Source organism: Atractosteus spatula, chromosome 1 (genome assembly GCF_055471065.1).
Source record: "Atractosteus spatula isolate fAtrSpa1 chromosome 1, fAtrSpa1.hap1, whole genome shotgun sequence".
In the NCBI taxonomy this organism is placed as follows: domain Eukaryota; kingdom Metazoa; phylum Chordata; class Actinopteri; order Semionotiformes; family Lepisosteidae; genus Atractosteus; species Atractosteus spatula.
The window spans coordinates 2,901,338-3,037,683 of record NC_142706.1 but is presented as its reverse complement, the minus strand read 5'-3'; the positions used below and the strand labels follow the sequence as shown (position 1 = coordinate 3,037,683).

The 136,346-nt window shown below is 40.2% G+C and overlaps 2 protein-coding genes across 3 annotated transcripts; both read right to left on the bottom strand.

Annotated features, from left to right (window-relative positions):
• Window positions 1–20,161: 20,161 nt before the first annotated feature.
• Window positions 20,162–49,527, bottom strand: LOC148840401 (melatonin receptor type 1A-A). Its single transcript, XM_088923024.1, has 2 exons — window positions 49,344–49,527; window positions 20,162–26,504 (listed from the first exon to the last, which is right to left on the bottom strand). The coding sequence occupies exons 1-2, from the start codon at window positions 49,525–49,527 to the stop codon at window positions 25,642–25,644; spliced, it is 1,047 nt and encodes a 348-aa protein (XP_088779150.1). The 3' UTR covers window positions 20,162–25,641.
• An 11,354-nt stretch (window positions 49,528–60,881) lies between these two features.
• On the bottom strand, window positions 60,882–134,934 carry fat1a (FAT atypical cadherin 1a). Of its 2 annotated transcripts, XM_088915854.1 has the most exons (28): window positions 134,728–134,934; window positions 126,437–129,731; window positions 108,891–109,205; window positions 98,100–98,161; window positions 90,385–90,714; window positions 89,921–90,131; window positions 88,816–88,955; window positions 86,496–86,771; window positions 85,934–86,144; window positions 81,065–85,135; window positions 80,250–80,446; window positions 79,682–79,835; window positions 77,043–77,276; window positions 73,015–73,404; window positions 72,637–72,851; window positions 72,085–72,222; window positions 71,772–71,915; window positions 71,398–71,595; window positions 68,976–69,777; window positions 68,751–68,882; window positions 68,155–68,312; window positions 67,486–67,948; window positions 67,233–67,386; window positions 66,829–66,939; window positions 66,089–66,723; window positions 65,196–65,333; window positions 63,077–63,112; window positions 60,882–62,409 (listed from the first exon to the last, which is right to left on the bottom strand). In XM_088915854.1, exons 2-28 carry the CDS (start codon window positions 129,699–129,701, stop codon window positions 61,787–61,789), a joined length of 13,803 nt encoding a protein of 4,600 aa, XP_088771980.1. In that variant the 5' UTR covers window positions 129,702–129,731; window positions 134,728–134,934; the 3' UTR covers window positions 60,882–61,786. The 2 variants fall into 2 exon arrangements, with proteins under 2 accessions (XP_088771980.1, XP_088771989.1); XM_088915863.1 differs by lacking the exon at window positions 63,077–63,112.
• Window positions 134,935–136,346: the final 1,412 nt, after the last annotated feature.

Genomic DNA, 136,346 nt, shown 5'->3' with positions numbered 1-136,346 from the left:
CGCCCCACGTGGGCGCTGCAGTATGTTCAGATTTTTGCCAGTAATTAAGACAAACATTAAAAACAGGTTAATTATTGTTCTTATCAGAGAGCATGACTCATTCTTCAACTTGTCCATACTTCTGATTTTAGACAAACGAAATGTGAACATTCCTCATGAAGAAAACTTCCAACAGGACACAAATTTAGGTCTCATACATAAAACGGCTTTGATGATTTGCTCTCATAGATGGTCCCTTGGGAAAAATACCTTCTGATGCAGCTGAAACTATCCATCATTCTTTGATGTATTTTTAATTTCTAGCCCAGATCCAAACATTTCTCTACATGGTTATGAGCGAAACAGGCTTTCTTAATGTAGCTCTGTACATTTCACGTGGCTTGTGAAGTCCTTCCCAGAAACGATGATGTACAGTACATGATGGAGCCAGTTGCGTTTTCACAAGACATGGTCGAATTGGACAAACGGCTTACTGGGTATGATGATACGGAAAACTGCAGAGCCTCAGGTCATTTGCTCTTTATCTGTTATCTGGAATAATTCTACCAGATGTAGAAAGTTTCTGGGTGAATGGTAAAGCATGTTGAGCTCTGCTTATGGGCACTCTGTCATGTTGGACACTGATGGTCGTTGGTAAAAAGGAGTGCGTGTCTGAGCACCTCCCCCAGCCTGGCGTTTAAATGCAGATGACATACATTCCCTCCTCCTGTCACGCCTCCTTCTACAGTCTTTGACAGAAAGAGCAAAAAATGAGGAGAAAACTAAAACATCCGCCTTCTTTCCCATCTTAGCTGCAGACATAATTAACTTCTCTTTGGAAGTAACCAGCTGATCTCAGTGTGTTTGGCATGTTTTTCTTTGAAACCAGCAATTTCCTAATCATTGAGCTTCTCCTGACTGCTCCCTTAACCATTTGTCACTGGTGAACTAAACCTGCATGTTCATTCAGTATGCCTGTATTTATTGAATAATGCTTTAAACCCTTCGCAAATAAACCTTTTGCACATTTTAAGTGTAATCTATTTAAATGATTTCCTACTTTAATATGACATGTAGATACTTATAAGCTTATCAGTGCCTGTGCGAGGTTTGTAAAACTACCTGCTTTTTGTCATATTTGACATATGAATGTCTCTTACTCGTTTTATAAACGACTATACTTTCTCCCTGGTTTATAATATTCTTTCTTTGAACTTCTTTGTGCTTTCTTCCCGTCTCCAGCGTTCTCATGTTTCGCACCGTATTCCTATCACACATTTATAGATACTACCTGGTTTTAGTATGTCCTGAATCAGTGATCTTCAGTGCCAGACCCAGAGGGCTGGTGCGTTTATGGGTTTTCAGTCAAGCTGAGCTCTTTACAGCCTGATTCAGCCGGCTTAATTGGACCAGTTTTACAGCATCTCCCAGCTCTGCAGGTGCTGCTGCTTTGAAGAGAACTGCAAAACCTGCTGACATGCAGGCTCTCTAGGACCCAAACTGAGGACCCCTGTTCTACATTTTCCACACACCAAAAGTTGGCAACATTTCACCAACATCTTTAGCATATTAAACACCATGGTGGAAGATATCTGGTGATGTACTTTGCATGAATTAGAGGTTTTGACTGATGCATTACAAGTCAAAGATTCAGACAGGCTGTCATGGGGACAATTTTCATGATTAGTGCTTTGTGTGCTGTGTTGCGTGCTGCCAACAGTAGTGCTATCAGCAAAGAAGGTCCATGCATAAAACACGTAGTAATGATGCTAATGGGGGCATTAGCATCATTCCTGCACGTAACTGCATGTATTTGCTGCTGGGAGTGTTTAAAAATAAAGATTTTCGTCTCCATCCAGCAGCAATATTGTATCGCAAATCGAAAATGGAGGAAGTGTTACTTTTGATTTGAGTATCGCTTCGCTCCCGAAAGACGTGCTTATGCCTATCTTACTGCTTATCTCTGTGAATTTATGTCCGATAAACTCTGTGAACACTATCAACTTGTCGGGACAAAATGAATGTCCGAGATCTAAAGTGGTAAAACATAGGACATAGGAAAAGCTCTGCTGTTTTGTGAAAAGTGTACTGTACTTAAATCTTCCTTTGAAAACATACATAAGCATCTTAGCCTGATTGAGCGCTGAGTCAATAACCTTTTGAGGAGCACTGAGCAAATATCCTTTCGAGCTACAGCATGTAAACCACAAATGACCATGGCTTTGTGAATGTTTTCTTCACAATTGTCATGTAAATGGGACTTTTCAGTCATATATACAGTAAGGAGATGAATTGCCAGTTAGGAAAGTTTTAAAAGAGGTTTAAATATGGATCATTATTTTAACAACTTGTATTTCTATGTCTATATATAACATCAGCCCCAAGAAATGACCAATTCAGTTATTTCACCTTATACTGTACTGATGGTACAGTGTGCTAAAAATAACCACCTCACGTGCAGCTTAGACGGGCAACTAAAAATAGATGTTTGTTCTGCATGGCATGGCATTTGGAGCAAGGAGTGAGCGCATTTAAATATCCTTTATTAAATATTTATGTTTAAATGTTTTCAGTTCACCGGTACTCAAGTTAAAATGCTGCTTTCCAATTTATGAGTAGCCAAAAAAATCTTAGAAGTTACAATGAAGATTTGATATGCCTGGGTTAACCATACATATTGTTTCTCATTTCAGTGAGGACACTTGAGAAGTATAGTTAACAGGAACCTCTATCACCCTGATTTTTTTTCCCCCCCATAAAACTGCAGGTATGACAATGAATATAGCTGATTTAGAATAAAAGTAATTCTAATGACTTCTGTGGCTCTTTGCCACAAACCAAAGATTAATACTTGAGTTAAAGTGTCAAAAGTGTTCCAATTTTAATGTTTCAGATTACATCTGGACACTCAAACATAACACACAGAAGAGCTATTTAACATCTGCTATGGATGGTCACATCTCATTTTGAATACAGACTTAGGCAGCCGATGTAGCCCAAACACAGAGGCTGCTTATGGGTTTAACTCGAACACTGACCCTAACACCTTCTATGACCTTTCCTGTGACAAGTGTTATATAGTCTTAACAATATTTCTGAACCTGTCATGTCTTTCGGAACAAGACGCATACATACAAATATAACTCTTGTTATGAAGGTGTTTTTTTTGTGGCTATGAAAGGTCACACTCAATTAAATCACGACCTTATAGATTATCAGTGCAGCAGTAAAAAGTTTCTTCTTTTCCACTTCAGAATGGTCACAGAAATATTACTGGAACCTGCTGCTTACAGTTACTTTGGAGTTTCTGAAGTCACAGCATCAACAGCTTGAAATTTGTAGTGTTGGGTTTGTGATTCTGCTTGTTGCATTGTAAGGACATTTCTTTGCCCAGGGCCCTGCTTATTAAAGTACTGTGAGGTTCAATGTGTGCATCACACCCCAGCATCACTGAGATCTGCAGTCTTGATCGTTCCTAGGGATGGCTTAAAATCAGGGGGAAACAAAGGTCTTCTATAATTGTTTCTTGCCTTGGGAACTTAGTTCTAAAATTCTCTGGGAATCCTGTCATAGATGAATCTTCTAAATCCATTTTTGAAATATGTTTGTTTATGCTGGCCTGTTTTAAGCTGGGCTGATGGACAGACTGTTCCTTGAGTTTTCTTTAATTAAAATACTGTGGGTTGCCTTCAAAGGCTGCCATCTACTACACTACAGAAAATTATGATTATCTTTTATACATTTTGCAGTATATATTTTTTTAAGTATTCTGTTGAAAAGAGGACATGGTATTTTAGTCTCTGCACAGCAGTCACCTTCTGATTGAGGTAAATAGCAGAATAAAAATGCATTATTTCAACAGAATTCAAAAACACCAGGGCTGATGTGCTGTGAGATTCAAGTATAAGGGAAGATGTAATGAACCAGTAATGAATGTGCAGTCACAAAAGGTCATAGCCGTCACATCACATACAGTGTTAGACTGGTGAAGATGCCAAAAGATGATTACTATTTGCTGGTAAGCTGAATCCCCACTGGGCTATTGAAACTGTCCAATGGCAAAGTAGTTACATCTGATCTTACTGTGGAAAAAGTCAGTAATGACTGTTAAACTCGGCAAAACGGACAACAGTAGCAGCCATTTTTAGCTATCTTAAGTGAAATCTGTTGCCCATGTGCTATAAATAGTATATATCCATTTTTGGGTACTGGTTAATAATTTATCTTCTATTTTACATTTCAATGCTACAGCTGCCCAACACATTACAAAGAGTAATGCATATTTTTTCACTGTATAACTTTTAAGGTTTTTTGATGGTATCGACTTACAAAAAAAGTTACAAAGTATATAGCAAAGCAAAAAGCGAATCTAATTTTAACCTTTAGAGCTGCTGTACCAAAAAGCTTTGCTTTGTGAGAGCTTCCTGTTTTTTCTAAAAAGGGTTTTGAACAAAAAAGGCTTTCAAGCAGAATTCCATGTAGTTCTGGAGGCTTCAGGTTGTGCTGAACTTCAAGTACCAATTTGCCCAAGGACCGTGCAGGCTGAGTGCATTCCATGAATTGTGCAATGGCACTTTTTCAAAACTCTTGTGCTTTCCAAAAACATTTTACACAACTCGATGAGCTAACAAGAAGCTTATCGTTTTGCGCAAAAATAAAAAAAAAAATTTGCAAATGCACACAACACTTAAGATTGTCTGAAGGTAAGCCTATATTCCATATCAATTTTTAGCACGCTTGTTATTCCTGGTTAGGTCTCAAAACCCTGAGTCTCTTGTGAAATACTACATCCACAAGTCGAAAACATGTGCAGTTTCGAATGTCTTTAAAAGGCGTTGTGTCCAACAAAGGAGACACGATCCGGGTGTGTATGAAAAAGGCATTACCTTCATTACGTATGCAGACGGGAGCCAAAGCCGATGAAGCACTTACTCAACTTATTGATACAAAAGGACGCTTTTTATACGAAATCACAAACAGAAAACCCACCCAGAACATTTCCAGTACAATTCCATGCCATATATGGTGTAAAGCCAAGGCCTGTTATGTGATAAACTGTAAGAATTGTAAGAATATTCTTGGGTTCCTTTTAATTATTGTTTAAGCAGACAGTATGTACCTCTAGATTTTGTTAATCATGGCTTAAGCAGATATCAGACACTCTCAGATCTGGTCAGGCTGCCCGGAGCTGACTCTGCCCTTCACGTTCCAGGTGCGGAGCCAGCTCACGCTTAAGTTGCAGTTAGTCATTTTCCATTATTCTAGCAGGATAGTTCGGAAATTATTTACACAGTAAAAGCAAATGAGTGAAATAAGAGAAATACGTGTTTGATCCTTCAAAGGTAAGAGGAAACAAAACCAGCATAACCAACATTAATACATGGAATTGAGGAAGACAAGAAGGGAACTTTCAGGAACGTTTCACCACATTTGAGAATGCTTGGAACATTTGGGAATACTAGTAACATTTTAGAACATAGTTACATGTTGGGGTCACGAGGAAAACTAGGGGACATTTGGTTACATTTGGGAAGATATGGTAATATTCAGGAATATTTGGGTGTGGTGGGAAAATTAGAAAACATTAAGGAACAGTTGTGAACACTGGGATCTTTTGGGGAAAACTAAACATTTTGCAGCCATTGAGATCAATAGGGAACGTTTAGGAACACTGGGAACCTTTTGGAACATTTGGATTAGGTCAAAATAAAAAATAGGATAGTCAACGTGTTAAAAATTGAATGTATCCTGTGTATGATATGTGTGATATACATCCTTAAGATGTCTATGTTCTCCTGAGGATTATGTTGCGATCAAGAAATGTTTGTTGGGAGACACTCTACATCGATCCCTAAAATGACGTACAAGCCACACCCACCTACACTATCTAGCTCTGGCCCTGTTAAAGTGCCTAAAAAGTACATTCCTCAACACTCCCAATTCTTTTGATGTGTGTGGTGTTTTATTGCTAGTACTTTAAGCATCAAGGTTTGAGTTTTTTGGGTTATTATTTTGCTGCTGGGGCATTAAGACCTGCTGATTTTGCATACACGTCTCAACGTCCAGCTAGCTGAGAACATGCAGTTTAAGCATCAACTGAAACAACAGACCCAGCACAAAGTTTTATTGTCAGTTGCTGACTCTGGTCTTTTCCCCTCTCAGGTTAACCACATGTGCCTGCTGCTTCACTGAACATACCAAAGGTGTATACGATCAAATCGGTACATTTAATAAGATTGCATAAGTTTTAGGCTATTTTGACTTGAGCACTTTAGCAATGATATGAATGAAATGTAGGCTATCAAAAATGTACACAAATATTTGTCCACAAAAATAATATACAAAAACATATTGAGCTGAACTCCAAGGCTTTTAATGTGTTGGGTAACTGCTTCTAGTTGAACACATTTGGTTTAATATGTATGTTGGACGTGTGGGAGGCAATCATTGTCAAAAATATACACTTTTCCCCACACTGTGGGGATTTCTGTTTGTGGGAAGCTGGATATAATTAGTTTTTGGGAAAATACCACATTAATTGAGGTCTGCTGTGACCTTCACCAGTACACAGCTTTAGAAGTTAGTGATTTTTTGGTTTTAATTTTTTGGTTATGTAAGATCTATTTGTCTGTCTGCCTTCCTTTCTGACTTGCTGGGCTACAGGAAGCAGAACTTGAGGATGCTCTTTAGTATGGGGTACCCGCACAGACCTGGACAGATACAGTCCAGTAGGTTTTAATCATCTCTTTAAATAAGTTGTTCATGAAGAGATGGGAATAGATGTTCTGTAACCTGCTCCAGTTAAGACAATAATTAGCATAACTGGGACATTATGAGCTAGGTTGGAGTGTTGACCTGCAGATACGTTGGGCCTTCAGGACTAAACAAGGCCATCTCTGTTTCAGATAATTCTGAAGATAATTAATCCTAATTATAGTTCATAGTAATGTAATGCGTGATGGATACATTTCTATGGAAAACTGAACTGTCTTATAGGCTCTCATTCCATCTTTGTGATCAACATTTTACAATTTCAGGTACACTTGAGTATACAAGAATGCATGCAATGAGAGAAGGGTTCTGTCTGTTCTGTATCGTTGTGATTTGTTGCATAACTAATTAATATCCATACCCATAATACGATATGCTCTTAACACACACTACAAGATGGAAGAGTGTTTCTTATGGTAGATCAATAACAGAATCTGATCTCAACTGCAAAGTTTATATCTAAAATAAAGGTCATTTGGAAATGGTATCAATTTCTTCAAGGCAAAGTTATGACAGTATATTTGCATAAGAGTTTATTACAGTGGGTACTCATCAATGTATAAGTCATGGGGTTTGGTTACCGTAAATTGCTCCAGTCCAACTGAATCATTGAATTCCTAATAAGGAGAGGTATTTGGAAGGAAAATTGTGTCTGACTGAGGATTAGTTTCAGCTATCACAACACAAGGAAAAGCTGTAGATAGAAACACCTTTTCTGTTTTTTTTTCCAAAAGGAATTTTGTAAGCTTAAAAAACAAAAAAGGGCAAAGAAACTGCTTAAACCAAAGATATAATAAAATATAAATTACCAGAAATGTGAATTTCAGTGCTCCAAAACAGCTGTATTACCTAATTTTGATATCTTTGAGAAATAAGCACATACAGAACAACACATGCTCTTTTATACATGCTTGGCTTTTGCACTTATGTTCCTCATCCACAGCCTTCTGTTTGACAAGCAAACTGGTGCTCCATCAGGCTGGTGTGGGTTCAGTCCTCATCTTGAGTGTCAGCAGTGCCTTGGACCTGTAGTAACTCAGGCGCCTCGGGTTTGAGCACTTTTCCGGACATGACCGGGATTCCCTTGATAGTGGCGCACGGTTGGTTCAGCACTGACGAGGGGAGGATGAGGCTGACAGGCGTTATCTTCTTGGCTTTCTGCAACACTGCCACCCCTATATCCTGCCAGGCCCCTGCAGGCTTGTGTTCCTGTTGGTGAGGAAGCCACTACTCCTCCAAAAGGGTCTGAACCTACAGTACGGGACTGTGCTGCCTGTGATGTGTGAAAAGTGGCTCAAAGGCTGCCGAGTCACGTTTATAGAAGATGCTAAAATAGCAATATTAGCAAACACTGTAAAAGCAGCGTGTGAAATTCAAAAGGCTTTTAGATAAGATTCAAGACTGGGCAAGCACCTGGCCTTCAAAGTAGATATGTGCTGAATAATATTGCATCTAAGCAGCAAGATCATAAACTATAAAAAACAAATCTGGGAAAACCTGAGCTTGTAGTGGCTAGTTATGAAAAGTGCAAATTTGAGATAAAGGGTAGTTGTTTTAAAATTGTATAATCTACTAGTAAGGTTTCATTTATTAATTTACTTGTTTAATTTTGTGTGCAATCAGCAACCACATGCATTCTAGGGCTCAAAGGAATGTCCTACACTGACAGGCTGAAGAAACTTAACCTTTAGTTAAGATTGAGAGGACTGGGAAAGATACCTGATACACGTATTCAGATTTCTCAGAGGCTTTTACAAAGTTAACATAGTGAACTTCTTCAGATTAAATGGTGAAGCATAAAAAAGAAGGCACAAGTGGAAACTAATAGGAACAGGAGGCACTTCTTTACCTAGAGGGTAGGGGGAGTCTGAAAAAAGCTATCGGGCAATTTATTGAAGCCAATACCCTGGCTTCTTTCAAGAAATAGCTAGATGAGATCCAATTAAGCGTAATGTACTGACAGTTCTTGAAACAAGAGTTCCTTGCCGGAAGGATTGTCTTGCTTTCTAGAATTTAGACGTGCACAAAGCCTTAATAAAATGCATGATTCTGAAGAGGTGTACTGATAAGCAAACCATTGTTATACAATTACATGTAATGCTAAAGTCTGCTGTTTGACAGCTGCATATATTTTATCTGCTGCAGTTCTAATTGTATGGATATATTTAAACCCACTGTAAAGCAGCTGCCTCTGGGTTTTATTTTATTACTGCTGATGTGACATGCATCCCCCTTATGAAAATGGAAATGTACAGTGGCCGACAGCAGGAAAACTATTCCTCCTCATTACATTATATACATACAAGATACAGGATATGCTGATGCACAAAAGTTAAGCAAAACATTTTAAACACAGACATCAAAGAATCTGAAAACGTGAACAAATCTTAGAAAGTTCGTTTCAGGTGTGACCTTGAGCTTTAACAGAATCCTGGCAGTGTTGACACAGAGTTCTGATCAGCCTCTGGACACACTGCTGTGTTCTGATGCTCGTCCCTGCAGCCAGCTGGCGAAGGTTGGCCAGCCCCGTTGTGCCCCTGTTGTAAAGTAGTGCTGTTGTTCTCCTGGCATTCTGTAATCTTGCATTGTCCTTCTGGAAAACGGTCACTTTCAGACTGGCTTGCGTGGAAGCAACAGAGATCTCAATGTGAAAGGGTGAAATCTGAGCAGCAAAGTTGCCCCCAGTCTCTGCAGCAAAGGTTTTTATGTGTTAGAGCTTCTCCCCCAGCGGCCTGAGAAACATAATAGTCAGCGAAACAGCCACTGTGTTCTTTCCACAGTTGTCTTTCAACAGCTCCAATGTACTTTAGTTTCATTTGATTTCTTTCCTTGTCTGCACATCCATAACCCTGGGCATGCTTTCTAAGACAAATTCCCCATAGTTGTTTGGAAACACTAGAGGGATCCGTATTTACTTTGTCCATATTTTATATGCCCCCTCTGCAAATAATATTTATACTACAACATCCCTGAGTGCCTTTAAGCAAAACACCAACCAATTCATGTTTTCTTTCAACTGCAGGGGATAACAGACTTTTTTGAAGAGGCTGTATCATATAAATAAGAAGACAGACTGATTTTACAGGAAAAAAAAAACTTGTAAAATAAAGATTTGAATCGCCCAAAAGGAAGGTAGATCACTTCTGGTCTGGTGGGCATACTTAACTGTGTTTCTACTCCTGGCAATAAAGAAATGATATTCATTAACAGGGGGATACTTCAGTCATTCTCAAATTTGAAACTCCAGACAAACTACAGTTAATCTAAGTTATACCCTGTCAACCCTGTACACAGCTCTGTACACAAGCATCTTTTCATTAAATGGCCAGATGCTAAACACAAACTAATTATTATGCTTTTATTAATTCCTAAAGTTCTGCATTTAATAAAGGAAACCTTTTAATAATTAATGACTGATACTCATGTTCAGCATATCATTAAACATTATCCTTGAAACCATTCTCTCTCCAGTGACATTATCCTTGAAATCGTAAAAAGAAGATAATCTTTCTAGTGTAAAAGCAACCGACGTGTTTCTTTTAGGGGTAAAAGAGCTTGAAGGGAGGGATGGTTTATGTAACAAGTTACAGTATGTGCATTGAAAGTTAAATTTCTAATACAGCTCAGTGAAGGGCTTATCAGCTTCAGCCCTGAAGGCTGCACTGTCCTCTGAATTTCACTCAGTGCAGCATTTTTGTGGGCAAGAGTCAAAGTGATTTTTTTCCTAATTTAACTAATGATTTTCTAATTGAACTAATATAACCCTGTAAAGAGAAAAATAAAACCTCTGTCTATAGCCTGGGTGTCAATGTTCAGAGCTTCCACAAATAAGCATCCAAAATCACAAATGGATCATAGAGTCACTGACAATTGACTACGATGGGGATCTGCTCAGCAAATCTCATACAGACATTCTCCAGGGCCTATACGTGAAATAATATTTATTTATTTAGAAATTGTATTTTAAAGAAACTGCAGATAGAAAGGATACAATCATGTGCTGAGCCAAAATAATGATAAGAAGATAAAGATATGAGCCATACTTCTAATGGATCAGACAGAATGGAGGAGTGATGTTATCAACTTTGAATGGTTTATAAAAAAATATATATATTTTGGCATTTATTACAACATAAAAGTAAAGGTTCTAGTCGGGAGCCGTCGGTTCATGAGGTATGAATGAACAAGGACAGATGAATGCATGCTACAAGTAGAAAACGCAACGTTTTGGTTCTAAAGTCTTTACAAGAACAAAATCTTAGTTCAGTACAGCATTGTGAAAGAAGGTGTTGAAAAGGGGGCGACATGCGGTGTTGCAGGTAGCAGTGGGGCTAGGGGTTCAGTTTCTGGGTTGCTATCGGCGTGGAGTTTTTACAGAAGCAGCCATTCAAAATGCACGGCACAACCCTGTACCACGCAAAAGTATCCACAGATCACCGCGTTGTACCGCGGTACGTGATTGGCTGGCCAAAATGACCAACAGGGACACTAGTGGTGCGTTGGTTGTTAGTGAATCAATTAAATCATTTAATCTCTTTACTGTGCATGTTTTAATCCGCTTAGTATTGAATATAAATCTGGAATTTTACAATTAAAGGGAAATTTTAGTTGCTCAGCATAAAAAGTAGAGGAGCATAACTCGTCTGAAGGTCATAATCGATATTAATTTAGGAACATAAACATATTATGTAAACTGTATATGGCTGGTATTGGTAGTTTAAAAAATACACGCCAGTAATTCCACTTTCTTCCTAAACATTTTAAGCATCAAAGTCTTTCATATGGTTACATACTGTGGTTATTTTGGAAATGTTTTTACGTGCTCCTTCTGGCTTATATGCTTCATGAAAAGTTATAATGTTTTAACATTTCCTATGAATATTTGCGCTCGTTATCGCAGTAAAAAACGCATACTTTTTAGAATTTGATTAATAGGGAATATAACATATGGAATCGCGTATCTAAAGAAATTCATGACAATATAATTATATTCATATAGCTCAAATTATCATGGTAGTACACTTTCTTTGTAAATGTCTGTATCAGTTTAACTCATTCACCCATGATTACGTGTGTGGTGTAGTGGCTTAGGCGTGTGCCTTGCATGCTGGAGGTCAGGGGGTTCGAACCCAGCTGTCACCATGAGATTTCTTTTAACAAAAACATTAATTTGAAAAACTAAAATAGCAAATATTATGGACACTATATTGACATTTTTTATATTTATAAATATCACAACATGTTCGAAGCTGTTTTAACCTTTCCTATGAATATTTGCGCTCATTATCGCAGTAAAAAAAAGCATACTTTTTAGAATTTAATTAATAGGGAATATAATATGGAATTGTGTATCCAAAGACATTAAAAATTATATTCATTTAAGGATCTAAATATATGTATTTATATAGCTGGTAGTATTACTGTAATCCACTTTCTTTGTAAACACGTTTTATTTTTAATTTGACTCATTAACGCATGATGAAGTATTGTGTACACTATATTAACATTTTTTTTATTTCATCTAAAATTATCAGTCTTTAAACAATACAGTATCCCTCTATCTGAAAATTAACCACTGCCCTTAGCTATGATTTAGAGGAATTTCAAAGAGAAAAAGCCTGACAATGGGAATACATGAAAATATTTAAACAGATTATTGTCCTGGTGTTCATTGTTCTGACTGTTGTGCCATCACTTCATTTACACCTATAATCACAATCTTCTGCATACTTTTACTATACTTATACATTGATATAATTTCATTAAAAAGACTGCAGAGTTTTATTAATTAAAACATAAACACGAGTGTGCTACATTGACTTTCTTACAATATAAATTTTTGAATATAGCACGATACAGTATTTGTGTCCTTATTTTAAGGATGTCAAAGTTCTCTCTGACATTAACCCTGGGGGCATAATGATTAAAACTTGCTAGCAACTCCCTGACTCCCCCCCTTGCCCTCTTAAAACCATTCCAAAAATAATAGAATCTACTTCTGACCTGCTCAATCATCCTGATGTTCTTTATCCCTTTAAGCTACATCTCACTCTGGAGAGTTATCTAGCTCTGCCAAAGTGACTGATCTGTATAAATGGATAAAAATATTTTATACGGATCAGTAGCCAAAGCTGACAACAAATACCCCTAACTAATCAGTCAGTTATCCCATTCTCAGTCCACTACGAAAACTAGCAATCAGCCCAAACGAATCCCACGAAAAACCCATCGCTTATCAATCTCTGTCCCCTTCGTCTGTCTAGTTTCTGTGGGAATATGAACCAGAGGGAATCTGAACAAACCTTTTATCGGTCAGACTTGTCCCAAGTCCATATTCCCTCACTCTTTCTAAAGCATTGAGGACCAGTTGACAGTAGTGAAAAATATTTTTTAAATAATTACAAATTGACAACGGTAAAGGAAGCTACCGTTGTCAGAACTTCTGACTCTTAACTTCTGATAAGTTCTTAACTTCTGATAAGAACTTCTAATTGTTCTTATATATATTTCGCCGCATGTTAATATGAAGTCATTTACTATCTTTTCGTACTGCAATACAAACTTTAAAACTTTAAAAGGATAGTTTTAAACAAGAAGAAGTTTGAAGGATTCATTTTTTTAAAGAAATAACTTCCATGCAATAAGTTTGAGTGTGTGCCTTCCTTTCCCTGTCATTCTTCCTTTAATCATATACAGTGTTTCTATATAAGACCATACAGTGTTTATTTTGGAATCTGTGTAAATCAAAATATACATTATAACTATGGTGTGTAAGTTTAATTTCATCCACAGTTTATTTTGGACCTGATGCAGTAGAACAGTTTAAATAAGTGAACTGTACTGAGCAGAGAAAAATACAGTATCCTGTAGATGGTTTGTGTTTTTTCCCTTCAAGTTACATTCCTAGTGAAAGCCCTCAGAGCTGCATGATTCTGTACATCCATCTATTTTCTAACCTCTTCTTCCAATTCAGCGTCGCGGAGGAGCTGGAGCCTACCCCAGCAAGCTACAGATGCAAAGCAGGATACACCCTGGACAGGAAGCCAGTCAATCACAGTAATCAACCTACCAGTATGTCTTTGTACTGTGGAGGGAAATCAGAGCACCTGAAGGAAATCCACGAAAACGGGGAGAACATGGAAAAGACAACCGAGGAATTGAACACGTACACAAACTCAGAAAGGAGCAAATTTTCCCTTGGGACCCAAAATCCAGCACTGAGTGACTCTACAAGTCTAAGACAAGCAAATTTATTAAAACAAGCTCTTGTAAATTAGTGGTCTTCAGTACAAAAGGTTCTCTTACAACTTTTCATCTGACTCTATTTTGGAGTTCCTGTGTGCTGCAATATGCAACAAAGGCAGCCAAAAGTCTCAGGAAAAAAAAAAAAACATCAAAAGGGAACCCTAACCCTACCTGGGGCTTTGACAGAGAAATCCTGCAATCTGTGTCTAACGCCCTCCAATCATCAGATTTTAAAATGTTTCTCAAACCAAAAGAAATGTATCTAAAGCAATCAATACCATTGAAACAAGTTCTTGGAAACTGATGGTCTTTAAAATAACAGGTTTTCTTACAACCTTTGTACATAATCCATTCTGGAATGCAATTCCTGAGTACTGCAATATACAACAAAGGTAGCCAAAAGTGTCTGAAAAAACATTTTCAAATAGGAGCAAAATATCACGTTCTAAACTTGCCTTGGGACCCAAAATCTAGCACTGAGTGTAAAATCTGTCTAAGTAGTATATGAATGCTAACCCTAACCCTGCCTGGGGGTTTGACAGAGAAATCCTGCAATCTGTGTCTAACGCCCTACAATCATCAGATTTGAAAATGTTTCTCAAACCAAAAGGAATGTGTCTAAAGCAATCAATACCATTGAAACAAGCTCTTGGAAACTGATGGTCTTCAAAAATACAGGTTTTCTTACAACTTTTGACCGAACTGCATTTTGGAATGCATTTCCTGAGTACTGCAATATACTGTACAACAAAGGCAGCCAAAAGTGTCTGAAAAAACATTTTCAAATAGGAGCAAAATATCACATGTTCTACACTTGCCTTGGGACCCAAAATCCAGCACTGAGCGTAAAAACTGTCTTTAGTAGCATGTGAATACTAAACCTAATCTTACCTGGAGCTTCAACAACAATCTATCTTTAAAGCCCCCTGTCATCAGATTTGAAAATATTCTTCAAACTATCAACTACGAGTCTAAAACACTCAATACCATTGAAACAAGCTCTTGGAAACTGATGATCTTCAGAATAACAGGTTTTCTTACAGCTTTCGAACTAACTCTGTTTTGGAATGCAATTCTTCAGTACTGCAATATGCAACAAAGGCGGACAAAAATTTCCGAAAAAAAATAAATCAGGAGCAAAATATCACTTGTTATGAAGTTTCCTTGGGACCCAAAACCCAGCACTGAGCATAAAAACTGTCTAAGTAGTATGTGAATGCTAACCCTAACCCTGCCTGGGGTTTTAACAGAGAAATCCTGCAATCTGTGTCTAACGCCCTCCAGTCGTCAGATTTGAAAATGTTTCTCATTCCAAAAGTAATGTGTTTAATGCAGTCATTACTGTTGAAACAAGCTCTTGGAAACTGACGGTCTTCAGTAGAACAGGTTTTTTTGGAATGCAATTCCTGAGTGCTGAGGGTTTATCGTTGATTCACTATGCCACTGTCATGAGAATCATATTTATTAAAAATAGGATTGTCAAAATAACTTTATGACAGATTGAATGTGCTTTGCCTTTCATGGAGAATTAAGTCTTGTTCTAGACAATATTTTATTGACATTTGATAGATGTGGTGACAAATGCTACTTCAAGTCTTTCAAAACTGTATTTTTTGTTTGAAAAACTGAGTGGAGACTGTGTCATCTCTGTAAAAATCTGGTCTGCATTTGTTTTATGTTGTTCACATTACTGTATGTACTTGCTTGAGAAAGCAAAGATACAACTCTTTAGATTACTTAAAAGATGGTACTTGAAGCAGCTCTCCTAGGATAAAAGGTACACTTTTTTAAAAATAGAGATGTACATTCCACATGGCAGTGGGGAAACATTTCTACATCTCCCCTGAGCTATTAAGACTTTGAAGTTCAGTTTCAATGCAGATAAGACCGTCAGTCATTTGACATGTATCTCCTTTTGTGCCTTTTTTAGATTGCTTACCTCCTTGAAAAGTTCTATATAAATGCTTTTAATTAAGGAAAATAAATTATAGAGTTAGATTATATACTGACTCCTTAAGTAATTTTACTGAATCATGCATTTTCATTATGATTATCCCTATAATATGTTATGCTATATTTCTATGCCTTGGAAATATACTTCTGCTGAATATATGCTTTTCCTTTGACATGAACTGATTTCCTTCTTGCACTCTTGACAGAATGCTTAATGCATGTCACGGCTAAGAGTGCATTTTTCAAATGATCCAAGACAACATTTTAAGATAGAAGATTTAATTGTAAAACATCATTCAATATAATTATCTTGAATGTATGCCTTTATTTCTCTGTCTTTCTTCCTTTCATCATATACAGTGTTTCTATAGAATGTTAAAGAGAAAAGTAGGTCTGATAAAAAGAACTATTTGGAATGTAAAATAAAATGTATTACACTTATATATTTTATATTTCATTTCATGTACTTTTAAAATGGACCTGCTGTTCAGAATAAAAAAAAACTCCTTCCTCATTGCGATTAATGTTTAGCCCCTTGTTATTTTTGTCTTTAGCTTAGCTGAGCATTTACATTTAACAGATTATGTGTGTTTTCTGTTTTTATTTGGTAAGGTTACAAATTTGCCTCATCTGGCCCATTTGGTAGTCAGTAGCTAATTGATACAAAGAACTAAGCCAGGATCCATATTATCCTGCAACTCAAAATTAGTAGCCCACTAAAGCTAAGCAGGTATGAGCCTGACCAGTACTTGGATGGGTAAAATTAAGATTGCTGCTGGAAGAGGTGTTAGTGGGGCCAGTAGAGGGTGCTCACCCTGCAGTCTGTGTGGGTCCTAACTCCCCAGTATAGTGATGGGGACACTATACTGTAAAAAGGTTCCATTTTTCAGATGAGACATAAAATGAGGTCCTGACTCTCTGTGGTTATTAAAAATCCCAGGGTGTTTCTCGAAAAGAGTAGGGGTGTTATCCTGGCATCCTGGCCAAATTTTAAATTGGTCTTTACCAATCCTGGCCTCCTAATAATCCCCCTCTATGAACTGGCTGCATTACTCTGTTCTCCTCCCTACTGAGAGCTGGTGTGTGGTGAGCGTATGGTGCATTATGGCTGCCGTTGCAACATCTAGGTGGGGCTGTACTGTGCATTGGTGGTGGTGGTGGAGGGGATCCCCATTACCTGTAAAGCACTTTGAGTGGAGTGTCCAGAAAAGCGCCATACATAAAGTGCAAAGAATTATTCTTATTCTCATGCAGTCATTTCGTAAAAGAAGCCAAGGGAATCAGATTCAACAATATACAGTAGCTAGGCACTTTGTTTCCTTCCCATAACCCTTGAGATAAACAGATGTCTTAAATGCAATAGGAATTTTAGCTTTTAACAACTCATGCTGCTGATTATCAGCTGATTATTACATCAAATGATGTGCATTATTGTCTGAAACATCATATCTAAGGATAACTGTGATTGTTTAAATATTTTTATTTGATCCACCTCACATTAAACTCTGACAGAGAATGGAAGCAAAACTTAACCTACAGTATACTGTACATAATCTTTGCTGTGATTTGGCACTTATGCAGAACTTATTATGCATAAGTTTTAAATAAAAATTTATTTTCCTTAATTAAAAGCATTTATATAGAACTTTTCAAGGAGGTAAGCAATCTAAAAAAGGCACAAAAGGAGATACATGTCAAATGACTGACGGTCTTATCTGCATTTGGCACTGCTTCTAAAGATAAAAACAGGACTCATGCTTTTACACAAAGGGTGTTTGGGATGTATAGAACAAGCTGCCCAGCCATGTTGTTGAAGCCAATGCCTTAGCTTCTTTCAATAAAACAGCTGGGTGAGTTCCTTAGCCAATACCAAACTAGACAGGCTGAATGGCCTTCTCTTATTTATAACCTTGTTGTTGTAGTTGCCTGAAATGACTGTTTCTCCAGGCATACTCTTTGTCCTGTGTTACATTACATACAGGACATAGTGTGTAAGAGAGATGGCAGGTAGACTTTGTAAGACACTTGAAGTTTTCGTTGTCTTTTCACTCAAAAGACAAAGTCACAGGAATAAGTCTAAACAAGTAATAATGAGGGATTTTTAATACAATTTTTAGATAAAGTAATGGTAAAATGCTTTTGACCTTTAATTCAGATTATTATTGACATTCATCTGTGGCCCTGTGGAACTTTACCTAATTGATTAAAACTGTTATCACCCTTTTGTGAAGCAATATTATTCCCTTGTTTTTTCCGTTAAATTCATCCTAGGGAATAAAATTAAGACTCTGGGAAAATTACCTGAGTTGACATAAGGTTTGCCAACATTCAAGTCTGCAGAAACAGTGCATGACCATAGACAGTGAGGAAAACAAAAAAAAAATCTGTAAAAGCATATGTGCTTATCCTTAGATATTCCTTAAATAGATTCAGTGGTTTGGCATTAATAAAAACACCTCCATGTCTCTAGTGCCCACCTGTAACACTCTCATCACCTGCTGTTGATGACTATGGAGCGCCAACATTTCACAGTAAATTCATGCCGAACTTGTTCAAATCATTTTCTGTGGACTGGAGGAAAATGGCAAGTCAATTTAAATGTCAGATAGCACTTGAGAAATCATAGACAATATAATTTCCATTCTTCTTCTTTCCACATTCTTTTTCTCAAACATTATTTGAAGATTCTAACAGAATCCGAAAATCCCTTGCTCAGACATACTGTATCGGAACACAGGTAGCTCAGAATTTGAAGATCAGAATTTAGAATTAATCTTCTTTCTGGGAAACATCTAAATCTTAATTAGCAAATGAAACAAAATCACAAAGCCAAACATAGTTGCACTTCGTTGGAAACTGCACTATCGGTGGAAAAGAGGATTCAGAAAAATATAAAGATGGAATTGTTATCAAGGGCACTGAGTCCCTGGATTCAATTCTGGGTGCGAGCTGCATGGAGTTTGTACAGTATGTTCCCTCACGCTTGCTTGGGCTTCCTCTCACAGTGCAAACACACTAGTAGGTGCATTCGCTTCTGGGAAAATTGGCCCTGGTTTGAGTGTGAGTCTGTGTGTGCCCTACAATTAACTGGCCTCCCATCAAGGGTTTATCAACTGTCCCACTTGTGCCAGTTGCTTGCTGGGATTGGCTCTGGCTCCCCCACATCCCTGTATTGGATGAGGGAGTTGGGAAATGGATGGATGGGATCGTTATAACCCTATGTGGTTCCACAAGCCAGTCTAGAGATTCATAACTTCAGCAAACCCTCTCATCCCAATAAGGCGCTTTTGCTGTTTGTTTGGTAGAGACACACATTGCTTTGCGTTCCAGTGATTTTTAGTCCAGCATGCTCTGAAACACAGACATTTCACTGAAGACAAGAAATGAGTGGAACAGATTTTGTACTGTGAAATCAATAAGACTTGTAAATGATTTGTAGATTGAGGAGTGTTGGATTAAGTGTTGGATTGCTTTTGGGATAATGTCCATTACTTTAGAACCCTGACCAAGCAGATATGCATCAGTTTGTTGCCACGTCTGGAAAAACGCATGCCACTTGTCGCATCTGATACAGCTGTACCTTCTGCTGTTACATAGATAAAATCAACACAGCCATCAGTGAAAATCTACTCAATGTTTTTGTCCATACATTACTAGTTTAGACAAGGGAGTAATCGTGGACAAAGCTGCTTTTGTTTGAAGATTTCTGTATTGCATTTGTTAGTGTGCTAGTTGGAGAAGCACTATTTCACACTCTGATTGGTGCAAATAGTACAAGTGTAACTGCACAAAGTCTCCCCTATTATCCTATCTTTTATCCATCTAATGAATTGCAATGCACTCATACGGTTATGACTTCTGTGTTGAAACCTTTGTTAATTGGAAGCCCCGTTTACAGCTCAAACCTCTCATTTTTCTCCTATACACCTCAGCATAACCCTATACTAGTGCCACAAAGTAAGATTCTTTGCAACGGCATTTTCACTTGCATTGTAAAACCGAGATGCAAAACATTTGTCAGACACACATGTTGTGTAATGTGTTGGGAGAACAGGAGCAGCACTAATAGAGTGTGGCACGCAAGTCTTTTTAAGACCTTGGCCATTAGGGTTGTGTGAGCACTAAAGAGCTCCTGCAGCAGCCTCACTGTGCCTGACTTCATGAGCATCTTGCAATGTACTGCATTTAACAAAGACGCGGTCATGCATGGTTAGTAGATAATTATTTATTTATTTTAAGAAAATTAAAAAAAACATGTATGAGGAATTATAAATAAAATAAAACTGGCTTATTTAAGAACACATTAAATAATTAAGTTGCATATTAAACTAAATGGATGTCATTACTTTGACATTAATTTGCCCAATTCACAGATCCAGAGAAAACATTCAAGAGAAGAAAAAACATTTGCTTCATCAGCAAAAAATACATCAAAGTATGAAATTACTCATCTCACCTCACACTTAATTCCTTTTCCAAGATATTTAATATAAATGGTGCGAAATCCAATATGATTTTAAGCATGCATTTAAGGAGAGGAATAATATTGAATTAGAAACTTATGACACTTAATTAGTAACAAGACGGTTTTGACAAGAATTTTGTAATAATTTTGACAATTTTAAGAAAAGGTATAATCTGGTGTTAAACAGAAACTTGCTTCTTGAGACTGGAATATTTTAAAAGATTCTGTTAGTACTAATGAGATCTCTTATTGAAATATGAAATTATTTCAGATTAAGATCTCCAAAACTAAACCCCCAGAGTCAGATACAATGGTAAGAAATGCCTCGAGAGGAGTGAGGACAATAGGCATGATATTAAAACTGAGCTAAGTGTGCAGTTACCAGACATTTGTGAACTTCACTGCAATAACATTGTGCACCATTTCACAATGTGTTGGAATTAAAACTTTTTGCATGTCTTTGCTGTTTAAGTTTTTGCTGTTAAGTACTTTGCCTTTAAAGTTTAATTTATCTTTCTGCATTTTGAAGTTGTAATGAGTACCTTAGGTGCTTATTACAAACATAACTTGTTGCTGAACCCAGCAGAACTGACTCAAAACTAAGAGCAGTGCCTAATGCAGAGTCTCTGTAGTTCATCAGTCAACTCCAGTGAATTTCTCTTGCAAAGCCAAATTAATCAGGGTCAATGGTCACTAGATGAAATTAACAAAATGGCATCTTTTCATCTGTAAACCTTACAGTGTGTTCTTACAATCAACTGAGCTACTGGCTATGATTTAGAAACAGTAAGTTCTGTTCTGTTCATTTTATGTCCTGCTCATTGGTTAAATTCCATTCCAGGAATCCCATGAACTACAAGCGAAACAAACAGGACAGTCAGGACTGTTGTCACCACTGTAGTTAAATTCTATATATACAAGAGATGAAGCAGCTCCTCTAAAACGGCAAATTACTAATTTAAATAAAACACTATCAGTGTGTCTGGCTTTCTTTACCTACAGTACACTGAAGACCTACACCATGTGTAACAATGTAGAGGAGATGAAAGGAAACTCAGTTTTTTAGGAAACCTTAAATGTTACATTTGTTTATGTTTCTGGTATCAGACCAGGGCTTATTTCAGTTGCACATATTGCATACAACTTACAGAAGTTTGAAAGAATGCACTGAAAAAAAGGTTTTCTGAGATATCACAGTTTTAGAAATCACTTTTGAAAATCAAAATGCTTTAAATGAAATACAGTGGATTTAAACATTTTGGTTTTACAGTTAGGTTTTTTTTCTTCAATAAATGCTTTATTTGGATATATTTCTTCAAAGTGTCCTGCAGGTGCTAACGTGGACAGAAATTGATTAAGAAGGGTGAATTTATCAGTTTTGTTGTACAGTTTATAGATACATGTAATACACAGATATGGAACCACTTAATTTGCAATTGTTTGACCCCACAGTCAATAACGCTGTTTTAATAATAGAAATATTAACTTTGCAATTTTTTTACTTGGTCTGTGACAACGATTGAATTTTGTATACCTGTATCTAGTCCCTGTGGAATTCTTCTTAGGATTTATTTAGAAATCCTGCAAGGCATTGATCAAGTCAACTCGGAGAACTGTCTCGAAATCAGTGGCGAAACTAATATGTGGGATACAACTAGAAATAAAGTTTAGGACAGAAAGCATTACATAGCTTTACGCAGGCTTTTCCTGTTGAAACTAAAAAAGGCTTTTTAAAAGTGCATTTCCAAGAAAAAAATACTTGTGAACAAAAAAAAGTGATCAACTCTCTTTTAAACCACTTTAAATTAGCATATCCCTAAGTAATCTATGAATAAAAATAATTGTAGTAACAAACATATTCTTTGTTCTACTATTGTTAAACCTTGTTGTCATCAAGATTTATTCTGATGAAAACGTAGTTCAGTGTATAATACAGTTTGAGAGACAAATACGAAAGTAGCATGCCTTTATTTTTTGTAGTATGGTATGGACAACCAATATTATTGTTAAAATATACACAAAAATTTACTTCTAAATCTTTGGTTCTATTGATATAAAGTTGCCTTGTTAAAAAAAGAAAATATATAATCCCATAATACTTTCTGATATTAATTTGAAATGCAATATTTTGAAAGTGTCAAAAAATAAAGAAGAATAAACACAAGACATGCACAGCAATATACTGCTTGTTAATTGTAAGGCAGTAAGAAATTATATCATACGTTTACTATATGCGTTATAAAACGTTCTAAGTATAAATATTTCAGTTATGTTCTTTAAATATGAAGGAATATTTTAAATATTACATGAAAATAAATTCGCATAAGTGTTCCTGTCCCTTATCTCCCCATTACTTGACAAATCATAATAACAGCGAATCACCAAAAGCAGACCCTGCACAGTGGAGATTTTATCCAGAATGAACATGGAAACTTTTGAAGGAGTTATCCCTGTTTGGCGCTGGGAACGGTATGCGCTGATGTGTCTGGCAGCAGAAAGAGAGGATGCACTCCTGCTACAGTATCTGGTGGATATTTATTTTCAGTCAGTCAGTTAAAAAAACGATTAGGAAAGTGACACAAGACCTTCATGCCTGGCTGCTGCTTGGGCAGTCAGCAAGTGCGGAAAATTGTCAGGGTGACTGGAAAAATCCCAGATCGAGGGGTACGCGAGGTTATTTGGAACTGGCCACAGTGTTCTCTCACCCCTCTTCCAGCAGCGACACCGGGGGGATTCCCTAGCTGAGCTCCATGACTGTTTACACCCCCCCCGCCTTCCTTCACACGCCAGCACACAGGGGTGGGGATCATATGGACTGGTGCATCGGTTGGCCCGGTGAGAAGTTGCGTCTTCTGGCCTGAACCAAGGAGGGAGGGGACGGAGAAGTCAGTGAACTGCAACGACGTGCTGATAGAAAGAGACCAACAGAGTGGATGTGTGAAGAGGAAGGGTCTCCTCTCTACAGAGTGCAGGGGCAAAGGCCTGCAGAGGACGATAATGGAGGGCCTGAACTGTTTCTGTTCCTGAACTGTATATGCCCATCGCAAGTACAGCAAACCAAAATGTAAACCATATACATGGATATAAAATGTAAAATGTATCCTTCCACTTTTGATATCAGATTACTGACATTATAAATTTAAAGATACTGAAGGTTTTCAAGAATGTTTAGAAATGTTATGGCAACACACTGTCAAAGCAATCATTAACTGTTCCATTGCAGTCTGCCTGTAAATAATAACAAACTGGATTTTATGTAATGCCTCACATGTTAGACAGCTATCTTTTCATTCCTCCCCTTAGCTTCCTGACGGTGCTATCCAGACAGTGCTCATCTGTGAGGCTGTTGGTTTTAATGTTGGTCTCACACACAACACAAGGGGGGCTCTGCTCAGGCCTCTTCCAGGCTTAAATAACTCAATAAGTTCTGATCATGTGAAAAGGGTCATTGAACTTTGTCTAAAATTCAAATAGTTATTGATATGAAACTGAAAGGCTCTTAAGTCCAGAATTTAATGTTTTGTCTTTCATTTTTTTCAAGGAATAATTACTATAATGTAGACATTAAATGCCACTAGATCACATAATTTTGTTTAACACAAATATGATCAGGCAATTGAAAAATCAAAAAAAAATTAGATTTTATTATAACCTAAATTTCTTCACTTGGCAGTGAAAAAATAAGTAAATTAATTATTTGCTCATTTGCATATGTATGGTTTGACAAGTTCTTTATTATTTCACAGGAACTAATTAAGGGTCAATTTGTATCAGAACCATCACACCTCAAGAGCTTTTAGAAAGGTTTTGTGCACAGTAATGTTTGAATTAACACTGGTTTGAGTTGAAGGTAGCAGATTTTTGGGAGTTAAGCTTTTTATAGATATTATTATAAATATGCCTTATACAGTATATCATTATGACACATTTATACAGGTATACTTCCTGCAGTGGAGAAAAAGATTGATCTGACACAAGGAAGCAAAGAAGTAAGGCATTTACATTCTGTGGAAGGATGCACAAAAGATAACACGCAGAGACATTCTACACCAGCTCTGCTTATTTTTGATCATTGAAAAATAGCAAGTATTTAAGACAATCTCTGGCAGGTTTAGAAGTAAGTGACAGTTTGAATTGTTACTGAGAGAGATTTATAGCTTATTGGGAAATAACGATGTACACCTTACATTTAATAAACAGCAGGCGTTCATGACAAAAAGCCAGCCTTGTTAAGGGTGTTGGAGTTTGCTACTGTATGTTCAGAAGCTGACACGTCTTCTCAAACCAGGTGAAAAAGTGTGGGCCAATTCTGAACACATGTAAAAATTAAGAAATGTTGCACAGTGCTTAAGTGTTGGTAATCAGCTTGCCTCCTTTCCTGATGTGAGATTTTGACATCAGCATTTATGGAATACAGACACACCTGTTGGTCCAGACTAACTTTCTGAAATACTGACAGGAGAGCCTGATCAATTAAACATCATATGTTGTTGCTGTTAAGCAGAACGTCTGGAGAAACTCATGGGGAAAAATAAAACATCAATGATCAGTGCCAACCTAGAACACAGCTGTTATATAATAACAGTTTTCTTAGCCAGTGAAGGAAATGTATTCTTCTCAGTTGCTACCAGCACTCAGTATTTCAGCTAGAGCTGCCACAGCAGGGATCTCATCTGTGACCTGGAAACAGCTTATATTCCAGAAGGTATCTGTTTGGCTGAGGGAGTGACACACTGTTCTGCAGTTGCATTGCTGAGTGAAGGATGTACAGTACTAAACGTGAGCCAGACGGTTTCTAATTTGTAACATGTATATTGGAATTATATTCTTTTTTCTCTTATATAATCCAATTATTTTTTTTCCAAAGCATATGGGGTCATTAGAGTACTTAAAGAAACCCCTGTGATGAGTAGTTTTTCTAACCTTACTTACTAGTCAGTCTTAGGGAGATAAGTGCACAAGTATAAATACCACATTCATAACCCTTAACCCTTTCTTATTAAATGTACTGAATTTAACTCCAAAAGCTCTTAAATGCAAACACCAAGGCATAGGAATTGCAAATTGCCTTCAAAATAATAATAATAACAATAATAGTGCTTTTGAGAAAAATACATAAATGCCTTTTCAACTGTCTGGATTCAAGAAATTATTTAAAATGGTTTACAGAAATTTCTCGAGCTCAAAGTTGTGCATTTTTGGTATTTTCTTCACAGTGATTTTTATAGTTAAACAGAATCCACTTTCACTTGGTTGTTGTTGGTAATTAAAGGGGATGGCTTGCTTTTAATTCTTTCAGCTGCGTCATTGGAGCTTTCGGGGAAGAAAATCCTTGCTGTGCAAACCGACACGATGATCCTTTTATACTCTCTTCTGAAGTTCTGGTTCAGCAGTCCATAAATGATGGCGTTAAGGCAGCTGTTGAAGTAGGCCATAAAATAACTGGATACAAAAAGCCACTCTGGAATGATGGGCACGACTGGGTTCACGGCCACTGCCAGGCCGATGAAATTCAGCGGAGCCCAGCACACAGCAAAGAGCACAAACACCACAAACATGGTGACAAAATTCCTAACGTCATGCGGAGTGAGTTTGGGCCGGAGGTCCGGTTTCACTCGTCTCCTGACTTGGATCACCAGAATCCATATCCTCAGATAGCAGTAGGTGACAATCATTATAGGGAGGATGAAGTGGAAGAAAACCACGGCGATGGTGTAGGCCGAGCTGACGGACTGCACAAAAGTGCAGGAGTAGACCCTCGGGTCGTATTGCAGCGACCCCACAAACAGGTTTGGCACGATAGCGACAACGGTGAGCACCCAGATGAGAACGACATAGCACAGGGAGTTTTTGTCGCTGTACAGCTTATCGTACTTGAGGCTGTGACAGATGTAACAGTAGCGATTGATAGCAATGCCCGTTATGTTAAATATCGATCCGATGACGCTGAGCCCCATGAGGAATCCGCTGATCTGGCAGTGCACGTACCCCAGGTTCCACCCATTGTGGAAGATGGACGTGAGAACCAGAGGATATGGGTATATTGCCACCACCAGGTCTGCGACTGCGAGGCTCACCACAAAAATGTTGCCTGCAAACGAAGAAAACAAAAGATTGGGTCAGCCATCAAGCAGCAGAAGCCGCCTTGCATTCGAGCCGTCTGTCTTGTACAGAGAGACCTTGCGTAAATGTTTCGGTTGTTCGTTCACGTGAGAAAGGCCATAGTTGAATGAACTGTATATTGTTAATTTATTTATATTTACAATAAATATAAATAATAAAGTTATTTAAATATACACGTTTTGTGATTCATAAATGATTTTTAAAAAATACAGAGAAATAAAGAGTTGATCATAAGAGTGGTCAGGCACGTCTTCTAAAATATGCCATGTTTGTCCGTCCTGTTTTTAGAATTGGAGTTCTATCATTCATGTTATTTTATTTTTTTATTTTTTTATTTACTTATTTTCAAAATAAGTATTATGGTAGTATTTTAAGTGGTTTCCTTAATATCAATTTTAACTAAACAAAAAGATTAAATAGGCATTAAAACATGCATTTTTGTCTTCTATGTACAAAAAAAAAACATTTACCCAATAATATTTTAAATTTTTTCTCATAAAGTTCACATGCACTACATCGCACGTATGTACACCATTCTTAAAAATGATATTACCGGCTTCAGAAAGTCCACAGTATTACACAGAATCTATTTTTAATCCTTAAAGTAATTTTCTTGTAATGCATATGTTGGGTAAATTACTAATAAAATATTGTATAAAGCTACATATATCAAACCTATGGGCATTTTTTCAACAGGTGATGCCTTTAATTTTTCTCACTTTCTCAGCAGCTTCATTATTATTGCCTAAAGCAGACATGGACTCTGAAGACAAGCTGAGTAAATGGAAGAAAGGCAGAGAAATATATATATACAGTAGGTCTCAATTGTGTTCACCTCAGGCGGGTTGAATCATATTAATTTTCTCTCTCAAAAAGTGCACTTCAGAGCTACTAGTATGGAGGTCTACTTAAGTATTACTTTTTAACTCTGTGGTTGGCATAATATTCTAAAAGATGACTCCACAACTGAGAAAAACAGCTCAGCCTCCTTCATTGAGATTTTTTAAAAACTAAATGATAAATCGTCTTGAGAATCGCAGAAACAAAATAAAAATGCAAATAGTTTTGCTTTCTAAATCACACTTCTTAAACTAAAAAATAATTTAAAATACTTCAAAGATGTGGAGATCAGTGAGTACTTTAAAGTGTTACGTGTACTTAATTTACAGTTGTATGAAAAAAATGCAAAACTACAAATTAAGTGTGTGCAATTCATTGGACGCCTGTCAAAGCAGATGGAATCATGGATTAGGATAAGCAGGATGGTATTCGAGCTCATTACGCCTGGGATAAAACTAACTGGGAAGAATTTAATGTTCCAGGAAGACAAACAACCCCAAGCAATTGTCCAAGAAATGTTCAACTGTTTTTAGTTTTAATTTGTGCCTTGTGAGCCAAGTTTCCAGAAATTAATTCCTGTAGCAAATGAACCTTTTTTCTTTTTTTGCACAAAGCTCAATAAAGGATACATCCAGATTTGTTCTAACACTGTACATTTTGCACACGACTATAGCTTGACAAGTACTGCACTGATAGTTTGTGACTTCCCCGTTTCCTCACCAAGCCTTGCACAGCTTAAATTGAACATTTTGTTCTGTCGTTAGCTGATTTTCTACACTCAAAGCTAATTAAGTTAATAAAACAATCTTTTAACGTGTAATCCACTTAAAATAAGTCATGCAGACTTATTTTTTCCATTTAATCTCCAAAGGAAAATTATTAATTAACAATAATTAAGATTGAATAATTAAGGTTTAGTTTAGCACAGCACAGCACAGCCTGCACCCCCGTACAGCAGAATACACTACAAAAACTCTTAACACTACATTAGATTTCATACGAGGCTCTCAGAAATAACCAAGCAGGGGTTAAATCAGATGCACTGGAAGAAAGTTTTCACCTGAAGCCTAACCCTACAGTGGATGAACTCCTCTCACAGAGTTAAGCTGAAAGATGATATAATATGAGCAGTTGTGCTGTTCGAGATGACCTTCCTTCTCTGAACTCCCCTGAGTGAGCCTTGGAGCCTTGGAGCGTTCATTGTTTGACGTAGATTTGTTTGAATTATTTTCTTACTAAGCATCCCAGCAGCGCAACACACTGATATTTGTTGAAACGACTAAGAGAAGATGTAAACCTATGAAATGAGAAAGGGAAACAACATTATTATAGGAGATATGGGACACACAAAAAAACATTGTGTGCATACAATCAATAAAAGCCTTTATTATATAAATTAATAAAACCTATTTCTGAAAGTCGTCATGTTATTACACCATTCGTACTAAAGCCCCTAACTTGTTTTTAGGAGACGGAGTATAATTATTTATTTTTCAAATTATAGCAGAAACGCAGTCTGTTACAGTACTGATGTTTATGTACAGTAGTGTTGCACTTATATTTCAGTCTGCATTTGAAACAGATTTGGAACAAAGTGTACTGTTATGGCAGTATGACTAGTTTTATTTCTAGATAGTAATATGAACAGAACAAGGAAATACTCGTGCATTGTGTTGACAAGTTGTAGAATCTGGCTGGATAGTGTTTGCAGGGTGTTATTTGAGAGAGAAATAAAAGGGGCTGCTCTACTTTTTCTCATCATTTCCGAGTCACGTCTTTATTCTTCTTTCATTCCACAGCAGCGCGGTCACTCACCTCGATGATTATGAATTGAACTTGAGCAGGGGTTTTGAAGCGATGCCTTTAGCAACATGAAGCATCTGTATGTGGGGCATTCTAATTTTCTTGTCAAAGATGCCACACAGAGTTTTGCAAAACAACCTTGACTGACTTTAATTAAGTAGCATTCCCTTAAATGTGTCATCTCATTGCCTTCCTAGAAGGATTACAGACACCTGTTGTTTTAAGTTCAGCTAAGAGCACTAAAGACTCAAACCAAATTAAAAGGGGGTCTTAAAGAGAGGATACTATTTCTTCATGTTTATTTTGCTTCTCACATATCAGCTGCTAATCTTTTACATCTTCCATTCATCCATCTGTTTTCTAACTACTTTATCCAATACAGGGTCACAGGGGAGCTGTGGCCCATCCTGGCAAGCAACGGGCACAAGGCCAAACTGAAACTGGATGGGATGCCATTCCATCGCAGGGCAGACAGACACACACAGACACACACAGACACACCAGAAAACAATTAACCTACCAGCATGTTTTTGAACCATTGAAGGAAATCAAAGCACCCGGACAAAGTCCTGGGAAGTGGGCCTGCTCATTGTTTCAGCGTTTTTTTGCTTATTCCAGTAATGCAGATTCCTTAAGAGGCTATATATACTCAAAATCTGAAGACAATGTGGATAATTGGTTAGCTTTATTTCGATCTTTGTTTTTGTCAGTTAAGAAGAACATCAGCAAACATTCCTGTTGGTTATAGTCAAAAAATAATTTGAATTGCAGACTAAATACTATAACTTCATGGATTCTACTTAATTTTATGGAATCAAGTAATTTGCATTGATAAATATCCCAATAACATTATTTTGTTCGCTTACTGGATGGTAAATCTCTTTTAAAAAAAGCAAATAGTAAATACTATAAGTTATAACGGTGCAGAGGTTTTATTCATTTTTGTAGAATTCTTCTCGGCAATAGACTACTTACTCACTTTGCCCTATTTGAAAGGCTAAAGTGCATTCAATGGCTGTCAGCAGACGAATTTCAGGGTACCAGTTAACAAATGAATATACTGTAACTCATTTGAGGTGTATAAACACAGTTCGTGTATGTGCATGCGACATTTGTATCCCCTTGTCCCTGCTGTCTTCCTGGGGGGGCTGGCGCATAAATAAACTTCATTCCCCACAACGGGAAAATTCAAAAACAGTTTTTATTTTCCGAGTCCAATAAAATCCAAACAATTCCTATACAAAAGGAAGTTCAGAGCAGCAGAAACAGCCAAAGCAAATATATAAGTTCACGGGTTTCTTTAATACTATCTAAAGTAATATTATTCTTTAGTAATATCTTCATTAAAAAGGAGAGATGCAAAGCCATCCCTAACCTAGGAAGCTGAAATGTATAACTTTAGTCAGACTCAGTCACATCCTGTCATTCAGCAAGTTTAAGCTTTTAAAAAGCTGAGATACAGATGAAAACAGAACATGTGGTGATCTACAGCAAGTTGTAGTTAATCAACATAGTACTTGCTTCCTAAATCCTGTAACATCTCTATGATTTAGAAACATTTAACTATGAATGTCTCCCTTTCATGCTGAACTGGGCTCCCCTTCTGGAGAGCATGAGGGTTTTGCAGTCTTATGGAGTGAATGAACATAGTCACAGACCCCAGTCTGCAGCAGCAGTGATGTCACAGACCCCAGTCTGCAGCAGTGATGTCACAGACTTATTCTCACCTGTCTGGATATACAATAAAACCCGTTCATCTCAAACAAATCATTGGAAAGCCTAGGTTTTTATTTGTGACAAAATTAAACTACAGTTTTCCTGAGCATTCAAGTGAATGACTGAGAATTTACATGACTAAGAATTTACATATGTAGCATCTGAAGTCTGCATTGGTTTTCCCATTTAAAGCATGGTAGATTCATAAAATATTTTCCTGCTCAAATTGTTGAGAATAAGAAACTAATAATCCTTAAAATCACAAATGGTAAAAGTATCACATTAAAAACACTGCTTCTCTTTGAAAAGTTATTAAAAATCATTAAACATTAAAAGTCATGTTAACTAGAGGAGAGACAGCTACTAGAATCTAATGCTGAAATCAAGCTCTGGCAAGCTCTTCAATGGAATATAATAAGAGCATACTCAAGCCAATTCTCCTCAACTTTATCACCATAGAAGCCTAATAACTGAAATATCAGTATCACAATGTTTTTAATTTTCGCTGCTGGGATTTCATAGCTCTTAAACAACTTTTCATATGCCGCAGCATTACTAAAAATCACTACTATGTATGTTAACAATGCAGTTTCTTTGCCACGCATGTACAAATTCTTTGATTTTCTTTCATGCTGAGCCCGAAACGACCTAATTGGATCATTCAGTTGCTTAATTAGGACTTGCTTTCTTAATCTCTGCAAACGATCATTTAAGTGTAAAAACAGCCAGACTGTGGTGAGATTGGACCATGGTTTCAGACCCGTGGGCATGTTTGTGTAAGAATAATGTTTTGTGGAGAGGTAATTCATTAGTGTTTCCAGCCTGCTGTTGAATATTTTTAAGCGTGGGATGTAGATCTTAAAGCTAGATGCACTGGCTATAGAGTTAACCGACTCTGACCTCTGTCAGCTAAGCAACTGACACCAATATTACCACACTCGCCAGCTGTATAATGTGCCAAACCAGTCCTTTACAACCTTCTGAAATTATTTGGTCTATGACGGAAGGGTTACAGGTGAGAAATCTTCCGTTTATAATATCTGCCATGAATGAAGTGAGCTGGTAACAAAACTTTGAGGCTCCTTTCTGTTTTATTGCTTTGTTCGCATTGTAATTAAGATCTGTGACAAATAAAAGTCTGGGAATTTTTAGGGGAAAATTGATTTTGTTTTCGAAAAGCTAAATGGATACAGAACACTGGTAAAGCAAACAACGTTGAAATAGATGCTTTCAATTAGCTCAGGGTTCTATGAATTTGTTACTGTACAGTATACAGGAAACTGATGCACTGCCAAAATGATTCTTAAATCAAAAAGTTTCTCTCGGACTTAAAGATAGGTGCCCCACAAATTATTGCAGAAATGACTATAATGACCCATAGGACATCGGCTACTGTTTCTACCAGCTTTTGATACAAGGAGAGTCCAGGGGAACCTGTGGTACCCAGTGTCTGTGCACATTCAATAAAAACTGTAACGGCTGCTGGAAACTACATTTTAGATGAAAGAAAATAACATTGATCCTAGGTTAAAGATCATATCAGACTCATTCTCTTATTCACACTGTGTTTTTGTGGGACGAATAATAATGACATTAAGATATTAAGACAATATCTTTGTCAGTCATGGTTTAAGATTCAGATTAACACACAGTATGTCAAGCGTGGTTATATTCATCCATCATTAGTAAGATTTATTTTAGACTTTGTCCTTAGATGCTGTATCAGTTTCTCCATCAGTCTTTAGATAAGACTTATTGATCCACAGCTTCACAACTGAAGGATCTGAAACAGCTTAAGGTTTCAGACTGGAATCAGCCCATTGTTCACAATCACCTGTGGGATGTGCAGGCCTGAATTATAGGATTTTTACGAGCAATCATAAGCGCTCAAACTAGAATATTCTCATGACTGGGAGTTCTTATCTGCATATCATCCTGACACAGCAAAGTTCTGTTTATTATTTGAATTATTATCAATAATTAAAAGACTCATATCATTTTGTGATCAGTACAGTCCAATAACATTTCTTGTTCAGCAACATTTAATGAACATTTAATGAACTCAGTTTACACGAACCTTTAGCTTCACAACAAAGATTTTAAGAGTTTAAGAGTTTAACTTGCAATGCCCTCAGTTCCCTGTCTGTGTGTTTTTGGGATATTCCATGTTAATCCACTTTTATGACATCCTAAAAAAGTAAGTTAAAAAAGCCACCTGCATATTTCTGCACGGATTTCAAAACCTGATGATGCAGCACCCAAACTCAAAATCTGTGAAACACTTTTGAAACGACTATACTGTATATTTCCATGGTTCACTTTTTCCCTACCATATGAAAATGTATAATCTTGTTAAAAAGCTCTTTTTCCTCTTCCCCTGAGAACCTTTGCACACAGCTTTTTCTGTTGTTCATGCTTCTTGTAACTAGCAGTGCCAGCAGTAAAACCGATACAGCAAAGAACTGTCAGGGAATCTCCAATTCCCAAGTAAACGTACTGTGCCCTGAAAGAAGCCGCCTTCTGAATCACATTTATTGCACATTAAGAACAAAACAATCCAGGGAAATTCCTCTTCCCATGACTTGTCGAAATCAGGAACGTTCCTGTTCCCACGACTTGATAAAATCTTTCATGTGTTATCATGGGCCAATGTGCAACCATACCTGCAGTGTCTGTCTTAGCTGGCTGACAGCATGTGTACTGTACATCAGGAACCCAGTTTCCAGGTCACTAGGCCCGTCAGGCTACCACCTGTTTCAGCAGGCTATACAGTATAATGGAAGGACAAATTACTTTCTCTTTAATTAGGTCTAGTTAAGCACAAGAGTTAAGGGGCAAGGCCTATGATCCTAGTTCAGGGTCTGAATGCAGTCCTGTATCTAGCCTGGACCCCACGATGAACGAATTCTACTGTATATACTATTTACAGTAAATCCTCGATATAAACAAGTTCTACACTCACAATTCAGCTTTTTCACGCAAAATGTTTTTGTGACCACTTTTTCCACACTCGTGGACCCAGTTCACTTTTTCACAGGCTGTTCATTGGGAGAGTTACTTCATTCAGTCTCCCTCGGTCTCTGTAGTAAAGGCACAGCTGGGTTCACAAAGAATTAACATGTACAGTATGTAAAAGTAAATCCTGGGACATGCTTTAGTTATTCGGCTGCCATCAGAAAAGTGTTCCACATGCATTTTGTGTAGACCTTTTATCAGAGCAATGCCTGTATGCGATTCAGTGTTATACCAGAAAATAAAATAAATATTAAATTGAGAACACCCTGTTGCCCCTGTGCCATGAGCCCTGCGACACTGGAACTCTGTGGCTAAAACCTTTGCCCAAGTTTATACAGTATATCACCTCAGTCGACACGCTCGGAGCCTTCACCTGTCCATTGTGAGGTTTTGCAGTGTGACATGCAGCACATGCAGCACAAATCAAACAACTGCACCAGCACACGAGGAAAGAGAGCAGCTGGCGTTTGCCATGCTTCTCGTGGAGTCTTTAAGGTATTTAGGATTGTGTGCCTTTCATTGAGGCTTAGACTGATCGCAAGACTAAGTTGGAAACAGTTAGTAGGCGTTGTCTCTTTCTGTTTGGTTTAAAATTTTTTATGACTGATTTTTGACTCTTGTCATCCTTCAGCATCTTTTTTGAATGAGTAATTGTTGGGTAAGGGGAGTTTCTCTTGACCTCTTTCAACGACTAAAGTATTTCCATTCTACATTTTTCTAGAAAGTTAAAAAGGCAATAGATGTGTGACTTTGGTTGCCTGAATTTCCCTTAACCATTTTCAATGGAGAAATCAATATTTTTCTGCTTCATAGAACAGAGCTGTTTCTTAGGAAACAATGTACCAATGAAAAGCAAAAAGCATAACATTTCCCTCGAGCCTTAATTTTGACAGTTCTCATGAGAAAGGTCATTTTCTTGGTTTGGAAACGAAGCGCTTCAAATTTTGTATAACCAAATATGCACTTGTTTCTAAAAGTACTTACACCAATATCCAGAGGGTTAGTTTTACAAAAGAGAAAGCAAACTTGCTCATGTTGCTTCAGAAGGTATTAAAAGATTAACAATGTTCAAGACATATTTGTTACAGATGAGCTATAGACAGATTACCACTGAGAAAAAACACATTAATTTTTCCTCCTGGCTAGGAAGGAATATTAATTAAAAACACGTCTTTACAATATCAGTTTAATAGTAAAAATACTACAACTTTTTCTAAGGAAAGTAAAATAGTATCAACAAAACAGACGATTGAAATGCATGTTAAAAAGGCAACTGTTGAGACTTAAACTCAAAGCATTTCCTATTCTACTTGGATCATGAAATGTACTGTAGAGTCAGGGAAACCTGAGGCAATACAATACACTGTTAAAGATGATTCACTTCCAGAAGGTTACAGAAGACCAAGGCAATACTCGTTTTGAAAAGATAGTGATCATCACTATTTCAAGAACCTTAACTGCTATCATTGTCTCAATTACTGTATGATTTCACCAGTGTCCCAGCCTTCTGTTGGATTTATAATTAGCAAATAAAAGGGAAAGAAGTCCTATAGCAACGCAACATGGAAATTGTTTTTTAACAGTTTGAGTCATTTGTAATTAACAGCTTCAAAGCCTGCCTCCAAACTGAACTGTCTAAACTGTTTGAAAATCCAACGTTTTTGTATGAAATGATGGCCCTACAAATTATTTGGACTAGAAAACAACTTTTCTATTCCTTAAAAGCTGATTGGATTATTTATTAGATTATTCTTTTAACGAAGAAGACCTGAAAGAGCACTAGTTCTCTGAATGAATCCCTTAACGTCATAGACAAGTGATCGTTATGGAGTTTAAAGGTATCAAACCTTTTTCATAAGCAGAAGGCCCTGAAGTCGTGCGCTGTTGCACACAACCTCGGGGCCTTCTGATTACGAAAGGATTTATGGGTTTAACGTTAAGTTAAATCCATAAGCATAAGTTAGAAATGTTCATTCATATACAAAAGTATAATGGTATACATTTTAAATGATAACTATTATTGAATTCATTTTATATTTCTGGGCATTTTTTTATTGCTCAAATGTATTATATCCAAAAGGACTAGTGGCAGAGATGAAGAAAATTAAGCAAATTCGAAAGCTATGTGAACAGTAAGAGACACCCAAACAGGGAAAATCAACAACAACAAAAAATCTTGTTGTGCACAATGATTAAGCTGGGCTGCCTTTCGAGTAGCTCCAACCCCATCAAAAGAAGTCAAGCTTCACAGGTCACTTTCCTATAGACTGCCGGAAATTAAAAAAAAACTGCACTGGGACAGTCGATGTGGAAAAATAATGGCTTTGTTGCCCCAATGATCACTGAGGATTAAAAGCAGAAATGTTTTACACAGATGTACAGAAAGGTCAATGGGGCTTTCTTCCAAAGCAAATGCATTTCTCCTTCATTATCATAGGCGTTTCTGGAAGTGTACAGTATGTATATACAGTACCAAGACAGGTTTACTGGATACTTTCTATCCTTATTACAATAACCTATAGATGACCCCTAGTTTTCATACTGTGCGTCTTCGTGGAGAGCATTTCTGTAGAAACCCTTGGGTTATTTTATAAGGGTAATCATGTTTTTAAGTAACTCGAAACAAAATCTCCATGCTGCAAGCAATTATTTTGTTTCATGCAAGCTTTCCTGCTCTATTGCCGCCTTAATTAATTTCAGTCTGTTCTGCTGCTAAATTGTGGATCACAGCCAACTGCTTGGTTTCACACTGGAGTGATTTCAACTAAAAACAGTCCACGTTTTTACATACTGTATATCCAGGTTTCACACAGAAGGGATAAACAGAAGTAATTACTATTTTTGAAAATAGTGGGCATACTTCCTTCAATTAAAATTCAGCATTATTTATAATTACTGTATGTGGTTCTCTAAACGCTCACTGGTAAAGCAATAAAACGTATCTAGCTTGCAGCCTGGTGTCAGCTTGATTTAAATTTTTTACAGCACATCTGTGCTGCCCGGCTTAGCTGAATTATCAACAGCTTTAAAGTGCATGACTCTATATTGGTTGCAACTAGGAATGCAAATCTTGCCGATTTGAAAGCATTTCTTTCCGGTTTAACAGATAGACAGTATTTACACAATTGTATCTGAAATGAATTTCAAGCTATGGATTCTATAACAAATCCAAATTAAACGATTCTTTTTAGTTGTTGTTGTTGTTTCGGTTGAGTAAAATACTTTTCCAGTATAACGCTGTTCTTTTACTTCTTTTATTTGGTTATTTTTCTCCTTTAAATTGAATCACCAGTTTTTTTTACCGATTCTCTCCTGAAGTTTCGGTTGTGTGTTTTTGTACGTCTGGGCTCGCAGCTATAAACCCTGCGACCGCACACGGGGGAGGAGGAGGAAATGTCCTCCAGCGCGTCCGCCTTCAAGCCGCTCGGTTTGTCACATGTCACAGGCCATTGGAGTTCAGTACCGACTGGAGAAGGGCCAGCCTCTTCACTGGCTGTACTGGGAGCCTCCAGGGGTCGCTGTGGCCCTGAGATCTGAGAGAGATCAGCTAGACTATTCCCAAGCTGCTCCTCGCATGCAGCATGGCCCGGGTTCGAACCCGAGATCACAGAGCTCTGGATATGGCACTGCAAGCTGACTCAGCTGAGCAGAATGACAAGGGCTCTCGTCCTCTTCTCACAGCAGGTCATTTTAATTACAAAATCAGTGTGTCGCTGTTATCACTGCAAATGCAGGAAAAGCATTAGGAGAAATTTCAGCAACAATATAATTTCATGATAACATGAATGGAATATCAAAAAAGGTATGTTTCCCTAAAATATTTTAGTCTTACAAGGGATTCTTCATATCACAAGTCTCTCACAGTGATGAGACTACAGACTTGCATACTAAATACAACGTTTTTTATAGGTACACTTGTTCTGTCAGATACATAAAAACAGTCCAGGCCAGAGATTATGAGTTATAGCATCCCAATTATCCCACCATCTTAATCTGTGCTGTTAGATTGTGAGATAGTTTCTCTTTTTCTTTTTAGGCTCAGGAAGAAAGGAAGAGATGACACATAAACCAATCATTACACTTCTTAATCGAGGCCCTTAAGTTCCATCTGGTGCATGGAAGACAGTTTTGAGTTTGACCCAATCCAAATACAGACAGCAACGCAAGCCACTATCACGACACTTGGGAGGTAACTGTGGGATTATCGTGTCGCATCTTAATAAGGTCGACCCCCCACCTCCAGCAAAAAGACCTGCAAATCAAACGCCAAGAAAGCCTCCTTTATGGAACAGGATGAGATCCGCCATCACCTTGAGCTGGAAACAGTTGTGCTTTACCCCCAAGCTACACAGCCTCCTGCACACGAAGACAAACCACTGCATAGCAAAGCCACACTTTCTCCCATTAATCTTTCTAAAGGAGAACTAAAAAAAAAAAAAAAAAAAAGTTCGACTCACAGGACTCGAAGCGCCAAACAACTCCTTTACCAGACTTGTGGTTAGAGTATGGGGATGTATTAATGGAACCCTTGCAGTTGAAACCCTTGATTTAATCATAAGATTAGCATCTCTTTCAAAGGAAAAAATACAAAGGTGGGTAGGACATGTTTTAGAGGTATTTCCTTGTCAGTAAGAACACTGAAGACTTCTTCCGAAGTTAACCGTTTCGAAAGGCACAAGGAAATTCAGGGAATGCCATCACATGATAAGGTTGTGGGTCTAAATCCTATCTATCTTGCAATAAGAAAATAAAATATGATGACAGTGCATCCACTTCTAAGAAGGGTTCAGGTTGCATAGCATGAAGTACAGATAACAATCGATAGAAAATAATAAGAAGTTTCACAAGCCAATGTGGGAAAAAAAAGGAAATAATTCATACAAAACGATTAAAAGAGGGATGGTTCCAAAGGACCAAACAGAAATCAGTTTCCTGCTGTTATGTTAATTCCATGTCACATCTCACCACACCAGTCCCCAGTCTATCATCAGTTTGACCTCCAGGTCAGACAAAGGCACAAGCTCCCTTTCTCCTTTCAGGCTTCATATAAACCCTAAGCAGAGGGTACCAGCTCGAGCACAGACGAGAATGTCGAACACAAAGACATTTGCTACAAAACTCCTATTGAATTTCCTTCGCAGAGTATAGATCACCCTTTGGAGGTCAGTTCCTAGCTTCCCGTGTATGCTCTGCCCTGGGGGCGCTTTGGGCAGATTTGTACACTGCGAGCGTCCCGAGGTGGTTATGCTCTAAACACAGGCGTCTTCTCGTCTGCCTGTCTTATTCTAATCTTATTTGCAATGGGGATATTCTCTTTTCTGGTTGGCTGGTCAGACTGCAGCCACAAAGCGGCTGGCAACTTTATTCACCTGCACCGGATACTAAACTATTAGTACACAGGTCAAGAAGGATTTGGGGGAAACGTTAGAGCCAAGTGAAACACTGTTAAAACTCGATAGGAGTCAGTGGGTGAGAAGAAAATACAATGAGACAAAAAGTCAGAGTGAGGTTTCTGCAGTAGATTATGGATTTTTGGAGTTATTTTATCATGTGAAATATGACATTAAATTCAATTCTTCCCTGTACATTGAGAAAAGCAATATGTTGGTTTTCAGCACAGCAAAGACCACAACACACAGCCTGGCTTAACCTAAATTGTTCAGATTTTATGGAAGAATTAGGCTGTAAATTGTCCTCCCAAGTTAATCGACCTTATCCATTTTATTTTAGCTTCACGGTAGAATGAATTAAAGAAAATATATCTTTTTGGACACCCTTATTAGTAGGGCAATCTCATTAATGCATCTGATTAAATCAATGTTAGGCACAACAGTAAAGGCCATGATGTTATACTGAGCAATGCTATCTCATTTATTGCCAGTGGAGCCTACGATGGATAGATGGGATAGACCTCTGGCACCTGCAAAAGGTTTCACAGTACGGTCAAAGTTTTCATCTCTATGCACGCCTGTGTGCCCACAGTTGACCCTGCTTTGTTCCCATCATGCACTGCAATACGCTAACCTGGCAAGCATTGCCCGACTCTTCTCCAGGTTTCCTCCATTTTGTCTCATAAGAGAAATGCCACTCGCCTGTGAAAAGAAGTGACCCTACTTGACATGTGGCCACATTTCAGCCTCTCCTGTATACAACACACAGCTCTTGTGACTGGCCTCCTTGACCTCTCTTCTACATCATTTCTCTTGCCATCTGTCTGGAGACACAGACACCTGTGGCGTTTCCGAGTTTATCAGCTGAGCAGCCATGAATGCCGAGGGAACGGCATTCAGCCAGCACCAGGCTCCATCGGTGACCTTGCATGACCTCTGCCACATTGGTTTGGCACAGCTGTCACCTCCAGGAAGCCAGGAAACTGCACCCCGACTCCAGCACACCAATGTCGCCGTTCATCGCTTCAGGCCCAGGATGTCATCAGAGTGATCGCATCGACGCATGTTTTAATTCCTACTGACAATCCACCTGCCTGATGATTTGCAGTGGGTTGAGGCAGTGACAAACATGGCAGAGAGGCATGGAATGCACATGTAAGCTGTATGCTCACAACACATACTCTGTAGATTCGCTGAGCATGTGGGAAGTCTGCTACATCAGTAAGAAATATACGCTATTGCATCAGTTTCTATTATCATTTGTAACATTTAGTTCTTTATACCCCTATGCTTTGAATCTCCCTTAAAATGCTGCTTGCTTAACTATATTCCAGAAACTCATAGATCTGTGTTTTGTCTGTAATCCGTCCGCTCAGAATTAAATAGAATATGTTTCTGAAACAGGCGGTACAGTGGCTAGCAATGCTACCTCTAGCTGGGTGTCACGGACGTCAGAAGGGACGAACCGTGGAGAGGCAGGAGAGCGGAAAAAGACCCTATGCGTAGCGGCGGAACAGGGGATTAGCCCGGGCTCAGCAGTTAAGGAGTCGTATAGAAACCTATGCCCTCAGGCAGTGGACGTGGGGCGACCTGGTACTAGGTGAGTCTCAGGACATCTGAACGTCAAAGCTGAGTGAGGAGCAGAGCAGAAGCAGGAAGTAAATAGGCTACACAACAAGACACACCGGAAAGACACGAATAATCACAGGGAACTAGGAACAGGAGAGAAGTAGAGCGCCCTCTAGGTGTACTGGGCGTGACACTGGGGTCCTGAGTTCTATTCCTGGGGTGCTGTCTGTGTGGAGTTTGTATGTTCTGAGTGTTTGCGTGGGGTTTTTCCTAGGTGCTCTCATTTCCTCCCACAGTGCAAAGACATACTGGGGGGTTAATTGACTCCTGGGAAAACTGGCCCTGGTGTGAATTTGACTGGTTGCGTGTTTGTCCAGAAATGGACTGGTGTCTTGTCCAGGATGTTTCCTGCTTTGCACCCGTTGCTTGCAAGGATAGGCTCTGGCTCTCCTGCTGGTTAAATCAGTTTAAAAAATGGATGGATGGATCTCTCTGCTCTAATACTTTGAATACTTTACTTTATTTCAGAAGTATTACATTTATTTACATTCAGCTACTAATCTGCATTAATAACTACAGATCTTCTAGAGCATAAGGAATTATCCTTTTTAATATCTTACTTCCCACTGGATAACCTCCAGTTGTTTTTGGAAAGACACCAAATATTTTCCCTCTTAGGTTGTTAAGATCATGCCAGACACAGTATTACCAGTGTGTATTTATTACTCATGGGTGTAACTTCTTATCCTATTAATGTCTGTCACACAAACCTTCCTTTCTAAACCTAGGAAATACTGATTTCAATAGGGCAGATTTTGCAACACTATTCTTGTTTCAGTAAACTGAAATCCTGCAAAAGACTGAAAGGTTTTAGCGAAGGCTAATTGAATATCAGCGAAGACATGACCAGAAAACTAAGACTGAGCACTGCTGTAATGCAGAGACAGGACAACAGGCAGTGTACAGTATATAAACTATTTTAATTGGCTAACATGAAACTTCAAAAGTCAAAGCCTGAATAGAGTTCAGGGGATACTAGTCTTTGTCTCTCCCATAACTGTTCTTATCAGGGCCACTAGAAACATAATGCACATCATGCATTTGGGCCTGGAGTAAGACTTTCTTTGACTAAAACACAATTTAGTTTCTTTCACTGTGACACCTACCTCCAGTGCATGTCAATATACCCAATGCTCTCTCATAAAAATATTAAGGTCCTTCATTGTAGCTAATAAGTCAATTAAAGAACAAATTGTCACTTACAGGAAACAATTTACTGCAGCAGGCAGAGCACCATACCATCTTCAGTAGTACAATAGGTAAATGTCGCCTGCCAACTACTGTCTATTCTTTTCAACCTGTGCAACCTATGATTAATACCATTCATATAAGGTAGGTTGATCAACCATTTTGCTTTTACCATATCTAGACTCTTCTCCCCTGCACAGAAAGGGGTGACCCACTAGAAAACTGCCGTGATCCCTGCTCCCACGTGCTCTCTGACTGCTTCAGTCCAGTGCCGTTTTCCTTGAAGGGAGCTGGCCTGATTGTCTGACTTCATGTCACATCAGGGAGACTGGAACTTCAGAGAGCCACAAGACCTACTGTACTCAACTGAGCGAATAAAAAACAGACACAAAGAGGCAGGGCTTACTGCCCAACTTTAAGAGCGCCTATGTTGGTGCGCTGAGGGTTACTGTATGTGGCAGGTCACTGGTTTGTACTTCTGGTGTGAAGCAAAAATTGGACTCACTTAATTTCTTGGCAAAATGTAAAGATTCTATATTCTAGCTAATGGGGGTTAGCCAGTTTGACCCCCTGTCTCTTAAACACAGCGCTGTTTGAGAAGCCTATAAAGCAGGACAGCTGGCCCACACCCAGCAGCTTCAATCCCAGGACGCGTCAGCAACCAGAACAGGGTTTCTGACCTGCCAACAACACCTGAATGCAGGAGGAGTTCACTTCGTCATCTTGCATCTGGGAACTAATACCTATGAACTCTATAAAAGGATACATCTGTGCTCCCTGTAGTACAGCAAATAAGATTTTGCTACTGCTGGGCTCAGTTACAAATTATGCTCCACACTAGATGTCTTCGCACAATTAATAAAGGCATTCAAGACTGTGGATTTGTCAGGGTCGTTATCACTGCTCTTCAAAGTATTTACTCCACTAATAACCGATAATATCCTGTTTGTCCTGCAAATTGTTTTTATCATGTTCTGTATGGGGGAAAACTGCTTTTCCAAATTTAGTTTTCTAAATACGCTCTTCATGTCTCTGCACAGTGAGTTGAGAAGACCCTTGAGGCAAAATAGATGCCGTTTGCATACAAAGGCTATTGTATAATACAGGGACCAGAGATTCAATTGCTTAGGAAACTGGCTAAACTTGAACTAAGCACTAAAAATGTCCTTTGGAAAGGCATTTCATTTTTGGTTGGTCAAAGGAAAATTTAGGTTAGATAAATTCCATTGTATTTATAGGGAATGTAACATTGTAATCTACTGTATATCTTCAAGTAGAAACCGATCAACCTCATTTAAGTTGATATTTGATGAGGCTGATTTTAGAGGAATATTACACATTTTAACACCGAGGAGACAAATCTAAAACTGCCAAAGAACTTAAGTTAGATATACATAGGGGAATGGTGTGTAAAGTGTATGACAGTGATATGTAACCTTGAGTGCCCTATATGTTTCTGGTTTTCATTCCATTTTGTACCTTAATTAGTTAATTGTACTAATTAAGTGGATAAGAAGACATATCAGATGTGGTTTCCAGGTCTTAATCAGGTACTGAGTGATAGGTGCCTCTAAACCCTACAGGAAAAGGACTATAATGATGTAAGTCTAGACGTCTATAGCATAGCTGTATGTTCCTTTTCTGACAGAGTGCTCCAGAAGGCCTTTGGGTTGGATTTTGATGATGTGAACAGGAAAATAAGTATTTGATGTGTGTCATTAAGGAAATAAGTTTGTTGAAATGTATTTCGCCCCTTGGTTGCTGCAAGTCACTTCATATTAAGGTATCCACTCAATAACTAATTAGAACAAACAGCTCAATATCTGAGTGATAATCTCAAGATCCACTCCAGATTTAGTTTTCTGGGGCTTAATCCTGTGTTGAATTCACTCCTATTTGCAATGAGTGAAGATATCACACAGACTGTTCTTGGTCAAACACAGCGTAAAGTCAGGCCAGCCCATTAAAGTCATGAAGAGATGTTTGATGTTGCTACATGACCTCATGCCATCATGTGCTCTTTCTCTCATTAGTCTCAGGGTAGCAAACCCAGAGTAGATCAGGATCAGTCTGCAGAGCTGTCTTTCTTTTTAACACCCTTGCCGTCTTGCAGTCCAGTCAAAGTGGTTATGCAATGTTCTTCCAAGCTAATTTTGCATGCGGTGAGCACATTCAAATTAATAACAAAATGGCTTCTATCCTTCTGGATATAAAACCCTTACATGACCCCAGAAAAAAAACAACTGCACAAGCTGGAAATAATTACTGATGTGAACAGTGCCTGTGCTTTCCACACACCTCAACTATCACTCCTTTTTTGACTAGTAGATTGTATTGCAAGAGCACTGATGTAGCTTTTGTCTGTTGTGTTCATAGAAATGGTTCACATGCAGAGTAATACATCTGTAAAAACTTATTTACCTATAGTATGTCTGAACTGATAATTGGCAGTACACAATTTGTGCAGCATGCAATCAGCGAAAATCCAGTAGAAATCAACCTTTTTACTTTTTGAAACTAATTTAACAGTTTGTTGAGTTTATGCAGTTTATGCAGAATCATTTTAGGATGAATTGCGAAGCTATTTTATCTTTTTTTCTCCACTAACATACTGGTATTCGACTTTGAAACAAGTCCATGCTTGAAAGGTCTGTTCTTCCCTTATTATTAATGCATTGGTGCACTAAACATGAGTTGGAAAATAGAAGCTGGTGCTATTGAAAGTGGTTTTACATGTTGTTGATCCTGAATATCAAAGTTTAAACTGCCAATAATTCCAGTTACTAGTAGAAATAAGTATGTATTTTCCTCCATTCAATTTTTCATTTTGTGGGCTACAGACTGTTGTTATGCCCCTAAATAAGAGGCCATCAGCAGACCTGGCTCATAGACAGGCAGACCACTTTGGAATTATTCTAATATAACAGCAGGAATGTTTAGACTGAGTTATTCACACAGACAGGAGGTCATGATGTTTGAAATCTAAAAACTGAATTTGTTTAACAGCTGCAATAATAAAAAAAATGGACTCAAAAAAACAAAGCCTTTTTTGTAATATCCATCTGCAACGTAAACATTGCATATGTCGGACTAACCTTATGCTGCATAAATCATTCTGCCCTGGACTAGTAAAAACTTAAATGGCTAAGAGAATTACCTATAGACTACTAACTAAATGCTATTGAGGGGAATTAAATTGATTGAATAATACTAATAAACTGAGAACATATTGCATATTTGCATGGTACCTAAATGTTTGTACTTATCCAGCAGAATTACCCTATTCTGTATCTTGCATGCAGTGGACACTGTCTTGAGTATTTATGCACCTGCCAATATCCTTTCCTCCCTCTCCGTGAGCAGTTCTAATTGTGTTGAATTCCAACATTGTTTCTGAAGCACGATCATCTTTCTTCTACCACTAAACCTGTCTGTTCCCAATTCACTTTTATAAGCTCTGCCTCATTCCTACACAGTCTGCTATGCAGAATTAAAGCACGCATCAAACATTATTATGTTATAGTTACAATTTCTCAGTGATCCTATCACATATAGGTTTTAGAACATGTAATTGCACATCAATTACAGGCTCACACGACACCTAATGATTTGTTTGAACCATTCTAGTCTGCTTTTCACTCTATTTATAGTACTAAGACTGCTCTTATCAGGGTTGTAAATGATCAACTTTTTACATCTGGCTTGGGAGCTGTAAGTATTCATATGCTTCTTGGTCTTAGTGCAGCTTTTGATACAGTAATTCATTCAGTGCTGCTCGATTGCTTGCAAACCTTCTTGTCCATTACCGTCTTTAACTGGTTCTTTCTTGTCTGACTGGCAGGCAGCATTTGTTTCCCTTTGTTCTCATAAATCCCCTATGGCCCCAGTCAATCACGGTGTTCCGCAGGGTTCAGTTTTGGGCCCATGGCTTTTTGTTATTTTCATGCTTCCTCTCGGCCAGATGAAATGCAGACAAGGTCTTCAGTCTCATCGTTATGCAGATGATACTCCGATTTATACTAAAACCTTTTCCCACTCTGATCTCCCACCTCCATCACTCATCTCTTGTCTCCGTGAGTTCAAGCTCTGGTTGACATCAAAATTCCCTGAAGCTAAATAGTGACAAAACAGAACGTTTACTGGTGGGCAGCAAATCTCAGCTGGATAAACTGGATAAAGGTTTCACAGTGATGGTGGATGACTTCCCCCATTCACACATCAGCTGTAGCCAGGAATCTGGGAGTCACAGTTGGTCCTCTCCTGCTTTTGGAGTGCCAAGTTAAAAATATGATTAAGATATCTTTATTTCACCCAAGAAATATTACCCGTATTAGGCAATTTCGATCAATGATCGACACTGAGTGTTTGATTCACACATTCATAACACCAAAGGCTTGATTTCAGCAACTCTTTTCTCTATGTGCTCCATAATACTCTTCTCAGGAAGCTGCAATACTGTATGTCCAAAGATCTGCAACTACTGTAGATTACGAACACACACCAGACACTGGCAGCACATCACTCCTACACTTAAGTCTCTACATTGATTGCTTATAAAGTCATGCATTCAATAATATAATGTTATTATTGACTTTTAAGACTCTAAACAATCTGTCCCCATTGTACATCTCTGAACTCCGCCATGTTTACATTGCCTCCTGTGAGCTCCGCTCAGCTGAGGCCAGTCCTCTGCTCACTGCGCCTGGGACTAAATCTCAGACTTTTGGTGACACAGTCTGCTTCTCCTGTTGCTGCTCCACTGTCATGTTACCTTTGATACCTTTCCAATCTCATTATTCAGTAAAATACTTGTGACCATAACTGTATTACTTGCTTTTTGGCATACACCTACAGTATTGTTAAACCCCTTAAAGTCTATTTTCCAGTTTTACCCAATGATAACATTTTACAGCAGCCATCAAAGTTTAAGCTTAAAATTGTTTCCCAGAAAACCAGAAAAGCAAGGAAACTAGAAAATCAGCAGTTAAATAAAATTATTTTTGCTTTTAACTGAAATTTTTAATAGCTCTTTGGGATTAGTACAGGCGTCAGGAACCATTGCCTCATTTAATGATATACAGATCCTCTGAAGTTTTCATTTGTGGACACAGCTGCTGGCTTGTAAATAGATTATGTAGAATATAAAACTGGCTCTTGTGCTACTGCTGAAGAAGATCTTTTAAGAACTTCAGAGAGAACACGGGAAATATTCTACTATATGTTGTCCAAAAAGTGAACACCCTAAATCCCGAGTTTTTTCATTGCTCACACAGTTTAATTAACCACAGATCTGTTGGAGTCCTTGACTGCTTTATTGCTGCTGCGCTGAGCGATGTCATAATTATCAAGTTCTAAATGTCAGATTGATATGGAGGTAACGGGACAGAGAGCTGACATCACATGACAGGACCCCCCACCGACACACAAACCGAGACAATTCAGATAGATCGTGTCCACAGCTCTGAACTTCTGAAAGAGAGAGCTCTGCATTTCATATTGATGGATAAAATCTATATCAGACCTCTCATAAATATCATTGCTGATTTCAGTAAAAGCCTCAGATGAAAGTAAATCCTGTCAAATTCCTTTTCCCTTCAGCTGACATTTCTAGACATACCGTACAGATAACTTCTCCACCAAATCAATAGAAACTACTGCGTGTACTAGCAGAATAACTACTGATAACAACAGCAGTAATAACGGTCACAATATTAAGGAAACGGGTAGCTATTAATTTATTAGTAGCACAAATGAATTATTTGCATTTTAAAATCAGTCTTTTACGGTTTTGCTTGCTCAACCAGTCCATCTTCTGTGTTTATTCATTTCGTCTCGTGTTACTTTTTGGGGGGGGGGGGAGTACTTTATCTGTTTAACGTTAATATAAGAAATTCCTCATAACAGGAGAAAAACCATATCATGATCCTGAACAGCACTATGTGCTTTAGCGCAGGTCTAAGGCAAAATGACATATTGTATTTCGGTTTCCAGCACACTCTGCTCGTCAGCAATGTCTCGCCGTTTCTCGACGTAAGCGAAGTGATGTTGTCGCATCTGGCCGCTGGGCTCTAGTTTGGGTTCAGCTACAGTACGACGTGCACAGAAAATGAGGTTTTGTATTATCAGGTCTCATTACAAGCGTAAGGGGAACATGCGCCCATCTTCGTCTTCACACTTTGCCCGGTAGGTTTACTGTGTTTCTGAGCAATATTCTGAGATTGAACCTGCGCTTTTCTAACGAAGACACCCATCTTGAAGCATTGCATCTTATCGCTCGCTGTCCACCGCATATTTGGCCATTAAATTAGCGAACCCCGACATGTTGCCCATTGCTTCGCTCACAGATGTGCCCCCTGCTCCCTCGCTGGAAATACGCGCCTATGACATTTACTGTACTCGCCGATCACCGCTAACCAAACCTGTCAGCATCCCGCTCCGCTACTTGAGAAAGCGCTTTTAGCAAAACAGAAAATCGGCGACAGCCTTAACTACCCTGAAACATGCTCGGCAAGCACCCTTGTTATCTGCACAGCCACATCGGGTTTGACACACCACGTCTTCCGACAACGGAGAGAATCTCAAGTATACGGAATGTACAGTACAGCGAAAGTGAATAATGCATTAAGAAAACTTTAATTTTACGCGTCAGAAATCTGGTACCCATTTGTTAGTTAGCTTTATGCTTGGTAAAACAAGCGTCTGATGTGTTTACTCGGCATGTTTATTCTTTTTCTGGAAAACAAAAAAAAGAGCTGCGGTTTCTTAATTCGTTTACTTTTTTTTTCATATCCGTCGTCATTAGTAGCAGTTCGCATAATTGAAATAAAACATCTAAATTATTAGCAAAAGGAAGAAAAAAAAACTTTACAAAATGCCAAGGGTCTTCCCCACAGGGATCTCCGGAAAACCCAGTAACCATCCAGGAGTAAAGTTAATAAATAACGATGTCGGGTACAGTTCATTCGCACAACATTTAATCACGAAATAACATCATACGAGATGACCATTACTTTTGAACTTGGATAGCCAGTAAATCGGAATGTCAAAGCCTTCAAACGAACTCAAATGAGCCTTCAAAATCGCATCATCATCATCATCATCATCATAATAATAATAAACAGTGCTTACAAAGTCACAATTAAACTGCAGTATCAACATTACAATTCAATGGCGAATTCAGGCCTGCCACATGAAGGTACACCTTGCTAAACGTGTTACCCCCTTACCTGCGTTCCTTAGTTTCTTGTTCCTGTACACGGAGAATATAACCAAAAGGTTTCCCAAAATATCAACCACGATTGTAAAGATCAGAAAGCTGCCCAAAGTCGTAGCGACCCAGGGGGGGCGATTCAAAGTTAGCTCCCGGGGGACCAGTGAAGTGGTGTTCAGATAGCTCCCATTTATTCTCATTTTACCTTGTCTACTTTACTTTCTCAATCAGCAAAAGAAATCATGTGTCCCGTGTGTCTTCTAAGATGTGAAATCAAAGCTGAGGCGTTGTTCTGCAATGACCTGTTCCTGTCGCCATGGTGTAACTTAAATCCTCGGCTTGCCAGCTAACTTTTTTTTTGGGGGGGTTCAAGTGCACATGTTGTCGGAGACTACACTGTTACAGCTTTGTGTCTGCCCATCACACTGTTGGTATGTGACATCCAGCGCTATCCTCTCGCCTTTCATCGATTTGTGATAGGAGTGGAGCTGCCTGGCACCGGGGAAGCGCTGCCCCCTTGTGGACAAAGTGGGCAGATGCCGGAGCGGAACCTTATTCGCGTCTATGAATTCCTCCAGCTAGTTCACTCCTCTCAAAGCCCAAACCACAGATCAGTAGTGATTCGGGTGCTCGTTCACAGTCGCGCATGCTTTATTCATTCGGGTACTGGTTAATTCATTCGTCTGTGGCAGGAGAAGAGGAAAGACGCGGAGTACATGGGGAAAAAAATACCAGCTGTAATCTACTGTATAAAGAAAAACAAATCGATTTCTTTTAGGCTATTGGAAAGCGAATAACTGAACAAAACGAACTGCAGACACCTCGTGTTTATTACTATTAGCAGTAACAATAAAGACAAAGAGATGTGTCAAAATTGCCCCGGGTTGTAAATCATAATTAAATAGCTATGCATTGAATTTAACATGTAAAAAAATGTGAAGCCTGAAGTGCACGATTTCCATGAAAGGTTTTTGGGAATTTTTAATTATTTCCAACGAGACATCATCTCAGCGTCACAGTCAGCGATTGCCACTAAGCACAATAATGAGGAAAAAGGTATATCTGCAGTAAACCTGAAAGACTTGTGCTACCTGGGCTGGTTCCGTGTGAAACACATCTGCCCCACAGTTCCTCTTCCAAACCTGAAACCCAACATTACAATACTGTACGGTACACGGACTGTACGACTGGCTTCCAGTAAAGAGCGAGTGTACAGGATGTCCGATTTCCAGATAGAGAGTGAAGGGAGGAGAAAACAGTTTACAAGACGACGTCGCGCTTCAGACGAGCTCCAGCAGGTCTCCCGAGTCCGAGTGTCCCTCCTGGGTGATGAGAGCCGAGCCGACTCTTTGAAGACTCGAGGACAATCGCAGCAGGCCAGTCTGATGGGCAACTAGAAACTAGAGGTACCGCAAAGGGCCGTCGGTATAAATAGCCTGCACGCAAACTAAATCGTGCCTCTTCTCTCAACGGAACTAGTAAAGGTTGATGCCACGCCGAAAAGACAAGCACGACGTTCCGGCTGTGGAGCCTTCTCCGCCTCCTTCTCTTTCCAGCGGGGAATAAACCTTTACTTGTTCCTTTGCAGCCTACACATGCAGCCGCAGCTCCCTGCAGGAAGCTCTCCTCTCAATGTTCACTAAGAGCAAGAGCTAAGCGTACCGAAAGGTTTGTTGGGTGTTTTACTCACAGCAAATGTGCCTTAACGCGCCTGGCAGAGGGCTGAGCTCCTGGCCCCCGGCCGAGGGGACCGAGACGCGGAGTCGAGGAGGAGCAGGGATCCAGGAGACAGGTGAAGGTGATAGCTGGATGACGTTTAGTAATTCATTTTTTTTAAAAGTGAAGAAATGACGTCAGGGGTGATTGCGAACGACTGACGGCTGGGTGTGATTGAACGTGGCCATTTTCTCCCCTCCCGAACTTTCCCTTATAAACTCCATTTTCGCGGTGGTGGGCATAAAATGTCACGACGAGCACAAAGGGCACAAGGTTAATCAGTTAGACAGTGAACTGGAAACCACATGGAGGTGAGGGAGTAAGTAATTTATCACGTATAGACGAAAACGTCAGCCTCTAACTAATTAACTTACGTTAACAGACAGGGAGGATCTCCAGTGCCCAGGCTTGTGCTTGGATACTGGCCCACTGCCTCGGCTCGTGGGAAGCGAGGACAGGCTGCCCCGGCCTCTCCTACTCACTGGGTCAGAGATTCTGTGTACTGCCTCTTCTCAGACTGGAGGAAGTGAGACCTCCGTTCTTAGTGGCTCAAGTGATAAATAGCAGGTCTTCCTCTTAACATCTCTTCCTCTTCCCTTGGCAGCCTGATGCCTCCAAACCATTCCTTATAGAGAGTGTCGCTGCACCTCTTCCTTGACAGATTCCAGGGATCCAAGAGCACTGCCATTCTTTTCCTGTCTCTTCTCTGTCCTCTCTGTGTTTCTGTGCCCTGTACAGACTTTCCAAAGCAAGTGTGAGGATGCAGGTGGGTGTCCACGAAGGACAGTGTATGTAGGCTCCTGAATGTCAGTTGTGTATTTGTTATTGTGTGAAAACAATAAAAGGTTGGAAAGAATCCGTGGGGTTAATCTATACATTTTATAGTGTAATTAACGTTTAACTGTGTTATGTTTTTTCAGCAAATAACATACGTTTGTAAAAACAGCTGCATCATTGTACCTTATGACACTTTTTTATTTTCCCTTTCAGACACCAAGGATAAGACAGCTAAAGAGACACTAATTGAGTAAAAACAACAGTAATAGAAACACTACTTCTTTCCCTGAGCAACTTGTCTTTAAATAAAACTTCTACACTCCTGCCTGCTTCTGGAGGCATTGCTGACTCATTTGGCAACAGTGTACAAATACGTTTATTGGCTTATGTTTGATGTTTTTATGACACACGCGATCTTCACCAGAGGAGGCAATACCGTTATTTTTAATCAATTGGGATTTTGGTTTCTCCTCGTCGGCAAGGGAGAGATTGTCCACATGAAGAATTTTAATAACAGCAGGTATTTCCTTCACGCGGTGTTCAGCACAGTCCCCTGGCATATAAACCATGAAGCAAACCCCATTTCCTTTTGGGAGAACAGCTGTATCGATAATGTTCTTTCCAGGCTTGTTTGAAGGATGGGATAGCTGTTCCATATACCTACCCTACAAGCCAAACGTACACTAAACCAGAGTTTCATTAACCCACAGGTTTCACCTTTTTATTCATGGTCTTTCTGCACGTTCTCTCTGGACAGCTCCTGCAATCACCAAGCTCTCTGATCCCGGTGTCCCCCTCTCCTCTGTGATCGTTACTGCATGCCTGGCTTCGATGTCCGGCTGCTGATTGGATAGTGGCTCTGCTTCACCTGCTCGACAGCCCACCTGGGGCACAGACTGTTATGTTATCAGGCTGACAGCGTAATGTCTTGGTTAGGCTATCATCTGATGGGAGATTTATGCTGTTAACATTACTCACATTAATATAAGATTTCAGCAGCCCCAAGAGTCAAATCCTATTACGTGTTTGTCAGAAAAAAACAACCCACAGTAATATAAACACTTCTTCTTTCCCTAGGCTACCGAGCTATTTTTCTTTAAATGAAGCTGCAACTCTCCTGCCTGCTTCTGGAGACGGGTACAAGTTAATAGGGCCACACTGAATATTCTTCACAGTATTGCTGCCTTCACAAAAATGAAGGAAAGATTAAAAAAACGTTAACCGTGTACTCTATTTGTTGCAATGCATTCATTTAAATGACCTAAAAGTGGAGAAAAACAGCAAAAATGTGCAAAGGAAGTACACAATTTCAGAACTCTGCAGTCAGGCTCAAGTATACTGATGTGAGAAACCAGACAAAAGTTCACAGAAGTACTGTACTGTATGTATCTCATATTACATTAACAAACATCTTACTTGGAACTTAAGAATTCTTTTAATGCGCTATAGCTGCAGCTTATGTAAGCATGTTCTGTGAAATGACACTTGGCACTTTTTCTTGTATAAAATCAAATTTTATTTTGTGCAATAAAATGTATCATGTTACGTAGTATTTATTGTGAGGTAACCAGGACAACAACAAAGCGAAAGTGACCACATTCACAAACCTCCATATCATCATTCTTAAAAAAGGTCAAACAGTTTGCCGTAGATCTTAATACTTAGTGGTGGAAATGTTTTACTTCTGAAAAATTTGAAGGTGTTTTCTGACTTATAAATATTTAAAGTATTTGGGGTAATTTCCAAAGCTATTGTGATTTGATTATAAGGAGACTTGAAAACAGTGCATTATCATGTCACGGACTTATTTCAAATCCGTACAGAAAGCTTATTTAAATTTTCAAAAAAAAATGATTTTGCGTTTAGTTATTTTGTAACCTTCTTTTTTATGCTATCATTTGGCTTATGATCTAAGTCATCTAGCAGAGCCCAGCAGGGAGATCCGACCTCAGTTAACAGGTTTTGAGTTCTGCTGGAAGTTCAGTGCTTAGCCTCTGAAAGTTCATGTCTCTGTAGGTTTCAAACATACAGTGGAGCTGTTCTCTCTTTGTTTCCTATTCAAGGGTCATTAAAAGCCATTTTACCACACAGTCTGATCTCGTCAAATCTCAGTAGCAAAGCAGAGCTGGGCCTGGTCAGTACTGGTATAGACAGGAGGCCTCCTTCATGTATCTTACTCTGTTCCACTTGCTTATACTCATAAGCTCTGTCTGCTCTTAAGGAACTGTGAGTCAAGGCCTGCTATATACTACTGTATGTGTCCAGGGTACCTCAGAGGTTACAGTATTGCGGCAACGTCTAAGCAGTTATGGTGCACTTAAAGATTTTATGCTCTAGGTCTACCATCTTTTTCTGTGCATTTCAGTTATTATTAGTGGTGTTCTATTCAGAAACGCAGGCTGCATGTTCCACATCATTCTAATGACATAACATTATAATAAAATTGCATTAAATTAGCTCTTCACTAATTGCCGTTGGTGATCAACGTACTGTACTTGTGTACTTGGGTCGTACCGTATCCAGCTTTTAATGAATTCACATGCATTATCAGAGGGAGATTCCGTGTCATGATCTTTAGGAGGATGCATCGTTGAGGTAAAAACTTACACCATCAGTTGAATTTCAAAATGTAAGGTTAATGTATAATAAGAAAGTCAAGCAGTGAGGTAATGGGATAATATGCTGTACAGTTAACAGGGATAAAGAAGAGAGAAGAAAGCAGCTGTTTAACTGCCGCAATGATAAACCAAGATACAGAGCTGTAGGCTTGACTTAACCAGTGAGACTACAACAGATGTTCAACTGCCAATATTTTTAGCAACACCTCAAAGAACGTAGTATCTGAAGTCACTTCATGATAGAACGAGACCTTATTTTCAGACCAGTTTCCTATCTCATTACATAAATTAGACAGGGCTTGAAAAATATCCACAATGGCAATTGTCCTCGATCCATTAAAAAAAAATAGGATAACTACGGCTCTTCAGCAGGAAACACTTAAGACGCAATTAAAATATTGCTTTCTTAATAGCTGACATTAGACACCAAGATCTTCACCCCAGTTCTCCTTGCAGCTGCTGTTTTAGTTTTACTAATTGCTTATTTTACTGTTATCTGGTCCAGCAAGTGTGAAGATTTGCTTTTTCGATTACTTTTTTTCCTCATCATGATCATTATCATTTCACCGGGTCTATCGCCATAACAACGATGACAGAACAATGCTCACGCAATTCCAAGCGACTGGCCTCCAGAAATGTACGAACCGCCAGTTTTTCACATCATACATCCATCCTTCTCCGCCAGCCTTGTCTTCCTACTTCTCTTCCTCACAAGCACACAAACAGCATAATGAATGTAAGCAAACATGTTGCAATCATATACAGTACGTTCAAATGTAAAAATGAGATATTCAGTCATGTCTCTCCATTTGTTTTGCAAGAAAACTCATTAAAAACAGGGACACTCAAATGCTGGTCAGGGCATCCGCTCAAAGTTCAAGTGCTTCCTGAAGTAAAAATGCATTTGCAGGTTTTCGAAGCATTTTTTTAAAAGCACCAGCACTTGGGTACTTGGCTTATCCTGATTAATGGCTGTCTTGTGTATGAAACTTTAAAACTTTGGCAAGACAACAGAAAAGGTTTTCGTAGTAGAGTGACTGTGCTTCAATAAAAGCTCATCTTATTCATTTTATTAATTAAGCCAATAAAGTGTTTGAGAGTCCAGTTAGACCGAAAACCCCCTAGACAGGTCCAGATCCCGACTGAGGCCTCTGATATGTGTATAAAGTGATAATTATAGCATAGATTTACATACATACAGTACCTTTACGTTAAACACGTGGAATGTAAAAAGAAATATTAATTTAATAAAGGTCTTGCACGCCTGTTAGTATTTGTTTTTTGACAAGCATATTTGAATTTCACCCTTCAAGTAACATTTTGTGCCTACACACAGTATAAAGTTCTAAATTTGATGTAAAAACATAAAAATCACGTCACTATGGCGACGTCGTTCTCGGCTGAAGGCGCTGAAAACAAACCGCCTCTGAGCCTTTTCTTCTTTACAGAAGAAGCAGCGCTCTAGAGAAATAACCACGCAATAAAACTGCGAAACCTGGCCTGCCACTGTTGGTTACAGCCAGAAACGTATTACATACCCTTAAGGGACTGTCAAAACATGTCAGAGAATTAAACTATTGTCAGCGTCTAACAAGAAACATTGTCAAACCTTGCTCAGAAGCAGTCCTCCTGCTCTCCAAACCAGCAAAAATCTGTTTCATGCCAAAGGTACAGCAGTGTTTTCTTTCATTTTTCCCCCTTCATGGTTATTAATATCACGGCATCCTAGGTGTATTTATAGGACAGGGATGTCGAAAAGATTTAACGTGATTGCTAGTTAACTTGAAGGAGTCTCTTCCTTATTAGTAGACACCCTTTTTTTATTTCTGGAAATAGTGTCGGTAAAGTCAGCATGACTAGATGCAAGGATCCAGTCTATAAATTTGTTGGAATCAGACACTCGCTCCCACCCACAGACGATTCAGAGCTTTTGTGTCTGAACAACGGGACCTAGGCAGAGCAACATCGACGGTTAAAGATTCACTGCTGTAGCCCTGACACATCAAAATAACAACAGCAACAGCAACAAGTTAATGAACACTAACCTGAGGTTAATTGATGTACTGTAGCTGGCACCGCGGAATGCAGTTTGTGCTGTATGTTGAGCGATTGTACATCTGACCTCAGTGCCACGGTTAAAATGCGTAATTTATTGACATGAGCACTGACGATAACCAAGCAGAATGCCCAAGTAAAAAAGATTAAATGTGTCATTTTGGGGAGGAGGTTGGGGGCGTCATGCTAGGACGATTTCTGGTTTATCGATGTTTAAGTCTAAAGCTGGACTGAAATATTTTTTAAGCATTCCAAAACAATTTTTCAATAATTTATATCATTCACTCGGGAACACCACAGTCGCTGCTGTTTCCCGTGCACGCTGCACAGACTGGTGAAATGCACCAGCTGTTGTACCTCCGAAGGGAATTACTGTACCTGTTCAAGTCAAACTTTATAACCCTCGTCTTGTCTTGATAAAATGCTCCACGGTGTTGCACCGTGTGCGTGAGAAATGTACTAGATGGGACTTTATTTGAAGCAGTATAAAACGTATACCCTTCACTTTGTCACGACAACATTTTTGGCAGCTTGTAAACTTGTAAATGTTAATGTAACAGAAACCCTCCTCTGTTTCCACATCCCTGAAGATTTAAAACACTTCTACCGCGAATCGCGAGTTTAGTGAGTCTAGGTCTGTTACGATGATACACTACCATCTTGTGGCGAACATTCAATACAGCAAGAGCTCATGATGCTTCTCACTGTGGAATATAGTGCTGTGCATGACAGTTATCTGCAGTATAAGAGAGGCAAGACATACCGTATAACTTTGAAAATAATGGGACCGTGCCTTGTTTTCATTTCGTGTTTTTGTAATGCTGAATTTTCTAGTGGAGAATGAAGACTTTCATATGCCTACCAATAAGGTGTACTTTCAAATTGTATTATCATCCAGTCAATTTTTATGCACTATTTGTTGTAAATGTTTTTTTTTCACTTTCCTAAACTGTATTACTATTGACAGTTTACAAAGCTTTTCACATACATTTAATTATTCTTTGAAGTTTATGTCGAGCTAAACCTTCAGTACCATCACTGTCTATAATTTTGATGTGGTGTTCTCTATGAAAAAAACAACTAGTAGTCTTACACACTACTGATAACCAATGCAATTGCTTCTATACTGTACGTCTCCAACCTTAATTCATTCTGAAACAAAAATCCCAAAGGAATCGTCTCCGTTTTCAGCTGTTGACCTTAGAGATTCTGATCATAATTAATTTGGAGGCCTAAGAGTTGTGCAAAGTATAATTAACACTTCAAACCACAAAATTAAGGGGACAGCTGAGGTATCAGACACAAGGCGGGAAGTCACATTATATACCTTATCAGATGCTACTGCAGAATGAGGAAAGAGCAGGGAAACCAGAGTTGGCTGATCAAATGAAAAGAGCGTGCTGCGAGGCTCGACCTTACATTCATGGCGTCATCTGCAGGGCTCTTACGTAAAGGACCTGTGTACATTTATCTACAAGCTCCAGGTGCTACTCAGGGGTTACCCTAGGGGGACACCCCTGGAACTTTGGCACCGACTCCCAGAAGGCTCCACTCCGGCCTCACAAGGACTAAACCAGTGAGCACTCATTCAGAGTGCACACTGACACTGAGCCCTGGTCTCCAGCCTGGGTCTCCAAGATGCATTCCAATGTTTGTATTGCCTGGGTTGTACTGGATTACCTGCAATGAGTCACTTCCTGGATGTGGAGCGCTTCAGGCTGTTTCTTTGGGGGAATAGACTTATACAAATGGAAAAGAATCATCATTGTTATTACTCTAATTATTCCATTCTGTGTCTTAGAACGTCTCTCTTTTGGACAATACAGTCCCTGATTCATACCAGAAACGGACACGAGAAATTTTGGATGAGTATTTCCAATAGGACGGAAACTTGTAGGAAGAAACACAAAGCTGCACACAAGAAAATGTATCTCACTATATAAGCTCTCACAACTTCAATTCGGAAGGTCAATGATAAATTGCCGAATGTACATTTGTCACATTTATAGCCTTTGTTTGCTATAAATGTTGCAGATCATTGCCATTTATTACACACTTGTGCTGTGTGGTAACTTTTTGGCTTTCAACAAAGGGATTTGAAGATCTTATACTTTTTTACTTGGGCAGACTGTGGCAACATGTTAAGTGTCTCTATGCAGGACAGAAGAATCTAATTAGTGCTTTAACTTCCACTTATCCATTATGAGTATGCTGAATGCTTTATAGTTTGAAACACACCTTACCTGGTTATCATCTAATAGAAAAGAGCATACTTCTTCACTGCATCTGTTTCAGAAGCTAAGAAAATAATTTAACTACCCCTCCACGTGGTCCTCAGTGTACTAAAACAAACCATCTGGGGAATCCCGATGTTTTCTAGACCGTCGTTACTTTTGACACTTTCTAAAAGTTTGCCAGCTTTGGGCTTTAAGCCAAACACAATTTAAGTTGGTCTTGGCATTCAGTCAAGAATTTTCATTAGCTGAAGTTAACCTTTTGAAGATAGGCAGAGTGGAGCAAGGGTTACACTTCAAAGGAAATCTTTCTGTTTACTGCAGTCGCCAGTGACTGCAATGTCGCCTGCAATGAAGGTCACCGTGACATTTCATCTCACAGGGTCCATGCTGTTCATGAAAAAAGAAAAACTCTCCCGTCACCTCGTCTGGAAATCTTCCTCCCGGTTCCCGTCCTCTTGGAAGTACCTCTTTGAAATTTCTCGTGGCTGGTTTTGGTATGAATCTAGTTTCGGTTTTCGAAAATCTAAAACAGTCTCTCTCAAAACACATTCATATTTTTTTTCTGGCACATTTCGAGACAGAATTAATTTTATAATGGCTTTGATAAATTGGCATTTTGCAAACAAGATATCAAAGAACAAATAACGTTCCTTTTCAAATTTCAGGCTTTGTTTCACAGGTTTTTTTATGCAATGAAAGAAAGCAGCCTTCTAAAAGTACTGCCCAACCTCCCTTTGGAAAAACGCTTATTACCTCTTTATAGCACGAGGCTTATTACCTCCCTGATTCACAAGAGAACGAGCAGACTAATACCAACAAGGCTGGGATATTTCCAACACTGCACCGCACAGGGGCAAATCATTCAGATCTATGACCCTGGAAACACGCGACTTAACACTTTAATAATGGGGGTGTCTGACTTCCCATACAGCATTATGCAACTAGGTTTCTATACCAGCTGTGTGCCACATAAAAAGATAACTCTAATAATACACTACTTTTACATTTTAAGATGTAAACAAATAATACATATTTTGACAAGTGGTTTAGTGAAAGATACTCTCAGCTCAGGATCATAGCTGGAACTCTGAGCTTTCCTCATGTCCCATGACAGACAGACAAATGAGTGCCTGAACAAGTGAAAGTGTCTTAGTTTTCACTGATATTAGTCATATCTGTCCACTGATCTGGCAGTTTTAAATAAAAAGGGAGAATTTTCATATAAATAGACCCACCACGTGGATTTTTAATAGCCAGTATCTGTTTGGACAAGGAATTTGGTACATCACATACAGCAGCTAGTATTTAAAAAATAATAATCACTAAGTACAAGTAGAAATGATGGCCAATAAGGATTTGAGCATTTGGATTATAGGGCCAGATCTGCTTATATTAATTATTGCTGTATGAGTTTTACATTTCATTATTTTTTAATTAATTTTGACCAAATTATTTTATTATGGTGAGCAGAGTTTACTTTTTACTTGTTTTTTGTTCCACCCCGTCAGTTAAAGTTTCTTAACACATCTGATCAAATCTCAAAACATGAGTTTCATTCAAGGTGCAGTTAGTTACCTATAAAAAAACGCAGAGTTTGGTGGAAAGTATTACACAGTTAATTAAATAATTAGACCAATCATGTTCATTATTATTGTGTAATTACGTAACGGAACAAAAACCAGAAGACAACGAGTCTTAGGAATTGGCTTAAAAGACTGATAATGGTACGATAATAGGTATCTTTCTAGAACTGAACGAATAAAGGTTTATTCCACACTGAAAAGGGAAAAAAAGAAAATGTTTCGGCTGTGGAGCCTTCTTCGGGTGTTTTCTTTCTTCTCTTTCCAGCCGGAATAAACTTTTACTTGTTCCTTTGTAGCCTACACATTCTGACGCAGCTCCCTACTTGAACTCTTTCTAGAACTCCTTCCTACCGACAACGAACTGAAACAACTTTTGAAGAACATTATTACATGACTGAACAGATGCATACCTGCTACTGATGGAAACAGGCACTGTGACCTCCTGAAACAGGAGATGTAAAATGTCAACGAAAAAAACATATCAATGATTTTATAGCTCCACGGGTAACAAGAACTTGTTTAAACACTTTAAGTCATACTGTGGTTTAAAAAGCATTAAAAACACACGTTTTTATTAATAATTTATTGCCAGTAGGAAAGAGTGAGCTAATGGCAGTACCTGATAAAAACCTTTACAAGACCATTCCATCTCTCACACATACAGACACTTTTAAAAACCTGTGCCAAGGATGAATTCTGCACTATAAATACATTGGGTCCCATGTTTGTTTGGAAAAAAAAGGTTTACAGCTGCAGTTTACAAAAAATATTAAAATAATACGGAATGAAAGAACAAATGCAGTCACTCATTTAAGACCCTCAATTATCAATGTTACACATACACAGACCGTATCTGACAAGCCGTTTTTATCGTACGCGTTTATGAAAATATTCAGTGATAATGTAAGGCTGATATAATGTCACACCACAAAACTGTTTTTTTGGGGAAAAAAAACATAAAATATCTACAAAACCTAGTAAAACTTGAAATCAAAACTGTACATTAAAATTTACATAAAACGAATGAGATTTGTTTTTTAAAAAAAATTAGTCTCTGCATTGTTATAACTATATAAATACAGATATCGCTTGATTTTCTCGTTCACAATTGTACGCCTGTTCAGAACTCCTTCAAACTTTGCACAGGATGACAAACACTAAGCCAATGGCACAGCCAGTGAAAAATCGTATCCGGTTTTCAGTTCCGTGGGAGATGCTGCAGGAGACGCAGGGACGTGCGGAGTGGGAGCTGCATGATCCGGTGCCACCACAGGCTTAGTGAGAACAGCTCGCAAGCAGTCTTTGCAAAAGAAGAGAAGCGCGGGATCGACTACTCTCGGCGTTATCGCGGGAATCGAGCTTGCGCGCGCACACGCGCTCACGTGGGTGCGGGCGTGTGCGGGCGCGCACGTGGTGTGCGAGCGTCGTTTTTTTCGCTCCCTCAACTCCAGGCACTTTCGTTTGGATACAGTGTCAGACCTCGGTGTGCTGCTGGGAGTCCAGCGGGGGAATGGTCACATCGTCGAAGTGGCCTTCATCCCCACTTTCGTAGTCGCTCATCATGACCTCGGACTCCTCGCAACACGCCGACATGTCGGAGCAGGAGGCTGTGGAGGTGTACAAAGACATCGACATGTTGTCCACGCTGGGCGCCTCGAAATCCCGGCCGTACCCCAGGGCGTACGCGGGGAACACCCCTCTGTAGCCGCTCGGCCCCACGGTGGCGCTCTGGGCGTCCGGCAGGTCCGCGGGGTAGTGGTGGCGCGGGAGGTACTGGCCGAGGCTGTAGTGCGGCGGCCTGCCCCGGGTGGACGAGCCGGGGCTGCCGGAGGGGGGCGTGTCCCCGGGGGGCTGTACTGTCTCGTACTGGTCGGCGTACTCGGGCAGGGGGGGCAGCTCGTCGCGAACGGGGAAGTCCTCCGGGGGCGGCGGGAAATCGCTCTCGATGTCGTAGCCCCCCGGGTAGTAGTCAGTGTCAATTACGTTGGGGTCACTATACAGGGGGGCCGGTGCTTCCACAACCTCGAACTGTGGGAACTCCTGGATCCCCGGAAGCTGGACACTTGGCATCCAATCTGAGGTGTCCCAGTGGTAACCTGCGCAATGCAAGACAGCCGTCAGAAACTCTTCTTTTTGATATCTGAAGCACATATTAAAAAATATATATGTATATATATATATCGGTACTCTGATGGGAGCCCTACTGTCAGCTGATCAGGTCACCCATATGAAGTACAACAACACAAATCTGTTTTTATTTCAAGATTCCCAAAATCATGCATCATCATTATCACACCAGTGTGTTAAGCTGCATTAGTTCAAGCTTGGGAACACAACTCCAGTGTACAAAGACATGTATTAGAAACTTAATCTGCAGACAGCTGATAAGAGGAGCAGTGAGCCCACCTATGCCTGGTTTTCGGTGCTGTTAGGAAAACTGCATTACAGGGTGTGTGTGATCTGGGTAACATTACAGATGCCATTAATGACAGCCTTGCACTGGTTCAACAGTCCACATCAAGATCTCTTTATCCTCTACCTTTTTTAATCAGAAGTGCTTATGTTAAATTTGACAGGCTGAGTGGAACAGTGGTTAAACAATGCTTAAAGCTGTATTTTGTTTTACTTGAAACCACAACACCTACTGCGGCCCCGTGTCTAATCAACGCTGTTTTATTCGCTACGGTAAGCACGTAAGCACATTACAGTGAAAGGTGAGTGAGATTAGCATCGAGCACACAAAGAAATTCATGCAAAAGTCACCTCTTGGGTTCTTGAGGTCATGAGCCGCGAAAGACTCTTTAGACGGCAGAGAAAGAGAAGAAGAAAACATTTCAGGTCCAGCATCAAGAGACAATCAGGAACAGGAGAGGAAAACACGAAGAGAAGAGGCCTTCAAACCTCTGTTTATCACACTCCCGAATGACTAAGAATGGGTTCTGCCATTTACTTAATCAGACACTTATACAGTCTGAACGTCAGCTGTATTGGGCTTCTCTCTTCATCAAGTGCTTTTGACACCAGAATGAAATATTTTTTGTATGTAGATTTTAGCTCTGATACACTGATTCGTGCTGTTATTCTAATACTGACTCCAGAGAGCCAATGAAAGCAGCAGAGTGAACCAACACATACAGTAATTGTTGATTTCTGAATAAGTAAAGGGCACGTTTGAAGCTTATTCTATATCACAAAACTAAAGACAGCACTACACACAGAAGACCACAGACAGCTATGTATGAGGTAAAAAGAATACCTTCTCTCTCCACCGAGTCAACAACAGAATTGACAAGGTGTATTACAGTCACTATGGAGGCTAGTAAAAAGGTAGGGAAGGAGCAAATAAGAAATCTACCATTAGTACATATTCTTCAGTAACAATGGAAATCTTACTTAGTTGGGATAAAAAAATTGAAATCAACTGAAATATGCAGTACCCATAAATTTTCCTTTGCTTCACTGGCAGTATTTCTTGATATAAATCTAAACTTTTCCAATTTTACATCAAATACTAAAGGGAATCTATACTACATGTCTGGGTTTTCACAGCTAATCACAACACAGACTTAAACATAAGATGAGGACTTGTTTTATACAAGGTAACATACACGTATACAGCACTGAGATGCTCACAATGGTATTTACAGTACTGAAGGAAGAAGCAGCGAAATTTTCCAGGATAAAAATGCCTTTCCTCAGGTTAGTATGTGTATATAGCTGAAGGTGATTTCTGGCAGACCACACAAACATTCCCAGTTTCACTCGTACATCTTTGACTCCTGGCTTAAACTCATGAGGCCTGGGCCACAGAGTACAATCTGTCCAGTGAGAGAGTACCTATTACTGGGAGCCCAGCGAACACTTCTTAAAGACCAAGGGTGATTTAATGTGAAAAACAATGAGTTGAGTTATAGGTTTTGTCATAACACCTGCACTCCAAAAATGTCTTTATATAACATGGTCTGTGGATTAAGGGGTCAATAGAAGTACACATGTACATGACCATATAACCACAACAGGGAGGGAATACAATTCCTGTGCAATGTGTGCAATACTTTCTAGCTGAAACGAAACATGACCTTTAATGTAACAATGATACAGCTGGTGCGGCAAAACCTTTTGTTTTCTTTTTTTTTGCTGTTCTCCAAACATCTGTTCACTGCTTTGATTAATTTCCAAAACGTCAGTTAAAATGATCATAGGACCTTTAAATTAGCTGCACGGCAAAGCTTTGCCAAGATCCTTTCTAATGGCAATGACAAAGCTGACTTCAGGATCAGATATTGAGAACATGTGCACTACGCATTGTTTCAAGAAAGGATGTGTGCTGTGGGACACAGACAGGAAAAGCTTTTTATCACTGGAGAATCTCAGAGCCTCTTAGGCAACTTCCTTCTTTACCGGTGTAAATCGGACTTACAAGCAGCCCCTAGTTAAACCCTGCTCTCGTTCTGTGGAGAGATTTGATCCATATGGGAGCTGAAGCCGCAGCAAAGGAAGAAAAAGGAACAAATGACCCATAGTCACCTTTTCATATGGAAACATGGTTTTGAGCGAAATGAGGGAAAAAGTTTCATGTAACAGGGATAAGCTTAAAGTGAACAGGATTCTTTTGGCAGCCAGAATTTCTTCTCAATTTAAGGTATTTGCTGACGATGTTAAAAGGATTTAACATGCTTAGAAATTTCTATTATTTCAGACAGCATAAGGGAGCGCATTTCCTTCAACACATTATTTTAAAGTTGAGTTACAAACTCTTCTACACCTTCCAGAGAATATCTTATGGATACTTTGCTACAGAATTAATATTTAATATTAATTTAATATTTGACCTAGAGGAAAAAAAAAACTTTCATCCGTTGGTAAATCTCTAAATACGTACCATTGTCATCACAAGACTCTGACTGAAAGGAACTGAGAGATTGGACTTCTGACATGCTTCCTCGCGTGTTGTATGGGTGACAAGCACTGTCCTCTGCTGGTTTCTTTGACAAGCAGGGATCCAGATCAACAACTTTAGCTGGAAAAGGGGATCATAAAAAATTAATGTTGGATGACAGCTTGCAGCAGAAGAGTTACATTTATTTATGACAATCATTTTTAAATGTTCCCCCTTTTATATTTCAACTGGCTTTCAAACTTAGCACTTTAGTCCTAAACTGATTCAGGTAGAGCCCAGGCAATGAACAGTTCTGTGACATGGAGGGACAGACAGACTGTTAAACAAAATTCAGGGTTCAAATGCACTACACATGTAATTCCTACAAATATTACAAAGTCAAAGTCGGACTTTGTTGTAGTTCTGCAGTACTAGAGAAATAGAAATAGGTACATTGCTTTCTTAAAAACTAAGTACAATGTCTTCTTTAATTTTTAACTGGAACCCAATAAAATAATCATACTATGACTTTTTTCAACAGTACTCTCACAAACATACTGTGACTTTCTTTCCGTACAACATACATTCCTAATCCTGAATCAGGTCTATTCAGCAGAAATATAAGGCAGCCCTCTGCAGAGCACATCACCAATCCATCTCGCTCAGCCTTAACATTTAAGGAGTAGTACTAAAGGAGGCGACATCAGTCACCAAGTAAATAATTAATAGGTTAAGACAGCAATTAGTTCAATCATAAGAAATGAGAGTGATTCAGGCATAAATCATTTATAATGGAAAACACATTCCTTCCTGACATCAATCGTCGGTTAATTAATAATGAAGACTTCATTAACAGTTTCCCCCTTTATGCATATAAAACTCGAAAACAAACGTACCGTCATAGTCGTAGTCCCAGCTAGGCTTCTGAATGGAATCGCTGTCGGACGGAGAGTTGGAGGGGGGGGGAGGAGGGAGATTGGGAGCCACACTGCAGACAGCCACTGTTTTCCTGTGCCCGTGCATGGAGTCGGGGTTGAAGGTGCTGAACTCCGGGTGCTCTGGGATGGCAGAGCCCTCAAAGGAATTCCTGTCCAGGTTGTTCCTGGAATCACTGGGTATGCTTGGGGTGTAGGAGATGGGGCGCACGGGAACTTGGGGAGGGACGTCCGAATACACGTTCTTGCTCAGCTTGGAATCGAAGTACGGTCGCTGCAAGAAGGAGCTGGTGACCCCAGCTTGCTTCTCCTCCTCCAGCTTGGGCTTCTGGGACCTGCACACCCGCTTGCGGAAGACGACGAAGAGCAGGACCAGGACGAAGATGCTCACCACAAAGACTATGATCCCTACGACCTCTTCCAAACCGATGTTCCACGAGGTGGAAACGAACTCGTTTTTGACCAGCACGGGGCTCTCGCAGAGCGCCCCGCCGTATCCCAGGCTGCAGTTACAGCGGTAGGAGCCGTAGGTGTTTTCGCAAAGGCCTCCGTTCGTGCAGGGGTTTTTGACACATTCGTCAATGTCATTGAGGCACCTGGCGAGAGAGAAGACGGTTTCCGCGTTCGGTTCGGTGAGTGGGGGGAGAAAACGATGCATTTAAACAGGCAGTATACGCACAAACTCTAAGACAGATACCTACCTGTCCCCATGAAAACCGGGCTCACACTCACAAACAGGACCATCCAGACTGTCGATACATTTGCCACTGTTTTGGCAGGGATTATCTTTACAGTAGGGGCCCAGCTGGCACCTACAGACACAGACAAACAGAGGACTCAGTCACGAACTCACCGCAAATCATTTTTGAGCTGGCACGCGGACCTGACCTATTCTTGGAGCTTAAAGCTTATTTATAGGTTTGCAATTCTTTTACAGGCTGTCGTGCCCAGTCTTCAGATGGTAGGCCCAAACAAGACAGAAAAACCCTGTAAAGTTGTTTTTCCTTTTTTCCCCACAATCCAATGACATCTCATTTATCCGAAATCATACTTGATGAAACAAAGCAAGAGCTGCAACATGGCTCAACAGACTGAAAGACAGTACCTCTGGCCGGAATATTGCCCCCTACACTGGCACACGAAGTCGTCGTGGACGGGGATACACGTTCCTCCATAGAGACACGGGTTGGAAGCACAAGCACTCACACCAATTTCACAGTGTGTCCCCATGAATAAGGCACTGCATTTACAGAAGTAACCTAAAGAAAAGAAACGCGTTAACATCTGGCAGGCAAACGCAGTTCTTTCGGTCCTACGCAAGGGGATATACAATCTACCGGTTTTTAAAACCGGCGTACCTCCATTCGGGAGTGAGGAGCAGATCCCGCCATTGGTACAAGGATTACTGGAACAGCCTTCTGCTGGGACCACGGTGCAGCCGGGCGCCACGTCCACCATCTCTTCCATCACCGCGTAGGGCCTGGGCTTGCTGCTCAGAGGAAGCTCTTGCCCGTTCAGGAAGATGGACTCCATGCAGCCCCTGAGCCCGCTGCTGACTGGGGCGCTCCTGCCGTGGCGTGAGCCCTGCTGGCGGGCGTGGCCCCCGAAGAAGACGAAGTTATCCAGGTTGAGGGTGCGCAGAGTGCCGGGCGCTGTTCCCGAGGCCGTGTGGACCCGGTCCAGGACCAGCTTCGCGTAGTTCCCGTCCACCTCCAAGGACACGGAGTGCCACTCGCCGTCGCTGACCTGGATGCTGTGCACTGAAACGATGCCTGGACCGCTGCCACAGTCGAACTTGTACTGCAGTCGACCATTGCTGATCTGAAATTAAAAACACAAGGAACTTGGTTCATTAGGACTTGCTGTGGGAAACTCTTGTGCTTCCCTGGGCTAAAAGGGGCTGTTAAAATAGTAGTATGATATCTGTCCACAACATCCATGTAAACACTTTCTACAGAGAGAACGTTAAAAGTTTCTATACTACATTATGATCGTTTGCAAAAAAAAAAGTTTGAGTCTTTATATACCTCCAGAATACTGTAGTCAGTTCCTTTTGCGTACATTACAGTTGCATGGGTCGAGTATGTTCTTAGCTTCAGGGAGAGTTTCATTTCCTCCTTGTTTTCACTCTCCGAGAGACGGTACTTGACATAGCTGTTCCCACTGAATGTCAGTGAAAGACCCCCTAAAACAGCAAGAGCAAAAGGTTAAAGAGGAAAGCTCATTTGAAACGTGCACATGTAATGTTACCTGGGGAAATTGCACCACCCAATGGAAAAACTAGAAAACACTGGATTAACACTTTACATTTAAGAGTCTATGATTTTCATGCCAAACATTTTTAAGTCATACCTAACTTCCTTTGAATGCATAACCAGTTAATTCACTAAATCACAATATATATTTATAGGCTTCTTATAGGATTTTTACCTATTCCTTGTTAATTAACCATGAACAGACACTACAAAACGTTGCCTAGTTTGCAAAGCAATGCCTGCACAAATCAGCCTTGAAATGTAAACGGCAAAGGCAATCTCTTTCACTTTCTAGGTTCTTTCTCAAGATCTGTGAAGCAGAGAAAGATTCTTGCTGCCTCGGAGCAAGAAACGGCAGGTGATCTTACCGGAACACTTTCCATGTTTACCGTCCATACACACGCAGCTGTGTTTTCCTTCCTTTGGATCAGCGACACACTCGGTACCTTCAGGGCAAGGAACGCCTTCACAGAGCTTGCTCAACACGGGGCATTTACCACCTGCAACGGTACAAAAATACATGTACAGTAAGGGAAGAAATCTTTAATTGTAATGTAAAGGTAGTTCACCTCCCTGGCGTGACACTAGCTCACCTTTACAGAGACACATCGCAGACCTCTGATGCCGTGGGGTGACGAAACTCAGCCTGGCAGTGCTGTAGGTTGACATGACATTCTTGTCCAGAGTAATTATTTCATCACAGAATCTCAGGGGACACTCCAGCCCAGAGCAAAGTTTCTTAATGACTTTGACAATTCGCACACCAGTCATCTCCTCGACGAGCGCGATCGAAGTGTTGAGCTTTCGGTACAGAACCTCGTGTGACTGGTAAGGGCTTCCCGTCTTCTCCATGACGAGCAGCACGTCCAGGTGAGAGGGAGGCTCCGCGGGCTGCAGGCTGACGATCTGAATGTCGTGTCTTTTCACCCCTGCAATGTTCCTCAGGGCCCTCTGGAAGTTGCGCCAGTAGTCCCCAATGAACTCCTCCGGCGCGATGTTGGCGAATCTAACGGCAACAGAGTTGTTTAGCATCTGCTGGGTGACTTGCTTGACGTACACGTTGATGTTGGCAGCCACAGTAAACCTTCCATCTGTAACCGTGACATTGAGAGGATAGTGCCCAACATCCAGCCCTTTGCTGGCTATGAGTTTCCCATTGGCGCTTGAGACAGAGAATAGATTCCCAGATTTAGACACCAGGCTGTAAGTCAGGGTATCATAAATGTCCTGGTCTGTAGCATGGATCTTTCCAAGGACTCCCCCAGAGTACTCATCCCCATGGGTGGTGATGAAGACTTCTAGTGGAAGAATAGCTGGAGGGTAAATGCTTTCTTCAATGACTTTGATGCTGATGAATGTGGATGAGAGCAGTTGAGGCTTTCCGCTGTCAGCCACCTAAAAATAAAAAAATAGTTTCAAACAATTTGCTGCTCATGAAAAATTTCTTTAGAACTAAAAACACCGATAGTAGGTAAATCTGTGACAAAATTGAAACAACCCAAAATAAACCATGTCATTGGGTCTGACCTGGACCCCTTGGAGGTAGTGGCTGAGAGGAGAATGGTGTCCAAACTAGAGGCCATCATGGACAACGTCTCCCATCCCCTCTATGACAGGCTTGTAGAAATGAAGAGCACGTTCAGCAATAGACTGATTCATCCACGGTGCGACAGGGAGCGCTACAGGAGGTCATTCTTGCCTTCTGCCATAAGACTGTACAACGCATCCACCTTGCGTCTGGGCAGAGGCAACATTGACAGTGACCTGTTTCTGGACTGAACACATCTACTGCTACATCTGTTCTCTTTCTTTTCCTGTTTACAACCGTTTTTTGTGCAATATATGCCAGGGACCTGTGCAATACATTTATATTTATATCTATATCTATATTTACATCTATATTTATATTCATACGTGTTATACGATTTTTCTGCGTACTGTTCTGTTCTAGTTTGTTCTTTGTGTGTCCGGACTGTGAGTAACTCTTTTAGTGCAACCTCACTGTACAGATTGTAGTGTATTGTATTATTATTATTGTATCATTCGTTACACTGTGGCTGTGTTGTCTGTGTAAAGCTGCTGTTGCACTGCAATTTCCCTCACGGGATCAATAAAGTATCTATCTATCTAAACAGCAAGCACTAGTGCCCATTACACTTGGAATGGTCTGTGTAATTAAACAAGACTGTGTATTTGTCATCTATGCGAAGACTGTCAAAACTCTTTGAAGTGTTCATCAATGTAACGCAGGTTCAATCCTGAAGCTTTCTTTTCGACTTCTGATGTAAAATCAAATGGCTAAAAAAAATCATGCGATGCTATAACAATGTTCCAACAGAAGAGGGTGCTTCAATCATTGCATATTTTTATAGCCACGGTAATCTTTCATGAATTAATACAACTGACCCCCCCCCACTGTGAGTAAAAGTACAAAAATAAAAGCAAAATTAACAACAACTTGTTGCTGGCATCCACCAGAAATTTATAGGTAAAAATAAATTAAAAAATGCACAGATTTTCACAGCTAGAAACAAAGGCAAAACTGAGAGTGTGCAAATTTCTTCCTCCTAGAGATGTAGATTTAACATATGAGCCCCCCTGTTTTGGAAAGAAACTCAGTCATACTAATCTCATCAGACAGCACTGTGCTTTCTGAAGCCAAAAATGTTAAGAATTTGGGTTTGTAAATTTGTGGTCTGGCAGGGGCACGATTTTAATGCTTAACAGAATTATTCAGGACACGGTGCCTTTCCGGACTGTTTGATTTTTATATTCGATTCGTATAGGAATTCCTCTTAAGAATTACATTTTACGGCACCAACTAGTATGGCCACCATAAAAAAAATAACTGTGTACAGCTTTCTGAAGGGTTGCACATTGTTCCTTTTTTTGGACTGCTTATATCGCTGAATGTGCACAATCAAGTCTGTAACTTGCAACCCAAAAACTGACTGCAGTGCGCAAAGGGGTTTATTATTTTCTTTACTGGAGGAGGTGGAGTGCCAGAGGCCATACCTGAACGTGAAGTAAATAGTGGTCCTTCATTTCGCGGCTCAACGGCACGGAGGCCGTAAGAACTCCCTGCTGGTTTATTTCAAACGCATTTCCTTCGTCTCCACTGGTGATCGCGAAGGAGAATGGGGGGCCGTTGTGAGAAGCATCTTTATCTGTTACTAATAACTGCAGCACTCTGGCACCAATGGGTCTGTTCTCCTGCAAAAAACACAAGAAGGAAGATTCAGAAAATGCTTTCGGATACACATCAAGAACGAAGATGTACACCACAACTTTGATGGGTTAAACATATAGTCACAATTATCAGTAGACATTTTAAGGACACAGCTCTTAAAAATACAAGCCCCCCAGGCCTTAAAGGCAAGACGCGTTACCTGGATGATGACACTGTAGTTGGCTTGTGAGAAGACTGGCGGATTGTCGTTCACGTCTGACACATCTATGTTGATGACTGCCGTGCTGGACCTGGGGGTACTCCCGTTGTCGGAGGCGACCACCGTCAGCGTATATCCCGAGATCTACAAGTAAAACCCAGGTTATACGTCAGGTATCGGAAACAAAGCCGGGACAGCATCCATTTACCTGACGATGCCCGAAAAGCAACAGACAGAGCTCAAGGTACATAAAATGAACCCTGAGACAGGAGCTGGGGATCTGATCAGCTCGTTGAGAAAAGAGCCCTCTCACCTTCTCTCTGTCTAACTGTCGCTCGAGCTTGACCTCCCCTTTGACGGGATCGATGGCGAACGGGCTTCCCTGATTCCCGTTAACGATGGAATAGCGGACGTGGTTGTTGGAGGGCCCGTCGGCATCGTCTGCCAGGACCTGAAGGAACGACACAACCGTTTCCGCAATGAGCCGCGAGGAAAACCGGGACCTGCTCCAACAGAACATCTCTTAACACGGGTGTTCCCGTGCACACAAAATACGGACTCTGTTCTCAAGGGAAAGAGAAGGGCCGAGAACTCAGCAGTGTGATTCAAAAACCGATATTAAAATCTAATTTCCCGACAGCTCATTTAGGAAATGCCTTGTTTAAAAACGGGAATCGTGAATTACTCTCTATTTAGAATAAACCTCAAGGGATTTCCCCCCCCCCAGCTTTGAGAGCAACATTTATTTTTTTTAAAACAATTCCGCTATGAAAAAGATTTTAAGTAAATGAATACATTTATATATTACAATTACGGTTATATATTAAACTTCTGTTAAGCTCTGTAGAAATATATAAGCACATACGGCAATAACGGTTTTCCCCAGTTCAGCATCTTCGCTTATAACTGCAGAATAGACCTCCTGGTTGAAGACTGGACTGTTGTCGTTTATATCTGTCAAATTAATATTCACTGTTGCCACATCGCTAAGAGAAGGTGTGCCTCCATCGGTGGCCTCTACTGTGAGATAGTACTCGTGGGACATTTCATAATCCAGACTCTCAATCACAAAGATGTCACCTGCAGACGTGGAGAAAGAAAGAAAGCAAGCATGGGCCGGCAATTAAACCGAGACTTCAAACAGTCACAGAGACTACCCCACCTGGCAGCAATTATCCTTTATGTCAATACATCTGCTACGCTCATAATGGCAACTCCAAAACAGGCCGTTAAGAGGGCATACCTGTGTCAGAGTCGATGCTAAACTTCCCGTGTTCGTTGCCACTGATAATGGAGTAAGAGATTTCCGCGTTCACTTCAATGTCTCGGCTTGCAGCAAAAACTTGAAGGATCCGGGTTCCGACGGCGATGTCCTCGGAAACGGTGGCGACGTATTCCCGTTGCTCGAACACCGGGGGGTTGTCGTTGATGTCCAGCACAGACACGACCATGGTGCAGACCGTGGAGAGCCTGCGAGGGGAGCCCTGGTCCGTAGCCCGGGCCGTCAGCGTGTACACTGCCTGCACCTCCCTGTCCAGGGGCTTCTCCAGGCTGACGACGCCAGACTCCTCGTCCACCAAGAAGTAGCCATTGGCAGAATCAACGAATGAGTACAAGATATTGCTGTTTTGGCCTTAAAAACAAAAAAAGGTGAGAAAAAAACAGGATCATCAATACGTCTCGTTTCACAGGATAGGTAATAAATTTAGATGTGTGGGAGTCTCCTAACTGATAATGTGCTATTCACTCAATACTGCTTCAGATAATCGTTTTGTATTCCAAATTCCTATAATGTTGTTTAAACCATTTTTAAACACAAGTTCATGTTTATTCCTCTGTGCTATTACAGCTCAGCTGTATTTTTCTTAACAACTTTGCTGGAATTTTACTAAGTGCATTGAGCCAAACCACTCCACAATCTTTACTCCTCATCAGTAAACAGCCACAAACAAATTCTGTTGACAGTATTTCACAGCAACTCCTAAATCAATGTGCACGTTCAGGCCCAATGAGTTCAGCTGCAATTAGAAAAAAAACCCAATTTGGCTACGAACAGAGAAATAACCGTTTATAGTCATGGTTGGTCTATGAAGTGGTATCTGTGATAAGGAGGAGGTTTACACGGGAGGAAAACTGTGGGAAGATAATGCTGTTGTCTAGAAAGAGGAATGTTCTCCATAATTTACTCTTATCACACATCACAAAACGTTATTTTGCCACTTCATTCTTTCCTTTGTAATCCCGGGGATAAGGTTCAGCTACAGTGGCGCCATCCAGACATTCACAAGTAGTGATGCAAGTCAGCCGTCACCCTTTTAGATTATCAAAGGAAAAAGTGGAGCGTCAACGTTTCATCACCTGGTATAAATATAACCAGCTACAAAGCTTATTAGCACAGCAGTACCAAACCACTAACACAGACAGGGAAACAGTAAGTTCCAGGTATGTTCATACACACACTTATCTATACTTCTAAACATGTCCAGTAGATTCGATTAAATATTATGTCGGACTTGAGCAAGAAATAATGATGACATAAAAAAAGACTCATGAAAAGAAAGGCTTGATCCTTCATTTTATATTCAGAATGTTTTTGGCCTTATAAAGTGCCATGTATGTGTCAGAAACATTAATCTGTCACTGGGATATGACAAGAAACAAATAACATTAACACCCATGGACTGACTGGGTGCTGTGGGTGCTGTTTATTTAACAGAGCGAGTTTTCAGCGGTAAATGTACCACAACGGAAAACACTGGCAGATGTCATTTTGTGACGCACATGATTCAAAGAATTTATCTCAGAGTCTGAGCTCAGTTACGGGACTTGTGGATTTCAGATGTTTTCTATTCGCAATAACTGCAGGTCCAGAAATATCAAAAACTCAGTGGAATTGCTAAAAACCAACAGATTTTTCTGCTTAGCACCTCATTAACTCTCTCATTGGGGAGTTCAGAGTGATTCATCATGCTAGCGTTTTAGCAATAATTAATGTGTTTTATCTGTTGGATTTCAGACTGCTCCAGCGTACTCCTGCAACACGGACGAAACAAATACCTACTGTGCTACTCAAGCAGAGGTCCAGTGTTACACAAAGAGGGTCAAAACAGTTAACTGAGGTCTGTTACAATATACAACAGCACTGGAACTGGTGATATCTTTAGACCTGACAGTTTTTAAGATAACATCTAAAATGTATTGTTTACACTCCTTACCATCAATACTATTGTGACATTAAACTGGTTTGTTATAAAACTGATAACATAAGGACTTTCTTATCTAATACAAAAAATAAAACAACTGCACAGAATGCACTATTCCCTGGAATTTAATTATTCATTCTACAGTAAATATTGGCATTTTTATTTGCACTGTAAATACCACTGATGATACACATGGCATGATTAATCTAATAATGCAACATTTAATTTGGCTCTTGGTAAAACTGCTCAGTGCAAACAATCTCATATCCCCTGATGACTGATTCACTGCATTTGTGAATGGGAATGAGAGAGAAGTTCAATAAAATGAAAAAAAGTCTATTGCTGCTCCTTGAGAATGTAGATTTGCTTAGAATATTAGTTACTGACAAAGCAAGAAGAACTAATCCCTAACCAGTTAACTGTGAAGGCAAGAAATATACAACTAAATTGAGTTTTCTGCTTGGTGCATACTGATTTAGGGCTTCAATAATGTCTATCAAACCATAGCACATCACACTGAAACATGCAATCAATTTTAAATTCCTCTGCGTTGTTTTTGCTGTTGTTGACACCTGCAGTTATTTAGCTGCATTTAGAAAGGATCTAACTACAGACACTGTAGCATATACAGCAAATGTGAGTCTTAATTTTAATCGCTGAGCCTACCATTACGATGTCACTCTTTTCTCATTAAACCTCCCTTTATATAAAACAACATACAAGCACGATCAATCTATGTGTGATGTGATCACTAATCTGACTGTGTGATCACACAATAATACACAATCACAATCAGACTGACAACTATTCCGATAATGGCAAGACAGGTGAAAAGAAACACATGGTGTACTCCAGTTAGTGCAAGAAGGCCAGCTATCTCTTTTTTATACTTCAAGAACAAAAGAATCAAGTGCCAAAAAGATACATTTAATAATTCTCTGCTGCTGTAATCACTGCTAAACAAGGTCAGACTCCTTACCCAGTTTAATCAGTCTAGATGAGGGCATCCAGACATATCTCAGAATGTAAGGAATGTCTTACACTGACATGCTGAAGGAAATTAACCTCTTTAGTCTTTAACAGAAAAGACTATGGGGGGACATGTAACAGGTATTCAAAATCCTCATGGTTAGTGACAAAGGCAGCCTAACAGATTTTTTCAGAATGAACTTTGAAACATGAACCAGATAACTTAAGTGGGAAATGTGGAAGCATTCCTGATTTAAAACCGGACCCGAGAGGAACTTCTTAATGCAAAGAGATGCAGGAGTCTGGAACAAACTACCCAGCCCATGTGGTTGAGGCCGACACCCTGTTCTTTTTTAGGAAATGACTGTATGAGATACCTGAATCAGTTATCAGCTATCTGTAGCTGTAGCAGTTATCAGCTGTAATGTAGCTATGAACTGGCTTCATCACTCTGCTCTCCTCCCCACTGAGAGCTGGTGTGTCGGGAGCGTTCTGGCGCACTATGGCTGCCGTCGCATCATCCAGGTGGGGCTGCACATTGGTGGTGGTGGAGGGGATCCCCATTACCTGTAAAGCGCTTTGAGTGGAGTGTCCAGAAAAGCGCTATATAAGTGTAAGCAATTATAATTATTATCTACCAAGGAAACTATAGGGGCCTCCTCTCATCTGCAACCTTTCTTATGTTCTGGTGCTCAATAACCTATCGGGAGATGCAGTCACAGACGGTGAGAAACAGAAATGTATTCCCAACTTGGGAAAGACAGTGTAGTGCAGCGGTTAATACTCTGGACTGAGTGTGAGTTTCAAATCCCTGGTGGGGATACTGCTACATTACCCAGATTGCTCCAGCAAAGTCAACTGAATAAATGTGTCCCAAACTTTTACTAAGAGGAAATAGACAAAAGCGACAGTCAGGTAAATATTCATCTGCTGGTAAAGCTCATGGTGAAATGTCCTTCTCCCACCTGAAGAGCTCTTGCACTTCTGTTTAACACGTAAGTGCACTTTCAACACTTACAGTATGTAGAACACACCTTGACACAAGGGACTACACAAGACAGACAAAACAGGTACTCTTTAAGCAGGAACGCCCTCTGACCTATGTCAGCATCCGTCGCCTGCAGCCGCGCGACAAACGTGTGCAGCTCTGTGTTTTCGAACACTGTGATGGAATAGGGGTCCGCGGTGAACTGCGGCGCGTTGTCATTCACATCTTCCACAGTCAGCACAACGTCGGCCTGGCAGAAGCGCTCTCCTCCGTCCACAGCTTTCACGACCAGGTGGTAAACGTCCTCTTTCTCGCGATCAAGGGGGAGCAGTGTCCTGAGTTCACCTGAAAGAAGCGTCAAGATGAACACTTCAGGCACGAATGCATACGAACACTGCTCCACACGGTTAGCGTTTTGAACGCACTCTCAGTAGTTATTTTAGTTTGATTTCACCTGTAAATGGACTAGTGGGAACTTTAAGGGAAAAAACAAAACATATTGTTACACCTTCACATTTTTTTGGTGGTGGAGGGGTGATGAAAGTCAAACTTTTCAATTCAGATCGAAATTTAATTTAAGTTTTTGTCAACGCACAAAGCTCTCTGTAAATGTGCATACGTTAATTTTATTTCATCTTAATGGCTAAGACGCACAGATGCACCCAAGTAATGACTGTTCAAAGAAATCCAGTACAGAATGGTTTGCAGCTAAGAGCAATTTTAAGTGGAAGACAGTTGCCCAGGGAATTGCATCCATAAGAATTCATTAGACTGTTTCAGGAAAAAAAACAGTTTGACAGCCCTACAAGTAATAATCCTGCTTTTCTACATAGTACATCTCCTGATACATTAACCCCGTCGGAATATGGTAGTATTTTTTAATTTAGGCTGGCAAAGTTGGTTAACTCCTATATTCCAAGTCATGCTATATCAAAGTTTGATAATTTTACAGCAACCCATTGCACTACCCTGTTTTGGGTCTACATTAAAAAAATTGATATTGATCTGATCTGGTATTGATACTGAACTGTGAATTTTCGATCAATAGCTCCTTTTACTTATGTGGCGCTGTTCATCCCCACCATTTCCTCCTGCAGGGAACATGTGTCAGCAGTTTGGCACCAGCAGCCCCACTGCACCGTGGCCAAACTGTGGCATCAGGTGAATGAAGGGGGGATTTCAAGGAAGCCAGACTGTAACTTTAAACCTTGTTAACAGTTCACACCTCTACTGTGAAGAGCAGTGCCAAGGGACATACAACGACCAAGTAGGCAGGACCTCAGTTTAATGTCTCATCTGAAAGACAGCAACTCCTCCAGCACAGTGTCCCTGCCCTCAAACTGGGACATTAGCTGGGACATTCTGTTTCAGAGGGAGGAGTGCCACCTTCCATTTTAACATCAACAACTTACACCAGCAGCCTGGCTTCCCTTAAAAGTCCCCTGTCCTTGCCTTGCCTGGTTTTAAAAAGGTCTGACAAGTTGCCTTTGTTAACAATCCCCCTTGCTTAAAAGCTGGTGGGAACCGAGTGAAAACCTTAGCTTGCATCCTACAATGCAATGCTTGCAACTCAGGAATCGAGATCACAGAGGTTTGGTCAGCAGTTCCCAAAACAACTGCTTCAAATTACAGACCGTAGAGCAGCTGGAGTGAAATCCAGAGGGGAAGCAACTCTTCTTCAGAGTTTCAATTAACAGTTCCGCTCTGTCAAAGCGGGACATGTTGTAGGTGTAAGACTAAACAGAAGGTAAGAGTTGGCACTGACCTATTATAATTACACAGAATAGATGCCTTCAGCATACATGCAGCCTCTTTCTTTGCCAAAGTCTTATGAAGGATTATTGAAGACTGTGGGTAGATGCTTGTTCTGGTTGCATATGCTAAGCATATTATTAAAAAAGAAACTCCACACCGCAGCGCAATGCTTGTATTTAGAAAGCTCTGCTAGAAGGAACTGAGCAAAATTGCTTTTCAAAATCCATACATTTGTCATTCTGTAGGACCTTTACTATTTTAAATGTTGTAGGAAGTATAAACTTTACTAATATAAGTGTAACTCCCACTTTATTCTATAAAGCTATACTATCATTTTTTTAGCGCAACATGAGGTTAGCGTCATGACAGCAGAAGGCCTAACTGACTTTCATAAAAGTCTATCAAACGGATTTTTAATCTGGATGGTAAAGACAGCCAACTGCATATTACTGCAATCAGTATGCAGGCCATTTGAACCTTGTTCTCTTAGGTGTGCATGCAAATGTTAGTTTCTTTGGAAAGTCATTTTATAACTTAATTTATAAATACACCAGCAAATCTGTCAACCTACAGGCAAACAAGCCAATTGATAAATTTTCCAAGCTGTTTAGTAAATTTCTAAATAAACCAGTACATTTACAGAATTATTTCAGTCAATCTAAATAAAAATCAAGAACAGGAGATTAATCAAGCATTGATTAATAATCATCAGTTATTAATTCAGATGAAACCTAAAATCTGGACGAATCCAAAACCTTCTAAGTGCAGATTCTTGAAAGGCTTGGTCAAGAGCTAGGAGAGATAAATACAGCTGGCTTTGCATTTATTCCTACTCTTGACACAATGCAACAAAGTTAGTTTTAGCAATAAAAAGTATATTCAATTTTATGCATAAATAAATGTAAAACAGCCATTAAGTTCCTGTTTCGCCTTAGATAATACCCGCTGCTACATGATGGTGAATGTTAGGATTTACATTAAATAAAACAACTTACCAGTATCTACATCTATGCTGAATTTTTCTGATCCAGGCCCAAAGAGCTTATAAGAAATCACAGCATTTGAACGGATATCAGCATCCGTGGCAGAAACCTGTAGGATGAGCTTGCCTGAAGGAGCATCCTCTGGGACCGTCTCAGTGTACAGTGTCTGGAAAATACCACAGGTTGTGGAAGTTAAAACGGACATACTATTAATATTAGAAGCACTTAACAAATCACATTTACGATTGCAATCACAGCAACATTTCAAATGTACATTTGGGGTGATGCAAAAGAACGCACGGCTTTCCAAATACTGTATATTGTGTGAGGAAATCTCTCACGAACAATGTAGGTTTAAATTTATCAAAACCTTTTGTCAATATTAGTAGTACGTAGCTGAGGGAATCATCCTCTTTGAATACTAGTAAAGCATGAGAAATGTATTCCCACCCCCCCACCCACAGACCCAGGTTTCAAACCCTTGAGGAAAAGTGACGTAAATTCACATCTTTTCCGTGTGAACAGACTAGAGCAGCAGAATGAATGTCATCCACAGATATTCCAACCTTTGGAAACAAACCTTTTCACAAACAGGGCTGTTGTCATTTGCATCAAGGACCTTAACCTCTACCACAGCCTTTGCCACAAATGTCCCATCAGTGGCTGTGATATTTAAGAGGTAATTGTCTTTCTCTTCTCTGTCCAGGGGCTTTCTTACAGAGACCTTCCATTCATTCTGAATGTGTTCAATAGCAAATTGTCCCAGAGGGTCTCCTCCTGAAAAGTCAATGGAAAAGTGTCATTCAAATTAATGAACAATGCCACAATTTAGCTCGTATGTAGGACCAGAGAAGCTCATAACATGACTGAGGTCCCTTTAAAGCAACAGAACCTGAAGGGCTGGGGGAAACTGTTCAACTGGTTCAGTTAATCCAGCTAGCAACTGTTTAGCTTGTTAAGAGCAGAGTTGGAATGAAAATCAATGTCAGAAGCCCCAGCCCTTCAGGACCGGGACTTGGCGCCCTTGAACTGCAATATCAGATCTGCAAACATTGAGGACACCTACTTATTTGTTGTTTCATGCTCTGCATTTCAGCAAACATCCGAAATAAGATGCAAATGTCCACTTCTCATCATAGGCCTGGATAACGAATTTGACATCATTCCAACCACACAAGCTAATTAGCTCCAGGGGTTGCATTTCCCTAGTTAATTAGAGTAATTAAGAGCACTATCCTCAAATGAAATAAACTCCAAGGGATAAACCTGGACCCTTTTGTTTTATTTAAACAGAATTCATGACAAGTTTTCTTATCAAGAACCAATCCTCCTAGCCCACTCGCACCTATTCTGTCTCCCTGATGCCTGGGTGCAGAATCTCACGACAATGATTACCTGTAATGTAGTAGCTGACTTGTTGGTTGATTTCTTCCGAGTCGGCGTCAGTGGTGCTGAGGATGGCGATGACTCCGCTCGGTGGGGGGTCGTCCTCGCTGACAGTTCCCTTGTAGATCTCCGCGGTGAAGCGTGGGGGATTGTCGTTCACGTCGGCGACAGTCACCTCTACCTTGGTGCTGGCGGTCAGCTGCACCTTCTCTCCTCGATCAGAAGCCACCACAGCCACAGAGTACTTGCTCTGCTTCTCATGGTCGAGCTCTTTGAGTGTCGTAATCCATCCGGTCTCGCTGTTGATGGCAAACAGCTCCAGGATCTCCTCCATTTCTTGGTTCTGATCCAGGCTGTACATAACCTGGCCATTAGTTCCAGAGTCCACATCATTTGCTCTCACTTGAATCACCTGAGTTCCCCCAGGTGAGTTCTCCACTACAAATGCCTTATATGGGTTAGACTCAAACTGAGGGCTATTATCATTGACATCCTTTACTTGAATATTTATTTCTACAGTGGACACAACTTCATTACCTCCGTGGTTACTCTGCGCTAGCAGTGTAAGCTGGTACCATTTTGTAGTTTCGTGATCAAGGTTCTTTTCGAGTTTCAGCCTCCCACTGTCCCCGTCAATGACAAAGATCTCACCTTGGTTACTCTCTGGAGTATTCCCTTTCGCAAGGCTATAAAACACAGGCTGTTCACTCTCTGCCTGAATGACATCAATCTCTGATCCAACAGCGAGGTTTTCAGAGATTGCAAATCTGTAGTGTGGCTCCACAAATTTGGGCACTGGCTCTTCGGGGGCAAGAATTCGGATATACACTGGGATAATAGATTCCCTTGGAGGGTTCCCAGCATCCTTTGCCCTCACATAAAAAGCATAGAGATCATTTTCAAGTCCAATTAAGCTTTCTTTGGTAACGATTATACCGCTGAAAGGATGAATTTCAAAATTTTCTTCTACATTTTCCAGGTCTGCTTCAATGGTATAAGCAATATCAGCGTTGCTTCCTTCATCCGCATCTGATGCTGCAATTTTAACGACTGTAGTCCCCCTTGGGACATCCGATGCTACGTTGACCCTGTACTCCGCTGCTCTGAACTGTGGGGCATTGTCATTGACGTCAGTAAGAATGACATTAACAGTACAAAACCCCACCTTTCCACCTCCATCTTTTGCCATTAGACTGATTGCGATCACCTTCTCTGCTGTGTTCTCACGATCCAGGCTCTCAAGTGTGAAAATCTGCCCATCCTCATTGACAGAGAATTTGTCCCTGGCAAAGTCGTTCACAATGTAATAGGTGATGTGTCCATAAGTACCGGAATCCTCGTCTGTTGCCGTGGCTTCGGCAACCAGTGTTCCAACAGGGGAGTTCTCAGAAAGTTCCACCACGTAATCAATCTGATTGAAAGAAGGACTGTGAAAGTTTGCTCCAATAACCGTAACCTTGACCTGAGCCGAACTCCGAAACACACCATCCGACACCGAGACGTTCAGGTTGTAAGAGGCCTCCATCTTCTGCTTGCGGTGGTTGGAAATGGCAATGACTCCGCTTTTCCTGTCTATGTCGAAATTCTGGTTTTCGTTTCCCGCGAGGATGGCATATTCGAGCTTCCCGGCGTCCGAGCTGTCGGCGTCCGACGCCTGCACATGTGTTACGAAATGCCCGCGGGAGGCAAGCTGGCTGACAGCTGCCTCGTAAAGCTGCTGAGTGAAGACTGGAGGGTTATCATTCAGGTCGGTGATGTGCACTGTTACAGGTACATCGCTAGTCAGGGCGGGCACGCCACCGTCCACAGCCCTCACTAGCAGGTTGTGCTGCACTCGTCTCTCATGGTCCAACATTCTGGCGGTCACTATAACCCCACTCTCACGATCTATGCTGAAGTAATCGGAGTTCTTTCCATCTTCTAATAACTGGTATGAAATGACTTTGTTGCTACCAGAATCTGAGTCTGTAGCAAATACCTGCAGCACCGACGTGCCAATTACAGAGGCTTCTGAAAGCCTAACGTTGTACGACTTCTCTTTAAACATGGGAGGGTTATCATTGACATCTTCCAAGATAATGTCCACAAAAACTTCAGAGTGCGCCCCAGTTAAAGAGTCCGTTGCTCGCACATTTAATTTGTAGGCAGGGTGTGTTTCAAAATCCAGCGGAGCAATTACGTGTATGACTCCGGTGTTGAAGTTTATCGAGAACTGCCTGAAGGGGTCTCCTTCTGTGATGCTGTACACTATCCGAGGCCCTTCCAAGCTGCTTGCCTGCACGTGTGCCACTGGAGAATGCCGCTGAATATTCTCTGGAATTTCAATGTTGTAAAACGGTTTTTCAAACACCGGCATGGCCTTGTTAACTATTGTAATTGGTACTTCAACCACTGCGGAAAGGGCTGGTTCTCCTCCATCTTTGGCCACAACAGCAATGACATACTCGGTGGTCAGAGTTTCCTGCTCAATGGGCTTCTTCAGCGTGATCTCCCCCTCAGGACTTATCTGAAAGTACTCGTGATGTTCTTTCAGGTGGTAGTGAACTTCGCCGTTTCTGCCAATATCTTCATCTACCGCCGTCACCTGCCTAATCACATGGCCGGCCTCAGCGTCCATCTGCACTAGAGCGTAGTAGGGCAAATTAACGAACTTGGGTTTGTTGTCGTTCTCATCCTCCACCGTGACCTTCACGAGCACGTGAGCAAGTCCAGCCGACCTCTGCTCCTTGGTCACTTCCACAACTATCTCGTAGACATCTTGCTCTTCACGATCAAAGGGTATGCCCGTGGTGGACAGGACCCCAGAGGTACGGCCAATTTTAAACCTTCTGTCTGGATTTAGAATCGTATAAAACAGCGGCTCATTTATTTGGTGGCCTACTGATGCAATAACAGCAATACTTTTGGGTTCCAAGGAGTTCTCCTGAACTGAAGCAGTGTATGAGCTCTGTGTAAACTTGAAACCACTTTCCTTATTTTCTCTCACGTTTATTTTTACAGACGCCGTGCTTGCAAATTTTCCATCAGAGACTCTAACAGTCAGCTCATACCTGCTTCGCAAGTGGGAAGTGTTCTGAATAGAAATGACACCCAAATTTGAGTCAATCTTAAATTTTTCTCCTATGTTGCCATCTGAGATGGAGAAAATCATTTTTGAATTTGGTCCAGAATCAGCATCTGTAGCGTTTAGTGCAATAACTTTCACTCCTTTGTACGTTGGGAGCAAAACAGATGTTTCATACATTTCTTTACTAAACAGTGGAGAGCAGTCATTAACATCAACAACTTGAATTGTAACATTGGCTGCGGTCTCAGCAAATAAGTAAGGGGCTCCCATATCATGGACCTGCACTGTGAAATGGAAAATACTATTCTGCTCATAATCCAGGCTTGTTATAAGACGAATAGCTCCCGTGCTGGAATCAATAGCAAAATAGCTATGGGCAGATGGTTCAACAATTTGATAAACCAGCATAGCATTTGTTTCTCTGTCAGCATCTATGGCTCGGATTACAAGCGGTGAGTTCTCTCTCGTTAAAACGACGCTGTTCACTGGAGCAGCTTCGCTTATCATCCCTAAGAATTCTGCTTGCGTGAAGACCGGAGCGTTGTCATTCTCATCTCGGAGATGAATCAGGAGGGTAGCATTGTTTGACAGCCCAGCCATGTTTGTGCCCTGAACTGTCAACTTGTATGAAGGCACAGTCTCATAGTCAAGTGTTTTTTGCGTGATGACAACGCCGGAGTTCGGATTAATGTCAAATGCTCCTTCGAGATTCCCGTCCTTGATTTCATAAAAAACAGACGACTGACTTGATGCTGAAACTAAGCCAACAAAGCTCCCGACCAGAGCACTTTCGCCGACTTCTGCAGAGAACTCCTTTTTAGCAAACCTGGGTTTTGCATTATCCGAGATGGTGACAGAAATGTGAACAGGTGTCACCACACTTAGCGGAGGATGGCCTTTATCTGTTGCTTTCACTGTGAGCTCAAACTGATCCTTACTGCTCTGATCAAGCTCCTTTGCTACTGTAATAGTGCCAAGAAGGGGATCGATAGCAAACGAATTTGCAACATTTCCTGTAAGAAAAAAGAGCTATTACCTTATGAAAATCAATGCCTGTTTTTCTTTTGAATAACCATGCATCTCTACATTAATAACGCTGTGTAATTTATGTGGCCTGATGCTTACAAATTAAATTACAACCATGAAGAGATTATGCACAAAGCCAAAACTAACAGCTTTCATTAGCATAATTCTAATTTCTGAGTGACAATTGCAACAGATTTACTCTTGCTATAATTGTGTAATTGCACAGAATTTAGTTCCTTATCGTTTCTTCAATACAGAAGTAATTAACAGCTTTTTACACTGCCGGGTCCTGAAACTAATCAACTACCACCCCCCTTCAGCTGTTTGGTATTCCAATCCTGTCAGCTTCGGAAAGACAGTTGTTCTCTAGCTGTTTTACTTCAATTAGCTTTAGTCATTTCAAATATCTTAAAAATGCGCATTCTATAAAACAGCACTGCCATCAACTATGCTATCCACCCCCTAATGCTGTCATTTATCTTAAACAACAATGGTGGGAAAATAAGATGCTATTTCCCATGAACTCCTACAGACAATTAGATGAAAAGGGACTACAGTGCTTCACTGCATTTTCTGACTCATACTTCACACTACATTTCCAATAAACCATTCATAACTGACACATGTGGGACGCTAAACCCAGACGCCTTTTGGCCGACCTTTGTCACAAGTGACATTAGTGTCATTCTGTAATTCATGATGTACATATGCTTCTCAAACTCTTTAAAGGCTCTATAGAGGCACACGTTTTGTTTGATGAACTTCTGGCCAAATTCAAGACCAACCTGACTCTATGCTGTAAACAATCTCCGCGTTTTCTCCCTGGTCTTTGTCCAGCGCTGTGACCTGCAGCACCGCAGATCCCACTGCGGCCGATTCATACACACGGCCTTTGTATGGGGAGCTCGTAAACCAGGGAGCGTGGTCATTGGCGTCTTCCACGTCGATGATAACTCTGACAAGGTTGCGCTTCACAGGAACGTCCTGATCCCGAACCTGAAGGCAAAAACACAAAGTTACAAAGCTCTAAGGGAGGGGATGGGGGAGGAGGATCATCACATCTAAATAGGAGACGTAACATGCAACATATCAGGTATTTTTTTTTGTTACCGACTATTCTGTGCGTCACTGCTACACATCAATAAACATGACAGAATTCTCCAGCAGAAAAGGAAAAACCAAAGACAAGCTCCGATGGATTTGAAAGGTAGAACTGAAAGAAGTACGAAAAGATCAATGTGCTCTGACAACAGAGATCCAGTTCAGTCAGGAAAGCTATGCTCAATTTAAACATCTAATTGTTTTACAGAAGTGGGGAAGGAAAAAACATACTATTTCACAACTTACCATCACGGTTAGGACATGTTTGTGCATGGTCTCATGGTCCAGTTTCTCAGCGGTGTACAGTATGCCTGTTCCTGGATCCAGGCGAAACTTCTTCAGGCTGAAGGGATCTGTGCTGCTTTGAAGTGTGTAGATCAACTTGTTCTTCTCATCTTTGTCAGTTGCGCTGATCTGCAAAATCTCTGTATCCGGCACTGTGTCCTCTGAAATGCTGACTTCGTATTTTGGTTGGGAAAATTCCGGCCGATGGTTATTTGTATCAATTACTCTGATAAACACCTGTTAGGTAAAGAGACAAACATTTGGGACACTTCCTGTGATAGCTCACAATACCAATCAAAATGAAAAAAAAACCAAATGTACTGTGTATTGATTTATGGTCCTTTAAAGGGTAGGGGTATTTTAATTTACTATTTTTTTTTTAATTAAGGAAACAAAAAAACATGACTCATCAAGTGGAACCACTTACCACTAAACTATAGTAGGCAGAATGCATCCGAAAAGGCAAATTTCAGAAGAGTTCAGATAAAGCAGAACTGTGAATGAACACTCTGCAACAGCAGCTGTTCAACCTAATCAGTCAGGTTAAATGGATAAATATTGAATCAACACATCTGTCTTCGCAGGCACGGAAAACAAAACAAAGGAATAAAAGACTTTGTGAAAGACTTGCAATCAATCTAATGTAATATCCACCAGCAAACTACATTGTGTTGCAGTGATATTATATTCCTTTCCAGAGCATACAACCAACATCATCTAATAGTTCAAAAGTATTAAGAAAAAGATAGAGCTCCTAATGTGGAAAGACAGCAGGTACAAATTCCTTCAAATCCAGCACACATACAGCTAAGCTTGTTTCCCCATGTTTGACACGTACTCCCTGTGAATGAGATAATACTTAAAGTCATGTAATGCTCAATCCACAGCCAATCTAATCATATTGGCTATCTTGTACTGGACCGGACACACAAAGCTCCAGGGGTGCGCTGACTCCCCCAGACTCCACTTGATGACCTGTGTGATCTCCTGGAGAAGGTCAAGCCTGTTCAAGCCCAGGGAGTCCACATACTCCCAATCAGGGAAAGAATAACCCACTATCCGCGCAATGCCTCATGGACGTAACCTTGTCAGGCAACAGCAGCAGCTGAAAACCTTGACAAACAGCATTAAGGCTTCATGACATGGCCAATCCAAGGAATGAGCTGTTCAGATAGTTCTGCCAGGGAATTCCATAGAATAATCAGCCATAGTGTCCGCTAGCTGTCAAATGCTGAATTAAAATTCATATTGCACATGAAACATTGCAAGAAAAGAAGGGCTTGGCTAAATACATGCTTATTTAAATGGAAATCAGATTTAACAAAACTTCACTTTAACATTTAATAAAGTTTCATCCGCTTTTCCCTTTTATATAATAAAGAAATGTGATACTGAGTGACTTTCTTGTGTGATGAAGTAATAAAAAGAAAGATCACAGACAATTGTATTATCAAAACTCGTTCAAAATGAACTATTTGTACTGAAAAAAATATGCATGTGATTACTTAAGCATATTAAGTAATCACTAAAGGAAACGCAGATGATTAGAGGGAGAAGGGCAAAATAAACATTTAAATCGACAGATTTTTTTAAAATCTCTCTTCGGAGTTGCTGACCCAGGGTCTTATTCTGATCGTAAGCCCATTTTATGATTATTTAAAGGTGTTGACAACCCCTAAATGAGTTTCCACAGCTGACTAGGACTCGGAACAAAACACACCTGCTTCGAACAAGACAATAAGTATGATATGCTGAAGACCCTTTCTTTTAGTGAGAGAGACATTGTTGAAACAGCAGAATTCAAAAGCTCACATTTTCATGTGTGAAACACACTGTAGCAAAGTAAAATCAGGATTCAAGTGCAGATTCAAAGAAATGGGGTGACGCTTACACTTACATTATCTGTTATTACATAAAGCTGTGTGAAGTCATGTCTTCTAAGTTTTAGAAGTACAAGTTCTCCATCATTACTGAAAAGTAATCAAGGTTTGTATTGCCAAGTACAGCTACAAATACATTTTAAAAAATAGTAAAACCTTTTACAATACTACTGCACAAGACCACTTCCCATATTCTCATGAAAGACAAAGTGCTTACAACGATACACGATAATGGAAAAATGATAACACCTCCTTTAAATGGCTTACAAGATAATACCCTTTCTCCTAAACCATTGTAAGTGCACTACAACACATGTACCCCACCTCATGACATTAATATCAAAAGAAGGATCTGCTACGAAGTCTATTTTCCATAAACATTTCATTAGCAATTCAATTACCTGGGTGCTGATAGATTTGGTTCCATCTGTTGCCTCTACTGTCAGGTTGTAATTTGATTTCTGTTCTGCATCAAGGGGTCTAGCAACAATGATGGTTCCACTGCCCTTGCCCACATCAAACCGGCTGTCATAGTTGCCACCTGGTTTATGTAATGATAATTGACACAAGCTTAGAGTCATTTCGTAGCATGTAGGTACAGAAAATACAGATGTGTCGCAGCTCTGGGTGCAACTGCACCAGAAAATTCAATGTAAAAATAGTCAGGACACCTTTAAGAGAAGTATACTATAGAAAAACGTATATAACACAAACTTTGCCAAACTTTATTAACCATTAACTATTATTTTATGTGCATGCTTCTAAAAAAGGAAAAGAAATGCACTTGAAGCACTTTAAAGATAGGATATAACCAAATTAGGCCATAATGTATAGCTAAAATAAATATTTACTTCTGCAAAAGCAGGTGTATGTTACATGCTGCATAGACACTACAGAGGAATGGAAAATAAGATTTATGCAGGAGTTAGTGCTTTAGTTTTCGCCTTTTTTTAGTTTGTGGAAAAGTTAAAGATACAGTGCACCTTGAAGGAAAACTACAAAGTGTCACAAAGCAACAGACAAGATCTCAAAAGATACAATGGCTGTAAATTATGAGATCTCAGCAGATACCTTCTGCTGTACAGTTCAGGTCACAAGCCATCTGAATGATGTAAAACACTTCTTTAGCCTGTTTCCCTCCTTGTACATCCCAAACACAATCCAAAAGAAAGGAAAGGAAATTGGAAAGCGGAAAAAAACACACAGAGAAACATGTCAGTCAAGGGCAGGCTTGTTAGGAAGAGGAAGAGAAGGCAAGTTATAACAGCAAAAGATATTAACTGCACAAGAAAAGTTATGTATCACATCATGCAAAGAGAGCAATAAAGGGGTCAAACCAGAGATCACCTCACATCTTGAGATTTATGAGGGATTCATGCCCTAATGTTTATCATAAAAGACAATCTACTAAGCAATGGGAATTTCCCCTCTTGCTCCGAGTTCAAGGGAAAATCAGCACTCTGGCATAAGTAAACCGGGCCCCGTGCTTAGCGACTCCTTTCTTACCGGTGATGTCAAACCAAAGAGGAATGTCAGGGGGCTCATATGTTATAACGCCAACCATGTGCGCGATGGGATCGCTCTCCATTACGGAGAACGAAAAAAACGGCTCATCGAAGGCCAGGGGCTCCGCGGACGGCGGGGGTTTGGGGATCCACTCCACATGCAGCCGGCAGGTGGAGGACTTCTGGGGACGGCCGTTGTCCACAGCTTTAATCTGTAACGGCATAGAGGCCTTTAATTCGGACATCGAACTGCGACCTTGTATCATTAATGACATGAGACGCGATTACGGAGATATCAGGTATTAAAGGGCTCCCAGTCGCACATCTTGGTCTAGGCTGGAATATAGAACAACGAACCAAAGACGCCTTTAAGAGAAGGAAACGTACGACATGCTTTTACAACTCATGAGAAAGCATACAAGCCAATGAACACAAATATACAGCCTTCTAGGCTGGGTAACGTACCGTAAGAATGTCATAGTCTCCAGCTGAAGAAAACTTCTTGGAGGACACCAGCCCAGTTTTGGGCTCAATGAAGAACTTGCCCTGCTCGTCGCCTTCCTCGATGCTGTAGGATATTTCCGCGTTGGGGCCCTCGTCCTTATCGGCCGCGATCACCCTGTACACGGGTTCCCTCTGGACAGATCTCTCCCGGTCGGGCTTCTCGCGCTCTGGGAGTTTGATCTTGTAGATCTTCTCCAGGAACTGGGGTTTGTTGTCATTTTCATCCAACACTTTCACCACCACTCTCACCACAGTGGATTTCGGAGGAATGCCGTTATCAAGGATTGTGACCTGTGACAATGAGAAACAAGAGAAAGAGCGACAGTGAACGTTACGATACCATTTTATTGCTTACACTTTTATAGCGCCTTTCTGGACACTCCACTCAAAGCGCTTTACAGGTCATGGGGACTCCCACTGTGAAAGAGGTTCAAGTTAGGGTAATATTTTACTAAATCCCATTTTTTCCCCATTACCAAACAAGATAATGAATCATTTCATAAGACTGCATAAAAATGACAAACAAAGGCGCTAGAAGAATCATAACATTTTAAATACTGAATAAATTGGTCAAATTCTATATCACTGTTGCAGCTGGGGAATGGCTGGCCAATGAGGTCAAGGAATGAGCCGTGGAGCCAGAACAATGACTCCCCAAAGGAGCCGTCTTCAGCCCAGCCAGCCCTCCCTGAGGGTGAGGCAGCGCAATACAGACATGTGACAATCGGAAGACCTGTCTTTCATCATCACCTTCAGAATCCAGAAGGCACGATAACCCTTAAAGGACTCCACATGGAATATGCAGCTGAGAAGCCCTAGATATTCTGAACAGGTATGTTGTGGGTTTAAAGGAGCTAAGGCGATACTGGGTTTGATCAAGACCCAAGACAGGAAAACATCAAGAAGACAACTGAAACTCTATGACAACAAAAAAAGACACTTTGTAAAGTCACTCAGTTTGCAAAATATACAAAAACAGTATCACACCTACAAGTGGACAAAGCGGCATACAGGTGTGAATGCTAACATTGATGAAAGCTGGAACTGTAAAACTCTTATTATTGAAGCACCACGGAAGAGGTCTTAGAGGAACCCGAGGAACAGTTAAAACATCGAAGATCGCCAGCAAAAAAAATGTTACAACAAAAACTATGAATTTGCCTTCTGTGACAAGAATGAGATAATCAAAAGCTTGAGAAGCGCTCCAAGCCACTGAGCAGGAATCTGAATTTTATGGACGCCAATGAGGTCTGCGTGTGCGAAGCTGCAGAGAGTGAGTGTCACGCAGTGCCTCTGAAACCTAGAGTGAAATATGGAGGTGGTTAACATGTGGTGTGGGGAGTCTGGAAAACCTGTGGGAATTAACAGAACTCTTGACAACAGAAAAGTAAGAATAAGTTCTCTAATGTCATACTGATCCCTTCTGGCCTCACAGAGGTTTCCCCTCCTCAGCAAGGCAATGATCCGAGACACACGGCCAAAACAGAAAGGCACTATTTGCCAACAAAAGGAACAGCTGGAGCTCTAAAATTACTAGAACAGCCACCAAAACGTCCAGACATAAACTCCATTGAAGCCACCTGGGATTACACAGAAGCTGAAAAGAACAAAGAGGCTATTACAAACTTAGACCAATTCAGGACTGTTCTCCAAGAAATCCAGACAGAGATAACACAGGGAATAATTTAATAGTGCATTAGTAGAATGCTCAGAAGACTACAAGCTTAGCAATATGCCAAAGACAGACATACAACATTTAAAAAAATGCTGTGATATGATATAGTTTGGTTTGGTGCTGGCTGTGGTGTTTTGTTTATCCACAAACCAACACTTTTACATACGAGAATACATGTTTTCATAGAAGTGTGACTATATATAAGAAATGTCATTTCACCTCCTATTCATCCCACACCTGACAGTTGTTTTACTCTCAACTTTTTGATTCAGAGGAACTTTGTATTTCTTAAAAAAAACACATCAATCACCATTTCGCTCAATACGTCTTACATTTACACAGTGTTCTATTTAATAGCATTGTACTTTGTTTAGCATGTAAATAATTTTTATCATGACTGCACATGTAAGCAGACAATCAATAATAAAAATATTAACCCATGGGAATACAGAAATCCAAAACCTCCTTACAGGCCACTGGAAAAAGTTTAAGATAACAGATTTGGAAATGTCTTGATCCATCTCATCAGGAAGTTCAAAGCTAATGGAATGGTTGTTACGCCATTAGAAATTCCAAATGTCCTTTGGATCCATCTTATCAGCTGTTCAAAAGCTTTCTCAGACTAAGTGATACAAGATGCATTCTCCTGCCTTTCTCGAGTCGCTGAAAGGATTTCTACTCAATATGAACACCCTATTTTTTAAAAGTCTAATAAAGCAATCATATTGCTTTTCTGTTATGTTCGATCCATCTAAGTTAATCCTACACATACATTTAATTGTCTCGCCAATTCAAATACATTTCTGAATAATGTCAGAATATATCATGGCTTTTAAAGCAAAATACCATGCATACAAATGGTCTGTTGAACATAAAGCTAATAGCAAGTTACTGGTGCACCACAACGAATCACTATATATATATATTTTAAAAAAAAGTTTTGTAAATGTCTTTATTTTTGTATTACTGTCTGTTACCTATTTCTGTTTCCCTGCACTGTAAGGCTTAAAAAGAGAGGAAAAAAACCAAGAGAGAAATCAAGTAGCTTTTCGCACCATCTGGTCAGTATTTCTACAAACACAATTAGTCAGATAGCTCCACACCATTTGGCACAGGCTGTGATTAACACCATTCTGTGGTGCTGTTTTGGAACAAACCAAGGCTGCTCCAGAGCTGCTAACACCTGACTAATTAAACGTGACAGGGCGACTTCTAGATTACGATTCTCTTTACAGGGGTGCAGTGGGGCGTCTCATATATGTATAAGAGTGAAGACGGGCTTTTGTAACCAAAGGGAAGTGCATGCATATTGATCCGCCTACGTGTCTTTGAGAAAAATGCGGACCTCCAACAGGGAAACCTCCATTAGACAGCTCTGTCGCGATGGGGAAAGGTAGCCAACGATCAGAAACAGTCATTAAACAAAGACAAGGGTTTTACTTCAATATCTCCAGAATATTTTGACAACCAAGGATCATAATCTAAAGGGAGACAAACGACTACTGTAGTGATTACAGATGCTTGCAAACTCTCAAATGTTATTTCTGGACTTGTTGGGAAAACAGTATTCATTTTATGATGAAAAAAGTTCTAGCGTGGAGAGAAAAAATCTGTAATGAGAAAATAGAAAGTGTCCTCTAAATTAGCACAACCAATTTTATTCACATACTAATGTAGAAATTATTTCAGACTACATATTTTAAATTCATAATATATTTTCTAAATATTGGAATTTTACCAATACTTTTCTCAATATTTAACAAATATACAGTATATTAAGAGGCGGTAGAAAATGACTAATGTAACCAGTAGTGTTTGTCTGATTTCTCATGCCTCTCAGCACATACTGTATATAATGGACTGTAACAACAGACAGACATGATAAGCACTACCTGACAGAGGCTTCTCCCAGAGGTAATTACTAACTGCATAACTGCAAATGGAGATATGACAGGAATTTTATACAAAGTATAGTCATTTCGTATTGGAAATGGATTGTATTTCATGTATCATTACACTGAGACAAACTGCTCATTAAAATCTCAGACATCTCCAAAAATGAGGGAATCAGCTCCTCAGACTTATTGGGATATAAAATGAGCAAGAAGCTTTACGCACAGCAGTTCAGCACGCGCGCATCATTCAGATGAGGTAGACTCTAGTGCTATTGTGATAACCTATCATTCTAATCTGCCATTTTATATGAAAATTTGCCGTTACCCATACATTACAGCCTATGCATCTAACAGGGCCTTCAGTGTGAAATTTGAGGATGAACTCATTTGTCCACATAAGCTTTCCACAGAGAATTCAATTCCATCTCACTGTGGAAATCCACTAGAAAACAGTACAAGCACATAGATATCTGAGACTTCAGCCACATCTTTACTTAACCTGAACATACACAACAGCAGGTGTTGAAAAACGTCATTCAGCAGGAAGCTGGGAATCAAATTAAACCCTGAGAATTTAAGCATCCTAGTCACTGGGGAATTCTGCAAGCCTAGAAATGTTAACAGCACCTTTCATGATGTGGGCCAGATCTTGGTGCAGTACAACATTAAGCACACCATAGTCATGCAATAATATAGCCGCCAGCGCAAATCTGCAAATGCTACACAATAACACTGTTGAACACTGTGTGCACAAAGTGTCCCTGTTAGCATCACTCTAGGTGTGTAACTATCACGGCTTGCTGGCACAGCCCCGCAGGAGCTGTGTGGATCCTCTTAAGATTGATAAGTAAATAGGAGTTCCAGAAGCCAAGCAAGAGACACAACTTATCTCACTCAGCCAGCCAGCCGATTTTAAAAGTAACATTCTGACTGTAACTTTCATAAAAAGAACTGGAGTTCTGTTTATATTCCCTATTTATGCCCAAACTAAATGCACTCATCGTGTTGTGTCAGAACACACTGTAGGAAAGGAAGGACACCACTGCTCATCGCTGCTGTAAACATGAGATCTCTGGCTGCATCATTAGGACGTGCAGTTTCCCCAGAAGGTGTACAGGAGGGGGTCCAGGCGGATGAGCACTCGGAAGTAGTAAACATTCCCAACCTCTCCTCTGTGTTGGAGATGGCCGTGATAGTGCCAGTCCAATACTCGGAGCTTACTGCCGCTTCCCCAAAGTTACTGGTTTTCACTAAGTAATAAACAATGCCATTTACCTCCCAGACAATTGCCTCACGAGAATACATTTGGTAGTGAGTGACTACTTGATTCAAGGTATCTACTACTTGATCGAGCTTCTTTAAAGAAAACAGGGTGTCCGCTTCAGTAACATGGCTGGGTACCTCGTTCCAGCCTCTCACAATCCTTCAATTAAACAGCTGTCTCCGGTTTTCGGCTTGAAATGCACTTTCACGAAGCACCCCCTTGTCTCTTCTAGTTCTGGCATTCACTGTTGATCCTACAGAAGTCCCCCCTGATTAAGCGTCACGGCCTTTGAGAATTTCAGATCAGGTCCAGTTGTAATCGCCCGGGTGCGAGACTAAAAACGCTCAGTTCTGTAACCTGTCAGCGGAGAACATTCCAGGAATGCATCTGGTTGCTGTCTGGACTGATTGCAGTGCAGCAATATCTTTATAGCAACATATTTCTGATAGTAATGTAATTTGCCCCCAAACTGTTATGACTGCCAAGGGAACAGGTTGTGAAGTTTTTATGCTAATATTTTATTTTCAACTTTTGTTGAATAATGGTGAGGATACAATGTCAAAATAATGTGCATGGCAATCTCCACACTAAAAGTTAGCTCTCATGCCAACAGTAGTGACATCCAGCATTTTTCCCCATTCCTGAAACTCTTCCCCTGAGCAATTCCTGAGTCATAAGCTGTGAAAATCTAATAGAAATTGACTACACTTAAATAAGATGGTTTTACAATGTAAACTTAGAGACAATAAAACACTTGTTATTGAACAGTCAAATCTGACACAAGATACCATCATGATCGTGTTCTTAAATATCGTAAGTTAAAAATAAACATCTTCAAATAACAGCCTACTATTATATTTTCTGAACATCAGAGGATAAAAATAAAGTTCAGAAGCTCCATTTTGATGCACAGTACAAGAAAGTAGAAGTATACAAAAATAAGGCTTTGCCTTCGTTACCATACAACAAAAAAACACTGGGTTCCATCCTTGCATTCCAGTACTTAATTTTCCTTTATTTGGTAATATACTTTGCAATGTTAAACTTGTCCCAGTGGTTGCATAGCAACACATTCCCAGAAGGAAGTCGGAAATGGCGTTTTTGTGGACTCCATTTTGGTTCAACTTCCTCCCTTCGGCATGAGTACAACATAAAAAAGGCACTTACAAAAACAAGTGTGAATCCCCCGATCTTCCAGATTACAAGCAGTTTTACTCTAAGGAAGGCTCAAGTCTGCTGTCTTTTCCAAAGTTCAAGAAATTGACTTTACATTTACTCGAATTAAACATCAGGCGGCTGAAGGAAGGCTATCTAAGGTCTTGAACATATTTAAAAGAACAAAGAAGGTTGACTTCAATTTAGCAAAGCTCTCGGATATATAAAGGAGTTTGTCCTGTAATAGTGGCACAGCACCTGCATATTATGCACTGTGGGTTCTCTAAATAGACAGTGCCTTTCTATTTCTAACTGCCTGATTTTTTTTTAAGTGCATCTTTTCTCCACGTTTAAGCTCAAAACGTGAGCTTCGCCCGAGCAGTGCAGTACAATTAAGCACAATGTTCATTTTCAGACTTATTTCAAATTCAAATTTCCTGCCAAGACATGTTGCCATTATTCTTGGAATGCTAACTATATTTTCTTTCCCGAAAAAAATGTGTGCCAGGGAATTGATTTAGGCAAGAAAATGCATAATATGCAGACTCAGTGTTTTGGTTCACTATATATTTGGCATTTTACTTTCAACTGTATTTTCAATGGTTTCAACTGTTTGCATAAGTTCAGAAAGTAAACTTTAGTCTGTGTAGAATGTGACATACGAAACACAAGCATACTCTCAAGTTGACTCATCTGGCCACCAAACATCCTCTCCTGTTGCACAGCTCTTCTAGTAAAAGGACTTAAAAGTTCCACCTTTTTTGTGGATGGAAAACACTTCTAAAAATGTAGCAATGTGCTTTTTACATTGAAATCACCGGTAATTCCTGGAAGGAGGCTAATGTTAGTTTAAACAAGATTTTCAAATATTCCTCCCCAGAAACATATTTTACATAGGCTTAAACAAATAAATGCAAGACTAGATTGCTTGTATATGTTTTGCACTTCTTTAGATAACCACTCATTTCTAAAAGGGAAACCAGTTTTCCAACCACAGTTTAGAGGCCTGCAGCGCATTTTGTTGATTGTGTATTAAGCTGGTCGGTAGTATGATATATAATATTTTGCATTATTAGCTTATTAAAAACAGCATATGCTGGCATTGAGCAAACTGAAGTAGGTACCCGTTTTATAAAGGAAATTAAAATTCACGTCTGCACAAATAATATAAAAAAATAACAGGCTTCATGGTCCTTTTCAAACTTTTAAAACAAATAGTTAATTGGACCATGAAGATTCTTGTTTCTTACAACAATAAAAGTATTTAACAAGCAGACACAATGTAATTTAACCTCGCCATTTCATCCCCTCTCCTGGAAAATTTCCCCAAAAGTTCAATTGTCAGATCGATAATCAAGAAAAAAAACAACAGAATACTAAACTCCCACGTTTCAAGAATCTAAACGTTTCCTTCTCAAGAATCGAAATCCCTCAATTGTTCCTTTACTCTCTCTGAATCAACTTTAAACCCGCCGAGTGTCCGGCTCCTGGGTACATAACCCAAACAACTAAATATCATGATTTCAATCAGAGAAATGAAGATGAATCATTCACAAAAACTTCAATATAAATAAAAAAATCAGTTTTACAAAGTTACAAAAACCGTTATCCAGGAAGCCCTGAAATCTACAGAAAACCCGACCATAAAGTGGGCAAGATTTAGCACAAGAACTAAAAAGGACCTTACTTCAAGAATATGTTCCGCTTGCTGCTCTCGATCCAATTTCCTTGAAGTAGTTGTTACCAGACCTGATGAAAGAAACGGTAAAAGCGATTAAAACATTTTACTGCAGACTTCATTACAAAAATGCAATATGGTTTTCTAGATGAATTTTTTTTTTTTTAAGATTAACATTACACTTCAACCATCGCAGTACAGAACAGCAGAGCCTTTTCTTTTTACGCAGGCTTCCTGATCATCCCTGCTCATTTGCCTGACCACCATTTACACTAAAAAATAAATTACTACATCAGAACTGATCGTGACGGTTTTAAGCCTTTTCCTTCTTTAAACTATCACTTCTAAAATCAGAGATGTGGGGATAAATATTTAAAAAACAGTTCAGTTAGGACACAGATTTAAATATTCCTATAGGCAGTGGTATTTCACACCATTCCTAATTGTTTCTTTTAAGACAGTTGTGAAAAAGGCATCAAATAGCCTTTTAAATTGCCTTTCCTTTGAACTTCTCCACGGATTTTTTTCTCACTCAGCCAGTCTCTCATTATTAGATGCTAAATACCGCAAGAACTTGTTAACAGCGCTCAAATGCAACAGAAAGATATTGCTTTCAGGTTTGCTCCAAGCTGTACAAATGTTAAGTAAGGAGGTGCTGTGATTTTAAGTAAAAGTCTCCAGCCTTCAAAGTTAAATAAAAACAAAGCTGCAAAATGAGGCGCAGAGATTAGGGCTCTGGTACAAACACTGTACAATAAATGTGCACAAATATGAATCACTTTGGATAAATGTGTCTGCCGAATCAATAACGTCAACCATAACACTTCCAGCGAATGTAGTACTTATAAACCAAGAAGACAAGTCAAACAAAAAGAGCTCAATAAGAGCAGTACTTAAAACAGCACATGAAAAGTCAGGGAAGCGCCTTCAAAACTGTATATTGGAGTTAAACATACTTAACCAAACTTGTTTAAGAATGTGCATTTATTCCTGAAAATGTGATTCATCTTTTTTTTTAGAAGAGCAAGCTACACCATGTATACCGAGCATGTTTCTGCCACTTTAAATTTAGATTAAAAGTTATTATTTTCACTCCCAGTTTAATTGTAAGCTTGCAAGAAGAGAATGCAGAATCGATGTGCCAGCCCTGACCGCATATGAAATCTTGTACTACCACACTGCATCTGATTAGCATAAAAAAAGGATTTCCGAAACCCAGGCCGATGGGCACATATGCTAAAACAAGAACAGCAAGCCACAACTTACAACTTTGTAAAAATAGTACTGCGACTTATTCCGCTGAAAATAAATGGCTTATTTTTTTCTGGAAGTTCCACATACGCTTTATAGATACAACCCTAACCAAAATTCACATTTACATTTGCAAAAGCTGGAATACCATCGGAAATAAAACATTTTGAGGAGGCTAGCCAAATAAAATGACTAAGCAGGTTACAAAAAGGTGCAATATCATTAGGATTAAATACAAAATTAATCTGAAGTTCCAACACGTGCATTACATTTTTAATTACCATTTTATTCTAAAAGGTGACCAGATTTTAAAAGTTTGTCTCGTGCTTGACTCCAAAATACTTTAAAGTACTGCTCTTTAAAGAACTCCGAAGCCCGCTTTATTAAAACCTCCTTCAGCCACACACAGATGCAGACATTTTTAAAAGAAAATGCACTTACATCATTTCTTAAAATCCCCCAACGTATAATAATTAATTCTCTATATTAAAAACCTACTGTTAGATTTGCTTTAAATATTATATGCTGATAAAAGATAACACAGCATGATAGATTTTATTTGCTTTTACTGCTCAGGGCAAAAAACCCATGTGTTAAAGTGTGCTGTCTTTATTGCATTCATTTCAAAACATTTTTCAACATCTAACAAGAGGCATGTAGTCACGGTAACAGGAGACAAAGAAAGCTTATTACCCAGTCCCTGGGGACAGCCCAGAAAACACACAAACTCACAGCACTCCCGAGTTTCACAGAACCAGCTGTTTGCAAAATACTAAGGTTTACTGATCTCTGCAACTTTTGTTGGAACGGTCAAAAGTTAACGGCTCTGTGAGAGGTACACTGTACCTCTCAGCCCCTAAATTTTAACTGCCAGAACTGAAGACGGTTGCTCTAAACTAGTCTTGGTGCCTTCGGCTAGAAACGTGCCGAGGTTCCTTGTTTATCCTTTGATGTTAGGATCTCAGGATAATTAAACACTTTCAAGAACACACAGCATTTGTATATGCATTATATATATATACAGCATAATGATGCATTCAAGCGTACGAAGACAAAAGCACAGTGATTTTTGCAGGCTGCATCCACATACTCTCGTCAAACCTGTTATATACTGTGTAGGCTGCCACCCCCCACTCCCATGACATATTATCAGCTGTAAGTCAGCTTCATTATGGGCTAACAGACTAAAGATGCAAATGCAGAATTATGCTGGCACTTAACTAACTGTTGCAAAGCTGTTGCTACCACACTTGCTTCTGGTTCAAGAATAAACGTGTGACATGTAACAGAGTAAGCACTTTCCAGCTCAGCTTTCACAGTTATAAAGAAAGACCCAATGCATTCATTCAAAATTGTTAACAGAAAAGCTTACATGTTTAAAGCACCGAGCTGATGATTGCAAAAGTTGCCTGTCTTAGCAAGTTATACAATTAGTAAGGGTTAAGCTACTAGCCACCCCATGTGCAAATGTACAGGACCTGACAGATCTCACAGTGTAGAACCCTCCCCTTTCAATTAAACGCCTTAAACTTTTTGTACAGAATTTGCACAGAAGCCGTTGCTGTTTAAACTATACAAACTAGCACGGCACACTTCCAAAAATATTGACTCTTGTGGTAAATACGGCGTATCGACTTCATGTATAAATATTCCAACTTGAACCCATAACTGACTCATCAGGTGGCTCTCCCAGTCTTTAAACCAAGATCAGTCTATTTTCTAAAATTACAGTTTTTTACAAAACCATTTTCAAATGTAGAATTATACAAACGACATACAGATGACATCAACTGCAAAGAATATATGGATATGCCAAAAATAGTCAAAGATGGTCAACATCTCATGAAGTACAAAAACTTACAGACATAAAAAAGAAACAGCACAGCTTACTGCAAGCTGTTCTAATCCAAACATATTATTTTAGCAGGAAGGAATTCCACACATCAGACAGAACCCGGCATTCCATCCATCTTAAATATAGGGAATGGGTTCCTTTAGGCCACACTCTACAGCTTCCATGGAAATAAAATTCAGACAGTTCATTTTACTCTCTTTGCTGTAAACTTTGCATTTCATTCCTCAGTCCCAAAATGAAGCATTGCAGAACCATGGATACTCTTGAGCAGTTTTCAGTGCTATCCACTGTTTACTGCCAAAAGAACAAAAGCATAAAGGAAACTGGAGCATTAATGAAAACCCATTAACCCCCAGCTGTGTGATTAACAGAGGAGAACAGACGGATATCCATATAAGAAAATTGGCAATCAATATTAAAAGCAAAATCTCAGTGTATTCATACAATAAAATGATTCTTTGTAGGTTTATGTTGGATAAAAATAAAACGCAATATTGAACCAAGAAGAAAGAGATGGGAGAAAAAATAGGATTTGCAATTACTTCTGTAACTAATGAAGTGAATCGAAAGAAAGTAAGAAAAAGATTGCATATTAAACACAGCAATTCTTAAGTGTTTTAATAAACTCTAAAAATAATGAAGCTGACATCTTAAAACATGCTGCCAGACTGATCCTTTTAGAAAGATGATCGTGCACACATGAAAGTCGTGGAGGTTTCTAAATTACAAAGCAGATTAAATCAAAAGCACAATCAAAAGCAATACACACACAAACAGTATACGTAAGTCTATTACAAAAAAATGCAAGGAGTATCACATAAATGCAGATTCGTTTAAATAGAATTCTGGAAAATGTAGGCAGATTAATCAAATTGTGCAGAGAACTCAACACGCAGCTTCATTAAAATGTACCTCTACATCCCAGTGCTTAATAAGGGGTCAATTTAGAGGAAACCACTAAATCCTTCTGGATTTGGCCTCTTCTTCTCTTTTGCTACACTGAAACATTGTACCGTAGATTAAACAGCGCAATAATTCAAAACCACACTTAAGTCTGCATTCCTCAGCTGAAATACTCAACTATAACCATATTATTAGAAAACTACTACAGTATATCTTTATGCACATAATAGCAATTCTCTTGTTAAACGTAAAAAAAAAAGGCAAGGTGTGATCTGACACTTGTGTTTTACAACAGATGTATTTAAATACGTTTAATCAGAAACAACAGAAGAGCAGCCTCACCCCATGAGTTTTCTTAACCTTCGTTTGGGATGGCTGTGGTTCACTGAAAACTGCAGGAAACTGCAGGAAGTTGTTGGAGGTAGTATCAATTTCCTATTTGGGTTTCTGAGCTCTCCGCAGGGTCTTTGAAAACATGCTGACATTGTTCTGAACACAGAAGGCGTTGCTGAAAACTGATATGAGGAAGCAGGATGAGGATGATTTGCTGTTAAACCCACTGGCTATGAGCATTTCACTGCTTTTCATGTTACTCCAGGGATTAGCGATGCATATAAACCTGACGGAGAAATCCATACTCGCATGAATTGCTGAGATATTTCTTTTCAATTTACTACAGTGACTAGGTCCCTGCTGTAAGCATATTACAGGTTCACACTTCATTTTCATAGCCATGAACCTGGGAGAGTTACTCTCTTCTTTCAATTTGGTCTTTACTTTTAAAATGCCCCACTTCTAGAGGAGACACAATAGAGTCTGTTTTCATACAGCGGTACATTAAAGTTTAATACCTGAGTCCAACTACAGAGCATAAAACCAAATAGTCTTTTGCCAATTACAACACTATATGGTAAGAGAACGTTGTGGCCACTTAACCCTGTTACACTCTCTCCTGGGATGCACTAAGCCATCCAACAAAACCCCTTTTTACAGACTGCACACAACTCCGCCACAAGCAAAAAAACAACAACTAAAAGATCCCCATGTAATTGCAAAGGCCAATGTCCCCAGATTTTTAGACTTGTAGCATAATGGCAATATAGGAAGATAATGAGCCTCAAGCTGATGGCAAGATGTTTGAACCGTATCATTCTGGACAATTTAATTCTCATGTAGGAAGGAAATAACTTCAGGAAGTTATTTTGATTCACTTTTGGCTTAGTTTATCATATCTGCCTGGAGCTGAGAAATGACTCGGTCCATGCTAATACTGTGCTCTCAGCTGTCAATTTAACACAGTAACGATCATGCATGCCTGCATTAGAGGCCTTCAAAAAGACAGAGGAATAACAGTTCATCAATGTTTCCTATAATCCCAAACATTACAATTAAGTAGGTTACCTGCTGTCCATAAAAATGACAAGACAGTTTTACATAGATATGTTTTATTCAAACCTGCCCCTTTGTCAGTTTAATCCTCTATATACTGCTCCTTCTGTTTGTGCCTTTCAGCATCTGTGAGCTGCATACAAATGAACTTTCATCCCACTTAACAAAAAAGATATGCTATTGTTCAGACTCTTAGACAAAAAAAAAGTCCTGAAAGTCCGACACAGATTTTTCAAACACACCTTCAAGCAAGACTCAAAAATCATCCTTGAGAGCTTGACACACTGCTGATCTCTGATCACCTCAAAGGGCTTTATTAAACAGATCCTAATCTTCATCGCCTGGTGTATGACACATTCAGATGCATACTTCTGACATGCTGGCCACTGGCCACACAGCAGGACTGTGCTCCAAAGAGCTCCCATTTGAAAATCCTAAGGTATGTGGCACAGAGCGTCGACTATGCCTCACCACAGTCACTGAAGTGCAACATATGTGGGCAGCATCAATGGCATGCCCGACAGCAAAACCTCCTCCCGCCAAGCTGGATGGGCACTCCCCGCGCTGGGCTGCTTGGCCTTGACACCAGGACGCCCGACATGAATGGAACCGCGGCATGCGCAGGCAGAGAGGTACCGACATCAAACGCGGTTTTTCAAACTGCCCGAAAGGTGCCAAGATACTAATTTGGCCCATCCGCAAAAGTCTCCATCATTTGGAGAACAAACGAGGGAAACATGATTAGAATGGGAAAGTGGCAGCTGCAGTGTGGAACGCAAAGCTTCGAAGGCCTGTGAACCGCTGAACGCGCCAAGCTAAACTGCTGGTTTTTTGCTTCTAGATTTACTGCAGGAATATTCGGGAAAGCAAACTTTGCTGGCCTGACCCGTGTTTTTTTCTTTAGTCAATGAGAAGAAAGGTAGTTGACACTTGATTTCAAAAAAGATTTTGATATTAAAGAAAGGCACTTTCTGAAGCTCAAGATGTGGGGCTTAAAGACTGATCTTTTTTGTGAAGTGTGATGAGCTTGTTTGCAAAGCCCCTAGAAATATGTGAAAAGGACAAATGTGATTCCTGCAGGTTAATACACACTGCTGCCGTATACCGTCTTGGGTAATCTGAGAGAGTCTCTCTCGCAACAGAAAGATGGCGCACGCCAGTGTAAAAACTAAAGGAAAATTCTAAATCTGTACATGAGCAGATACCTAATGTGCTGCATCAGTTCTCTGCAGAGCCACAAGTCTGCAACCAAGACTTGTTTAGCAAAGCCGCAACAACAAAAACACCCAGACTCCGCGGCTGCTGGCAAATCTAGGACACAAACAACATTCTTGTTTTTCTCAATAGTTTCATAAGGCAAAAAAAACAGTAAAAGGTACAGTTACAGTATGTCCCGAGCTTGAAATAATAAACTTTGAAATCTACCTTGTACCTCGCCAAGGGTTGAGGAAGTAACAGACCGCTCGCTGCCCAGCCATGTTGTATATCATTGAAAGCCGATACCCGTTTCATCCAAGAGCTGGATGTGATCCTTGGATCAATTAACTTCTAACTACCAAATGTGTTAGGCGGTTCCTAAAATCTTCATTTCTAACATTTTTTTTAATGTAGTGGGTTTCAAATAAATTCAAACAAAAAACAGCCCTATTTAGGGATTAATCAGAATTATTTTGATTGCATTAGTGTTATGTAACGCTTTTTACTTACGATCAGGTGAAGGTTTTCTTTTTTCTTTTAATCGATTCATCTTCCCACCTACACTATTAATAAATCAAATAACCCACCTGCGTATTATGCAGCTGGTAATGTCATATTTACTTATTATTTGGTCTTTGTTGAATTCTGCTCTTTGGCAGGCTGCATGTGGAATAAATTGCATTTTCCTTTTAGACACTGATAAAAAGACCTTTTACATTAATGTGCTAGAGTGTTCCCTACCTCTGTGAATAGTAATGAATAGTAATTCTATGCAGCTTCTTAATAAACTGTACATTCTTTTTTTGTTGTTTTGCTTTCAGCTCTCATCTCTTATATACAAGGACCAGTTCCAAAGAACAAGAAGGCTAACACAGGAATGTGTGGCTCTCGACATCACTGCCCAAACCTTACTGTGCAGCAAACGAGCAAACGACAACACTCAACGAAACACAGCCCACTTATTCTGTTTGTGCCGGAAGCGATTCAGGTGACTGTAAACGTTAATACCGTGCTGACATGAAACTAAAATATTTAGATCACAATTAATTTCAAGGTCAGTCTGGCAAAACCTTGCTGTGCAGTCTGCATTGAAACAGCTGCCAAGTGGAACAGAAAAGAAACCTCCAGAAACCAGCGTGTAAACACCAGTTATTGACACAACTGTACAGTTGTGTAGCAGTGAGACTACATAAAGGTGAATGATAAAGCAATGAAGGCTTTCAGTTTTATCATTCACCTTTATGTAGTCTTGCTGCTAGTAACCTTAAAACTTCATTCATTCAAGAGATTAAATTGTATTTCACAGCGTTTGCCAGCGGTGTGCTGCAACAGGTCACATACGACGACAGCCTCAGACAAGTGTGTGGCTGCCTTCTACTAGTGCAGACACAGCATTTCCCTTGTTTCTTCCGGTTCTCAACCTACAATGGCTAACCGTTCAATAAAAAAATACAATGCAACCGTGATAGAGCAGAGCGGTGGCACTGCGGCTCAGGATCTGCGCCTGTGGCTGGAAGGTTGCTGGTTCAAATCCCACAGCCGGCAGAGGAATCCTACTCCTATGGGCCCCTGAGCAAGGCCCTTAACACCAGCTGCTCCAGGGGTGCCGTATAAATGGCTGACCCTGCGCTCTGACCCCAAGCTTCTCTCCCTGTCTGTGTGTCTCATGGAGAGCAAGCTGGGGTCTGCAAAAAGACAAATTCCTAATGCAAGAAATTGTATAGGGCCAATAAAGTGATCTTATTATTATCACACGAGAGCTGCTTAATAACTATACACTGTGATATCTGAAGGCTCTACAGCACATTCATACATTGTTTTCTCCTTTCTGCTTCCAGGGTAGATTAATCTCTGCCGGCTCCTCTGATACAGCGCCCCACTCGAACCTCTTCATCAAAGAGTTGACTCGTTTTGTTCTGCGTAATTACCCCTAATGTTAAGAATGCCCCGCATGAGAGAACTAACGGGAGCAATCACGGCAGTGATCCTTCGATAACTCCTGACACACGTTTCCGCAAGGAAGAAGAGTGGCTTCATCACCTCCCAGCACACACTACCTATCGCCAAAAACAACCCGGATCAATACTTCATTCTCCCCGTTTCGGTTAATGACGATGTCATTAGTCAAGAATAATGAATCCCGGAAACAAATTGTATTTAACACCCCCACGTCTCAGTAGAATCATTGCCCGTAATGCGTCTTTATTAGAGAAGAGCAGGAAGTGTTATTTCTTTGGGTGGCTCTATGACAGACAGCTCCAAAGCCCTTCCTGGTAAATTCTCCAACAAGCTCTCAAACACACAAATGGGTTTTACTCATTCAACAGTGTCCTGGATTTAATGTACGCATTCAGTAAAGAATGAGAACATGAATGATAAGTGACAATAAGTGATTGTCTGTCCAATGAATATATTCTACTTTATGATTAGACTCAAATCTGTACAGAATGATGCTCCTTACATTTCCTCTTTTGGAAGAAGTATATCTAAAATAAATATCTTTGTCAGTCTGTGGTACCTAAATATCACATTGAATTGTAGAAGACAAGCTGATTTCCTTTCTCAGGATTCTGGAGGTAGCAGAAGAATTTTAATTTATTTTTTGATTTATCTAGTAGTTTCTCCTCTGGTCCATCTCCTTGTTCACAGTCCTTTGTACATTCTTCCAACGACCTTGCCAACAGAAAATATACTGATTTTTTTATTAGAATAAAAGGCTCCAATCAGGCTAAGCAGGCTTGTTCAGTGTGCAATAAAATTTCAAAGTTGATCGCAGAAAACATTTTGAGCGGATTATACTGAAGTACAGTTTTTTATCCTGAATTCAAAGGACAGCTTTAAATACTGATTTGTTCCATCTAAAATCTCAATAAAACAAGAAAATACAAGCTACTGCAAATACGATTTTTTCCTTCAGCACAACAACATTAATAAGGACGTATGTGAGACTGGAGTTTAGTTATACTGCCTTAGAGTAATGTCTTCAAACAGTAAGTTTTACTTTCCAATAATGTTAAATCTGTTTACATATTTTCACATACATAAGAATTACTTTATGCGTTCAAGAATAAAGTACTAGTCCTAATAGTTAATCAAGGAACATTAAACAGACTAATATTCTAGACTGTAATTTTTAGTGTCTGTAAAACAATAATGCGTACTGAAATTTCTAAGAGATTGCATTGTCATAATGGAGGATACTTTTTCTATATCAAAATAGGAAATGTTTGGGAACCACAATCTGCACTTTGCACCAGCCGGTAACTGCCTTGAAAAGTCTACTCTAGGATTTCATTTTTTTTTTAAATATCATTCACAGAATTAACTTTCCTGACTTTTAAAGATAACTAGGTATTTGAAAAAAGGGTCATGTTCACAGAACTCTTACACTGTGATTTTTTATCATACTTGTGGTAAAAATGATGTAAGGTATGTATGCTTCTAATTACATGGATGTACGTCCATAGTATGTTCCCACCATACGGCCAGATTGTACTACTTTGAGTTACCTTTGAAAAAGAACTGGTAGACTACACCTGTTTCATTATTCCCCTAGGACCTCCCAGAGCGACAAGCACGTACAGACGCAAATGGAATGGATACTCGTTTTCTCGGGCAGATCTCCTAACTAAATGAACACCTTTCCTTCTGCCCGTTTACAACATGCTTCCCCTTCAGGTGTATTTTTAAATCAAAGGTTTATTTTTATAGAATTCTGAAAGAGCATTTGAGAGCCCATCTGTTTTGTGATTTTCTCTCCCCACATTCTCAGCATTATAGTTGCACACTGCAGGGTTAACGTGCAAGAGATTTCAAAATTTAAATGATTATTTAATTAATTAAGCTATATTTTTCAGGATTATTTAACTGTTTAAAGTTAATGAGGTTTTTTTTATGCACAAAGATGCAGAAATCTACATACTGGGAACGATACGTTATGACTTATCCCATGTTAAAATTTGTGAGACGACAATTCAGAATTCATGCCTTCTAGGACTCTTCTCTTCTCTCGCCCTGTATTTAAGACATGGCAGGAGCATATATTCCCTACTGAGGTGGCTGAAGCAAGTATATACAGCACCTTGCCATGGGAATCATGGTCTTCCCACTGTGAAATCCAGAATGCCAGCATCTGGACTACAGCGTTAAAATGTCCAGCTGCACAGGACCCGCACGGCACCAACAACCGAAAAGAAAGCTCTTACCGGTTTTAGGGTTGATGGTGAAAAAGCCCTGAGGATTTCCGCTGGTAATCTTATAGGTCAGCTTGTCACTGGAGTTGGAGTCGGGGTCAAAGGCTTCTATCTGGATGATGGAAACATCCTTCAAGGAGTTCTCCATGACTGAAGGGTAATATACCGGCTTCTCCGTCTGGGGCGCATTATCATTAACATCCTGCACCTCGATGTAGACCTCAATGAAGGAGGAGAGGGGCACAACCCCTTGATCGGTAGCGTAGACCGTCAACCAATAGCGCGAAGTAGTTTCATGGTCCAAAAGTTCTTCCGTTCCAATTATCCCTGCAGGGATAAAAAAAAAAAGAGAAGAAAATGTCACATTTCAGTTTCAATACAGTGCGATGTGAAACAAATTCAATACACAATGACATTGAAAGGGCATTGTCACAGAACATAGCAAAGAATTATTCATCACATCTTCAAACTGCTTTTTTCGTTCTGGGATAGATATGAACTACCTATAAAGCAGAGAAAAGGGGCAAAATTAAACTATTAAACTTAAGAAAGAGGCTTTTTGTCATGTATAGTATACAATGATAATGCATACAGATGAACATACAATAAGTACAGAGAGAGACAGAGAGGCAAACTGGGGTCAAGAGCTATAGTGTTCATTCTTGTTCTGCAATCCCCAGAATCACTAATATCCTTTGATCTGTGAACAGATAATGGTCTCCTCGTTCTTATCACACTTCACAGTTTGATATTTAAAATGCTGGCAGCCTAATGTCCTTCTTTTTCTGCTACAAGGAGACTACGGAATTGAGAAGGGTGTGTACTGCAAGAAATGTGTTTAGTTTACTCAAGCTCACAAAACGTAAATTTCAGGTAACACACAAACATCTGCAAGCACAGTTTCCCAAAATGTACACTGCAGTTCAGCTATATAACTTAACACCATCTCACAGGCAACACACAAACAGCTCTGAGCTGAACAGCTTCACTAGGACAAGGAGAACAACTCGGACATCAATATGCAGACTGTGTTAAAGAGGAGCAAGCTGGGTATTAAAACAGGGATATTTGCAGTCCAGTGATCAGCAAGAATAGACACCAATATTGTCTGCAATTCGTACATGGTGTTTCCTAAACCTTGCCAGTTAGAAGCAAATGTATTAAGGAAAACTATACATATAAACTTTCAAGCACCCTGAGCCGATTTAGCAGGTAATTATACAAGCTCCTTAGATGCACAATTGTCCTAGAAAAAGATGACACCAGCCACCACCAATTGTCTAGTATACTAGGCAACATCCCTATCATTTCCTTACACTCTGAAATAACGTACAATCCTGCCTTCTAAAAGAGGACACAGGCATCTCTCCTTCTAGTGAATCTGAGGATTGACTGAAGTGAACAGTCTGTATCCCTTGCAATCTGTACATGGAATATTCAACCTTTTGAGAGGTACTACACTAACACATCGATTTAAACTTCTGCTAAGTATCAAGAGAAAAGTATCACTTTCCACTGCAACAAATTCCTTAAGTTACCAGAAAATTACTTTTTGCAGGTGGTGCCATGACATTTTATTGAATGGACTTGGCAGGGCTAAATGTGCCGATTAACATCTGTCAATAAGAGGGCTGATCAATGCAGGGTCTCCTGTGCAAGTCACAGGCTTGCAGCTTGCATGGCCACAGCAATACAACAATACTAAGGAAACAACACAAGCGCCCACGTGCGATGCATTCTTGACGTCAAGCTGCACATGAGGTCTGGTGGGATTCTGTCCCATTCCTCTCTCCAAGCCTGGACAAACACATGCCTATTCTCCGGTCTCCAAGTCTCCAGCTCGGTCTGTTACTTCCTCAACCCTTGGCGAGGTACAAGGTAGATTTCAAAGTTTATTATTTCAAGCTCAGGACATAACTGTACCTTTTACTGTTTTTTTTGCTTTATGAAACTATTGAGAAAAACAAGAATGTTGTTTGTGTCCTAGATTTGCCAGCTTGAACACTCAAAGGGCCAAAAGCTTTCTACTCTTCGGTGTGGAATTAACATCTACTGGGGGCTGTGTAGCCCCAATGCAGCTCTTAACTCAAACACATTCACTCATGTACAACATTCTCCTCGGAAGTATGGATGTGAATCTTACCACTTCACTATGGTAAAAGGGAGTTCCCAAGTGATTCACTCAAAAAAGGAGTGGTCCCCTGCAGTACAACACTAAACAGGTCAAAGATCAAGACAGTGCACCACAATGCCACATCCTGTATCATACAGTAAAGATAAGACCTGCCCATGTATTGAAGAATTTCCAGTTGCTGTATCAGCATTAGTCATTTTTTACCTCTGTGACTCATATTGCTGGGCTGAATATAAATATTTAACTTTCACTTCTAAGAAATGATGTCCAAGTCACCCCTCCTCCCTGTGGGTTTTCATCTAGGTTTTCCAATTTTGTCATTACATCTTTAGTATGTTAATATTTATCATCGTAGTGACAGTTACATGCAAACTGTATTTTAATTAGGTCTATATGGAATATGATGAAGGGGAAAAATATACAATATGAAATGGCCCAGATTATAAAAATTAACACAGTCTTCTGTAAAGACTCGGTTACGTTTGCGCATTTGTACACCACACTTAAGTAATGAAAATTAGAATTCTGCCATTTAGTACAAACGGTTTACAATTGATCTTATATAAACCATGGGTGACACTTACAGTAATACTAGAGGTTTTAAGTACATTTAACAAATTCCACTTTTCAAAAAAATAATTCCTATGCAATGCAAATTAATTTATCAAATTTAATTAAAATGGTCAGAGATAGTACAATGAACACTGAAACCTACTTATTTTACCAATTGAACTGATATTCTTTTTGAAACAAATTGAAAACTCCTCTTATAATCGTTTTTAACAATGGGTGAAAGAGTGAAGACTAAGTCCACCGTCTATAGTGCTCTGCCAGAGTAGGTTTACAGAAAAGCGTGGTTTGTTAAAACGTGCAGCACTGTCAGGTGGTATTTTCTGAAAACTTTGCTTCCACCACTTTGAATATTGGTGCTGATTTTCAAAGACTGCATGATCAAGCAAACCCATCAATGGTGAGAATCTCAGACGCCCCTGCAGGAAGCCAACAGGTGCAGGGCACAGTTGTTCACTAGGAAGAGGAGGGAAAGCGTTCTTAAGAAATCAGTGCGGTCAGTGAAGTGTTTCTGACATGGGATTCTTATACTAAAATGAGGACGGGTTGTTCCCTCAGTGTCCTCAGTGCAAGAAACGAGAGCCTTATTGGTGCGAAGAATGCTGTTGCTCTGAAACATACAGGGTGGAAAACATCAGTGAGTAAGAACAACACTGCAGTCCAGGGTAGCAAAAAATTAACAAGTGAACAATTACAGCCAGGATAGTTTAGACATGCCTAGGGTAATTAAAACAAATCTTCAGAGCAATCTGTCAAAGTCCACAAATGTATCCCATTTCATTTTAGATTCAATTACAAAGAGCAGAAAATTACCACCAGGTCTTCATCTTGTAAGATAAACCCTACATCCTCCTTAGTGGGAACACAATATTCTTCAGTGTGCTGACTTAAACATTGGAATATTTATTAGTTTATGGTCTCAAGGGTTAAAAGCCCATCCCTTCCCATATTACAAACTAAACATCCTGGAGGTGATAGCTTCAAAGTAATTTATTGTTTGATTTGTTTCCGTCATCAAACATGTCTGCCCCCATTACCACTCCTGGCAACAGAGACAGTTAAACATTTATCAAGGATAAGCTTCTCTGCAAGAGGTTTGGGGACTTGCAAGTCCTGCCTCTGTTTCACTCAATCATTAATGCTTGATCTCTCAGCACAGTGTAAGATTCTACACAGCAATTAACCAAAGGCCCGGTCAATGAAACGATATGCAAGTGATAGCAGCAACATATTTATGACATCCATAATATTGGACCCATGTTCATTAGTCACTTCCTGGAGTTCAAAGAAAGCGTTCACCCCCTAGTGACACCGCTTCCATTTAAGATATTGCATATTGAATTCATTTCAAAGCCGACAATCGAAACAAATTAGAAAGCCAGAAAGATTACTCGTTGTCAAAAGAGGATTGCAGTTTGTAAAATCCAGTCTTATCCTCTGCACACATTCCCCATACTATATGCAAGTCTGCTTCAAATGTGGGGCAATACCTACTTTCAGAAAAACGCATTAACTCAGGATAATTTTAATTCCTAAAATGGCTTAGGAATCTTTATGGTTATTGTTCTGTAATAATTCCTGCTTCAGACTGTACATAACATACATACACACATTCAACTCTTCACAGCATTTAACACAAAAGCATTTACAGAACTCAGACATCCTTGATACCTGCCAAGCAAATAAATATGATTCATAATATCTACACTCCCATCATCAGCAATCTCTACCCCTGGCAACATGTGCAATCCCAGCCATCACACTTGAAAGAGTCGGACTTCGAACTGAGCTAGTGCTGTTGATTTGTTTCAATGGCCTCCACATTCCTCAGCCTTTCTAGGCCTCTTTCCTCCTGCTTACATAAACTTTCTCATCAACTTTTCCAGTCCCAGTGACATGCTTTAAATTCCTGTGCTACAGAAAGCTCGCTGGAATGAAACTCCACAGCTACTCCCAAATCCCCCAAGTTTTACAGTTATACAGTTTCCCAGACTTTTCAGTCTTGAGCATCAAAACATAAAAATGCACTTCCCAGTCTTAGTAAGTAATATTTGATAGGACCTGAAAGTTGGCAATTTGTGTTCAACAGAAAAGCTCAAAGCAAACATCCCCACATCCCCACTCCTCAAGATTCAGTTCCATAACCTATACATCACACAGCTTAACAACACTTCAAAGATGGAGGCACACGTATTGTGAAAATCATGTTACCCAATATGCCGTGATCTAATGAGCCTGAAGCCGTTCACAACTTTTCTTCTACATACATTTGCACCTGTTTAGACAGCTGGCTATTTTACCGGGACAGCTCAGGTGAAGTACTTTGCGCAAAGGCTCAATAGCAGGGTCTCACCTGGAATCTCAGCCCACAGCCTTCTGGCTGCAGGTCCTGAACCCTGACCATCACGCCACACTGGTGGTACAGGTGTGTGACAAATGTGTGCACGATAATGTGGTTACATCACCCCATCAAAACACCAGCCCGACATCCTCATCCCTGAAGTCACAAAGCAACACGCAGACAGAAGTACTCTGGTCCCTGGACTCCTATTTCTGAAGGTGTAATGTTTCAAAATGTCTTAGGATTTAGTGGTGTGTAATGGATTGTACCACTGAAGAAATTAACTCAAGAGCTATATAAATTGATTTAGTTCATTCTTAAAGCACTATGGTGATTTCTGTGATGAATACTCAGGACCCAGAAACCCCAAAGGTTTGTAGTTCGGATAATGATACTCAGCCTCATAAAACCACAAAACACATAACGGATCAACGGCCTTACATGAGCAGAGTTTCATCCAGTCGATGCTTCTAAATACTGCGTAGAGATGTTAGCTGAAATACCATATATCACTCACAACAATAAAGACGTAGGATGAATACTTATGCTTACTTCATTACGGAAACACAGTCATGAAGTTTCTAGATGATCACATCTCACTATTTAATAAAATCTACTTGGCTTCTTACAGCCCATGGTGTAAACCATTTTGAAAACTGTGAACGAATATTCCATTTACAATGGTCATCAGGGAAATAAGTAATTCCTCCAACACAACAGTCTTGACAAAATCCACAGCTCACAGCCACACGACTACAGCAGTGGATGGAATGGCCAGAACTTATTACAGTAAATCTTATTCTATGCAACTGTTATAGAAAACAGGCTGCAAACTGCAATCTTTACTGACAATTTTCCTTCTGGATTCTACTAGTTATCATACTGATTCCACACTTGTCTCTGGTGTTTAAGCAAAATCTATCCATCTAGAAAATGATGCACAATTCATTTTTTATTTCTGTTCTAAACATGTCATGCTCCCTTCTAATCACTTATATTGCATCCCTAACCATTCACAGCGACGAACACTAATCCCATATTATGTGAGAAATGTCAAATAAGGTGCACTTTCATGCATCGCAGTAATCAGGGGCGCAGCCATTTCACTGCTCAATGTCTTTCGACATGTCATCTCTGGACAAGACAAGTCATGGACACCAGGGATACTAGCCGCTATGCAACCCCAAAATGTAGTCAGGCCATGTTGCATTCTACATGGGAGCAAGACCACAAACTACAGTTCAGAAGTTGGGAGTTAATTCACTGCAAGCCACTGCACGCTTCTACTTTATGTTCTTTATTTTAGGTTTTTTAACTTTCAAATTTGCAGTTTTTGGAGGTTTGAGTTCATACGTTTTTCCTAGAAAACCAGCCTGAAATGTCCCAGGACCTGCTCCTGCACACAGTGCTTTTCTGAGGCAGTGTTTATTGAATAATTGCATTTTCTACCAAAAAGAAACAGTGTTACTTCTCAAATATGCAGGGATAACAATGTCTAAGGAAATGTAATTTTAGTTCTTATTTTAAATGCAGACACAGAATTTCATAATTTTATTACAATTTTTGCCATGAAAAATAGGTCTTCCTATAACCACAATATTTTTGAAGCATTGAGTGTCTGTGTTTGAGCCACAATGTTTGACAGTTATTCCTTGCAGATCTGTGGGTTTTAAAATTAGGTGAGGAAATCAGTTAAAAGCAGGAACTTAAATTTTACTTTCCATGGCTATGCAAACACCTTTCAAGATTCATTTCTGAGCCTGGACTATTAAATTTGAAAACCACTTCTTGGTCAGCAGTATGTTATTAGACAGTCTTTTAAAGATAAAATAATTTACGGTTTGTATCAAGGCACTGTTGCACATCGTTAAATGAGATAAAGCAAAACCTCTTTTCCGTCATCTAACAAATTAATTGAAGTCATTGTAATGTTTACGGAAATATCTCTTTTTCATGCACCATTGTGTATTCTAAAAACAACCTCTCTCCCACCAACAGGGCTCGTGTGTTATTAGCAGGCACAGGACCCGGCTGAAGCCTATCCCTCTGCACAGCGCACCTCGAAACAGCGCCGGGCCGCTAGTTCAAGATGCCACACTGGGAAAACTATGAGAAATCACATCTGCTTCACAGAGCCGAGCGGGGTATTGGAATGTGCATACAGAGACTCAGCCACCATGCTCAGCCCAGGCAGGAGAGTGCCAAGAAAAGACCCAAAACATGTATTATTTAAGGGGATTAATACAGACCTGTCTCCAGGTGCCTGCATAGTTATAGCATTTACCCTATAAGCCTAAATCAATGTTTCACAGCACACACTGCTTGTCAAGTCCACATGCATTATTCCCTAATTATTTTTATCTTGGACTAGTTGATGTGCCCACAACACACATTTACTCTGTGACACAGTCAACCTCTGTCGTTTCTGTTTATTGACCAGGTCGGCGAGTTCAGTTTGATTTTACGCGGCATTAACAAAAGCTGATATATATATATTCCTACACTTATTTTCTCACAGAATATGAGAAGTGTATTTGCTCCTTAAAATAATATTTTTTTTAATTAGAATTTCTATCTTAGAATTATTTTATCTATTTACTTGAATGTTTGCTGGTTTTATCTATTTACTTTAATTTTCCCTGGGAAGAAAAGCCAAAATTGGAGGAGACGAGCAACACTATAGCAGGCACTGCAGAAGCTGCAAAAGAACTTCAAAAGGTTTTAGAAAAAAATTTCAGATGGGAAAACAACTCTAAATACCAATTGGGCACTGAGCTTGAAGAATGTAGTCATAAAAAGGAAAGCAGTGTGTATGCCAACACGCTTTATTTGCATGTTTTACACATTGTTAGGATATAAATATTTTAATTCACGGAACTCAAATCAAGGGATGTTAAAATTGCACGATACACCATTAAGGCAGCGCTCCTTTCCAGACACCTTGATACTAACAAGATGTGGCTGCGCTGGAAACAGTCCAGGTACATTCCCAGACTCGGAGGAATGGTCACAGAAGACGGCTCCGGGACCCGGTTCAAGTATTCAAAACACCCAAAGGCACCGACAGAGCAAACCCAATGGACTTCTTCAGAACCAAAACTGAAACCCGAACCAGGACAGAACTGGGAACTAAGGGGGAGTGTGCTTAAAGCCCGAGAACAAGCCGTCGAGAGCAGGCCAGCCTGCCAGGCTTTGGAAGTCGGAGTCACTGATTTTTTCCCCAAACAACTGGATGAGATCCCTGAATCAATTAGCGACTCGGAACCAAACAGGCTAGATGGGCTGAAGAGCCTGAGCTGGGCTGAAGAGCCTGAGCTCGTCTGCAAACTTTTTTTTGTTTTTTACACTCGTGTTCTCTAAAGCATGTCCTGAGGCGCAACGTGGCGCTTTCTCCGCATGGTGGAACAGCTTGACACCGCGCTCTCCGAGGGGACGCGCGTCCTTTCAGGCTGGTCTGTGGGCTTGAAGGCTCACGAGAAGCCCCTGCACAACAATGAGGCTGCAGCATTAACATAACAAACAACCGACGGAACTATTTTTAAACAGACAGGAATGCTTCTAGACAGGGAGATGCAAGCAGTAATTATCTCCCCATGAAAAAACAAGGAGCATTTTTTTTTAATGGGGGTCACGTTCATAATAAATCTCATAAACAAGTATTGTTTGAATGCAATAGGGCAAAATAAATAAAGCAAGACTCACAAGCTCACTGCCTTGCAGGTGAGAAAAGATGCAAACCTACTGTACGAGCCTTGAGATGCTCTTTAGCAGATGATTAGAGCAATGCTGTAAGGTAAGAAATTCAAATTTGATTAGGTATAATCTTCAAACTTCTTACCTGATCTTGAAACATGTTCACAGTTGAACTACACCTTACTTAAGAGCTGCATGTTTGTTTCAATGTATAATGTTAAACTTGTTTTTACTATATTTTTGCACATTTTAGGTTTTCTTCTATACTGCTATATATTCCTTTTGCAAATTGAGATTTTTTTTGAAACTTTTCATATAGAGTCCTATTTATTGCTTCTTTAGTTCGTAAGAATTTCCCAGTGCACAAAAAACTCTTGTGCTAGTTTTCAGTTCTTGTCTTTTCCATATTGGAATAATCCAGAAGCAATATTTTTAAAGCAAATATAATTTGACTGTAGCTGTACATTTCTGACAGAAATGTTGTTTAAGTTATCAGAAACATGTAGGCTGAATGAGTTGTGCACGGGTTAATTAAAAGCCTTTAGGAATCACCACATGCACTTTTTACATATTGTTCATTGCAGTTTTTAATCTGTTCTAACCCCCGATTATATGCGGAAATTGCACAAAGTTAAAAACTCTTAACTGGATGCCTGCATAGCACAAAGCTTTTAATGTGCTCTAAATACCAGTGGACTTTGTGCATCGCAAATGCACAATGAAAATGTGCCTGCCTCATCAAATTAGGATGAACAGCCCAAAACAGTAATACTCAGGAAGCTGGGGTTTTCCGTTTTATCACCTGACGTTTAGGTTATAATTTATGTGATGCTGAGGATGGACAGTTCAGTGACTGATAGGAGTGATGCAATTAGAACATGCCTGACGGGACTTTTGCAGAAGGTAGCCCATTAATTCCAGTCCAAGTAACCTTTTGGGACAAGCCCAGACATCTCCCATTGTCACCCCTCTGGATGTTATTTTAACAGCTCCAGTACATGTCTGTGAGCTACACTTGTTGTAGATGTCAAAGCTTCAATTTAATATTACATGATTATTCGGGAGCAGTTACCTCCTACCCTCAGGGATTCTCACTGGGTTTTTTTTTTGTTTTTATGATGAAGAGGTCTGCCTTCTGCAAAAAAAAAATAATTACTGACTATAAACCCGCACTGCAACTACCAGTATTCATGAAATACTGAAAGCAAACGAAAGAGCATTCCAAGAAACGGCACAAAAACAAAGCAAAGATCCGAAAGAAACCCATGTGAATATGTACACAATTCTAAAAATGCTCTTTTTCAATGTCATGACAACAGAGAATGCAAGTTATACGAGGAGGTGTCTTTGCAGCGCAAGCTACTTTTAAAAAGTGTGCTGTGTGCTCTGCATTTAGTACTCTCCAATCAACTTTAACCCCCTGCACATTCCTGGCCTGGTTGCTCAGGCAACATTTCTCAGGCAAAGACCATGTGGACTCGTGCGCTTTTCCAAGTGGACTAAAGGGGGTCACGCTTCTGGCTCGAGCTCCGCATTAAAGAGGAACGTGGTCAGAGGCCGTTACTTCAGTTCTCTCAGTCTCCCAGGAAGACACCAAGGCCAGGGTGCACTTCAGCAGCCAAACATGGAAAGACACACCATTCAGCACATACCTCCCTTATCTAGCATCGCTATGAATCAGCCTACCTCTCATTCATAACAGGAAGGGCAGTCTAAGGGCAGTGCCTTTGGATGAGGCAAATCTACCAGCGGAACTCTGTTGCTGCATGTCAAACTATTTCAGCTGCCTGTACAAAGAGCTCTTTGAGCACAAGGTCTGCAAACAATACGCAAGGAAAAGGGCAATGCCTGCGTGCCTCTCCTTCTTCATGCCCGTACAGCCAACTGCAAGCCCAGCTATTCCGTGTAAACGTCATTAGGGCTTTATGAGGGACTTTTAAGGTTTTTCAGCCAAATTCACCCTGTGTGCATGTGCTCAGTGCAGCGGCCGCTCCTTTCCAGATTCTTTAAGAGCCCCGGTCAAAGGCTCAAGTCCAAGTAATTTAATTTGAAAAAGTTTCCCCATTTTCATCTGTCACCGCGAGCAGCGGCCCACAAGACGCCGCCTCCCGCCGCCAAGCCTGGGCCGTGGCCTGGCCAGTGGACGCCCCAGACGGGGAACCCGGAGTCAGAACCTGGGTCGCCGCTGTCCCCCCCCCCCCCCCCCCCCTCCGAGTGTGACCCCAGCGGGGCCCGGGGGAAGGGAACGCTCGGTCTGGTGCCGGCCCTGGAGCGGAAGTGTCGCCAGCGTCTGCCCGGAGGCCCTGCAGCGGCCCGGCGGCGGTCCCTTGCCAGCACGACAGGCGAGCTGCGAGACACGTAGACTAGCTCTTTCAAAATTCCCCACGCAAAAAAAATTGTCAGCCATAGTAACTTCTGAACCACTGGTCCAGTTAAGTCGTGATCTGAATTTCAGATTTTGCCCCCAAAAGAGTACAGACCACAGAAAACACTAGACTATTTGAAACTGTCGTTTAAAAAGAACATTCTTGTTAAATGGGAAAAAAAAAACTGCTGGTGTCCTGATTTGTAATGGAATGATCTGCTAATTAAGACCGGCGCATACTGGATGGGTAGATTAAAAGCTGTTCCAACAGAGACACTGTGCCTTGTGGAGACGTACTGTATATGTGGAAAAGGTTGCTGGATTTTGGCAACTGCACAAAAATTCATGGCATGCTTTACTGATCTCAGGGAGAAATCATCACAACAAGATCTGAGTCTGAAAGGACTTTGAGAAAACACTGCAGCAAAATACAGTTCATTCTCTCCCAGCCAAATCAGCAAGCACAGATCGCCTGTTCTCCTATTTGTCTAACACAAGGAGTCAGCCTAGCTGCTGGCTAGCCAGTTAGACTCCATAACAGGTCTGGGCTACATGAATCAAGATATCAGCATACTTTCCTGCCTCAGTGCCTGACATTCTTTAACACTACTGCCCCAGCCACAACGTCTGCACACTTTTCTGAACACACCAAGAACAAATCTGTCCTCACCCCCCCTCCCGCCAGACCTAATGGAAGATACCCCCCTGATGCCAGACCTATCCCTGCTGCCTGTAAAACAAACATCCCCTGCTAATTCTGTGACTATGGAAATGCTACAGAATTGAATGAAGTGCTTACAGGTATCTGCACATACTATGTGTGTAATAAGCAGGCTTTATATATGGTACAAGCCTAAAACCTACCTGACTTGCCGATATCACACATTTCATTTCTTGTGGCAGCCATTCCTTTAAGCCTTCGTCTACCCTATATTCACTCTTTGAATGTACTGTACTTCAAAATTTAGCAGTCTTTCCAGTGACATGCTAGCTATGTTATAAAGCACGCTCGTCTGTAGAGGATTTTTTCTTTTTTCTGTTTTATGCTGGGCTTTTCCTGTCTTTTGTTTTAGTTTTGGTATTATTTGGTATTAGCCCTTTATTTTGTTGTTAAAGTACTGACATGTGGGCCTCTGACAAATGGATTCTACACTTAATCTTGGGATTATACTGTATAAAATTTCAAAAAGAATCCCCAAAGCTCTCAAAAGGCATACGATTAATGAAACACTTATACAATATTAATAACTAGGGTGCTGGGATAGAACACGAAAACATTTATCTCCCTTAATGTTTTAAGAAAACATTTAACTGTAAAAACTTCATTTCCAAGGCATCTAGGGCATTTAAGTGCTGAACAGGACTTCTGGCAGTAACGTATGTGAAGCAAAAGAGCAATGCACCAAAGAGCAAAAATGAACTTTTATAAGCACAGGTTATGGAAAAATGTTTCCCAAACAGGAAGAAAATCAGCCTTCAAAGTGAGCAGTAAATATCTTCGAATTTCCACATTCGTTACATCTCTGCTTTCTTGTCCTTTAGTCTGCAAACCAATGCAGCAGCTGCTGCCTGCAGTAAAACCCAGACCTCCGCAGATGTGCGAAGACTTCTCTCAGTACCTCCCCATCGGGCTGTACGGAAACGGAGGTGCTGTGGTATCTGGCACTCAGAACCACTACTTATTTTTTTGCCTTGTTAGCAATTTCTAAACCAGAGCAGGTTCTGGGTGCGCGCTCTCTTCCTCACATCGATTTCTTGCTGGGAGGTGGTCTTGCAGCCACATGTGGTTAAACCGTACTCCCCACTTCTTGAAACTCCCCGGGGAGAGGCGGGCCCCGGGCCCCGGGCGTGTGGAGATTAGCACAGACCCCGGCTGTGTCCCACACAATGCAGCCCTGAGCAGGTCAATCCCATCCTGTCAGCCGGAAGGAGTCACGGGGGGAAGTGGGGGCTGGGACTTCTGCGTACATTCCTCATCATCTACCTTTCATTTGCTTCACAAGCCGCAGAGCCTCCCGAATCGCACACCTGGGGGGAAATGAAAAGACGCGGCCCCCTCACTACGCAGATGATCGCAGAGACACAACTTCTGCTCTGAAATGCAACCTCAGCCAACCCTGACTCACGGCAAAGGTTTGACCCCACGAAAGGCTGTCAGCGTCGCGCGAGAAACGCCACCACTCTTCAAGCCCAGAATCTGTGTCCCATCCGCTTCAGAACTTTCAAGAGCCACTACTCACTTTGAGAACGCCACCAGTCCCTTAGACTCCCAACTGAAAACTGGGAATAATAAAAACACCGCAGCTTAATGTTTAAAATACCACACCCGAGAACTATTACAAGGGGAGTGAAGAACCCTACAGATGAGGCATGGTCAGCTCCCAGACAGCCTGCTGAGCTCCATTTGTTTGCACGGAGAGGCCTTAAACAAAAGAAAACCAGTATCCTGCAAGCCCTCTAATAAACCAGCAGCACAATCACTATAGATCAGGACCGAGATAATGGTCGACAGATGGCTCAGAAGGCAGATTGTTACATGTGTTCTTATGTTGTCGCATTAAATTCAGAACGCCTTTTGATAAATCCCAACACGTCCGTGTTTTAACTCTGCGGCTTATTTTACGAGCATAAATGACAGTGCACTTTCCTTTAAATGGTATTTAGAAATCATCCATAGTCAGACATTTTTATGATGTTATTGCAACCCAGTACATATCCTAGTATTTTTCTTCTTTATTTTTTGCTTTTCAGCAGGGAATTAAACTCTACTTGGCTCCAACATCCTGTTCTACAGACAAAATTGTAGGGTCCCGTTAATAAAATGTTTTTGGATTGGCTTTCTGGAAATATGTCTAAACAAGAGTTTAGGGTCAAGTCAAACCTATTTTTACTTAATCTAAAATGTCAACTTTTCTGCCTGCATCAGAAGCATGAATTGTGTGATTTGTGTCGGAGAAAAGCATAGAAATATTTTAAAAAGCACCTCTCTCAGATTAGCTCTTGCTGAAAGTATTTAGACCCCAAAAAGTGTTATTTTCTCACTTGGATCAGACGGAATGCCACAAGCTTTCTGTGACAACAGAAATTTAGATTCCAGTCTATTTATTTTAGGCTTTCAGCACACAGGTGTTTACATCATTCCCAACAGCTGAAAGTGCAAACCATACAGAGTGGTGATGTCCCAGGGGCTTCAGCCACAACAGACTGGGAGAAGCCAATTGTTTCACTGATTTTTAAAACAGGTACAAAGCTTCACTCCTTATGTCAAAAAACATGTAATCTAAACTGCCATAAAAATAGCTGTTTAAAACTGTTTTGACAGCAAACAAATTCTTAAATACATGCTTAATAGTTATAGACAAGACTTCTTCACTGCTTCGACTTTAGCTCCATCCAACAGTCTTAAAATCTGGGTGTATGGATTAAGATGCTGACAACTTTAAATAGTCAAACCGGTGTACAACACTAAAAATAAAAAAATCCTGAAGACTGGTTATTTCAAAGGTACTGGAAACATTATAGAATGCATGTTTGATGATGAAGTAGTTAAAAAAAACCTGACTTACTCCTTCTTTCACTAAACATTAACTTACACCAGCGGTAACAATTAACCTGCAAAACTTGGGAAATGTATTAATTGTTCAGGGATAATGGCCTTGCTGGGAATTATCAGGATCTTCCCATCTCATGAGAACAGTGTCTGCGAAACACCTGCCACTGTCAGTTCTGCTCTGCTGCAACATGATTTTTCAGATTCTCTTCAAAATACCCCCCCTCACCCATATGGCTTTTTAACAGCTCCAGCCAAGATTCTGGAGCTCTCTTTCTCTGCTGAGCGAGAAGCTACTAGACACAGAGAACACGACGCACTGCTGCAATGCTAACCCAACAGCCCACTTCTCCTGCAGTTAAGACCTGCACTCAGCATGTGGAAACTTCTTGTTTTTTTTACCACTTTCGCGCCCCGAAGTCTCCCTGCCATGGGATCTTAAAACTACAGGGAAACTTCTCATGACATCTGCACACACATCTAATGATGCTGAGGTTTAGCAACACCTATTCATTAATTAACAATTTATGCTCAGTATTGCTAAATCCTACACAATGGAACAAGTGCAAAACCTTGGGCTTACAAAGGATTTCTGCACACACAACACAGAACCAACAGCCCAGGGTCCAAGTCTGAACGCTGCAAGCAGAAAACACAGAATCCCAAACGCTCTTTTGCGTTTGAATGGAAAAAAAGAAAACCTGTGATCAACGGCGTAAGCACATTTGTCGACTCCTTCCCCCACGCCTGAGGCCGAGACGTCTTTGTATGCACAAACAGCACATGTTTTGGATATCTACGCATTTGCAGGAAACACTTCTTAAACAGTCCAGTGCTTGTGCAGCAGTTATATTTACAACACGACCACCTCCAGGCTCGAGGAAGATACAGCCTGTGTGGTACGATCCGCACATATTTTGAAGAGAGACTAATGTGTGGCGTGAAGAATTATCATTCACTTTCAGACAGTCTCCACAGGCCTTTCTTTCAATTCCAAGATTGCTGGTTTGGAATTTCACATGCAGGTCCAAGAGACGGCTGTCCCTCTTGCTAAAGCCATTAATTTACTTCTGAAAGAAACAGGGGGGAAGCTGTAGGCTTCACAGCGTCTCAGAATACTACAATCAAAGTGCACTTTGTTGTTAATTAAGAAGCTGTTAATAAATCCACTTCTTCCATAACAGTTTCAAATTTCTTCTAATTGTCCTCTTCAGTTGGCTGCATTGGACGCGTTTCAATATCTATACTGAACAAAAATGGCCCCCTATATGCGCTAGAAAAATTTTAAAGAAAGACAAGGTCTGGCTTGAATGTATTTTAGAAAATGTATTCATTCACTTAAATAAAGTATACCTTGGCTCAAAATACTGTATGTTCGGAGCTTACTGAACTTACCATATACCTGGGTACAAAAATGGTTGCAATTCTTAGCCTCTTTGGATCAAAGCATCACCCAAATAAAAATATAATACCATACATTTCAGATCATAAACCTAATGGTAGATTGAACCAAAGCTCACAACATATAGCCACCCCAATAAAGGACAAGAGCCCAGCAGCATGACAGGAACCACATCAACTGTGGTTAGGAACTGCTGTCACCTCCAACACATGCAGTCAAACATCATTTATTGTAAACAATTACTCGTTTTTCATCAAAACCAAATGACAGAACCCCAGATCTCCATGAAGTAAAACCATGCCAATCCAATGGTGAGTATGAACACCTGATTAATCTGAGTTTCAGTCTGGAACCTCAGTGAAGCCAAGTCAAATAAAAACCTATTCCAGGCTGCTTCTCTTTCTCTGCCCTGCCATTGTGTAATTGCGTACATAAGCAATACCAATATACTTCCTCTCATTTCATGCAATTAAGTGTGAGTTGATAAGCTATATATTTAAACAGATAAATTATAGGATGGAGGTAACTTCCCTGTTATTAGTCAGTCAGAAGTTAAAGGCTGATTTATAATTTGTTTTCACAATGGTTTCATTAGAACAACCAGATAAAAATTTTGAAGTTCTCACCAGGGAATCATGAAAGTCAGCTCCTGGAATTCATTTGTGAACCACAGTTTAATGTTTGTGTAAATAAATGCATTTCTATGAAAATCATTTTTAACCTAAAAATATTGCGGCTTAAAGCAAAATAATTTCCAAATATATTAATGCCTGCCATCACTTTCCTTTGATAAGAGATTTAAATACATAGTATAACTCTAAGTCACTATGAAGACAGTGCTTGCTATTTTATATTTAGTAAAAAACCTGAGTCACTGAAACTTATCAATTCATTGATGTCTAACACAATGCTGCAATAAACATAAAACACAAAACCATAAATGAAACTTTCAGGCAAGCTTTTTTTTCTTTTCAAAAGCTAATAAAAGTTATAGATTAAACAACTTAGTTAAACAGACCAAGGCCCAGGAAATGAGAACCCTGCCTAAAGTTTACTTTAAATCTGACTTGAACCACTCTATTTAAAAAAAAACAATGCACCTCTTGGAAGTTAAAAATGCTTTTGTTTACTTGTGAAAACTGACACCAAATAAGAGTACAGAAAGTAAACACCCCTGTAGATTTCTCTGTAGTTATCTCCACTCACTCCAAGACACCATTCTCCAAAAAGAGGAGGCTAATCCACAGAGACACACCCAAGCACATAGACCCACCTGGCCACTCTGTGCAAATTCTGTTTTTCCCATTTCACAGGTAGAAACACTTCACCTATAAAGTGGTCACTGCCATGACCAGATGTTTCCATTTTCGACCCATTTTCTATTCCTGACCAGCACTTCATTTTGAGCCTTAAAATTCACCTTGAAACGTTGTCAGCCTGTCACCGCCAATTTAAATTTAAAAAAAGAGAAATTAAAGAAAAAAATCATGAAGCACATCTTACCCGTCTCTTCGTCGATCTTGAATATCCCTATGCCTGAGCCATCTCGTATGGAGTAGCGCACTGTCCCATCTCTTCCTTTATCGTCGTCTCGCGCAGTCACTTGCATCACAGACGTACCAACCGGCGCATCTTCTTTTACAGATCCCTTATCCACAAAGGAAGAGAACGAAGGGCGATGCAGATTCTCATTGACGTCAACAATCTCCACTTCCACGTAGCAAGTCGAGGACAACGAAACCGGCTTCCCCTTGTCTTTGGCCCTTGCTGTGAGGTTGTAAAACTGCCTCTTCTCGTAATCTAGGTTTTGCACAATTCGCACCGCTCCACTCAGTTTGTCCACATCGAAGTTTCCATCCCCGCTGTCAATCAGGCTATAACGCACTTGGCTTGCCTGCCCCAAGTCCGGATCATGGGCCTCTAGCCACATTATGACGGTGCCGACTGGCAGGTCTTCTCGAACTTTCACACGATAGTTTGAAGGAACAAACCTGGGTGGGTTATCGTTGACATCTTCCAATGTTACTTTCAGCAAGACTGTTGACAGCAGCTGAGGCTCTTCAGCGGCCTGGTCCCTGGCTGCAATCTTCAAAAGATAAACGGAGCGTGCTTCACGATCCAGATGGCCTTTAACCTTCACGATACCCGTCTGCTCATTGATCTCAAACTTGTCCGTGTCTCCAACAAGGGAGTATCTGACTTCCCCATTTAGGCCTAAGTCTCTGTCTGTTGCTTCCACCTGAATGATATCACTTCCCACCTCCGTGTTTTCACTAATTTCTACAGAATAACTATCTTGCAAAAACCTGGGGCTGTTATCATTTGAATCCAGGATAGTCACATCTAAAAGACGCCACGAAGACTTCTGAGGTATTCCAAGGTCATAGACCGTGACATTAAGAGTGTAGTGATTGGCTGTTTCTCTGTCAAGTGGAGCATACACCATAAGCCAACCAGTTTCCATTTCGATGATAAATCGGCTGTCACTATCTCCTCCTGAAATTGCATAAACCAGTTTTCCATTGAAACCAGTATCGGCATCTGTGGCACTTATATGAAGAATCCTGGCGCCTACTGGGAGATCCTCCTTAGCTTCTATGACATTTGGGAACGTGTCTGCAAACTGTGGGGCAAAGCGGTTAACCGAGTGAACGTCCAAGAAGTTTTCGTCAGGTTCCACGTGGTTGTGAATCTTTGTGCCTTGCAGGAGTTTCTCTGCCAGCATTTTGGCGACTCCAGTGTCAACACACTTTAAATGAACTGGCTTCCGACTAGTTACCATAGTGATATTCATGATCATGGGCGGCGTCACGTTCTCCCCGTCGTTAGCCGTAATATGTAAACTGAGAAAAGAGACTTTCGCCCCTTCCCCATCGACTAAAGACTGCTTCAGAGAAAGCACGCCAGAGTTCGGGTTTAACTCGAACAGATCAAGGTCATTGCCGGCCTTTATTTCATACCGCACGAGCTGCAGCTCATCGGCGTCAATGGCAGACAGGGTTGTTATCTGCTCGCCGACCCCGAGGTCTCTCGGGACGGTCACTTCGCAGTCTACGTTCTCAAACAGCGGCTTGTTGTCGTTCAAGTTGTTTAAAGTGATTGTTACCGGAACCTCGGCTTCGCGCCGATAAGGGAAGCCCCAGTCCGAAGCGCGAATTTTCAGATTGTAAACCCTGGGCATCAACTCGTAATCTAAATCTTCGGAGGTGCTAATTACACCGGTAAAGTAATCAATAGCAAAAGGCTGGGGGTTCAAATTGGCAATGCTGTACGTCACATAACCATTTTCTCCACTATCCAGGTCAGTGGCCCTCACTGTTAATACACTGGTACCCACTGGCACATGTTCATCCACACTGGCTTTGTAAGATGTCTGGAGGAACTCGGGGGCATTGTTATTCATGTCTAAGACATCAATGACAACTTTAGTCGCTGCCTTTCTATCGCTGGTCATAACTTCCAGTTCAAACTGGGGAGTCTGTTCTGCTCGGATTGGACCAGCCGTTGTTATTAAGCCGGTGTTTGGGTTTATAGCAAACAGATGTCTGTGCGCATTGGTTTTCAAAGCATACCTCAACTGGGGGTGCTCTGGCACGGCAGTTACCATCACAACGGGGGTGTGAACAGGAGCGAATTCACTAAGATTTACCCTGTAAATGGTCCGTTCAAATGTAGGAGGCCCTGCTTTGAACTGCGGCGAGGCGAGATGAACTACTTTCACAGAGGAAAACTGAGGTGGGTTTCCTTTATCCTTGGCCTGCAGAGTTAGATTATATCCAAAAGGCCGGCTCTCCCAATCCACTTCTCTGACGGCTTTGATTTTATATTCCTTACTGCCAGGGCTGGACCTCAGGGCTTTAAACTGCTGCAGCGGGTCTCCCGCCACGATACCTAGCGAGGCTATTTCCCCGTTCGGTCCCTGGTCATCATCTTCCACCGTGACGACCGCGTACGTGGGATCCTTGTCGGAGCCCGAGGGAACCAGGGCGACGGCGGCGATGACGGGCGCGTGCTCGTTGGCCTGTTCCACACGCACCGTCAGCCTAGCCATGCTGCTGACGCCGCTGCTCCCGTACAGCTTCATCCCCCGGTCCACCGCCAGGATCTCCATCTCGTACAGCTTGGCCTCCGAGTAGTCCAGCTTGCCGGTCAGCGTCACCACGCCGCTGGTGGGGTGGATGGCGAACATGTCCGTCCGGTCCCTGAAGCTGAAGTAGTACTCCCCGTTCGTCCCGATGTCGGCGTCCGTGGCCATGACTCGGGAAATACTGGTTCTGAGGGCCGTGTTTTCAGGCAGGGAGACGCTGTAGGAGGTGGGTGAAAACAGGGGCCTCAGGTCGTTTGTATCAAGAACTTGCACGTTCACTCTGGTGCGCGTTTCAGCACCGGTGCTTCTTTCGACCGCCTTGACTGCAAGCGCATAATGGTCTCTTACTTCCCTGTTAAGAATAGCAGTACTGCCTCCTTTGGTCCTTATCCGCAAGAAACAGAAATCTCCCAGGAAGTATTCTTCAGCCTTAAACAAATTTTCATTATCTCCTGACATTATTTTGTACCTGATTTCCCAAGACGGCCTTTTTATGTATATTCCCATTTTGACTTGGCTTTCTAAGTAGGTCTTTGCTGCGGAGTTCTCGTATATAGTGGCATTATACACCGCGTGTGTAAACTGCAAGGGCGGTGCCTGCTCTATCCTTTGGTTCCCTGTACAACAGCAAAGGTGCTGCAGCAGTATTGTTAAAAGCAGCGGAGTTAAGTGCTTCCCCATGATGGCACGATTCAATCTTCACCAGACCTCCTGAAAAGCAAGGAGAGGAAGAAAATTAGAATTCCGTTCCATGGCAACCTGTGCAACGACAAAGGAGATGCGCACCCGTGTTCAGGAAGAGCTGGGATCAGGCTCAAGCTCTTCGAATGAAAACAAGCACGGGTCTTATGGATGTATTCTTCCTTTTTTATTCTAATTCAACAGTTTTTTTTGTCGGACTAGCTCCTGCCGTTTCTCTTGGTCACGGAGGAAAAAAAAAAAAGCATCCCAAACATTTTTTCCCCCTTGCCCAGTTTGCCCACTCTCTGGAGTCCGATTCTTTAAATAAGAGCGCTACGCTACAGCAGTTTGATTTACCCTTGATTTTATGGTGAGCTTCAGTGCACTCATTTAAACTTGTGACAAGTGATAGTCAGGTTGATTAATGAAGGCTGTAGTAAACGGGGGATGGAAAGAAGTTCTATGAAAAAGCGATTATTTATTCCAACCCATACACGTTTTACTAATAATGCTCCAGATTTCTCTACATTTTCAATATCTGTACTCATATAAATGATGAAAATGTGGACTCAAGCACTTGCAACTTATAGAATGTTTTTCAGAAATTACAACATCTGAGCATCTACCACTGAAGTGTGGCATCCACAGTCTGCAGGCTACCCCGCTACACAGCTGACCAAGCAACGACTGGTCAACTGATTTTAACTGGGAAACTGCCTCTTTCGCATCAAGAAAAAAAACTTTCAAACTCTACACCTCAACAGACTGTGATTTTGATTTGCTTACTTGTAAGCAATCATTCATCATTCAACGGTAAGTCAAACACAAGACACTTTAAAGACTTGATTTTTTTTTAAAACTGTTTGTATCAGGCTCTTAAATTACACCTCTGAAGCAGATTCTTTGATCTGTGCTACATTAGGCAAATAGCCTATTGGCTGTGATCTGCAATTTTTTTAGGGAGTGGGTTCAAGTTGGCAGAATTTAAGTTTCTCAATAGTAATGTAACCTTCAGTCTAATTGTAGACTAGCAACACTGCAATATTTTTAGTTATCTTTATTTTATTGCATAGTCATAATACAAAAATGTCTTAGACGAGGGTATCCTGTAATGATTTAATCTGCAATATTTTTTTCCACATTTTATAACCCCAGTAAGTTATTAGGGGAGTATTTGCTGTAATTATCAACATTCAAAAGGCACAGATCATTGCTGAAATGAAATAGCTGTCTGTGGATCTCCTTAACACGGTTTTCGATATTCTCTAAAGTCAACCGCGTCTCGTATATCCAACAATTAGTAGGTATTTCTTTTTTTTTTTACTGTCGTGCTCTATACAGTCAAGGGCTGAACAACACACTCAAAATCGCGACATTAAAACACATGCGAATTAATAATATAGTCTTCTACTATAATGCAATTAAGTACACCACAAAACAAACGAAAAGCATAAAAGCCATTTTGCACCAGGAAAGAACGCAACTAAAAAGAAGTTTGGAGAGTTTCACCAGCACACAGAAGATTTTTAAAATGTACGTTCTGTATTCGTGATCGGATTACAGTGAGGATCTCAAGAATCAGCATCCGGTTACTTTCGGTTTAATTCAACAACAAAAACTTCAGCAAAACTAGCTTACGCCTTTCTTTAAACATCCCATCTTGTCCCGTTTTGAGGTCCGCGAAATCTTAAAACAACGCATTCAACAACACACTGGAGCCTTACGACTGGAATCCGTCTGTCCCCTGGCAATGTTGTAACCAAAACGCACCAGGCAGAGCAGATCTGAGAGTGTTATAATGTAAAGAGGTATTTCATACCTACAGGGCACAAAAAGAACAAACACCACACCTTATGTTTGATGACAGGACAAACTCTCTCTGAAGAAATAAATCCAACTTGCACACAGTGGCAGACCAAGTATTTCAGAACCGTCTTCCGATAGAATGGGGGCAGTTGTTACGGTGGGATTTAAATGACTCATTCACAGTGCGTGGAAGATAATTAAATGTTAATTAAACTTTTAACGCTGAAGAGAATTCTGTGCTGTTTTTTTTTTTAGAAAGAAACAGTTGCTTATCAAATAATTCGAAAATGTGCATAAGGGAGAGTTAAATGGCAAATATTACACGCAGTATCTTATTAAAAGGGCTTGGGTTTTCGCCCCTGTTTGCATCTATACTTTATGAGCTCCACATATGGCACTGATAGAAAGATGCAAATTCGGTAAGGTTTTTTTTTTGGTTAATTTTAATCTCTCCCCCCATCCCCCCGACTTGGGTCCATCTCCATTCAGTTCACGTAGACACTGCTGCCATGAGTATACCAGATGTATACATTGTTCAAAGACATTCTTAAGGAAAAAAAAAACACAGAACTAAATCTGAACAGTCGTGCTTCGGGACGCTTTGAAGTCTTCAACATCAAAAAAAAAAACCTCCGCTTCAACTTTTTTCACAACTTTAAACCGTGCGATTACCGTGTATCGCACACGCTCTCGGTAAAGGGGGAAAAAACTACAAAGCACAGTCCTGCCTAGTTCTCCTAGCAATTACAAAGCGCCTCCATTTATTCTCCCCCCCAGGCAAAGACTAAAACTTTTGTAAAAAAAAATAACCCGCAAGACTACAAAAAAAAAGAAAACAAAAACCGCGCCGTTAAATCGGGAAACAACAGACCTTTTTTTTTTTCTTCCTCATTAACTTCTCCGGTGGGGGAGACAATCTTGCAGTTTATGGGGTCCCGAATCCAGCATGGTCACTCTGCGCGCACCCCGCTCCCGCAGCCGCAAGCCTGCCTGGTATCGTTCCGCGCGGTGCGCCGCCCGGATCTACTTACGCCTGGCATGAAGATTAAACGACCCCTTGCGCTTCATTTTTCCAGCTTTGAAAGAAGCGTGCTCCCTTTGATGTTCCCGGCCCGCCGCCGCTTGAGAGGAGTCGTATTATTTTCAACTAGTGGTTTCTGTGCGTTATTGATGTTAATACCGCGCAGCACCCGTCCCGACGCTTGATGTCGCGTGTCGGCGGATTTTGTATTTCCTAACAACAGCAAAGCTGAAATACTTTTTCTCCCCGCGTACTTATAACTGGAAGAAATGTGGAGCACATCGTTAAAGACTGCTGTTTCATCATTACTGTATAAGGATGACTGTGCTTTGTCGCTTGCCGCCGGATAGTCAAAATAAAAATGCAGTAAATTAAAAACGCAGTAGCACAGGTAAAGGCACCTAACAAGTGGTGTCGGACATGGTGTGCTCTTCACATTATTAAGTGCGGTATTAAAAACTGCACTGTATCGGACCGTTTAGTACAAACTGCTTTCGCTGTGTAACATGTCATGCCAAAACAAACGGTAAAAATCAGCAGTTAACAGGCAGTACTAACAGACTTGGTGGTGGAAATGATGTGTAACAGCCTTAGTGTTATAATTAGGAGCAAGCAGTCAACGCAAAACACGTCAAGTATTTTGAATTTCTCGTTTTCCTTGACCTACACCTTTTCAGGATGCCCTTTATTAATCAAAAGACCTGCAGTTTACACTGAACTATTTTTAAGGGGACAGAATTAATTGCAGTAACTGTTTGCTTTCGGCCTCATGCTACTTACAGTAGTATTCCTTATTTGCAAACAGTACTGTCCTTGGGGTATATGTGGGACACCATCTCGACAATGAATCTTGATTTAACCAGAACCAGTCCTCACTTGGAGACCGGGGAGTGCTTGCGTTCACAGCACGGGTTTCCTGGAGCAATCTGCGTGATTTTACCTTGGTCAAGGGTACAAACTGCTTTGCTACTCCCGGGATTTAAGCCCACGCAACCGTCGAGCAACAGCGAGTCTACAAGCACTGCTGTAGTAACACCGCTGAGATTGGGTATCGGGTATTTTGAGATAGCCGAGCTCAATCTCTCCAGCTGCACCGAAAAATCTCGTTTACGTGGAGGTGTGGTCGTGTGTCTGCATTTTTTTTTGTGTGCAAAAATAAAGGACAGGTTCCATTAGCTTTTGGGGATCTGCGCGAAGACCAGAGGTCACCACTAAATTAAGATCCGTCTGGGGAAAAGGTTGCCCACAGACGTCTCTGGACACTACGCGTCTCACAACCGCACACTGTAGCGGACGGTCCTCTTGAGGAGGTACGGTGTGCTCGGAGTTCCTCTAGCATATAAATCGATTATTATGAAAGCTGATGGTTTACTCTCCTTTGAATATTATTATTATTATTAATAATAAACTTGCTCTGTTTTAATTGGAATCCCGTTAATTACACCGCATGTATAACTAAATAGACGTCAGCGTAAAATAAAATATAATTTGGGGACTGTTTAATAATGTGCATTAGTTTTAACACACACACATATATATATACAGGACGTGAATGGATCTGCGTAGTGCAATTTTAGTTCTACTTCTGTTTTTAAGTATCATATCCACATATAATTGTATTATACTTATCCTTTAGGGTAGCCCGTTCAAAACAGACTTATTTCTGGCACACGTATGTTATGTGTCGTTTGGAAAATGGATTTTATTTTATTTTATTGTCCGTTTAACTTTAAAGCTCCTTTAATGGTAGTTCTCCATTTAAAAAAAGACGGAAAGCGTTTGTTCAAAAAAAAACTATTGTTTTTACTTAAATTGTAGTCTGCCCAAAAATCTTTTACATCTACACAATTTAACGATCGGGGGTACAGATGGCGCTGTCTCACAAGCCTACATTGTACCGCCAATCTACAAGGATACCTTTGACTTATTTATGCTAACTTGTGTTTTTTGTCCAAAATAAAAATAATCTACTATGAAAATCATTGGCTTAGTTTTCGTCTTCATATACACATACAAAATCACTTCTAACAAAAATGCAATAGTACAGATTTGTTGTCGAGTCTGTAAGTACAACATTTCAAATAACAATTTGATCAAATGTCTGTTTTTATTTGTTTCTGTGCGTGTTTTCTTTAAAACTACGCAAGATAAAGACACACATTTTATAATAAAGGCCATTTCTTTTCTCTTCCTACTTACCAGACCAGCTGGATTGAACGCCTCCGTTCTTAAGTTACAACAGTTCAGATATATCCCGAGGAATGCTGGCAGATCAAGGACGCAGACATTTCTTTCGGATAGTTAAGTCAAATATTAAAAAAGAAATCCGCTACCGGGAATTCCACATTAGTCCCATTGCCACCGCCTCCGAGATCCACAAAAGCCACGTTTTACTGAAAAGCAGTCGGATACATTTGAGTCCGCTTGTTAGGCTTGTGTGCAAGCTTGGCCAACTCTGAAGTAGACCGGCAACACTGTTCCAGTTCCACTCCGGGATGCCTGGGCTTCAGGAGCTGTGATGTCATCAATCTCCAACTCGAGTTTGTCAGCTCCTGCGATCACCCGTCCTCTGAATCCGAGCAAAGGCGCAAATCCGCAGGGACAGTGTTTCTTAAACCTTTGGAAGGAATGAAAAACGCGCATTTAGCGACGCAACGATCCCAAACCTTACTCTAGAAATCCTGACGCTTTAACTCCACGTACTGCACACTGAGCTTCCTAATACCGATACTATGTAACCTAATACTGAAAACGCTTTAGGCGGGCGGTTTTCTATATTTTTCTTGCTGGCTTTTTGAACTTCAGATCCATTATGTCATGCATTACTGTAAGGGTCCGTGAATTTTATACTGACGCTTTAGGAAAAGGGTCGCTGTCGTTTTCGTTTTGCTAAAACGATCGTGCAAAGGTACGAGCCCAAGCCGGTAGATGCGCTGAAATAATTGGTATACTGTTGCAAAACAAATCTTTGGATGTTAAAGAGCGGTAATAATGAAGAGCTCGCCACAGTTGAACACAGATCGATAAGAGAACGGAATTAAAAAGAGACGTCTTTTAAAAAAAGACTCCAGGCAGTCTGAATGAATACAAGACTTTGCTCCTGACGTGAGAAAAGAAAATAGACATGTTAAAAGACGAAATAAAAAGATGAATGAAATGCATTACTGCAATTTCCAAAATTAACCACATTTCTATGATAGTGACTCTTTAAGAATTAAAGTCTAGTCTATAGTGGAAATTGTACTCGATGATATGTGCAACACTCACTGCAAGATGGAAAAGTAATGCTGAATATTTTTGACATATTTAATTATGAGCACGTAGCTTTATGAGTTGCACAATAAATATTACATTCCCTCCAAGTATGAAGCATTGAGTTTTCTCTGTGTGTATATCTACTCCATTCACCTGTTACTAAGCCAAATTAACTGTATATCATGTTTTGGACAGAAATACGTAGTAAAATTCAATGAACACACTGAAAACAATGGTAGTGTGATTCGTTCATAACAGCAGTATTCTGATTTGTGTAAGCGATATGGAACAAAGAATTGCTCCTTTTGAGAGATGAAATTAGCACTGCATTGTTCTTCAAAGTATGAATATCAGTAATTGCCTGTAACAATCCAATTATTTTTTTCTCCAGTGTGGAAAAATATTTCAGTTTTATTTGAAAAACTCCTATAATTTAATTTATTAAATAGAAGTTTCCAGTATTATTTTACATAATTTTTTATTATTATTTTATACAGACATAGATTTAAAGCATAAAACTAAATGAGTTAGTAATTTATAGAAATTCTGAAAATGTTCAAAAC

Bases quoted from the DNA above. Each gene is read 5' to 3' on its own strand.
- LOC148840401 (XM_088923024.1), bottom strand. From the start codon at position 49,527: ATGAGAATAAATGGGAGCTATCTGAACACCACTTCACTGGTCCCCCGG. The intron at 26,505-49,343 runs GTAAGGGGGTAA...CTTCGTTTGCAG, and splicing joins CAAGAAACTAAGGAACGCAG to GCAACATTTTTGTGGTGAGC.
- fat1a (XM_088915854.1), bottom strand. From the start codon at position 129,701: ATGGGGAAGCACTTAACTCCGCTGCTTTTAACAATACTGCTGCAGCAC. The intron at 85,136-85,933 runs GTTGGTCTTGAA...TTTTTCTTACAG, and splicing joins TGTTTACAGCATAGAGTCAG to GAAATGTTGCAAATTCGTTT. The intron at 67,387-67,485 runs GTACGCCGGTTT...TCTTTTCTTTAG, and splicing joins CTCCTCACTCCCGAATGGAG to GTTACTTCTGTAAATGCAGT.